The following is a 144,179-nucleotide window of genomic DNA, read 5'->3' on the forward strand; positions in this document are numbered from 1 at the left end:
TCCATGATTGGACTCAGCCGACATTTCTGAAAAGTCTGCAAAAGTTCCTGGGCTTTGCTAATTTTTATCGTCGCTTCATCTGCAATTTTTCTAGTATTGCTAAACCAATGACCGATTTGACCAAGAAGGGTGCTGATGTGGTCAATTGGTCTTCTGCTGCTGTGGAAGCTTTTCAAGAGTTGAAGCGTCGTTTTTCTTCTGCCCCTGTGTTGTGTCTGTCAAGCAGATGTTTCGCTTACGTTCCAGGTCGAGGTTGATGCTTCTGAAATTGGAGCGGGAGCTGTTTTGTCGCAGAGAAGTTCTGATTGCTTGGTGATGAAACCATGCGCCTTCTTTTCCAGGAAGTTTTCGCCTGCTGAGCGAAATTATGATGTTGGCAATCGAGAGTTGCTGGCCATGAAGTGGGCATTCGAGGAGTGGCGTCATTGGCTTGAAGGAGCTAAGCATCGCGTGGTGGTCTTGACTGATCATAAGAACTTGACTTATCTCGAGTCTGCCAAGCGGTTGAATCCTACACAGGCTCGTTGGTCGCTGTTTTTTGCCCGTTTTGACTTTGTGGTTTCGTACCTTCCGGGCTCTAAAAATGTGAAGGCGGATGCCCTGTCTAGGAGTTTTGTGCCCGACTCTCCAGGTTTATCTGAGCCGGCGGGTATTCTCAAAGAGGGAGTAATTGTGTCTGCCATCTCCCCTGATTTGCGGCGAGTGCTGCAAAAATTTCAGGCTAACAAACCTGATCATTGCCCAGCGGAGAAACTGTTTGTCCCTGATAGGTGGACGAATAAAGTTATCTCTGAGGTTCATTGTTCGGTGTTGGCTGGTCATCCTTGAATCTTTGGTACCAGAGAGTTAGTGGCTAGATCCTTTTGGTGGCCATCTCTGTCGCGGGATGTGCGTTCTTTTGTGCAGTCCTGTGGGATTTGTGCTCGGGCTAAGCCCTGCTGTTCTCGTGCCAGTGGGTTGCTTTTGCCCTTGCCGGTCCCAAAGAGGCCTTGGACACATATCTCTATGGATTTTATTTCAGATCTTCCCATCTCTCAAAAAATGTCAGTCATTTGGGTGGTTTGTGATCGCTTCTCTAAGATGGTCCATTTGGTACCCTTGTCTAAATTACCTTCCTCCTCTGATTTGGTGCCATTGTTCTTCCAGCATGTGGTTCGTTTACATGGCATTCCAGAGAATATCGTTTCTGACAGAGGTTCCCAGTTTGTTTCGAGGTTTTGGCGAGCCTTTTGTGCTAGGATGGGCATTGATTTGTCTTTTTCCTCAGCTTTCCATCCTCAGACTAATGGCCAGACCGAACAAACCAATCAGACCTTGGAAACATACCTGAGATGCTTTGTTTCTGCTGATCAGGATGACTGGGTGTCCTTTTTGCCTTTGGCTGAGTTCGCCCTTAATAATCGGGCCAGCTCGGCTACATTGGTTTCGCCGTTTTTCTGCAACTCTGGGTTCCATCCTCGTTTCTCTTCAGGGCAGGTTGAGTCTTCGGACTGTCCTGGTGTGGATACTGTGGTGGACAGGTTGCAGCAGATTTGGACTCATGTAGTGGACAATTTGACCTTGTCCCAGGAGAAGGCTCAACGTTTCGCTAATCGCAGATGCTGTGTGGGTCCCCGACTTCGTGTTGGGGATTTGGTTTGGTTGTCTTCTCATCATATTCCTATGAAGGTTTCCTCTCCTAAGTTTAAACCTCGTTTCATTGGTCCGTATAGGATTTCTGAGGTTCTTAATCCTGTGTCTTTTCATTTGACCCTTCCAGATTCTTTTTCCATCCATAACGTATTCCATAGGTCATTGTTGCGGAGATACGTGGCACCTATGGTTCCATCTGTTGATCCTCCTGCCCCGGTTTTGGTGGAGGGGGAGTTGGAGTATATTGTGGAGAAGATTTTGGATTCTCGTGTTTCAAGACGGAAACTCCAGTATCTGGTTAAGTGGAAGGGTTATGCTCAGGAAGATAATTCCTGGGTCTTTGCCTCTGATGTCCATGCTCCCGATCTTGTTCGTGCCTTTCATATGGCTCATCCTGGTCGTCCTGGGGGCTCTGGTGAGGGTTCGGTGACCCCTCCTCAAGGGGGGAGTACTGTTGTGAATTCTGTGGCAGAGCTCCCTCCTGTGGTCACAAGTGGTACTTCGGCTGATTCTCTCTATGAGCTTCCGTTGATGGAGGAGAGTGGTACTGCGGCTTCTGAGTTTCCTTTCTCAGGTGATGTGGTGAAGTCGTTAGGTGCTGCTCTATTTTACTCCACCTAGTGCTTTGATCCTGGCCTCCAGTCTATGTTCTAGTATTGGATTTGCTTCCTCCTGGATCGTTCCTGTGGCCTGCTGCTCTGCATAGCTAAGTTCCGCTTTTGTTATTTTGTTTGCTGTTTTTTCCTGTCCAGCTTGCTTATTTGGTTTTTCTTGCTTGCTGGAAGCTCTGGGACGCAGAGGGTGTACCTCCGTGCCGTTAGTCGGTACGGAGGGTCTTTTTGCCCCCTTTGCGTGGTTGTTTGTAGGGTTTTGTGTTGACCACAAAGTTACCTTTCCTATCCTCGCTCTGTTCAGAAAGTCGGGCCTCACTTTGCTAAATCTATTTCATCTCTACGTTTGTCTTTTCATCTTAACTCACAGTCATTATATGTGGGGGCTGCCTTTTCCTTTGGGGTATTTCTCTGAGGCAAGGTAGACTTATTTTCTATCTTCAGGCTAGCTAGTTTCTCAGGCTGTGCCGAGTTGCATAGGGAGCGTTAGGCGCAATCCACGGCTGCCTCTAGTGTGGTTGGAGAGGATTAGGTATTGCGGTCAGCAGAGTTCCCACGTCTCAGAGCTCGTTCTATGTTTTTGGGTTATTGTCAGGTCACTGTATGTGCTCTGACTTCTATGTCCATTGTGGTACTGAATTACCTCATCATAACAGATTCACCTCCACAGTAAAGTCCACATTGATCTTCAGAATATTCGCAATAACTTCATCCATCTTGCTCAAAACACTTGCTCCTCTACAACCTGTCACAGATGGGTTGTATGAACACTGTATATATAGTTTTCAGGTGGCCAATCACATTTTGGAGCATCCTAGGGGTGTTTTTAAAAACCGGATCCGTCAAAAACCGGATAAAAAAATGGAAGAAACGGATGCAAACTGGATGGAAGGGATCTGGTTTACTGCCAGATCCGGGTATCGTATCCAGAGGTAAACCGGATCCGTTCCATCCGGTTTTCACAAATTACGCCGGATCCAGCTCTGCGGCGCAATGACGGAATCGGCATGGCGCGAAAGACCTGATGTGTGAAAGTAGCCTTAAGCGGAACTCATTGTGCATTATTACGTGTTATGGGGCACCCGTGGTATTTGTATTTGATAATGGCACACTTAAGGGGCTTTATTACTTTATAAGGAACACCCAGGGCAATATTAATTTGCAAGGTGGCATAAAGATGGGCAATATTCTTGTTTATCGCACAAATAAAAGCAATATTACTGTTTTGTTATGCAAAGACGATCACTATTATGGTGTATGGGATACTGTTACTGTGTTTGGCACAAATACCATCAGGGGAAAAATATGACGCACTATTTAGCACTATTATTCTTGGCTCACATGTCTCTATGTTGTATTTCTAGTTTTCAGGTGGGTTGCTTATATTTCACTATTTTTAAAAAGATTGCAAGCTTGTGTAGATTGGGGCAAACTCGGCAGGTTTGTCCTGACTGGAAGGAAAAGTCGAGGCCTGATGAAAAAGATAGAGAAACTAAATGACTCCTATCAGAATGATATATACAGTATCTGTGCTTCAACATGGTCTTCAGGACTGGTATCTATGACTCTATGGTCACTGTATGGCAGTAATATTGGTCTTGATCTTTGTATAATGATTGTTATTCAATTGCAGGATTGTCATCTGATCTTCCCAATATTACAACTAGGACGATGATGCGCCTCCGTAGAGTTGGGGGTTCACTAAGATGTCTTTTGCTCCACTGTTCCTCAGAATACAGTTACCTGTAATTATAATGGTGGAAGAGGGAGCTGAAGACTCTTTCTTCAACCATTCAGCCTTTGAGGCTGTGGGGCACATTTGCATCAATGCTCTGTGCTCCGATCCTCATGAGAGAATTGCAGCACAGGTGATGAGGAGACATTGAAAGTAATTTATCTCCTCCATTGCCGGCATCCGTGGTAATCGCACTGCACTTCGAGTGCAGTCCGATGTTTCACACGCACCCATCCAATTCTCGGATGTAATGATAACATGCTCCGATTGTTCTATCATGCCAAATTGGCATGAGAAAATAATCACAGATCTGAGCTACCCCGTAGAATAAAACTGGACTAAGATCTAAGCAATATTTTATACCATTTGTGCGGTGATATGAGGACCATCATACCATGTGTTTTACATTGTGAGAACCACCATACTATGTGTGGGGTGCTGTGAAGACCATTATACCATGTATGTGGGTGCTGTGAAGATCATCATAACATGTACGCTGTGCTCTGAGGACCATCATACTATGGGTGGGGTGCGGTGATACTATTTATAGGTGCACTGTGAGGACCATGTGTGCGGCTGGGAAGACCGTCATGCCATGTATGGGAGGCTGTGAGGACCGTCATACCACGTGTGAGGCACTATGATACTATGGGTGGGATGCTCTTAGGATCATCATACCATGTGTGGGGCACTGTGATACCATGTTGGGTGCTGTGAGGTCCATCATACCATGTATGAGGCTGAGAAAACCGTAGTGTCAGACACATGAAACTCACCTACGGCTACCACCCTGGCCACGTTACATGGAGACCATCATACTGAGGATTGCTGTGGAGTGATCATACTATGTTGGGGGGCTGTGGGGCCATCATACTGTGTTGGGTGACTGTGGGGGCATCATACTGTGTGTTGGAAGCCGTGGGCTCCATAATATTGTGCTTGGGTCTGTGGGGACATCACACTACATGGGGAGAGTTGTGGGTGTACAATTATGTGTTTGGGTCTGTGGGGACATTATACTGAATGGGGAGAGCTGTGGGTGTATAATACTGTGTTTGGGTCTGTGGGGACATTATACTGAATGGGGAGAGCTGTGGGTGTATAATACTGTGTTTGGGTCTGTGGGGACATTATACTGAATGGGGAGAGCTGTGGGTGTATAATACTGTGTTTGGATCTGTGGGGACTTCATATTGTGTGGGGGGAGCTGTTGATCAAGGTATAACGGCTGAATAACAGGAGAAGTTTGATTTATAAACTTTATAAAAAGGTATATGGTGTTGATGAGTTGCTACTAATAAGAATAAATGATACTATAACCCCTAGCGTAACCTGTATTATCAGCAGCAGTGAGACACCAGTCTTAATTCTGCTCGCTATTAAGCAATAAAATGTATATTAACATAAAATAATAATATAATAATATTAATATTGAACAGAATGTATTTTTGCCTATGGCTTCGGCCCTCCACAACATTCATGGTCTGTGGAGGAATATGTGTATATATATATCTATATGTGTAGAAAAAACACCACAGAAAAACAGGCAAAGGTGCTTACCTGTCTAGGCATCAAATCAAATGCACTCTCATGGTGCAGTGGGCCCAAGTAAAGATGGCGATTACACAGGTGTGATAATACCAGATAAGACAGCCAGCCTACAATCAGGGAATGGCTGCTTGGCACACCAGTGCAAATAAATATCTGCAGCAGTGTTCACACAGAGTATGCACAGCAACTGGATCCTAGCCTATTAGTAACGCCATGTGGCGGGCTGACCAACGCTAACTGTAATGTGTCCCGTGTGAACAGAGGCCACAACTTACAAAGCTATATGTGTGTAGTGACATATGTCTAGGGTTATATGTGTGACTAGTGATAATGTAACATCTGTCCTGAAGGCAAGTCGCACCTAGGTGTTAATAGGTACTTCCTTGGGACTAGTATAAATTGTGTCTCCATATCTCACCAGGAGGTCTAGCTAGGGCCAAGAAGAAAGGGAACATTTGGCACCTCCTAGGTCTTGGAGGGGAGATGTTAATTGCGGCCTGAGGTTATCTATTCCTGAGAACCTTTTCACAAGTGTCTCAAGAGAAAAATAATATATTCATTAGTAGCGCGGCTGTGGCCAATCAGAAAGCCAGAAATTATGATATTAACCTGAGGGGCCGGTCTAGAAACCTGACCTCCAGACCAAAGTTATAAATTTAGGCTGCAGACAGAGAATTGTGTTCACATGATGGTGGCAGCATGTATGAGCGGGTGTGTGGCCTGGGTCGGTGTGTGATTTATGCTCCCATTACAGCATAGGACAGAGGTTGAATGCTGGACTGAGAGTGGGGAGATTAAGCCTTGCAGGCACAACCCCAAGTCACGTGTGAGAGCAGACACGTGACGAATAAGTGACACCACGAAGAAGGGATCCGTGACATGGTCTCTCACATGGTCATTTTGAGAAAATTAATTGCTCGCCCCTGCCTTAAAAGATTGTTCCTTTCAAATTTTCACCATGTTTCCCTTTGTAATGTCTGCAGAGTGGGCGTCTTTATATTGATTTTTTACAATTTTTTACTATTATATGCATGTTCTTTCATTCTTTGTCTTGCATATAACTCGTTCTTTATATAACTCACGTTTTGTGCGTCTTACATAACATTTTTGACCCAGAGATCTTATACAATAATCTCCCCCACCTCCTCTTTCGGCAACTAATGTGATCCTTTATAGCAATATCTCCTCCTCCTACTCTGGTGAAACAAATGATGAAATAGTTTTATTTATTTTTTAATAACATCACACAGAGCATTTTTTTACATGGAAGGAAACCTGTGGTGCCCAAGCAACCAGCTCTCTTATCCTCATTTTGTAAAATGGGATACCGCTTTTTACTGTAGAGTGTAAAATTATTGCCTGATATTTTGCCATTTTGAAAACAAATTTAGGGTGATCTAGGATCTCCTAACATGCAGTAATTTATTTAAATACCACAATATATTACTTATTTCCGGGACCACTGTATATTACATATTTCTGATATACATCTTTACAAATAAGATGTATGACCTAAGTCCATAAATCCCATAAATCCCATAAAGCCTTTGCCGGGCTCAACTGTTCCTCTTCTTACCCTGCAGCTGCTTACATTCTGACTTTATATTGGTAAAACACTAGAACGTTCATTGGATGCAATATATCGTTTCTCATTGTTTGCAATGTTTCTCTTCTTTGTGTAAAGATCACAGTTGGCCTTGAGGCAAATCGGTAAAAGGACAGGGACTGCAGGGAAGAGTAACAAAGGGGTCAAAAGTTTACTCCTGGTGGGTAGACCATTAAAAAGTCTTGTTATTGTAGATGTTGCAACCAGCGTCGGACTGTGGTGACAATGGCCAACCAGACTGACTTTTGGGGACCACTGGTCATCTAAATGCAAATATTAAATTACCATCATTCATAAATTTTTCTTCTATAGAATAATAAAATGGGTAGTTTGTTAAATGAACGATGAGATAATGCTTCTATCTGTACATAATTCATAGTGCCAAATACTTCTCATATATAGGGGTCCACTCCTGCACAGTTGCCCATCGGAGATTCACCTGCTGCTCTGTGGGCCAGTCTGAGCTTGGTTAAAAATAAAGGTTGAGGTGGACTTTGTAGAAAGCTTGGAGGTGTCTTTCCTTCAGTCGTTAGGGCTGAAAAACAGGTTTTCTGCAGCAACTCCAAGTGATTGTGGCAAACTCTTGGAGAAGTTGGCAGTGGAGGGGCATTCCAGGCTGGAGGACATGTTGGCCAGGTTCAGGGCGTTCTCTGATCGAGATACTGTAGTAGCAGCAAGACGGAGTCAGAAGAGAGTAAGACCCAGCTTTGCAGCCTCCAGACAACCCACCTCAGATGCAACCTTAGGACACAAACCTCTTCTCCTGAAAAGGGACCTGCAGTGTTTGCACTCTTATAAACTATTTTCAACACCCACACAACGTGCATGGAGGTAATGCTTGGTGGCGTTGTGATGAAGAATCTAGTCATTGATTTGAAGGCTATAGATGTTGGATTCAACTAATCTTATCATAGTGGCCTCAATGTCCCTTTCTCGGGGGATATGTGGTGCCTGTCCAACTGCAGGAAAATGCAAGGCTAACATGTACTATTGGTTGTACAAAGAAGGCCACTGCTGCCGATTTTTCCGTAAGGCTAAACAGCCTACCAAACTGGTAAGTGCCAGTACAGCATAGACCATGGGTGAAAGGCTACATAATGCAGTAGTGGCTAGATCTGAACCACAGGAGGAGGGAGGCAAAGCTCATTGAAGAAAGTTTTGAGTGTGGCTTCTATATTCTACATCAGCTGCGGACCACCTTGCTGTTGTGTGCTGATTTAAAATCGGTAAAGAAAAATGTACAGTTGGCAACAGAAACACTGAAAAAAGACGTTGGGTTGGGTTGCAGGCAAGCTCGTTGGCGAGGCCCTACTTCCGAATTTAAGGTTGTCATCTTTGGATCTTGGCCTCAAAAACAACAGTGAAACATTTAAATTGATTTATCATTTGTCATACCCTTTGGGGGCACCAGTCAACGATTTTATCTCAAAAAAGGAACCTGGTGTCCTATCCACCTTTTGACAAAGCAGTTCTTTTAGTTAAACTTGCCGGGCCATGGGGTCTTATTGGCAAAGTCAATAGTTTAGAAGATCAATAATTGTTGACATGCCTTCGTATGGGATGTTCAATATTTTGTTTATATTTTGAAGTGTTCATTTCATTTAAGACAGGATTCTCATCATGTTTATTGTACCTAGAAAAAAATCTCTGGTCTCTGGTTTTGTTGCAATTTTTTTTATATTTTTTCTTTGTCTATTTATGTTTTATACAGAAAATAGGAATGTCCTTATTTGAAGGGAAGACAGAAGGACTGTCAACTAAATTATCCTTTCTTGGTAATGAGCTCCCCTGTTCCCAGAATGATGGTCCCGCAGCTCCCCTATACACAGTATGATGGTCCCACTGCTCCCCTATGCACAGTATGATGCCCCTACACCTCCCTTATACACAGTAAGTTGAGCCCACGGCACCTCTATACACAGTATGATGGGCCCACAACTCCCTCAATACACAGCATAATGTTCCACACACTGTATCATGGCTACCACTCTCTATAATAGCTCCCACAGTAGCACTCATATGCACAGAAGCCCCTACAGTAGCCTCCACACTGTATAATGGCACCCACAGTAGCTCCAACACTTTATGAGGGCCCTCAAAGTAGCCCCCAATCTGTATAATGGCCCTCACATTAGCTCCCACACTGTATATAGGCCCCCATACTGTATGATGGATGCCACAGTAGCCTTGAAACTGTATAATGGCCCCCGCATTAGCTCCCTCACTGCATGATGGCCCCCACAGTAGTTCTCACATTGTATGATGGCCCCAAGGCAAGCTCCAAACTGTATCATGGCCACTGCATTAGTGCCGATGTTGTAAAATGGCCCCCGCATTTTCTCCCACCCTGTATAATAGCCCCTGCAATAGCTACCATGCTGCATCATGGCCGTTGCATTAATACCCACACTGTATAATGGTCCTTGCATTTGTTCCCAAGCTGTATAATGACCCCCGCATTAGCTCCCACGCTGTATAATGACCCCCGCATTAGCTCCCACGTTGTATAATGACCACTGCATTAGCTCCCATGCTGCATAGTGACCCTGAATTAGCTTTCATATATGACCCCCACATTATCTTCCATCCTGTATATTGTCGCCTACATAAGTTCCCACGCTGTATAATGGCTATAAATAAACAGGAGGGCACCATCAAAGAATTAATGGGGTCAATCTAAAGCATGTCAAGTAAATTAGTGAAAGACAAAAAGAAAAAAAACATGCCAACAGTCAAGGACCGCTGTATAGATAACTTTATTGAAGTATGCAAAAAAAAGACAATAAAAACACTTATTATTATTATTATTATTTATTTATATAGCACCATTAATTCCATGGTGCTGTGCATGTGAAAAGGGGTTACATACAGAGATATAGATATCATTAACAGTAAACAAATTTACAGTAACAGACTCGTACAGAGGGGAGAGGACCCTGTCCTTGCGGACTTACATTCTTCAGGATAGTGGAGAAGAGACAGGAGGTTGGTGTGCTGCAGCACTGGTGGTGGTGAGGCGGCAGCTAGGCTGGTCAGTGACGTGGCGCCAGCTCGGGTGGTCAGTGAAATGGCGGCAGCTTGGGTGGTCGGTGACGTGGTGGCAGCTCGGGTGGTCGGTGACGTGGTGGCAGCTCAGGTGGTCGGTGACGTGGCGGCAGCTCGGGCGGTTGGTGAGGCAGCAGAATGGTTATTGCAGGCTGTAGGCTTTCCTGAAGAGATGGGTTTTCAGGTTCCGTCTGAAGTATCCGAGGGTGGTGAATAATCGGACGTTTTGAGGCGTGGAATTCCAGAGGATGGGGGATATTCGGCAGAAATCTTGGAGGCGGTTGTGTGAGGAACAAATAAGTGTGGAGGAGAGAAGGAGGTCTTGGGAGGATCGAAGATTACGTGACGGAAGATAGTGGGAGATTAGTTCAGAGATAAAGGGAGGGGACAGGTTGTGAATGGCTTTTAAAAACGATCTTGAAATATGCACCCATAACAGGGGATTAGCCCAAGAGACAAATATGCACCAAAAAATGTATATACAGAGAATAAATCTTAAAGAAAGGAGGCACCGGAGCAACTAGGTACATAAAAGTAATTTTATTATTAGAAACAGTACTAAATATATAGACCAAGGAGTAACACCAAAAACATTACATAGAATATGAATACAGGGTAGAAGCAGAAAACGCCCAGAAATCACCATTGCACATGCCCATAAACAAAATTCAATAAGTAAAGTGTCAGTGCAAAGAGATCCATTACTATGGTACGATTGCCATTATAGATACGACTTTTATATTAGTAACGCCATAGAGAGAAAATCACAAAAGGACAAAGCTTACCAAGGGCAGAGCTGGAGGACCCCGGGCGCAGGTGTAGGCAGACCACTACGCGCGTTTCGCGCGACAGAAGCACTGCTTTATCAAGAGGAATGGGGTAACCAGCAAGAACAGGACCTTTTATGGCCATGTGACCAGACATGTGGTGTCCGTATGGCCAATCATCGTGGTTGTACCGGCGCATGCGCACCGCACTTCTCGGGCCCCGCACAATGCACCAGAGCGTCACACATTCCTGCGGACACACGGGGAGAAAGGATTTAAACCCGTGCGTGCGAGGAAGGCAAATAGACGCGTTGGTGCATGCCGGGGATACCGAGCGTAGTGGCGCATGCACACTCCCACAGAAGCACCAATGATAAGAAAAGAAATAAGGGGCTGCTACTGGATATAATCCACCAGTAAATATCTGAAAATGGAGGCACATCCGCTGTTAAATTAAAGGCACCGTTGCTATAAATCGGACCATTTGCGTAAAATATACATATATATAAGATCATATTTAATAAATAAATATACATTACAAATAGACCAGCACAATTAGCATAAGATATGGAACAGCAATACATGTATGTATATATATATACAGCGGAAAGCCAACATTGATGAGTGGTCATATCCAATAGTTGATTGAGACTTGCAGCCATCAGTCATGAACATACATTAAGAATGCGGGGAGCCGAAAGGTCCTGCTGTAAAACCGATATATACAAATAAACATTAATTGGCATGTATAAAAGACAACAAAAAAGAAATAATAATTAAAAACAAGAACCCCCCCACACCAAAGAGAAGGGGGTATAAAGAGAGCAGAAGCAAAATAATTACACATTTATGCAAAATAATATCCAAGGAAACGGTTGAATACAAAGAAAGTCAAAAGTGCAAGCATACAAAGAGGAGAGTAGATCAAAGAAAAGATGCAAATGACAAAGATTCATTCAACCCCTTAGGGGTCATGGTGTCCAATGTCACGATCCATTTCGCCTGTTTGTGCCAAGATTTTCTTATAATTGCCACATCTAATCCCTAAGTGGATGACATCAATCCCTCTCACCATAAATGTGGATGGTTCACACCCATGGTATTGCCAAAAATGGCGTGGGATATTTTTAAGGCGAAAAGGGTCGGTCACTGTCTTGGCCGCACAAATGTCCCGCACATGCTCCCGAACATGCACTCTCAATTCCCTCGATGTAAGTCCAATATAAATCTTAGAGCAGCCACAAGTTGCGTAATAAATAACATTTGAGCTGTTACATGAGATCCAATGTCTAATATCAAAATGTTTTTTACCATCAGAGGAGGAGAACGTGGTGCAGCGCAGGACATTTGTGCAGGCAAGACAGTGACCACATGAGATGGAACCTAAAGTGGTACCCCTGGAGCCAAAAGGATTGCTCGAGGGGGGGACATAGTGGCTGTTAACCAAGAGGTCTTTAAGATTCTTAGACCTTCTGGCTGTCATGGCTGGACACCCACCCGAAATTGCTCCCAAGGACGGCTCTGTGCTCAAAATTGACCAATGCTTCCTAAGGATCTGCCTCATGTCCTCCCAGTTATGATTGAATGTGGAAATGAATCTGATATAAATCTTGAATGAGAGCTATATTAATAATACTGAAGACACTGAAACTTTGGCACCCAGTATGAAACCTCACACTCTATAAGTATGTATATATTTGCAATTGCCACTGTAAACTCTTGCACTTAGTAACACTGGTTGCAAATGGTATGCTCAAATAAATTATATCGATAATTGCCAATATAGAACAACTCAACCTTCCACGCGTCCCTTGTGACATATGCACCATATTCAATCTGGTCCTGGTCTATAAGCATTCTCTTGGGGACTTTACTTGTGGCAATGCAACCGCAGAGCTGAGGGTAAGTTACTGCTCCCCATTGTTTGCCTTTGGCAAAACCAGCCCTGGGTTCCTCTCTAAGCTTTCTATAGTTCTATAATTATTTGGAATTTATTTTCCTTTTTTATATGTATACTTGCTTCTGCTTCCATCCTTTGACTGCTAGTCTGCGCTGTCATACTCTATATTATTCTGCCTTACCTTCATCACATATGTGATTTATTTATTCACAGGTTGAGTTGTTCTATATTGGCAATTACAGATATTTGAGCATACAATAGAAAAACATTAGACTCGAACAAAGACGACCCAGGAAAACATACTCAGAAGGGAGGTAAGAACATTTCTAAAACAATCCACAGTGAGGAGATTGGAACAAAACAAAATCCTCTAAACTGCATGCTCGCAAACGCCAGAAGCCTGACAAACAAGATGGAAGAACTAGAAGCAGAAATATCTACAGGTAACTTTGACATAGTGGGAATAACCGAGACATGGTTAGATGAAAGCTATGACTGGGCAGTTAACTTACAGGGTTACAGTCTGTTTAGAAAGGATCGTAAAAATCGGAGAGGAGGAGGAGGGGTTTGTCTCTATGTAAAGTCTTGTCTAAAGTCCACTTTAAGGGAGGATATTAGCGAAGGGAATGAGGATGTCGAGTCCATATGGGTTGAAATTCATGGAGGGAAAAATGGTAACAAAATTCTCATTGGGGTCTGTTACAAACCCCCAAATATAACAGAAAGCATGGAAAGTCTACTTCTAAAGCAGATAGATGAAGCTGCAACCCATAATGAGGTCCTGGTTATGGGGGACTTTAACTACCCGGATATTAACTGGGAAACAGAAACCTGTGAAACCCATAAAGGCAACAGGTTTCTGTTAATAACCAAAAAAAATTATCTTTCACAATTGGTGCAGAATCCAACCAGAGGAGCAGCACTTTTAGACCTAATACTATCTAATAGACCTGACAGAATAACAAATCTGCAGGTGGTTGGGCATTTAGGAAATAGCGACCACAATATTGTGCAGTTTCACCTGTCTTTCACTAGGGGGACTTGTCAGGGAGTCACAAAAACATTGAACTTTAGGAAGGCAAAGTTTGAACAGCTTAGAGATGCCCTTAATCTGGTAGACTGGGACAATATCCTCAGAAATGAGAATACAGATAATAAATGGGAAATGTTTAAGAACATCCTAAATAGGCAGTGTAAGCGGTTTATACCTTGTGGGAATAAAAGGACTAGAAATAGGAAAAACCCAATGTGGCTAAACAAAGAAGTAAGACAGGCAATTAACAGTAAAAAGAAAGCATTTGCACTACTAAAGCAGGATGGCACCATTGAAGCTCTAAAAAACTATAGGGAGAAAAATACTTTATCTAAAAAACTAATTAAAGCTGCCAAAAAGGAAACAGAGAAGCACATTGCTAAGGAGAGTAAAACTAATCCCAAACTGTTCTTCAACTATATCAATAGTAAAAGAATAAAAACTGAAAATGTAGGCCCCTTAAAAAATAGTGAGGAAAGAATGGTTGTAGATGACGAGGAAAAAGCTAACATATTAAACACCTTCTTCTCCACGGTATTCACGGTGGAAAATGAAATGCTAGGTGAAATCCCAAGAAACAATGAAAACCCTATATTAAGGGTCACCAATCTAACCCAAGAAGAGGTGCGAAACAGGCTAAATAAGATTAAAATAGATAAATCTCCGGGTCCGGATGGCATACACCCACGAGTACTAAGAGAACTAAGTAATGTAATAGATAAACCATTATTTCTTATTTTTAGTGACTCTATAGCGACAGGGTCTGTTCCGCAGGACTGGCGCATAGCAAATGTGGTGCCAATATTCAAAAAGGGCTCTAAAAGTGAACCTGGAAATTATAGGCCAGTGAGTCTAACCTCTATTGTTGGTAAAATATTTGAAGGGTTTCTGAGGGATGTTATTCTGGATTATCTCAATGAGAATAACTGTTTAACTCCATATCAGCATGGGTTTATGAGAAATCGCTCCTGTCAAACCAATCTAATCAGTTTTTATGAAGAGGTAAGCTATAGACTGGACCACGGTGAGTCATTGGACGTGGTATATCTCGATTTTTCCAAAGCGTTTGATACCGTGCCGCACAAGAGGTTGGTACACAAAATGAGAATGCTTGGTCTGGGGGAAAATGTGTGTAAATGGGTTAGTAACTGGCTTAGTGATAGAAAGCAGAGGGTGGTTATAAATGGTATAGTCTCTAACTGGGTCGCTGTGACCAGTGGGGTACCGCAGGGGTCAGTATTGGGACCTGTTCTCTTCAACATATTCATTAATGATCTGGTAGAAGGTTTACACAGTAAAATATCGATATTTGCAGATGATACAAAACTATGTAAAGCAGTTAATACAAGAGAAGATAGTATTCTGCTACAGATGGATCTGGATAAGTTGGAAACTTGGGCTGAAAGGTGGCAGATGAGGTTTAACAATGATAAATGTAAGGTTATACACATGGGAAGAGGGAATCAATATCACCATTACACACTGAACGGGAAACCACTGGGTAAATCTGACAGGGAGAAGGACTTGGGGATCCTAGTTAATGATAAACTTACCTGGAGCAGCCAGTGCCAGGCAGCAGCTGCCAAGGCAAACAGGATCATGGGGTGCATTAAAAGAGGTCTGGATACACATGATGAGAGCATTATACTGCCTCTGTACAAATCCCTAGTTAGACCGCACATGGAGTACTGTGTCCAGTTTTGGGCACCGGTGCTCAGGAAGGATATAATGGAACTAGAGAGAGTACAAAGGAGGGCAACAAAATTAATAAAGGGGATGGGAGAACTACAATACCCAGATAGATTAGCGAAATTAGGATTATTTAGTCTAGAAAAAAGACGACTGAGGGGCGATCTAATAACCATGTATAAGTATATAAGGGGACAATACAAATATCTCGCTGAGGATCTGTTTATACCAAGGAAGGTGACGGGCACAAGGGGGCATTCTTTGCGTCTGGAGGAGAGAAGGTTTTTCCACCAACATAGAAGAGGATTCTTTACTGTTAGGGCAGTGAGAATCTGGAATTGCTTGCCTGAGGAGGTGGTGATGGCGAACTCAGTCGAGGGGTTCAAGAGAGGCCTGGATGTCTTCCTGGAGCAGAAAAATATTGTATCATACAATTATTAGGTTCTGTAGAAGGACGTAGATCTGGGTATTTATTATGATGGAATATAGGCTGAACTGGATGGACAAATGTCTTTTTTCGGCCTTACTAACTATGTTACTATGTTACTATGTTACTATGGTTAAATAAAACACAAACACATTATTTAAATTTATTTTAATGAAATAAAAACAATGGTTGTTGGAGTATTTTATTCTACGCCCAATCCAATCACTGAAGACCCTCGTTCTGTGAAAGAAAAAACATAATAAACCAACAATATACTTACCCTCCGCAGATCTGTAACGTCCAACGATGTAAATCCTTCTGAAGGGGTTAAAACATTTTGCAGCAAGGAGCTTTGCTAATGCAGGCTGCTCCTCGCGAGCTTTCTAGGCAAGTTCCCACGATCTATAAACAGCCAGCAGAGGGCGCCTCACCGCAAATGAAGCTAAATATAGCTCATTGATCTATATTTAGACTCATTCCCCGGGGTTTTGCAGCGAGGAGCAGCCTGCATTAGCAAAGCTCCTTGCTGCAAAATGTTTTAACCCCTTCAGAAGGATTTACATCGTTGGACGTTACAGATCTGCGGAGGGTAAGTATATTGTTGGTTTATTATGTTTTTTCTTTCACAGAACGAGGGTCTTCAGTGATTGGATTGGGCGTAGAATAAAATACTCCAACAACCATTGTTTTTATTTCATTAAAATAATTTTAAATAATGTGTTTGTGTTTTATTTAACCCTTTCATTCAATTGGATTAATAATGGATAGGTGTCATAATTGACGCCTCTCCATTATTAATTAGGCTTAATGTCACCTTACAATAGCAAGGTGGCATTAATCCTTCATTACCCCATATCCCACCGCTACACGGGAATGGGAAGAGAGTGGCCAAGTGCCAGAATAGGCGCATCTTCCAGATGTGCCTTTTCTGGGGTGGCTGGGGGCAGATATTTTTAGCCAGGGGGGGGCCAATAACCATGGACCCTCTCCAGGCTATTAATATCTGCCCTCAGTCACTGGCTTTACTACTCTGGCGGAGAAAATTGCGCGGGAGCCCACGCCAATTTTTTCCGCCATTTAACCCTTTATTTTAAGAGCTAGAACGGCCAAATTTTGCAGATACACACTACTGACATTAGTAGTGTGGAATCTGCAAAAAAAATGGAGAGAAGACATGGTTTACTGTATGTAAACCATGTCTCAAATCATGTCGGGTTTTAAGAAGGAGAAAGAAAAAGCCGGTAATTGAATTACCGGCTTTCAAGCTGTATAGCGCTGGAATAAATATTAATATATATACATATATGTGTCTAATGACATATATATATATATATATATATATATATATATATATATATATATACAGTATATATACAGTGGGGCAAAAAAGTATTTAGTCAGTCAGCAATAGTGCAAGTTCCACCACTTAAAAAGATGAGAGGCGTCTGTAATTTACATCATAGGTAGACCTCAACTATGGGAGACAAACTGAGAAAAAAAAATCCAGAAAATCACATTGTCTGATTTTTTAACAATTTATTTGCATATTATGGTGGAAAATAAGTATTTGGTTAGAAACAATCAATCAAGATTTCTGGCTCTCACAGACCTGTAACTTCTTATTTAAGAGTCTCCTCTTTCCTCCACTCATTACCTGTAGTAATGGCACCTGTTTAAACTTGTTATCAGTATAAAAAGACACCTGTGCACACCCTCAAACAGTCTGACTCCAAACTCCACTATGGTGAAGACCAAAGAGCTGTCAAAGGACACCAGAAACAAAATTGTAGCCCTGCACCAGGCTGGGAAGACTGAATCTGCAATAGCCAACCAGCTTGGAGTGAAGAAATCAAAAGTGGGAGCAATAATTAGAAAATGGAAGACATACAAGACCACTGATAATCTCCCTCGATCTGGGGCTCCACGCAAAATCCCACCCCGTGGGGTCAGAATGATCACAAGAACGGTGAGCAAAAATCCCAGAACCATGCGGGGGGACCTAGTGAATGAACTGCAGAGAGCTGGGACCAATGTAACAAGGCCTACCATAAGTAACACACTACGCCACCATGGACGCCACTCCTGCAGTGCCAGACGTGTCCCACTGCTTAAGCCAGTACATGTCCGGGCCCATCTGAAGTTTGCTAGAGAGCATTTGGATGATCCAGAGGAGTTTTGGGAGAATGTCCTATGGTCTGATGAAACCAAACTGGAACTGTTTGGTAGAAACACAACTTGTCGTGTTTGGAGGAAAAAGAATACCGAGTTGCGTCCATTAAACACCATACCTACTGTAAAGCATGGTGGTGGAAACATCATGCTTTGGGGCTGTTTCTCTGCAAAGGGGCCAGGACGACTGATCCGGGTACATGAAAGAATGAATGGGGCCATGTATCGTGAGATTTTGAGTGCAAACCTCCTTCCATCAGCAAGGGCATTGAAGATGAAACGTGGCTGGGTCTTTCAACATGACAATGATCCAAAGCACACCGCCAGGGCAACGAAGGAGTGGCTTTGTAAGAAGCATTTCAAGGTCCTGGAGTGGCCTAGCCAGTCTCCAGATCTCAACCCTATAGAAAACCTTTGGAGGGAGTTGAAAGTCCGTGTTGCCAACCTTAAAGCCAAAAACATCACTGCTCTAGAGGAGATCTGCATGGAGGAATGGGCCAACATACCAACAACAGTGTGTGGCAACCTTGTGAAGACTTACAGAAAACGTTTGACCTCTGTCATTGCCAACAAAGGATATATTACAAAGTATTGAGATGAAATTTTGTTTCTGACCAAATACTTATTTTCCACCATAATATGCAAATAAATTGTTAAAAAAACAGACAATGTGATTTTCTGGATTTTTTTTCCTCAGTTTGTCTCCCATAGTTGAGGTCTACCTATGATGTAAATTACAGACGCCTCTCATCTTTTTAAGTGGTGGAACTTGAACTATTGCTGACTGACTAAATACTTTTTTGCCCCACTGTATATATTTTTTTCTTTTTGGGACACATGGATCATTTCTATAGCGGTATGTTGGTTTTGCAAGCCTGCGAGAAAACCACGCAGTACGGATGCCATACGGATTACATACGGAGGATGCCATGCGCAAAAAACGCTGACACACCCTGCCTACGGAGGAGCTACGGACCACTATTTTCGGGACATTTCAGCGTATTACGGCCGTAATATACGGACTGTATTTTCATACGCTGAGTGTGAAGCCGGCCTAAGAGTTTAAGGCCACATTCACACATTTAGTACTTGGTCAGTATTTTACCTCAGTATTTGTAAGCCAAAACCAGGAGTGGGTGATAAATACGGAAGTGGTGACGTGTTTCCATTATACTTTCCTCTGATTGTTCCTCACCAGGTTTTGGCTTACAAATACTGAGGTAAAATACTGACCAATTACTCAATGTGTGCACGTGGCCTGCTTTAGTAGTAGTGTACCTAGGCCACGTTCACACATTGAGTATTTTATGAGTTTTTTACCTCAGTATTTGTAAGCTATAACCAGCAGTCGGTGATAAATACAGAAGTGGTGACGTGTTTCTATTACACTTTTCCTCTGATGGCTCCACTCCTGGTTTTGGCTTTTAAACACTGAGATAAAATATTGACCAAATACTGAAAGTGTGAACGTGGCCATAGGGCTTGCACTCAATAGCATAAATAAAATTGCTCTGATGTTGTTCCTGAAAAGTAATGTCATGCGAGTACAATACGATTTTTGCTATTCTGGCCATTAAATTGCAATAAAATCAAGATGGGAAAGAAACCTTTGCTCTGCTCATTGGATCCACTAAAACAATATATAGCAAACGATAATTTAGCTAGCACCTTTGAAAATGTTTACATTTTATGCGTAGAGCTCCTAGGGGTGTACGCAAACATAATGCACTCAATTGCTGACATTAATAGAAAATAAAGTATGGTGCATGTTATTCACAAGACCTGATGGAATTTCGGCTCCACTTGAAATTAAATTATATAGATGAATCTGGAATTTTTTTTGCATGAAAGGAGATAGGGGATCGAAAAAGCTAAAATTGGTCATATTTATTAGCTTTTCATGTTTATTTTTTTATTTTACTAATTAAATTATTGTGACATTAGTCGCTCTTTGTGTTTCCATGGTGAATTCCACTTTTAAGTTCCAGCTGAAACATGAAAATATAAAAGTGCATCGTGGGCAGCCCAGGGCCCTTTAGGTCTAAATGACCGATTAGATCTGTCTGTTGTTTTCTTGTGATGCAGTTTATAGAGGTTATTTTATGTTTTGTATTAATTAACCAATTGATTTTATTGACGTATATTGCTGTAACGCCCTAAGGCCCTCTCCACACGTCCATTTTTTGTGTCCGTATGCAGTCCGGTTTTTTGAGACCGCAAATACGGATACGCGAACACCCATTGTATTCAATGGTGATGCGCATATGTCAGATTTTTCACACTGAGTTGTATTGTATTGTATTGTATTGTGCCTCCTGTGTAAAATTAAGAATTACATTTAAAAAAAAATTGTGTGGTTTTCATAACCAGCAGAGAGAAAGCCCACCACTGGGGGCTAATGTTAATAATCAGGGAAAAGGGGCAATATCTCAAATGGTTCCAAGTCTATTAATACCAGCTCACAGCTGTTTTTTTAGCCTTTACTGGTGAATTTATGGGGGACATAGGGTCCCCCTATAAATTCAAACCAGCAAAGGCTAAACAGGTTGATATTAATGGCCTAGGAATGGAAGGGGCCAGAGATATTGCTCCCTCCTCCAGGCTACTGCAGATTGACAGCGGCATTTAACAGGTTAACAGCCGCAGGTGGATCACGATTCCACCCGCAACTGTTTGTTGCACGTGTTAGCTGTTGAAATCAGCTGACATGCCGGAAAAGATGTTGGCTCAGCGCCGGAGTCCACATCAAAGGCATGCACCGTACATGTAATTTTGGTTAATGCACATGATTGTCAACTAGAAATCAGAGGATTGCTTGAAAGTCCATTTTGCAGGTTTCACTGAATTTTTCCCAAATATTGGATTCGAATTACATTGCTTAAAAGTCTCTGATTGCCCAGAAAATGCATATACAGTAATGGCCGAAAATGTTGGCACCATTGAAATTGTTCCAGATAATGAAGTATTTCTAAAAGAAAATTATTGCAATTACATATGTTTTGTTATACACATGTTTATTTCATTCATGTGTATTGGAACAACACGAAAAACAGACAAAAAAGGCAAATTGGACATCATTTCACATAAACCCCCCAAAATGGGCCAAATAAAATTGTTGGCACCTTTCCAAAATTGTGGATAAACAACTTTGTTTCAAACATATAGAGTGCTAACAATGGCTAATGGCTAACAAAATATAGTGAATGATGTTACAAAGCAAGCTTTCGAAACTGCTTAAGTCCCTTCATCAGGCCACCAATTAGATCATTGAAATAGGGAATTCTACTTTTCCTTACACTTGTGTTCATAGAAGAAACTTTGGTGGCTAAAAAAAAAGTCCTGTGATTACAGCAGCCTCTGCACTGGTCTAAGCAATGTGTAGGGTGAGGTGGATTGATTTGAGCTCATACAGTTTTATAAAATGTGTCTGGACTGCAGGTCTACATGTCAGATAATGGTAATAGCGTCATGTTAGTAAATTAAAAAAATGGGACCACCAACCACTAGATGAGATGATGTGGCCAACCGTGGTCTTGAGGCTGGGGTAGGTCCTCTGTTCTTTGCATTGGTGAATGTCTACGTAGTTGGACCCCCATTGATCCAGAGATTTAGTTTATTGGTAAACTAATGTGTTTTGTGTCTATTATTCATTTACTTGTTGGAACTCTTGAACGATCGATATTCTAATGACTAGCACAGGAGCACAATATCTGCCATTTGTCCACGTGTCCTGGCAGGTATTTATAGACTCGATGTCATTGGTGTCATTCACTTCCCGATGTTGGACTGAGTGGCTCTGTAAAAACTCTTTAAATTTAAAGTTGCTTGACAAGTGGTGCCCGGTGCCCAATCAGAGCTGGAGTCACTGTCCCCGCCTTCTTTCGAATTGAACATGAAGAGGAAGTCAGAGATCAGTTGCAGCCCAGACTTCCTCTTTATGTTCAATTTGTCCGAAGGCGGGGACAGTGACGTCAGCACTGATTGGATGTTGGGGTCACATGCCATACAACTGCCTGGGAGTCTGGGGACTGCAAGTGCCGACACTGCAGGAACGGCGCAAAACACAGGAGGTGAGTATAGGCATTTTTATTTTATCGGGATCAAGCATGGGGAATGACAACCCCTTTCAGAAATGTTTCTTTTTTACTTGTTACTTGCTTTCTTAAAGCAACATTACACCTAAATATGAAAAAAAATAATGTTTTGCAAATTCTCAATTCTTCAATCGGTATGGTAAAAATTTGGCAGAGTTTATTTGATCGTGGGTGGCTTATCTTTGATTCCTTCTGGGGAACATACTGTAAATAAACACTTTTTTTCCAGTGAAAGGTGAAATTAAAATTAACGTTACTTGTATTTTTGTGTATTTTTCACAGAAGGTGTTACTTTAACCCCTTATACAATAGCTAAAGATTTTCTAAAAAAAATGTTATATTTTTTCTCTCCTCAATTCACAGCAGATTGGTTGGGTCACGGTTCCTGAGACTCCCCACCAATTGCTCAAAAACCCCTGTACAGTGTGACGCTCAGTAGACAGAAACGTACAGTTCTAGCTTGAGCACACACGGAGTACAGATTCAACAGATTCAACTTTAATATGTTTCCTTAGCTGGCAGAAGAGAAAAAGGCAAGGACATTATGACAAAGAACAAGTCAAGTGCGTAGGATTTAGAAGGTCAAATAGAAAGAATAGACAAACTCATTGGCATGTATTAATTATTTTAAGACTTGTTCTATAATCAAGGAATAAGCAGAGATCTTTAATTATCTCAGATTATTAAACTAAGCAGATCAACCTGTCATTACCAGAGAGGCCACACTGTTCCTTTATTATACACAGACAAGGACACTCGTGAAGGTGCTTTATTTTTGTCTTCCATTGTCATTAGATCTCAGGAAGGAACAATTTGTAATACAACACACAAGTCAAATGTATTGATGAGATTGACGACATCTGGTCAATTGGGATCTTCACGTTATAAATAAAATATACAAATGTTGAGTAATTTGGTTGACTATTGGATGACCCTCTGAACTCTTTGTAGCTTATTTCTCGGGACAAGATGGATCTATCAGTGCTCTCTACCACATGCCAACATTTCTAGGCCAACTACCCCTAGTCATAAAGAGTTTTGCCCAGTACCTCCTAACTGTGTTGTGTGAAATGTGAAACATTGGAGGATATGGAGACAGGGATCGTAAATGACTTTAACTGCATCATTAAGTAGAGAAGAATTGAAAAGGAGTGTGAGAAGAAAAAGAAGGGAACCACCACTTGTTGTCAACAAAAGTTCATGACTTTGTCTCAATTAAGGTGCCAGCTATAGAGCCCCCATAACATGATTTTGGGGCACATATGTTGTTGCATTTGTTCTGAGATATCTGTATTGGGCAAAGGTTTAGCTTTCTAGAAGACCTTGACTCCTGGTGAAACCTGGTCCCCTTCTGCCTCCTGTGGCCGCTGTCCAATTCACTGCCCCTCATATCATTGTTCCTTTATTTACTCACATTAGTGCAAATAAATTTGTTTCTTCAGAGAGGAAGAGGATGTGAATTCTAGTGCCACCTACTAGAAGTAGCAATCCTAAAAGCCTCCTTACTCTGGCATGTCAGACAAATCACTCTCCATAAGGAGAAACGATACTCCATAGACCCTAGTCAGAGACCTCTCATACAAGTCAAATCAGATTTCATACCAGGAAGGGATCCAATATGGGGACATTATACCAAGAAGGGGAGCAAGAGGGGGAACATTATTATTGGAAGGGCCCCATAATGGGGGGACATTGTTACATGATGGAACCAGGATCTGTGACATTATTACACGATGGGGTCAGGATGGGGACAATACTGCAGGGGTGGGTAAACAGGTACATAATAAAAAAGAGGTTTTACAGCTCCAGAGCAAAATTCAAAAATACTTTCTTTAATAAATGCTAAAACAGCATGGCACTAGGCTTATAGCAACAAGCAGAAGAGAAAAAGTGATGGCATTCCGTGCACCTGGAGGATCCATGTTGGGGAGATGACTTACTCCCACTTCACTTTTTGTGGGTGAACAACACGTATTCTATTCATTCTAGATGATCTAGAATGCTACATGGGCCCATACATCTGACCAACATGCAGATCTGGGCCCACTTTTTCACCGGGGCCCGCTCAAACTCAGAGTATGTCAATGCTGAAACATTTATGTTGTTGGTACACTAAAGGCTGTCATGTCTCGATGGATAGAAAGTTAAGGAACATCTTTAATCATAAAAAGGTGAAGGTCCCTAGATGATGGTGGTCACTGTGCAACCTCCCTTTTGCCATACCTAAAACTCAGCTCTGGACATGACTAATCTTAACTTTCTGCTTTTTTTTTGTTTCTCTTTGTTATTGAGGCTAAATAGACATTAAAACATTGCTATCCTATTGATCTTCAGCTTGATCATACAAAATAGTGTATTTTAATCTTCACAAACAACAAAAGTGGCCAAATTCCAAACCTTCTGGATTTATTTTATTGACTTTTTGTGGGCATTGAAGATTCATAGGGGAGAAATTAAAAGCTACATTTCCAGCTGGACATGCAAAACTTGACGAATGGAAAGTCGTCATTGCCAGCAGGAGTTATAGTGTCTCCCCTTGGCAATGACTTTCTTCAACAAGTACTTAGAAAATTACATAAAATCCTAAAATATATGTGCAGCATTAGGCTGCCGTCACACTATAGCAGTATTTGGTCAGTATTTTACATCAGTATTTGTAAGCCAAAACCAGGAGTGGAACAGTCAGAGGAAAAGTATAATAGAAACATGTGCACCACTTCTGTATTTATCACCCACTCCTGGTTTTGGCTTACAAATACTGATGTAAAATACTGACCAAATACTGAACGTGTGACGGCAGCCTTAGAAGGATTTTTAATAATTTAGATGATCAGCAAGTTTAACCACAAGTGTAAAAACTATAACTATCCTTACCTAAGTTATACCTTCTTACTATTTACCCAATACTTGGCTTATAGCAAGTATACCTGCAAAGTGGTTATCTTTAGCCGTCAGGACCCTGGGATGCTTGAACATTGTTCATTCTTGCCCTGGGTCCAGCAGGATATGTCTGCACATTCTCACTTCAGTTACACCTTAGTATAGCTGTAATTGCACAAATACATCTGATTATGACAGGGAGGCAGATGCACTTATTAGCAAATCTAATATATAAAGCTGAATGTGTGTATGTGTGTGTGTGTGTATGTCCGGGATTGGCATCTGAACCGTCGCAGCTACAGCCACAAAATTTTGCACAGTCACATGTGTGGACCCCGAGAGCGTCATAGGCTATGTTGTGAGGTGAAAATTTAACCCCGCGCGTTCCAATTCACCAAACAATTTTGCCCCTATCTACATAATGGGGAAAAGTGAAAGGAAAAGTGTTGGAGGCAAATTGACAGCTGCCAGATGTGAACAAGGGGGACTTAAAGAATGAGAGCGATGGCGCCAAAGAGTATATACCGTACAGTTGCTAAGGTGGGGCCCCGACATGGGATACTCACCACACACGGGGATATGAACACACACACAAAATGCGCCACACACTACCACGTACTTGAACACATATTACCCTCAGCACACATTTCACCACACATACACCAACCTCGCCACATAAAAGTCGAAACACAAAAGTCGCCGCTCAAAACTCGCCACGCGCAAAACTCGCCACATGCAAAACTAGGCTCACGCAAAACTCGCCACACGTGCAAAACTCACCTCATGGGAAAACTCGACACACGCAAAACTTGCACACGCGGAAAAATTGCCACATGCACAAAAGTTGCAACACATGCAAAAGTTGCCTCACACAAAACTTGCACATACTCAAAAGGCACCACACATAAAACTCGCCACGCGCAAAACTCGCCATGCGCAAAACTTGCTGCACACAACTTACTACACTAACCTGTCACATGCAACTCGACACACAAAAAGTTGCTACACGCATGTCGCCACACAAAACTCATCTCACAAAAGTCGCTACATGCATGTCGCCACACGCAACTCAACACACACAACTTGACACACGAAACTCGCCCTAGAGCACACACAAGTCTGGTATTATCCTTCAAAAATAAAAATCTGATTAATAAGCAGACATACTACAAGAGCAACAAATATACCATATAGGAAATACGCCAGCTGTCAGTCACATGACCTGTCTATTATGTGTATGTGTGAGCTAATATATACTGCCAGGGGGAGGGCATCCTGTTGGCTGGGGATTTATCAGGCTGCCAATTTAGCTTACAAATACTGAGGTAAAAATACTGACCAAATAACGTGTGAACGAGGTCTAATACAGGAGGAGATGACATACAGATATATACTATGTACAGGGGAGATAACACACAGGTATATACTATATACAGGAGAGATGACACACAGGTATATACTATATAGAGGAGGAGATGACATACAGGTACATACTATATACAGGAGGAGATGACTTACAGGTATATATTATATACAGGGGAGATGACACACAGGTATATACTATATACAGGAGGAGATGACATACAGGTATATATTATATATAGGAGGAGATGACATACAGGTATATACTATATACAGGGGAGATGGCACACAACAGGTATATACTATATACAGGGGAGATGACATACAGGTATATACTGTATACAGGAGATGACATACAGGTGTATACTATATATAAGGGAGATGACAAACATGTATATACTGAGGTGAAAATGAGAGGTGTGAGGTGAAAATGAAAAGGTGTGAGTGCAAAATGAGAGGAGTGAGGGAAAATAGTGGAGTGATCGGAAAATGACAGATGTGAGATCGAAATGACAAGTGTTAGGAGGGAATGAGAGGAGTGAGGGGAAAATAAGAGGAGTGAGGGGAAAAATGAGAGGTGTGAGGGAGAAAATGAGAGATGTGAGATTGAAAATGAAAGATGTGATTGGGAAAATGAGAGGCATGATGGGAAAATAAGAGAAGTGAGGTGCTATACTAATCACAGATATTTACTATGCCCAGGCAACGCCGGGCTCTTCAGCTAGTTTATAAATAAAGGCTATGATAAAAAATCTGTGATTGTAACAAAGAATACTGTAAAGGAAATCCCTAGGACAAAACTCCTAAGTGACAGTAAAAAGGACGAACAAGATCCCTCCAACCAGCAACCTCATATATTGATATCTATTATTACTCAATACAATTCAAATATACAAATATTGAGGAAAATTGTAAATAAACATTGGGACCTCTTAAAAGAAGACAAAATAATAGGGGACAAACTATCTGAACGCCCATGCTTTGTTTTTAGGAAAGCGCGTAACTTGGGCTTATTGATCGCCCCTACAGTGCGTAATCCAAATCTCCCAAGTAACACAAAGGGCCCCTTCAAACAGACAATCCAAGGCTTCTTTCCGTGTCAGAAATGCCAAATGTGTAAATCACTAAAATTGACTAAACAGAAACAAGTGGTATCAAGGAATGGTTTAGAAATTCCCATTACTGACTTCATAACCTGCACGACGAAAGGAGTGATGTATGTCATCGAATGTCCATGTGGGAAACAATATGTGGGACGTACTAAACGCACTCAGTGTAAAAGAATTAATGAACATCTCAGAAATATACGGAACAAATACACTGAACACCCACTAAACATTTCCTAATTCATCGTGAGGGACACCCGCAAGGATCAAAAGTAATGGGCATTAAAGTAGCACAACATGATTGGCGCAATGGGGACTTTATAAGACAAATGTCCCGCGAGGAAACTAAATACATTTTTGAGATGGACACTTTGAAGCCCAGAGGCTTGAATAATGAGGTGGAATTATTCGCATTTGATTAACCCTATGGGAAACAAACCGCAGGTATATAGAGCCATCCAGCGCAGGGGTAGCCAACTCTGATGAAGGAATCCGTGCTATTCCGAAAAGCGTTGTTTTTTTGGCTCTCACTGCGATCCGTAGTATCTTCAGGGGCACCACGTGACTGACAATCACGTGACCCGAAGGTCACCGCAGGTCCTGCAAAGCATCGCATTAGGATCTACAAGCATGAGCCGCGCGAGCGCCTGTCACCGGCCAGGACGGCGCTTGCATAAGCCGCCTGGAAGCCACTAGCAACATCTTCTCAAGCTAAGTAACCTGCACTACTATTTCCTAGGAACTATGGACAATTTTAAGCACTTGCAAGTATTTATATTACAGGTATTCAACTGAGACTGCATGTTTAATCAAGACTTCCATATCTAAAAACACTCACCTGTTTGGTAAATTACGTGGGCTTTGTTCGGGCAGTCCTCCGGCATAATATTAGCTGAGACACCTCCTAATCACAGGACTGTACTAGTATTTGATATATATTTTAAATTGATTTTTACTATTGAGTAGCGCCATGGCACTCCCTGGATAACAAGGAAGTGTTACAGCAGTATCCTGGTTATATCTTAAAAAGGAGGCAATAACTGAGACCAATATTTTTCTCTCTTTTGATCACAGTTTCTATTTCCATTCGATCTGGTCTGAGACTTGTATACATTTTTCATTGATCAATTTGAACACGTCCCCCACCAAACAGGTAAACACAGGCTGCGAATGTTTGATTGATGTGTTTTTAGTATATAGCGCAGGTAAAACATATTATCTATATTATTTGAGTATTATTCATTCCCTCGTGTGGTACGGAATATTACCTGCAGCTGTTTACATCCATTTACACTAGCGCCGCTACCTCATATACCCTTATAAATATATGGATATCTTCGGGGCAATTTGTACTTAAAATCATGTATATTGGGCTGAAATTAATTTTTGAATTGGGCTTCATTACAAGTTTCGCACGGTTTGGCTCTTCGTTTTCCTGCTTATTGCTGGCTGCAAAATGAATTAACTGATAATCTGTCAGTGAGTGCTTTCTGATGGAATATTTCACTCTTTTATCTATGTTTTTCTTCTCTCCTTTCAGGTAATTTAAGACGATATAAAAAATCAAGTCAACTTTCATGTGTCTGTGGCTATAGATGAGCTGATAAGAAAGATAAGATAAGAAAAACAATCTCACTGACAGATTTTCAGTTGACAGAATTCACTAAAAAAGACACATTGGTATCATACAGGGCATTTGTCCCCCATACCACAAGGCATGGCTATGGGCTTGTGTTGACTTCATGTAGCACTTTTATAAGAATATCTCCATAATACAGCATGTGATGGAGCACATCATGATTGTCTTCCTTCAGATTCTCCCATAATCCAAAAACAATGAACAGAATTATCAAGACTCTCTAAAAAGAAACCTGCCTTTGCTGCCCATTGCCATTTGGATGTTTTGGGTTGTCATGATCATTTAAAAAGAGAAAACACAGTAGTTTGACAATTAATGGCTTCACCCAACCACTAACCATGAGTGGAGAAAAAGTTTTGGTGTTATCATTCATATTCTCGGAAAAAAGGTCAAAAAAGCATTTTTTTGTCCTCATATGAGCTCGAGCCTGGGAGCTTTCTAGGAAAGTTCCCACGCTCGAGGAACAACCAGCAGAGGGCGCCTCACCGCGAATGAAGGTAAATATAGGTCATTGACCTACTTTACCTTTATTCCCCGGGGTTTTGCAGCCATGAGCACCGCTGCATTAGCAGAGCTCCTGGCTGTAAAATATTTTAACCCCTTCAGATGGATTTACAACATGGGACGTTACAGATCTTCGGAAGGTATGTATATTGTTGGTTTATTATTTTTTCTTTGTTACAGAGCGAGGGTCTTCAGATGGATTGAGCGTAGAATAAAATATTACAACAACCTTTGTTTTTATTTCATTAAAATACTTTTAAATAATGTGTTTGTGTTTTTTTTAACCCTTTACTACTATTGGATTAATAATGGATAGGTGTCATAATTGAAGCCTCTCCATTATTAATTTGGCTTAATGTCACCTTACAATAGCAAGGTGACATTAACCCTTCATTACCCCATATCCCACCGCTACACGGGAATGGGAAGAGAGTGGCCAAGTTCCAGAATAGGCGCATCTTCCAGATGTGCCTTTTCTGGGGTGGCTGGGGGCAGATGTTTTTAGCCAGGCTATTAATATCTGCCCTCAGTCACTGGCTTTACTACTCTGGCGGAGAAAATTGTGCGGGAGCCCACGCCAATTTTTTCCGCCATTTAACCCTTTAATTTAATAGCTAGAATGGCCAAATTTTGCATATACACACTATTAACATTAGTAGTGTGGAATATGCAAAAAAAAAGGTGATATGACATGGTTTACTGTATGTAAACCATGTCTCATATCATGTCAGGTTTAGGAAGGAGATAGCAAAAGCCGGCAATTGAATTACCGGCTTTAAAGCTATCTTGCGCTGTATGAAATATTAATATATATACATACAGTGGGGCAAAAAAGTATTTAGCCATTCAGCAATAGTGCAAGTTCCACCACTTAAAAAGATGAGAGGCGTCTGTAATTTACATCATAGGTAGACCTCAACTATGGGAGACAAACTGAGAAAAAAAAAATCCAGAAAATCACATTGTCTGTTTTTTTAACATTTTATTTGCATATTATGGTGGAAAATAAGTTTTTGGTCAGAAACAAAATTTCATCTCAATACTTTGTAATATATCCTTTGTTGGCAATGACAGAGGTCAAACGTTTTCTGTAAGTCTTCACAAGGTTGCCACACACTGTTGTTGGTATGTTGGTCCATTCCTCCATGCAGATCTCCTCTAGAGCAGTGATGTTTTTGGATTTTCGCTTGGCAACACGGACTTTCAACTCCCTCCAAAGGTTTTCTATAGGGTTGAGATCTGGAGACTGGCTAGGCCACTCCAGGACCTTGAAATGCTTCTTACGAAGCCACTCCTTTGTTGCCCTGGCGGTGCGCTTTGGATCATTGTCATGTTGAATGACCCAGCCACGTTTCATCTTCAATGCCCTTGCTGATGGAAGGAGGTTTGCACTCAAAATCTCACAATACATGGCCCCATTCATTCTTTCATGTACCCGGATCAGTCGTCCTGGCCCCTTTGCAGAGAAACAACCCCAAAGCATGATGTTTCCACCACCATGCTTTACAGTAGGTATGGTGTTTGATGGATGCAACTCAGTATTCTTTTTCCTCCAAACACGACAAGTTGTGTTTCTACCAAACAGTTCCAGTTTGGTTTCATCAGACCATAGGACATTCTCCCAAAACTCCTCTGGATCATCCAAATGCTCTCTAGCAAACTTCAGATGGGCCCGGACATGTACTGGCTTAAGCAGTGGGACACGTCTCGCACTGCAGGATCTGAGTCCATGGTGGCGTAGTGTGTTACTTATGGTAGGCCTTGTTACATTGGTCCCAGCTCTCTGCAGTTCATTCACTAGGTCCCCCCGCGTGGTTCTGGGATTTTTGCTCACCGTTCTTGTGATCATTCTGACCCCACGGGGTGTGATTTTGCGTGGAGCCCCAGATCGAGGGATTATCAGTGGTCTTGTATGTCTTCCATTTTCTAATTATTGCTCCCACTGTTGATTTCTTCACTCCAAGCTGGTTGGCTATTGCAGATTCAGTCTTCCCAGCCTGGTGCAGGGCTACAATTTTGTTTCTGGTGTCCTTTGACAGCTCTTTGGTCTTCACCATAGTGGAGTTTGGAGTCAGACTGTTTGAGGGTGTGCACAGGTGTCTTTTTATACTGATAACAAGTTTAAACAGGTGCCATTACTACAGGTAATGAGTGGAGGAAAGAGGAGACTCTTAAAGAAGAAGTTACAGGTCTGTGAGAACCAGAAATCTTGATTGTTTGTTTCTGACCAAATACTTATTTTCCACCATAATATGCAAATAAAATGTTAAAAAAAACAGACAATGTGATATTCTGGATTTTTTTTTCTCAGTTTGTCTCCCATAGTTGAGGTCTACCTATGATGTAAATTACAGACGCCTCTCATCTTTTTAAGTGGTGGAACTTGCACTATTGCTGACTGACTAAGGCTACGTTCACATTAGCGTCATGCGACGCAGCGTCGTCGACGCACAACAACGCATGCGTCATGCGCCCCTATCTTTATCATTGGGGACGCATGCGTTGCGTTGTCGTGCGTTTTTGTAAAAACGCACGACGCATGCGTCGTTTCACCGCACCTGGGTGGCGCCGGAGACGCTACATGTAGCATTTTTGTAGCGTCTAAAAAATGCACGCGTCGCACTTGCGTCGCCTGTGCGTCGTCATTGTGTTACAATTTCCCATTGAAACCAATTGACAACGCACTTGCGTCGCGTGTGTGCGTCGTGCGTGCGTTGTGCGACGCATGCGTCGTTAAATAAAATTAAACAAAAAAGTGTCTAGACAGTGTCTAGACAGTGCAAACAGTGATAAAAACATCCCCCATATATAAAGAAAATGTTTGGATCGTTTGTCACTTCTGCTGCAGCATCTACAGGCAACACATCAGACCAGACAGACCAGACATCTTCATCTGCTGTCCAGAGATGTAAGTATAGAATGATTTTGTGCATTTTCTACATGTTTTATTTTTAAATTGTTTTTGCAAGTTGTGTATTATATTCTGCACTGTGGTTGTTTAAAGATATTGTTGTATTTTTAGTCTGGTTGTGATGTATGGCGTTGTAAAGGATGGCGTTTCATTGTCTGCGGCCTTGATTATTGTTCTTTCCAGGATAGATTTTTCTTTTCCATTTATTGGTTTGGTGGTGTTTTTTGTATTCAGTTGTGATGTTTTATTCTTGCGTTATATGAATTTAATTGTCTCTGGCCATGTTGGTTTTATTGTAAAGTATGGTAGTATAGAATGATTCTGCGCCCTTTTATTAAATGTAATAATTTTTATTGCAAGTTGTGTATTATGTTCTGCACTGTGGTTATGTAAAGACATTGTTGTATGTTTCTGGTTGTGATGTATGGCGTTGTATGGCCTTTTATTGTCTCCGGCCCTGTCGGTTTTATTGTAAAGTATGGTAGTATAGAATGATTCTGCGCCCTTTTATTAAATGTAATAATTTATATTGCAAGTTGTGTATTATGTTCTGCACTGTGGTTATGTAAAGACATTGTAGTATGTTTCTGGTTGTGATGTATGGCGTTGGGTGGCCTTTTATTGTCTCCGGCCCTGTCGGTTTTATTGTAAAGTATGGCGGTTTATCCAGGATTGCCGTTTCTGTCCTTAATTTTTGGGGGTTGTTAATTTTTTCCTTTCAAAAATCTATTGTGTTTTTTGGGTTGCTCCGTGCATACTGTACATTTTTTTAAACAAAACTCTCTTTTTGGATTACGACATAGGGTCTGTTGTGTATTTGTTTTGTTATCTTTAGGCTTTTGTTTACTCTGGCATTGTGTTGTCTCTGCCATTGTTTCTTTTATCAATGTGGCAGTGTTGTTTGCTCAGCGTTAGTTCAGTTCGAGTGCAATGTTCTTTGTGGTTGAAATGTAAATGTTTTTTTATTTTTTTTATTTTACTATGTTCCGCTGTATTGTGCATAGGATAAATTTTATTTTGTTCTTTATTTCAGAATTGCATTAGTAATGGCCAGCGACTCAAGCCACACCCCACCGCTGAGGAGTCCGGTGAGTACATGATCAACTATTGCTTACTATTCGCTGTCATTTGTAGATGGGTCACTCAACTTTTTGTAAACTATTTTACAGGCTTCTTCAAGTGAGGAGGAGAGCCAGGAGGAACAGGAGGAACAGAGCCAGCAGGAGCAGAGACCACGGGACTAAGCTGTGGTGGCAGGACGGCGAGTAAGTTTTTATGTCAAACATATTCCTTTTTTTTCTTTAATTTTTTTGTTTTGGCGGGTATGGGGGGTGGTGGGGGGGGGGTGGTGGAGGTGGTAGGTGGCGGTGGAGGAGGTAGGGACAACATTTTTTATCTTGCAAACATTAATATTTTCCTTTTATTCTAGGTTTCACAACGGGCCCATGATGACACACTAGACATAGACCTGATGGTGGCATCCATCCAGGAACGAGGCCCGTTGTGGGACAGCTGTGACCCCCGGCACGCGGACCAGGGCGTGTTGCGCCGTTTGTGGATTGAGGTGTCACAATCGCTGTGGGATGGCTTCGACAGCGCTTCCCCCGTGGGCAAAGCTAAATTTCGTAAGTATTTTCAAAATGCTGCTGTGACCCATCATGCCAGGATACACAACCGTCTGTGATGTCTTCTATTGGGATTGCACACGGTTGCGTTATCAATTTCAATATTTTCTCTCAAACTAATTTTTTTTAAATTTATACACAGTTAAACAATTGAAGACCAGATGGCGCTCCATGAAGGACCGTTTCAAGAGGGGCCTGAAAAAGGAGGGACAGATCCGTAGTGGTGCTGCAGCTTCAAGGAGCATCTACAAATATAACCGTATTTTGCAGTTCCTACGACCGGTCCTTGAAAGCAGAGAGTAAGTATAGTACCTATGCACACACCTAGTTTTTAAAACATGCATATTCACGTACTATATTCCAGCCACATAGTTTATTGCCCAGCCATTTATTTTGGCAAGTCCGAAGTATAGAAATGAAGAAAAAAATTCAAGCTCACCGAGGCGTGAAAAGTTAAAAATTCACTTCAATCATAAGCAGAGGATGAAACATCAGCACAATACAATAAAAACACTATCGCGTTTCAGGTTACAGGGAACATCAGACATCATGATTAAGGGTGCCCTATCACCTGAAACGCGTAGATAGTGTTTTTATTGTATTGTGCTGATGTTTCATCCTCTGCTTATGATTGAAGTGAATCAAGTATTTAGTTTTTACTTTTCACGCCTCGGTGAGTTCGAATTTTTTCTTCAATTTTGTTCTTCTCACGCTTGACACAGCATCTCCGTGCTCCGAGCCTTCTGGGATTACTACTATGGTGAGCTGGACTTCCTCTTTTTTTTCCGGAAATACAAAGTATACAGAACACAGAAATATAGTAGATTGGCCATGCCCAGGCAATATTTCATAGTGGAGTAGTATATTGCCCATCCAGGTGTATCCCAGTTTTTTAAAAAAAAAAAGGAAAAATATAATAGACACGGCATACCTTCTACTCCAAGGCAGGTTATGTTCCCATGGTTGCTCAGCTCGCAGGACCTGTGATGACGTCTCGGTCACATGACCGTGATGTCATGACAGTTCCGACGATAAGCGTAATTGTCGGGCGTTACAAACGGCAAACATGGGTGACTATTTTGAAATAAATAAATGTATTATATTTTTAATATTGATGCGGCATATGCAGTGTCAATATTAAAAATTGGTTAACATTAACGGCGGCAATGGATACCGCCGGTAAAGTTAATTAATGACAGGGGAGTATGCGGGCGACGGGCCTTCACTGCGGGGAGTAAGGAGCGGGCATTTTAATCAGGCCTGTCACCCGCGCTGATTGGTCGCATCAGCCATGTCAGGCAGCTGGCCGTTTCAATCAGCAAACCGTTACGACTAACTGAACAAACCCTTAACAGTAATAATAGTGTGTGATGCAATGTTAAGTTTTACACAGGTGGTGACGAATGTGAAATGTTATATTTTGTATACTAATGGTTTCCTTATGTTTTCACAGAACACACAGCAGCACCCGCGAGACTGTCCGACCCTCTGGAGCGGTCCTTCGTGAAGCGCCATCTGAACCGTCGCAGCCATCCCACAGCGAGAGCAGGTCTGCACCACCACAATCTGGCGAACCGGCAGCCGGTCCATCAGATGTTCCCCTGGCCGAGGCCTCTGTCGCTCCTTCCTTCGGGTCTTCCCGACAGCGTCAGCGGGCCTCGGACAGGGCGATCCTGCCCGAATTTTTACATTTGAGCACGGTATTCCAGAATGGTTTCAAGGCGCTGTGCGATAAAATGTCCAATATCGACCGGCGTCTTGAAACCATAGAATCGGAGCTCTCGATGCCGGCCAAACATTTTTTTTGTGCCATACAGAAGGGCATGGTTGAACATCTTACGCCGGAACTCCAGATTTCGGTGATGCAGGGCTGCAACAACTCATATGTCACTGCTCTGCAGCAGGCTCGGGTCATGCAGTCAGCGACTACAATGCCCGCAGTACCATCGCTGGGTGCCATGGCTCCGACTCCTGCTGCAGAGCACCACCACAGAGCTCCGCGTGCCGAGGGCCACCGCCACCGCCACCACAGAACAGAGCCCCAAACTTCTGCTCCTGCCAGGCCTTCAAGGGCACACAGACGGGAAGCCGACCCACACCCAGAGGGAGAGAGGAGGAAAAAAAAGAAGAAGACGACAAGCACTACAACCTCGGCTATGGCTGCTCCCAAAACAAGCACCCAAAGTACCCAGCCTGGGTCTACCCGGAGCACACCCAGTACCCAGCCTGGGTCTACACGTAGCACACCCAGTACCCAGCCTGGGTCTACAAGGAGCACACCAAGTACTCAGCCTGGGTCTACCCGGAGCAGGAGTAGCCAGCCAAGGACACTGGTCGTCCCTCCTCCTCCCTCACCTCCTGCGTTGGCAGTCTCTCAACACCGTCAACTGGCTGGATTGATGTCGGCATCCCGTCTAGTGTAATAGAGTATGCTGCTTCCTCCCCCTCGTCCTCCTCCTCGGTCTCCTCAACACCCATCAAAAGTGGAGTATATCAATCCCCCTTAATCGCAGACATTGATACCCCATAACATTACCCTTTTTTTTTTTTGTGTCCCAAATAAAATTGTTAATTTGTTCAAAAATACTGAGTTTTTATTGTCTATAATAAAGTTTGCACCAAATCACACCGTGCGCCGTATAAACAAATCTTGTGTTTGTAACACCTGATGTGCAATGTCTGATACTATTTTATCAATATTTTTTTTCATTTTTTTATAGGGCTGTCGCTCATTGTACTATGAGATGTTACAAACACAAACAGCATTGCTCAATATATCAATTTTAAAATGTACCATCACACAACGATTTCATTAACGATATAGTTGGTTTTTGTCAGTAACCAACATTATCTTTTCTGAAATCGTCCAACGATTAGGCCCCTGCTGGGAGATTGTAGGTCTCAGCCAATGATTAGGAATTTTTGGGGGTAACTGATCACACGCTGTCATTGTTGGATCGGCGTGTTTGACACCGATCCAGCGATGTCTTTGCTGTAAACAAGGGAATATTGGGTTACTAGCGCAGTGTTTTAAACAATCAAAAAAGTGAACAATACCCCAAAAAAAAAAACGGTGTCAACCATGTCCCTCGCCGTCATCTTCCCGCAGTGACTGACACTGTCATTCCCGCCCGTAAAGCAGAGCACACCGTTGATGCTGTGCTTTAGGGCTGGCACAGTACGGAAAGGTGACGGCGATGGACGTGTCACACACCGGAATGTAAGGGTATTTTTTTTTTTTAAATTAAATTTACAATGGTAAACAGGGAAAACATCGTGAGTGCGGCCATGCGCTTCATAACACAATGTTTACCCAGATTACACGGGGACTTGCTCTTTTTTTGGTCACTGGAGAGCTGTCTGTGTGACAGCTCTCCAGCAACCACGCGACGACTAACAACGATCACGGTCCGGTCGTATCACTGGTCGGTATCGTTGGATAATAGTTTTATTATGGTACCTTAAGAATATTGGTCAGGTGAGGTGGTAGCAATGTTCACAGTGTCGCCACTATTTGACTCTGGACGTATACTAGCATCCTGAGTGCAATAGTGTTAACTCTGTAGAGTTTTGCAAACATGATCGTCTCCCTCCTTGTCAAGCCAGGTTCCATATGCAAATAGTCTGCAAGATTAAAAATGGTTGACAAGGTGGGAGCCGATCATGTTATAAGTCAAAACTATGGAACACACGGCTGAAAAATTTTTTTGTTTTGTCACAGTACATTTGGATACTGGTGCTCACATAAATTTTGTGGGACACACATTAGTTTATATAACATTGGATTTTAAATTTTGTTTACTATGGAAAAACATATGGGAGATTTGTTTTGTGAAAACGGAAAGGCACAAGAACTTTATTTCAAAACACAACGCATTAGAAAATCAGGGGACATTAACAACATTTAAATAACATTACATAGGCTGGTAAAATGACATGGACTCAACAGTGTTTACATGACAGTGTTTTTATTGTAGCATAATACCAAGATTAATTAAACCATTTGATCTTGCCATGAAACACGCCCAACATCTGAAACAAAGTATGCAGCAAATTGGTCCCTCATATGAGCAATCTCCACAGTTGTCCGCAGAGGATGATCTTGATAATCAGGCAATGGATTTGGTATGGGTTCATCGAGTTCCACGTTGACTCTCTCTTTATCAATAATATAATTGTGGAGAACCACACACGTCTTCACCACCTCATCCACTGTCTCAATTTTCAAATTTATAGCGGATCCTAAGATACGCCATTTGGAGACAAGGATTCCAAAGGCGCACTCCACAGTTCTTCTGGCCCTGGACAGTCTATAATTAAAAATACTTTTTGTACGGTCCAACCCCCGACTGGAGTACGGTTTAAGTAGGTTGCCACTCATTTGAAAAGCCTCATCCCCAACCACATCAAATGGCATGGCCGGGCCTTCGGTGTTGGGAAGAGGTCGTGGCTGGGGGAAATTAAAATTGTTCTCGTATAATCTTCGGCCCATGTCAGACTCCTTAAATGTCCGTGAATCATTTGCACGGCCAAACGCTCCAATGTCCACAGCGAGAAACCTGCAGTCCGCACCTGCAATTGCCATGAGCACGGTGGAAAAGTATTTTTTATAATTAAAAAAAAGAGATCCACTTCTTGAAGGCTTGGTAATCCTAATGTGCTTCCCATCCACGGCTCCAATACAGTTTGGGAAAGAACACACTTGTTCGAATTTTTTGGCGTTGGCCTGCCATAATTCTGTTGTAGGGATGGTTAAAAATTCCTCCCGGAGGTTGTCCCACAATGCGCGGCATGTGTCGGCAATAATACCAGAAAGTGTGGAGACTCCAATCCTAAACTGGAAATGCAGTGATCTCAAGGTCTCTCCGGTAGCCAGGAAACTGACAAGAAAAATAAATAAATATAATTAATTAAATTGTTATGAAATAAATTTTCTTTTTTAATTACAATCCCCCACCCCACAAAACCAAAACACGTTACTTTAAAAAATGGCAAGAACATATAAATCCTTCACATTGCATTACGTACCGTAGAGTCACCAGCAGACGTTCCTCGGGGGAAATCGATTTACGGAGCTGCGTGTCCTGCCCGGAAATAGTTCCTTCCACCAGACGCAGCAGATATCGGAAGCTGTTTTGAGACATCCTGGTGTATTCAAAGTATTTCTCCTGGTTCTCATTTAACTCGCCAAACAGACAATGGTAGGCTCCACGACTCTCTCGGACTTCCACTATAGGGTGTAGCCAAAAACGCCGACGACTCCTTCTCCGTAGTTTGTCTCTTTTCCTCTGTTCATGACAGGCAATAGCATAAGCAATAGCAAGGGCAAATTCCAGCTCCATATTGAGGTAGATACTCTCCATGGGACGCTCCATCTTGATGCTGTATGGTTGGACTTAATCTATGCTGGGGTATATATACCACAATTACATTATACCCACCCTCATCTACCCATTGGTGGCATTATCTAGTGTCTAGACACTAGACCCACCCTCTTCTATTCATTGGTGGTATTATCTAGTGTCTAAACACTAAATTGTGTTGAAAGATGACATCATTGTTTGACAACGCATGCGTTGTAAAACGCTGCGTTTTTTGGAAAAACGCAACAAAAACGCACAAAAAAACGCTGCGTTTTACGACGCATCCGTTCGACGCATGCATCAAAAATGGTGCGTTTTTGCATGCGTTTCCGATGCGTCGTGCGTTGCGTCGGCGACGCTGCGTCGCATGACGCTAATGTGAACGTAGCCTAAATACTTTTTTGCCCCACTGTATATGTGTCTCACTGACATATATATATATATATATACACAGTCACAAGAAGTCAGTCGACCGGCACTGAACGAGCTCTCCCTCACTTAGACCCCAATATATTCTCCTTAGAGACCAGACGAAGTAAGCTTCTTCTGAAGACGGGGAGGTGCATGCATTAGAAGCAGCTGAATCACCGATAAATGAAGGAATAAATGAAGGCAACACTCACCCGTTATCTTCAATGATAATATAGTCCTTTATTGACCATGGCTCAACATTCCCAGCTAGGAACAAGACAGGCTACGACATGAGGAGGGAGCGGTGAGGGAGGGTGCAGAGACAAGACAGACGACGGCCGTTTCGCGAACAATCGCTTCAACATTGAAGATAACGGGTGAGTGCTGCCTTCATTTATTCCTTCATTTATCGGTGATATATATATATATATATATATATATATACTAGGCAAAAAACGGAAGGCAGCACTCCAATAGGTAATGAAGGTGAAAAAAGCTGTGAAGTTTATTTCAGACCCACATCTCGCTTTTCTAGGAGGCCTGGCACCCATTGGTGAGCGTTGTGCTGCACTCATTTTTCTTTATATATATATATATATATATATATATATATATATATATACCTATTCTGCGTGTACACATTTATTCTACCTATTCTACTGTAAGCTGTCAGTGTGATTTTACTGTACACCGCACTGAATTGCCGGCTTTTCTCTCTAACACCGCTGCGTATTTCTCGCAAGTCACACTGCTGGTCCGTGTGTAATCCGTATTTTTCTGGCTTCCATAGACTTTCATTGGCCTTTTTTTGCGCAATACGGTGACAAACGCAGCATGCTGCGATTTTCTACGGCCGTAGAAAGCCGTATAATACTGATCATTAAAAACGGCAGATAGGAGCAGGGGCATAGAGAATAATTGGGACGTTTGTTAGGCGTGTTTTACGGACGTATTTTATGCGCTCATACGTCCGTAAAACTGCTAGTGTGACGCCGGCCTTAGAGTTCATCTAGACCTCTTGCGCTCGACACCGCAACTGGGGTGTCAGAGTGATTGAAATAATAATTTAGATGCACGAGAGTGCATGCGGTGCCGCTCTGGCAGACGCCACTAACCTCCCAGACTTGGGTCAGGAAAGGGCTGTGATAGCGCACGGCGCAGCACTGGCGGTCACAGCAATTAGACGCTGTTTTGTGTGTCCTCCTGGCGCGTCCCTGCCTCTCCGTTGGAGATCGCGGTGTGCGTTCAGTGCTTACGCATACCGCGATCTCCTGGGAGCGTCACTCTGTGGAGTCCAGACTGCGCCGGCGCTTGCGCAGTCTATAAAGGCTTCGGACAGAGTAACGCTCCCAGCGTTATATTATAGATATAATGTGTATATATAATTTGAGGGTCAAGAGTTTTTCATCAAAGCTGCCTCCAATATCCTATATTCATATCTCATCTCTGCAGATTTTACAATTCGGAGATATCTCAGCAAAACCTAAAATCGGACAAATAGGTGAAAGGTTAGGGTAACAAAAGAGGAAAAGAACTTCCCAATAAGTTGACCCCTGAACCTACTGTCTTCTTCCCCAATACGCTGTAGATTATAAGCCCCCAAAGTCAGGGTTCTCTCATCCTCTGTGCCCATTAGTGATGGGCGAGCGCTAAAATGCTCGGATGCTCGTTGCTCAAGTCGAGCAAATTGGAATACTCGGGTAATCGGCCAAAACAACGAGCCCAATGTAAGTCTATGGGAGACCCGAGTATTTTTACCGCGATCCCCACGGGGGTCTTTTTAAGGTCTAAAACCATCTAAAAATGATGGAAACGCTGCTCACATGACACTGGAACCTCATGGGGATCGCCTCTGGAAGCATTCTTGACCCCTAGTTCACAGCTTTAATCACTTTTTTCCGACATTCATGCCATTTTTCCCTGTGCCACAAAAGACACATTAAAACGAAACCAAAATGAGTTTTGCTTGGAAATATGACAAGGTACATCCTTTGCAGGTTAATGACTTGCCTGTAAGGCCAAATATTTAACCCCAGACCGAAAATTTCCTCCCCCACTTCGGCTTAGTTCAGACGCAGCATTTTTGAAGCGTTTTTCAACTTTAACATTGCTTTCAACCAATACAAATGCATTCACTGGGAAATGTCATTGAAACATTTAACACCCCTAGCTGGCCATGTGGTGTGTGACACATAAGCAGACCCATCTTGTTTCATGTACGAAGGAGGAACTCTTAAAGTCACAGAGCCTATTTTTACTGGTGCATCAGGTGGCATTAATCTTCTTAAAGGGCCATTATTAAACAGTGGGTCTCCTAAGCTGTTGTAGCCTATGCTGTGAGTGGATGGGCTGCCAAGAATGACTACGCACTACAATACCCCTGTCATAAGATGGCCAGGGGAGACTCCTGAAAAAATGTTGCATTGAATTCAAGGCCTGCCCTGCTACCAATTCATATGCACCCCATTACGCCTTGGAACCCACAAAGTAGATGTGCCCTTGAAAACCCACGTCACAATATGCATTTTTTACTCCCGTACTCTTTGGTTTTACACATTGGCGGCAAGGTCAGCCATGCTGCATAGTCAGTCATATGCACCCCATTAGGCATTGGAACCCACATAATGGATGGGTCCATGAAAATCCACTTTACAATATGCATTTTGAACTCCTGTACTCCTTGGTTTTACACATTGGCAGCAAGGCCAGCCCTGCTTCATAGTCATATGCACCCCATTAGGCCTTGGAACCCACATAGTGGACGGGCCCATGAAAATCCACTTCACAATATGCATTTTGAACTCTGTACTCCTTTTTTTTACACATTGGCAGCTAGGCCAGCCTTGCTGCAGTCATATGCACCCCATTAGGCCTTGGAACCCACATAGTGGATGGGCGCATGAAAATCCATTTCACAATATGCATTTTGTATTCCCGTACTCCTTGAGTTACACATTGGTGGCAAGGCCAGCCCTGCTGCATAGTCATATCCACCCCATTAGGCCTTGGAACCCACATAGTGGATGGGCCCAAGAAAATCCACTCGTATTTTATAATGGTATGATGGTTCCCTCTTTGCACAATTATTTACAGGAGAAATTGGCAATTTTATTTGACATGTTGTTAACACTAAGGTTCAGCTACAACTTTAAAAAAGGCTAATACTTGCAATACAACGCAATTTTTTTCCTAACAACAAAATTCATGGAATAGTATGATTGAATAGTGTGAGTGTGTACACTTTTGTATATGTTAACTTAACATACAAAGATTAATAAGTACATATAAGGATTAAATAAATATGGTGATTATGTATATATGAAGATTAACTAGATACAGTATAGTTAGATCATCACCAAGAGGCATTTAAACATCATTTGTCTGGAATATCAGAGAAGCAACACCAAGACAGAGAACCCCTGGGAGATTACCTACACTGCATGGGTGTCCCCAATTATGCAGGTATCAGGACACTGTACATGTACAGGTACACCTGTTTTGGCATCTGTCTTAGTCATGTTTCTCTGGTCTTATATAGTGATTTACACTATGCAGTAACTCTAGTTTCACCCAGCCCTTCAAGTGGCCACGTTTCAAGGTTGGATTAAACTGAGATATCATGAAGTCATCAGACGAGGGGCCATAAACACCATAAAATAAAAGCCACAAGGATTTAGATCAAACCACCACCGTCACAGTGTCAGTAAACCTTTGTGTTTTACATTGACAAACATCAAACATATAGAGGCTTAGAACTGTTTGTGAAGTGCATAAACAAACATTTATCAAGATTGTGTCACTATGAGCATTGTCTGTCACATCTGTAAATGTTTTACAGGAAATGCAGCTATGTGATTGTCTGAATGCATTTGGTATACAGTCTTTAAATCTTGGTTACAAATCACCATTTGTATATTCGCCATTTGTACACTTGAGGCAGCTAAGTTATGGCTCTCAAGGAGAGAAACTAATGTAGTCAACAAAGAAATATTTTTAATGAACTACTGAGCCAAACTAACAGCATTGCTTCATCAAATTTATATGAAGTGCATTGTGTCCAATGTGAGCAACCAGGCAACACAAAAAGGAGCTTTGTAAGGGAGCTCTTTAACCCCTTACCGACATCGGACGTACTATACCGTCCGATGTCAGCTCCCCTGCTTTGATGCAGGGCTCCGCGGTGAGCCCGCATCAAAGCCGGGACATGTCAGCTGTTTTGAACAGCTGACATGTGCCCGCAATAGTGGCGGGTGAAATCGCGATTCACCCGCCGCTATTAACTAGTTAAATGCCGCTGTCAAACGCAGACAGCGGCATTTAACTACCGCATCCGGCCGGGCGGCCGGAAATGACGTCATCGCCGACCTCCATCACATGATCGGGGGTCGGCGATGCGTCAGGATGGTAACCATAGAGGTCCTAGAGACCTCTATGGTTACTGATCACCGGTGGCTGTGAGCGCCACCCTGTGGTCGGCGCTCACAGCACACCTCCATTTCTGCTACATAGCAGCGATCAGCAGATCGCTGCTATGTAGCAGAGGCGATCGTGCTGTGCCTGCTTCTAGCCTCCCATGGAGGCTATTGAAGCATGGCAAAAGTAAAAAAAAAAGTTATAAAAAATGTGAAAAAAAATAAAAAAAATATAAAAGTTTAAATCACTCCCCTTTTGCCCCAATCAAAATAAATCAATAAAAAAAAAATCAAATCTACACATATTTGGTATCGCCACGTTCAGAATCGCCCGATCTATCAATAAAAAAAGCATTAACCTGATCGCTAAACGGCGTACTGAGAAAAACGCCAGAATTACGTTTTTTTTGGTCGCCGCGACATTGCATTAAAATGCAATAACGGGCGATCAAAAGCACGTATCTGCACCGAATTGGAATCATTAAAAATGCCAGCTCGGCATGAAAAAAAAATAAGCCCTCAACCGACCCCAGATCATGAAAAATGGAGACGCTACGAGTATCGGAAAATGGCGCAATTTTTTTTTTTTTTTTTTTTTTTTTAAAGCAAAGTTTGGAATTTTTTTTCACCACTTAGGTAAAAAATAACCTAGTCATGTTAGGTGTCTATGAACTCATAATGACCTGGAGAATCATAATGACAGGTCAGTTTTAGCATTCAGTGAACCTAGCAAAAAAGCCAAGCAAAAAACAAGTGTGGGATTGCACTTTTTTTGCAATTTCACCGCACTTGGAATTTTTTTCCCGTTTTCTAGTACACGACATGGTAAAACCAATGATGTCGTTCAAAAGTACAACTCGTCCCGCAAAAAATAAGCCCTCACATGGCCAAATTGACGGAAAAATAAAAAAGTTATGGCTCTGGGAAGGAGGGGAGTGAAAAACGAACACAGAAAAACGAAAAATCCCACGGTCATGAAGGGGTTAAGGTACACAAATTTTATGAAGTCTTTGCCAAAAAGGATGTGTTCTCACCAATGTGGGGTACCTTTTTAAAAAATATACTAGTGCCATCGCAGGCCCCTTGCCCAAAATTCACCAGCCTATAAGAGTACAGAGCACGTCAACCCTGGTGATCTAGTGGCAGTTAAAGGACACATTGCAGGAGACAGAGTTAAGAAGTAGGCCCAATGGAATGCCATGCCCAATTCCCCAATGTGGGCCTCCTTGCCCAAAATTCACTGGCCTATAACAGTTCAGAGCACGTTCACTATGGTCATCTAGTGGCAGTTAAAGGAGACATAACATAGTAACATAGTAACATAGTTAGTAAGGCCGAAAAAAGACATTTGTCCATCCAGTTCAGCCTATATTCCATCATAATAAATCCCCAGATCTACGTCCTTCTACAGAACCTAATAACTGTATGATACAATATTGTTCTGCTCCAGGAAGACATCCAGGCCTCTCTTGAACCCCTCGACTGAGTTCGTCATCACCACCTCCTCAGGCAAGCAATTCCAGATTCTCACTGCCCTAACAGTAAAGAATCCTCTTCTATGTTGGTGGAAAAACCTTCTCTCCTCCAGACGCAAAGAATGCCCCCTTGTGCCCGTCACCTTCCTTGGTATAAACAGATCCTCAGCGAGATATTTGTATTGTCCCCTTATATACTTATACATGGTTATTAGATCGCCCCTCAGTTGTCTTTTTTCTAGACCAAATAAGCCTAATTTCGCTAATCTATCTGGGTTATATCCTGAGACATTGCAGGAGACAGGTTAAGAAGTAGGCCCAATGTAGGGGTGTGGTGTCTGACACTTGCTCATGAGGGGGTAAATGTTTAAAAAATATTTCATGGGGGTCATAGACACCCTTGCCCAAAAATTGACTGTCTTTAGCACGGAACACATGAAGCCTGGTGATGCAGTGGTGGAGAATGATGAGAGGTGGAGGAAGGCCTCATTAAAACCTATTCCCAATGTAAAGGAGCGGGTCTCCTACACATGTAATGCCCATAGACTAAGTGCATGGGCTGTGAAACATTTCCCCATGGGGGGTGAATTTTGTAAAAAAAATTGTTAATGGGCATCATAATTTATAAACACCTTGCAAAACTGTAAATTGGTTTCCTACACAGTTGCTGTTGGGAAGGTTCAGCTTTTTACTAAATATATGAAGGACTAATCGTTGGATGAAGTGATCAGGAAAAGGGACATGGTGATGACAGGAAAGGGAACGTACATGATTAATAACAGCGGTGGCTATGGGAGGTATGAGATCCAGGATACAGCCTACAATGATTAGTCGTTTAGCCACCACCAATTACCATAATGTGTTTCATGCCCATCAGAAGATCTGTGTAACAGATGCGCGTGTTAGACTCGGCCTAAAAAATTACTGTCAAAAATATGTTGCCAAAGACACACGTGTCTGTCTAAAGGGCAAAGTGCGACATGTTCGAGAGATGCTGAATTAGAGAAAGCAGATCAGTGTGGTAGGAAAACCAAACAAAATAACGGATGCTTGTGAAAAACAAAGTTTAAAGAGCAGTGCATCGTCCGTAACTATAAACACACCCGTGGCACAAGCTTCTTCATCTTCACCCATACATATTACCAATAATATCCAAATGTCACAGTCAACAATTCTTTTTTCTAGTGTAACGAACACTGTAAAAAGAATGACACAAAATGTACATAACCACGACTCTGGGAAACACCATATTTCCTCTTTCCGAGATATGGACGATGATGGTATTGATAAACACTTTGAAATTTACTACGTCCACACCAAGAAGATGAAGATCTATGAGGACTAGAGAAGTGGACCATCTCGGTCACGGCTTCAGAGCCCCTGAGGGCGAGCAGACCAGATGGAGCCACCCCCTGTACAAGGAGCGTTAGGGACAGGCCCAAGGAGGGTGAAGCCGCAACTGCCGGAGCCAAAGGGACGACTGAGGATAGGACTGAGGGAGAACAGAAGATGGAGGAAGGTCGGAGCTATACAGGAGACCAATATGGCAGAGGCACAAGACGGACGGTGGCAGCAAAGAAAAAGTACTGACCGGTAAGATGAAAACACATGTTTGACGGAACACGACAGGAAGACAGGACTGGTGGGCACGGCAGGAACTCAGGACTGGTAGGTACGGCAGAAACACAGGACTGGTGGGCACGGCAGGAAACACAGGACTGGAAGGCACGGCAGGAACAGCAGGAACACAGGACTGGTAGGCACGGCAGGAAACACTGGACTGGCTAGAACGGCAGGAACACAGGACCGGAAGGCACGGCAGGACTGACAGGAATGGCAGGAACACTGGACTGGAAGACACGGCAGGAATGGCAGGAACACAGGACTGGCATTAATAAGAGTCACAACAAGGATGCAGGGACCGGTGCCAAAGAACCTACAGAGATGCTGGCAAGAAACCGGAAAACGCAATAGATTCAAAGGCGTCTGAGCAGGGCAGGCACTGGGAGGAAGTACCCGACGGGCACTGCCATATTGGAGGCCAAGCCGCTGGGTCACAACCTCCCAGAAGCCCCAGCAACAAAAGGAGCGCGTCTGCGCATGCGCGGACCGCAGAATGGACGAGCGCTGGAGAAGCTGGAAGACGGAGAGCAGGAAGGAGCATCAGGAGCGCGCCGGCCAGACAGGTAAGTATGAGAAAGCGGCATAACAAGATCACAGCTGCAAAAAATGTGCAAAAAAAGGCCGTGAATGTTTGGGAAGTCATTTTCTCTTGGGCAAACTTTCCCTCTTACTAAAGTGGTACCGAATGATGCATACACAGCTCTCATGTCTATTTAACCTGAGATGGTTGAAAGATGATGTATTCTGTTTGGTCCATGTCCACTTTTTGAAAGTGAGCACAAAAGAAGGATGAATTAGTGGGAAGACGTGATTTTGGACGGTAAGGAGGTGATGTCAGGTACAGATAGGTAGATACGCCTTCCTTGGCCTCACAGAAACATGGCTAACACCCTCTGACACCGCCTCCCCTGCTGCGCTGTGTTACGGAGGCCTCCACTTCACCCACACCCCTCGACCCGGCAACAAACATGGTGGAGGAGTGGATCTTCTCCTTTCTTCAAACTGCACCTCTAACCCAATCCCACCTCTTCCCTCCCTTATCCTCCCCTCTTTTGAAGTCCATTCTGTCCGCATCTACTCTCCCTCCAACCTCCAAGTGGCCGTCATATACCGACCTCCGGGCCCGGCAACTGCCTTTATTGACCAATTCTCCACCTGGCTTCTTCACTTTCTCTCTGCTGACACTCCCACCATCATCATGGGTGACTTTAACATCCCCATTGATACCCTTCAGTCAACAGCCTCCAAACTTCTGTCCCTTACCTCATCCTTTGGACTTACTCAGTGGTCCTCCGCAGCCACCCACACGGATGGGCATACACTAGACCTGGTATTCACCCGTCTCTGCTCTCTATCTAACTTCACCACCTCCCCTCTCCCTCTATCCGACCACCATCTGCTCACCTTCTCATCCCTGTCCTCCTCACCAATCATCCATACCCAGCAACATGCGCACCCACGCAGAAACCTTGCACACCTAGACACCCACACACTCTCTGACTCCATCCTACCACTGGCATCCATATCCTCACTCCACGACACAGACAGTGCTGCTGCTTTCTACAATGCCACTCTCGCATCAGCTATTGACACGGTTGCCCCTCTCGTCCATGGCAGAGCGCGACGTATCAATAGACAACCTTGGCATAATAACACCACCAAAAAGCTAAGGCAAGTGTCCAGGGTTGCGGAGCAGCGTTGGAAGAGAACACACTCGCAAGACGACTTCACTGTATTCGAACAAGCAACACTCGCTTTTAAATCTGCACTCACCTCTGCTAAACAGGCCTACTTCACAACCCTCGTATCTTCCCTATCCCACAACCCCAAACAGTTATTCAAAACATTTAACTCCCTCCTCCGCCCCCCACTGCCCCCTCCAACCTCCCTCATCTCTGCTGAGGACTTTGCCACACACTTTAAAAATAAGATCGACCAGACAAGGCAAGACTTTATTGTTCAACCACCACAACCCCTTTGTATACCAGACCAATGCCCAAACCCCATAACCTCCCTATCCAACATCACTGAAGGGGGACTTAATTGTCTCCTCTCCAAATCCCACCTCACCACCTGTGCGCTCGACCCCATCCCCTCCCACCTCCTCCCCAACCTCACCACCACACTTATCCCATCCCTAACCCACCTCTTCAACCTATCACTAACTTCTGGCACCTTCCCCTCTGCGTTCAAACATGCCACAATCATGCCTATCCTTAAAAAGCCAACCCTCGATCCAACTGCTATGTCCAGCTATCGCCCAATATCGCTGCTCCCATTTGCTTCCAAACTCCTGGAGCAGCACGCCCATGCTGAACTCTCCTCCCACCTCTCATCTAACTTGTTGTACGACAATCTACAATCTGGTTTCCGCCCCCATCACTCAACTGAGACTGCCCTGACCAAAATCACTAACGACCTACTTACCGCCAAAGCTACTGGACAATACTCTGTACTCCTCCTTCTAGACCTGTCCTCTGCTTTCGACACAGTTGACCACTGCCTCCTACTACAGATCCTCTCCTCCTTTGGCATCAAAGACCTCGCCCTATCCTGGATCGCCTCGTACCTTTCCAACCGCACATTCAGTGTCTCCCACTCCCATACTACCTCCTCATCCCACCCTCTCTCTGTTGGAGTCCCCCAAGGCTCTGTTCTAGGACCCCTACTCTTCTCAATCTATACACTTGGCTTGGGACAACTCATAAAGTCCCATGGATTCCAGTACCACCTCTATGCTGACGACACTCAGATCTACCTCTCTGGCCCAGACGTCACCGCTCTGCTGTCCAGAATCCCAGAGTGCCTATCAGCCATATCCTCCTTCTTCTCCTCTCGCTTCCTCAAACTCAATGTGGACAAATCTGAACTCATCATCTTTCCTCCATCCCACAAATCTTCCTTACTTGACCTATCTATCGCAGTCAATGACATCATGCTTTCCCCTGTACCCGAAGTCCGCTGCCTCGGAGTAACCTTCGACTCTGCCCTATCCTTCAAACCACACATCCAAGCTCTTTCCACCTCCTGTCGCCTCCAGCTCAAAAATATCTCCAGGATCCGTCCTTTCCTCAACCCCCAATCTACTAAAATGCTTGTGCACGCCCTCATCATTTCCCGCCTTGACTACTGCAACATCCTTTTCTGTGGCCTCCCTGCTAACACCCTTGCACCTCTCCAGTCCATCCTTAACTCTGCTGCCCGACTAATCCATCTCTCTCCTCGCTACTCCTCCGCTTCCCCCCTCTGCAAATCTCTTCACTGGCTCCCATTCCCTCAGCGTATCCAGTTCAAATTGCTAATACTGACCTACAAAGCCATCCACAACCTGTCTCCTCCATATATCTATGAACTAATCTCTCGATATCTTCCCTCACGTGACCTCCGGTCCTCCCAAGACCTCCTTCTCTCCTCCATACTTATTCGCTCCTCATCCAATCGCCTCCAAGACTTCTCCCGAATATCCCCCATCCTCTGGAACTCTCTGCCCCAACACGTCCGACTATCAACCACAGTCGGATCCTTCAGACGGAACCTGAAAACTCATCTCTTCAGGAAAGCCTACCGCCTGCACTGACACCGCTGCTGCCTCATCACCAACGAAGCTACCGCCTCACCAACACCGGAGCTACCGCCTCACCAACACCGGAGCTACCGCCTCACCAACACCGGAGCTCCTGCAACCCTCAACCTACTGTCTCCTTCCCCATAATCCTGTAGAATGTAAGCCCGCAAGGGCAGGGTCCTCGCCCCTCTGTATCAGTCCGTCATTGTTAGTTTGTTTACTGTATGTGATATTTGTAACTTGTATGTAACCCCTTCTCATGTACAGCACCATGGAATCAATGGTGCTATATAAATAAATAATAATAATAATAATAATACGCGTGTCATCGGCATACTGATGAGATTGCAAACTGTGCCATTACATCAGCTGGCCCAGGCCGAACGTGTAGATGGAGAAGAGTAGGGGTCCTAGAATGGTGCCTTGGGGAACATCAAAAGACCGGGGTTGAGTTGAGGAGGTGGTGTGGGAGAGGGAGACACTGAATGTCCCCATAACAGCCTGGTTGTTTTTTAAAGACTCTGCCAATAACCCCAAAAAGGCCATTTGTACCAACAGCCATGCCCGCATAAGCAGGGGTTGCAAAACTCCCATCCTAACCACCACAAGCATGATCAGGCACATGGCAGGAAAGCACCCGACTTTGTGGGTTGAACACAAGGCTCCATGAACAATGTGTGCGGGTGATGTTGTGAATTCTGTGGTCAAGCTCCCTCCTGTGGTCATGAGTGGTACTTCGGCTGGTTCTGTCTATGAGCTTCCTCTGGTGGATGTGAGTGGGGCTGCGGCTTCTGAGTTTCCTTCCTCAGGTGACGAGGTTAAGTCGTTAGGTGCTGCTCTATTTAACTCCACCTAGTTCTTTGTTCCTGGCCTCCAGTCAATGTTCCAGTATTGGTCTAGCTCTCTCCTGGATCGTTCTTGTGGCCTGTCTGCCCTGCATAAGCTAAGTTTTGCTTGTGTTACTTTTGTTTGCTATATTTTCTGTCCAGCTTGCTATATTGGTTTTTCTTGCTTGCTGGAAGCTCTGAGACGCAGAGGGAGCACCTCCGTACCATTAGTCGGTGCGGAGGGTCTTTTTGCCCCCTCTGCGTGGTTGTTTGTAGGTTTTTGTGCTGACCGCAAAGCTATCTTTCCTATCCTCGGTCTATTCAGTAAGTCGGGCCTCACTTTGCTAAAATCTATTTCATCTCTGTGTTTGTATTTTCATCTTACTCACAGTCATTATATGTGGGGGGCTGCCTTTTCCTTTGGGGAATTTCTCTGAGGCAAGGTAGGCTTATTTTTCTATCTTCAGGGCTAGCTAGTTTCTCATGCTGTGCCCGAGGCGCCTAGGTTTTGGTCAGGAGCGCTCCACGGCTACCTCTAGTGTGGTTTTATAGGATTAGGGATTGCGGTCAGCAGAGTTCCCACGTCTCAGAGCTCGTCCTATGTTAGTAACTATCAGGTCACTTTGTGTGCTCTTAACCACTAGGTCCATTGTGGTTCTGAATCACCTGTTCATAACAGGGTGATGCCATTGCTTCTTTTGATGTTTTGCGTGCAAGCCAATCCCCTGTCCATGCTGCTTGCAAACATGCCTCATGCCCTGCATCTGCAGTTGCACACAAACTCAACTACCACCATCAACAAGCACGTCCACGACCTTGTCCCAGCGCAGTGTTCAGTGGTCCATACCCCAGTCCTTGGAATGCAAGTGGAAATACGCAGGCAGCGCCACAGTACTAAATTCACACATTTCTCGTCTTCAGGCGCTCAAAATGTTTAGGCACATGTGAGGCCTAAGCTTTCAGCAACCTGATGGTGGTGACCATCACAAGGAACTCGCTACCTAGCCGCAACAATTTTGCCCGGTCTGCCGTCACGACATTACACAAGTAGCTAGCTTCAGGTGTTTTAATTATAGTAGGTCCAATACCCCTCCACATAGAGAGAGAATTTGAGTCCAAGAAGAGGTTTTTACATGTACCCATTCAGATGGAGACGTTTATTCTCAGTGAGGTAGGTCAAACGTAGGACCTCGTATAAGAGAGATGCCTTAACGTGGCTACGAGGTACACATAAAATTGGCCATTTTTGTGCGCTAAAAGCTCTCATTTTTCATATTTCTAGTGCAGTAATGCAGTTCAAATTTCGTTTTTTCAAGTTTGCATGTTTTGGCGCTGCAGTGTGCTGCCCTATTTATTTAACTATATACGAGTTGGCGACTCTGGGTTCAGCACCTGTTCACACTCAGTCTATGTTTGGATGTGCAGGTCAGGTTTTTGAAATGTATTCTCTAGCCTTCTGATCGTGCACTCCCCGCCTCCTAGCTTCAGGTGTTTTAATTATAGTAGGTCCAATACCCCTCCACATAGAGAGAGAATTTGAGTCCAAGAAGAGGTTTTTACATGTACCCATTCAGATGGAGACGTTTATTCTCAGTGAGGTAGGTCAAACGTAGGACCTCGTATAAGAGAGATGCCTTAACGTGGCTACGAGGTACACATAAAATTGGCCATTTTTGTGCGCTAAAAGCTCTCATTTTTCATATTTCTAGTGCAGTAATGCAGTTCAAATTTCGTTTTTTCAAGTTTGCATGTTTTGGCGCTGCAGTGTGCTGCCCTATTTATTTAACTATATACGAGTTGGCGACTCTGGGTTCAGCACCTGTTCACACTCAGTCTATGTTTGGATGTGCAGGTCAGGTTTTTGAAATGAATTACACAAGTAGCGACATGTCCCACAACATTACCCGGGCCCTCAACAATGCTGTTACAGGGAAAGTGTACCTAACCACGGACACGTGGACAAGTGCTTGTGGGCAGGGATGGTACATCTCGCTGACGGCACGCTGGGTTAGTGTAGAGGAAGCCATGACCCAGTTGCACATTGGGAGACCATGTTACAGATGTGTGGAGACAGGTTGTGAAGGCTTTGCATGTCATAGTTAGGGTTTTGATTTTGAACTGTAGCCTCTGGGCAATTGGAAGTCAGCCATGGTCATGTGAGACAATGGCTGGAACCTGGTGTCTGCTCTGTGTCGAGGCGAGCTCACACACATGCCATGCCTGGCCCATGTGCTTAATCTCATTGTTCAACATTTTATGAAAAGCAACACGGAGGTGCCAGATCTGCTAGGAAAAGTACGAGGCTCTGCATACACATTTTAGAAATTCAGCTAGAGCTTCATCCGCCTTCTGCAGCACTTGCAGCTTATGTCTCACCGACTGTTGTGCTATGTCCTCCCCATGTATAGGAACTCTACACTGCATATTTTGGAAAGGATTTGTGAGCAGAAGTGGGCCTTGTGTAGATTACCAGCATCAACAAGGCTGTCGGTGTTCAGTTCTGAATTCACACATAAGATCTCAGGAGTGGACATGGATGTCAGACATATGTACCATCCTCCAAAACTTTGAGGAATTCACCAAGATGGTGAGCGGCAATGACGCCATAATTAACATCTCCATCCTGCTTCTCTGTGTTCTAATATTAATATTTATAGTTATTTATATAGTGGAAACATATTTACAGTTTCAAACACAAAAGTCCTAAGTAACAACGAAAACAATAATACAATAATTAAACAGAAATAAAACTACCCTGCTCGTGACAGCTTAGAATCTACACTAACTTATAACGATAACAATAATTTAAATGAAAAAAAAAGGGTGACAACTTAAAATCTCCAATGAAGTGGGGGAAATAGAAACTACAGGGGAATGTGTTTACAATGATGTATTTACAATGATATTACTGAGGTTTGTCGAAAGTACTGGAGGCCTGAGGACAAGGAGGAGGGGGAAACCATAGTCAGTTGTGCTTTTGGCGAGGACACGGAAGTATTGAATGTTTGCAGTCTATGACACATGGCTGAGTTTAGGTTAAGCTGCCTTTCCCGTCACCCTCGCGTTCTCCAAATTTTGGGTGACAGGCAATACTGATTGGTATTGTTGACACTTCTAGACCCACGCTACAAGGAAAACTTTATATCTCTTATTCCAGAGACAGACAGGTGTACTACAAGGTTGCAGGACCATAGGGCCCTTCTTGCTGAATTATTTTAAAAAATCCCATCTGAAAACGCTGGCAGAAGAGGTCACAGTTCGTTGGCCAAGTAAGGAGTGCAGGTGAGAGACACAACTCCAATCCAGCAGAGATAGTTGAACACTGGCAAAGTTCAGGGAGAGTTTTCTCAGACCCTCCCATCGCCCTGGCCCTGAGGCATGGCGGACTCACACAAAGAGTGCAAAGTTTGGGAAAATGCAGAGGGAGTGCCTTGCTGACCGTACCAACTGTTATGAATTCTGTGGCAGAGCTCCCTCCTGTGGTCACAAGTGGTACTTCGGCTGATTCTCTCTGTGAGCTTCCATTGGTGGAGGAGAGTGGTACTGCGGCTTCTGAGTTTCCTTCCTCAGGTGATGTGGTGAAGTCGTTAGGTGCTGCTCTATTTAACTCCACCTAGTGCTTTGATCCTGGCCTCCAGTCAATGTTCTAGTATTGGACCTGTTTCCTCCTGGATCGTTCCTGTGGCCTGCTGCGCTGCATAGCTAAGTTCCGCTTTGTTATTTTGTTTGCTGCTTTTTTCTGTCCAGCTTGCTTATTTGTTTTTTTCTTGCTTGCTGGAAGCTCTGGGACGCAGAGGGTGTACCTCCGTGCCGTTAGTTCGGTACGGAGGGTCTTTTTGCCCCTTTGCGTGGTTGTTTGTAGGGTTTTGTGTTGACCGCAAAGTTACCTTTCCTATCCTCGCTCTGTTTAGTAAGTCGGGCCTCACTTTGCTAGATCTATTTCATCTCTACGTTTGTCTTTTCATCTTAACTCACAGTCATTATATGTGGGGGCTGCCTTTTCCTTTGGGGTATTTCTCTGAGGCAAGGTAGGCTTATTTTCTATCTTCAGGCTAGCTAGTTTCTCAGGCTGTGCCGAGTTGCATAGGGAGCGTTAGGTGCAATCCACGGCTGCCTCTAGTGTGGTTGGAGAGGATTAGGGATTGCGGTCAGCAGAGTTCCCACGTCTCAGAGCTCGTTCTATGTTTTTGGGTTATTGTCAGATCACTGTATGTGCTCTGACTTCTATGTCCATTGTGGTACTGAATTACCTCATCATAACAGTACTGGAGGCCCAAAGTACTAATGATTCTCAATAGAGGGAAAAAAGAAGTTCTGAGACCATTTTTTTTTCTCTGCACTGTGTTTTGCCTTTTTTTTCCCCTAGACATTTGGGTGGTTCAGTACACAGGTGTAGCGATGGACATTAAAGGTCTGTCTTCATGTGTGGATCAGCTCTCGGCAAGAGTACAAAAGATTCAAGACACTATCGATCAGAAATCTATGTTAGAACCAAGAATTCCTATTCCTGATTTGTTTTTTGGAGATAGAACTAAATTTCTGAGTTTGAAAAATAATTGTAAACTATTTCTGGCCTTGAAACCTCGCTCCTCTGGTGACCCAGTTCAACAAGTTTTGATCATTATTTCTTTTTTACGTGGCAACCCTCAGGACTGGGCATTTTCTCTTGCGCCAGGAGATCCTGCATTAAGTAATATCGATGTGTTTTTCCTGGCGCTCGGATTGCTGTACGATGAACCTAATTCAGTGGATCTGGCAGAGAAGAATTTGCTGGCTCTTTGTCAGGCTCAGGATGATATAGAGGTATATTGTCAGAAATTTAGAAAGTGGTCCGTACTCACTCAGTGGAATGAAGGTGCGCTCGCAGCTATTTTCAGAAAGGGTCTCTCTGAAGCCCTTAAGGATGTCATGGTGGGATTTCCTATGCCTGCTGGTCTGAATGAGTCTATGTCTTTGGCTATTCAGATCGGTCGACGCTTGCGTGAGCGTAAATCTGTGCACCATTTGGCGGTATTATCTGAGCATAAACCTGAGCCTATGCAGTGCGATAGGACTTTGACCAGAGTTGAACGGCAAGAACACAGACGTCAGAATGGGCTGTGTTTCTACTGTGGTGATTCCACTCATGCTATCTCTGATTGTCCTAAGCGCACTAAGCGGTTCGCTAGGTCTGCCACCATTGGTACGGTACAGTCAAAATTTCTTTTGTCCGTTACCTTGATCTGCTCTTTGTCATCTTATTCTGTCATGGCATTTGTGGATTCAGGCGCTGCCCTGAATTTGATGGACTTGGAGTATGCTAGGCGTTGTGGGTTTTTCTTGGAGCCCTTGCAGTGTCCTATTCAATTGAGAGGAATTGATGCTACGCCTTTGGCCAAGAATAAGCCTCAGTACTGGACCCAGCTGACCATGTGCATGGCTCCTGCACATCAGGAGGTTATTCGCTTTCTGGTGTTGCATAATCTGCATGATGTGGTCGTGTTGGGGTTGCCATGGCTACAAGTCCATAATCCAGTATTAGATTGGAAATCCATGTCTGTGTCCAGCTGGGGTTGTCAGGGGGTACATGGTGATGTCCCATTTCTGTCTATTTCGTCATCTACCCCTTCTGAGGTTCCAGAGTTCTTGTCTGATTACCGGGATGTATTTGATGAGCCCAAGTCCGATACCCTACCTCCGCATAGGGATTGTGATTGTGCTATCGATTTGATTCCTGGTAGTAAATTCCCAAAAGGTCGACTGTTTAATTTATCTGTGCCTGAGCACGCTGCTATGCGGAGTTACGTGAAGGAGTCCTTGGAGAAGGGGCATATTCGCCCGTCATCGTCGCCATTAGGAGCAGGGTTCTTTTTTGTGGCCAAGAAGGATGGTTCGCTGAGACCTTGTATAGATTACCGCCTTCTAAATAAGATCACGGTTAAATTTCAGTACCCCTTGCCGTTGTTATCTGACTTGTTTGCTCGGATTAAGGGGGCTAGTTGGTTCACCAAGATAGATCTTCGTGGTGCGTATAATCTAGTGCGTATTAAGCGAGGCGATGAATGGAAAACTGCATTTAATACGCTCCGAGGGCCAATTTGAGTATCTAGTAATGCCATTCGGACTTGCCAATGCTCCATCAGTGTTTCAGTCCTTTATGCATGACATCTTCGGAGAGTACCTGGATAAATTCCTGATTGTGTACTTGGATGACATTTTGATCTTCTCGGATGATTGGGAGTCTCATGTGAAGCAGGTCAGAACGGTGTTTCAGGTCCTGCGTGCTAGTTCTTTGTTTGTGAAGGGATCAAAGTGTCTCTTTGGTGTTCAGAAGGTTTCATTTTTGGGGTTCATCTTTTCCCCTTCTACTATCGAGATGGACCCTGTTAAGGTCCAAGCCATCCATGATTGGACTCAGCCGACATCTCTGAAAAGTCTGCAAAAGTTCCTGGGTTTTGCTAATTTTTATCGTCGCTTCATCTGCAATTTTTCTAGTATTGCTAAACCATTGACCGATTTGACCAAGAAGGGTGCTGAGGTGGTCAATTGGTCTTCTGCTGCTGTGGAAGCTTTTCAAGAGTTGAAGCGTCGTTTTTCTTCTGCCCCTGTGTTGTGTCAACCAGATGTTTCGCTCCCATTCCAGGTCGAGGTTGATGCTTCTGAGATTGGAGCAGGGGCTGTTTTGTCGCAGAGAAGTTCTGATTGCTCGGTGATGAAACCATGCGCCTTCTTTTCCAGGAAGTTTTCGCCTGCTGAGCGAAATTATGATGTTGGCAATCGAGAGTTGCTGGCCATGAAGTGGGCATTCGAGGAGTGGCGTCATTGGCTTGAAGGAGCTAAGCATCGCGTGGTGGTCTTGACTGATCATAAGAACTTGACTTATCTCGAGTCTGCCAAGCGGTTGAATCCTAGACAGGCTCGTTGGTCGCTGTTTTTTGCCCGTTTTGACTTTGTGATTTCGTACCTTCCGGGCTCTAAAAATGTGAAGGCGGATGCTCTGTCTAGGAGTTTTGTGCCCGACTCTCCGGGTTTATCTGAGCCGGCGGGTATTCTCAAAGAGGGAGTAATTGTGTCTGCCATCTCCCCTGATTTGCGGCGGGTGCTGCAAAAATTTCAGGCTAATAAACCTGATCGTTGCCCAGCGGAGAAACTGTTTGTCCCTGATAGGTGGACGAATAAAGTTATCTCTGAAGTTCATTGTTCGGTGTTGGCTGGTCATCCTGGAATCTTTGGTACCAGAGAGTTAGTGGCTAGATCCTTTTGGTGGCCATCTCTGTCGCGGGATGTGCGTTCTTTTGTGCAGTCCTGTGGGATTTGTGCTTGGGCTAAACCCTGCTGTTCTCATGCCAGTGTGTTGCTTTTGCCCTTGCTGGTCCCGAAGAGGCCTTGGACACATATCTCTATGGATTTTATTTCAGATCTTCCCGTCTCTCAAAAAATGTCAGTCATTTGGGTGGTTTGTGTTCGCTTCTCTAAGATGGTCCATTTGGTACCCTTGTCTAAATTACCTTCCTCCTCTGATTTGGTGCCATTGTTCTTCCAGCATGTGGTTCGTTTACATGGCATTCCAGAGAATATCGTTTCTGACAGAGGTCCCAGTTTGTTTCGAGGTTTTGGCGAGCCTTTTGTTCTAGGATGAGCATTGACTTGTCTTTTTCCTCGGCTTTCCATCCTCAGACTAATGGCCAGACCGAACGAACCAATCAGACCTTGGAAACATATCTGAGATGCTTTGTTTCTCCTGATAGGATGACTGGGTGTCCTTTTTGCCTTTGGCTGAGTTCGCCCTTAATAATCGGGCCAGCTCGGCTACCTTGGTTTCGCCGTTTTTCTGCAACTCTGGGTTCCATCCTCGTTTCTCTTCAGGGCAGGTTGAGTCTTCGGACTGTCCTGGTGTGGATACTGTGGTGGACAGGTTGCAGCAGATTTGGACTCATGTAGTGGAAAATTTGACCTTGTCCCAGGAGAAGGCTCAACGTTTCGCTAATCGCAGACGCTGTGTGGGTCCCCGACTTCGTGTTGGGGATTTGGTTTGGTTATCTTCTCGTCATATTCCTATGAAGGTTTCCTCTCCTAAGTTTAAACCTCGTTTCATTGGTCCGTATAGGATTTCTGAGGTTCTTAATCCTGTGTCTTTTCGTCTGACCCTTCCAGATTCTTTTTCCATTCATAACGTATTCCATAGGTCATTGTTGCGGAGATACGTGGCACCTATGGTTCCATCTGTTGATCCTCCTCCCCGTTGGAGTATATTGTGGAGAAGATTTTGGATTCTCGTGTTTCAAGACGGAAACTCCAGTATCTGGTTAAGTGGAAGGGTTATGCTCAGGAAGATAATTCCTGGGTCTTTGCCTCTGATGTCCATGCTCCCGATCTTGTTCGTGCCTTTCATATGGCTCATCCTGGTCGTCCTGGGGGCTCTGGTGAGGGTTCAGTGACCCCTCCTCAAGGGGGGGGGTACTGTTGTGAATTCTGTGGCAGAGCTCCCTCCTGTAGTCACAAGTGGTACTTTGGCTGATTCTCTCTGTGAGCTTCCGTTGGTGGAGGAGAGTGGTACTGCGGCTTCTGAGTTTCCTTCCTCAGGTGATGTGGTGAAGTCGTTAGGTGCTGCTCTATTTAACTCCACCTAGTGCTTTGATCCTGGCCTCCAGTCAATGTTCTAGTATTGGACCTGTTTCCTCCTGGATCGTTCCTGTGGCCTGCTGCTCTGCATAGCTAAGTTCCGCTTTGTTATTATGTTTGCTGCTTTTTTCTGTCCAGCTTGCTTATTTGTTTTTTTCTTGCTTGCTGGAAGCTCTGGGACGCAGAGGGTGTACCTCCGTGCCGTTAGTTCGGTACGGAGGGTCTTTTTGCCCCTTTGCGTGGTTGTTTGTAGGGTTTTGTGTTGACCGCAAAGTTACCTTTCCTATCCTCGCTCTGTTTAGTAAGTCGGGCCTCACTTTGCTAGATCTATTTCATCTCTACGTTTGTCTTTTCATCTTAACTCACAGTCATTATATGTGGGGGCTGCCTTTTCCTTTGGGGTATTTCTCTGAGGCAAGGTAGGCTTATTTTCTATCTTCAGGCTAGCTAGTTTCTCAGGCTGTGCCGAGTTGCATAGGGAGCGTTAGGCGCAATCCACGGCTGCCTCTAGTGTGGTTGGAGAGGATTAGGGATTGCGGTCAGCAGAGTTCCCACGTCTCAGAGCTCGTTCTATGTTTTTGGGTTATTGTCAGATCACTGTATGTGCTCTGACTTCTATGTCCATTGTGGTACTGAATTACCTCATCATAACAACCAACGTCCTCTGTGCCCTTTAATTATTATTTAACAAAGCTGAACACAGAGCATGAACTGTCTCTCTCTACTGCGCACGTGCGCTGTACTCACGTTCATGGAGCGCACGGTTCCATGCTCTCTAGCGGTCATTGGGCACATGTCTCTTCGCTTTATGGCAGTACCGCTTTTATTGGCAGGAGAAAACACCTTCATAATAGAGAGACAGAGAACAACATCGCCCAAGCGTTCACACTCTGCTCCTCAGACTTTCTATGTGCGCAGAATGTGTAGGCAGAAGATGAGGACGGTGGTAGTAGTAGTTGTAGCATTTAACACAGTCATGAAGCAGCCATAATAATTTAAAAGAGAAGTATTTTTAACGAGATACCACACTGTTCGATATGTGGCCTGTATTTTTTACTTTTTTCAACTAAAATAGTGTACCGAACTAGGGAAACAACCGCAAATACTGTGTAAAAAAGACCTAAAATGCGCTAACTTGGAGCACACGCATATATGAGTCCTGTCACGGAAATAACACACTGCCAAATAGGTGTTTGTTTGTTTTTTAAATGCAAAATAATGCTGTATATAATTAGTGTATCAGACAGCAAAAAAAAGTGGTCCACCGGCCAAAAATGTGCTAACTTGGAGCACGCAGATATATCAGTGCTGACACGGAAATACCATACTGGCAAATTTGTGGCCTTTCAATTTTTTTTTTATGCGAAATAGTGCTGTATAGAATTTGAGAATTACACAGCCAAAAAATAAGTACACCGGCCTCCAATGCCCAAACTTGGAGCACAGAGATGTATGATAACTGTAATGAAAATACCACACTGGCAAATCTGTGGCCTTTCAATTTTTTAATGATAAATAGTGCTGTATAGAATTTGAGTATCAGACAGCCAAAAAATAAGTACACCGGCCTCCAATGCCCTAACTTGGAGCACGCAGGTATATGAGGCCTTTTTCGGTGAATTTAAAACACACACTAGCACACACAATTATGCTACGTATGCCTGACAAACTATTACTTTTCAACAGCCCTCAGTCTGACACAACAGACTGTATTTTTTTTTGGGGGGGGGGATTTTTTGAAAAAAAAAAAAAGGTATATAGACAGTAAATAAGCTGCAGCAGACAATTATGGAGCTTTGGGAGGGATGCAGTGGGAGCAATGGACGCACATGCAGTGCCTGCAGGCCTTGCACTGATGTGGATATGCAGTGCCCTGCCTGCCTCGCGCTGCAATATCTGGACCCACGAATTAGCCCTAGAAAGGACTTTTGGTTTCTGAGGAGTTATGAATGTAAGAGTTACAGACCTACACTACCTCTAAAACCACGATTCTGACCCTATCTCGGCAGCATCTCTCCCTACTGTCGCTGAAACAGGAGCAGAATGCGGCGAGCAGGGCGGCGCAAGGTGTCTTATGCTCGGATGATGCTGTACGGCCCAGCCAATCACTGCACGACCACAACAAAGATGGCTGCCGCGTTTTATGGCCTGGCAGACAATCCCTGCACTGTGATTAGGTCTCTAAAGTCCACCAAAACTGCTGGGTGGAGACTGCAGTTACCGATGAAAAATACTGGAAATGCTCGCTGAGTATGCCGAGCACAGCGATACTCGGGCGAGTAACGAGTAGTGACGAGCATGTTCGCTCATCACTAGTACCCATCTGTCGCTGTTAGTTTATTGTTCTTGCTGGTATTTTATATATGTGCTATATGCATGTAAATGCTCTTCACAGGTACAGAACCTGGAGTTAATGCTACTTTAAACCAAATAGTAATAAATATATTTTATTACTATTCGTACATGGAGCTGCTTGTGCTGTAAATCTAGCTGATCTTACATTTCTGCATTTTCATTTTGTTCTCAATTTCAATTGCTTTTCACAAATATCGATGATTTATGCTTCATGCGATGACTCAGCTTCTTCGCCTTTTACCCAGTGAATCTTCACAAGCTACATAAATCAGTAAAACTAAGAACAGAAAGAAATGTGAGCAGGGACTGTAGCCTTCCCAGGATTTATGATAATGAATCTTTAGGGTAGTGTAACACATGACGTCTGTGCTGCACAAAAAAAACAGAATTGCATGCATTTTTGACACGAGCTTTGCAATCTGAATTATGCCGCATGGTTTTTGCCAGTGTTGAATATATTATGGCTAAATATGACTTTAATTTATGATATAAGCAAAAGAAGACACAGATTTTGCAGAAATGCTCTTCTATTTATCAACTGCTACTTGTTGCTGCACCCAGGCTCGGACTGGCCCATAGGGTAAGACGGGAAAGCCCCCGGTGGACCCCTCTGCAGATCTAGGCTCCCAACCCCCCTGAATGGGCAGTACTTGGCATAATTCACTTGATTCACTAAGTACAGAAAAAAAGCAGCATCTCATCATTCATTAACCAAACTACCCAGTTTATTATTATATAGAGATATAGGTACATTTGTGAACCAGGGTTGTGTAATATTTGTATGCAAGTGACAACGGCTGGCTGCACCTTAAAGGTATGTGCACACGGTCACTTTTTCAGGTAGATTCCTCCGGGAACCTGTCTGAAAAAGCAATAAAAAAATACTAAAAAGAATGAACATGTGTACTCCAATGTGAAAACAACTCATGACTTTTTTAATTGCTTCAGACTTAGACTTAGACAACTTCTCGTAAAGATTTTTGTAAAGCACATGTGAGTTATTTCTGTGCAGAATGTAACAATGGCTGAATAAGGCTACGTTCACATTAGCGTTATGCATGTTTGCATCGGGTTTGCATCGGGCGACGCAGCGGCGACGCATGCGTCATGCGACCCTATATTTAACATGGGGGACGCATGCGTTTTTTTTGCCGCAAGCGTCGGGCCAAGAAAACGCAACAAGTTGCATTTTTCTTGCGTCCAAATTTCGGCAAAAAACGACGCATGCATCGCAAAACGCAGCGTTTTTGCGTGCGTTTTGTTGCGTTTTTGTTTGCGTTGTGCGTTGCGTCGCCGACGCAGCGGCGCACAACACAAATTTGAACATAGCCTTAAGCAGTAACTGAACCTGTACAACCCTTTTCTAAAGAAAATAAAGCAAACTTGAAGTTTTGATTTTAAATTTTAATTTATTTTTGACCAACCATATTAACATACAGTTTACAGAAATCACTGGTACATGCTGATAACAGGCACTTTATTCTTATTGATCCTTAAAGATCAATCCTTGCACTTATGGAGGGACTGGACACTTTTCAGCAAATTTTCGAACTTCAAAATCAATGTTACAAAATCTCAAAAGTTTAATATTAACGTACCAAACATTTCCTGGAGCAGACTATTTACAATCTATTTGTTAAAATCCTCAAAAAAGTACATTGCATATCTTGGGATTTATTTGTGTTCAGAGCATAACGAACTCTTTAAATGATATACCTTTGTAATATAAAATTAGAAAAAGATCTCAAAGACTGGGAGATGTAATTTTGTCACAATTTTCATTTTACCCAAATGCCTAAACCTTTTACAGACCCTCCTTTTTGACGTGGCTAACTCTTTCTTCATTAAACTCAAAAAGATAGTAAGTCAGTTCATCAGAAAAAAATAAAGAACAGGGAATAAAACCCCATGTTCTCATTTAATTTAGGAGGAATGGGGCTATTGGTTACTAAGGTTTCAGTTTGCACAATGAGGCATATATACTAAATGCTGACTGTCTTAACCTCCAAGATGTACACCTCTACTGAAAGTATAATGTGCTCAAACCATTATTCCTAAGCCACAGAAGTTTTGGGCTTGTGATTTGACGAGCAATGAGACAAAACTGGAAATTTCCGGGCCCATTGATCAGAAGTATGACTGGAGGAGGAAGAGTAAATCATATGCTAAAAAAGCAGCCTGCCTACAGTGAAGTATGGCAGTGGCTCATTGATGTCCACAGTGAAACATTGGTGGTTTCTCGGTGATGCCTACAGTGAAGCATGGTGATGCCTCACTGATGTCTACAGTGAATCATGCGGTTGACTTGGTGATGGCTATAGTAAAGCTCAGTGATGTCTACAATAAAGCATGGCGATTTCTTGCTGATGCCTACAGCGAAGCATGGTTTTAGCTCATTGATACCCAAAGGGAAGCATGCTAGTGGCTCATTGATGTCTACAGTGAAATATTAAGGTAACGCGGTGATGCCTAGAGTGAAGCATTGCGGTGGCTCGGTAATGTATTCAGTGAAGCAGGGCGAGAACTAGATGATGCCTACAGTGAACCATGGCAGTAGATTTCTAATTCCTACAGTGAAGCATGGCGGTGGCTCAGAGCCGCTCTGGGTCTGTTTTGCTTTCTCTAGCCTGGAAACCTGCAGCATATTGACCACAAGATGAATTCAATCAAGTATCAGAAAATCCTAAAAAGAAAATGTCATACCTTCTTGGGTTTCATTGGACCATCCAACAGAACAATGATCCTGCACATACCTGAAAATTCACCAAGGCTCCATTTCAGAACACAATGTAGAATATTCTAGAGTGGCCATCACCAGACTTGAACTCAATAAAAAAAAATTGAATTTTAAAGAAGGCAATTGAAACCAAGAATATTAGTGAAGTGGAGGACATTTCCAATGAGGAATGAGCTAAGTTTCCTCAGGAATGCTGCGAGAAGCTGGTGTTTGGTTACGGATCATGTCTAAAGTAGGTCATTACAACTAAATGGCTCTACTAGGTACTAAAGTACTAAAGATGCTTGATATAAAGGTGTGAATGATCCTGAGACTGCATTAGTTTAGAAAAGTTAAATTTTGTGTTGAAATTGGAGAAATCACTTGTTAGATTTAGATTAGATGTGCACAGTTTAGTTTGACAGCAGAAGGTTTGTAAATTTGGCTACCAAATATAATTTTCAACGGGCATTGAATTATTTTGTTTGCTACTGTAGATATGTAGGTCACCTCAAAAAAAAATATGTATGGATTTTCCTGGAAGGGGAAAATTTTCCCCAAACATTTTTTTGTCAGAACAGAAAACAAAACAACCAGCATTTAAAGTGGTCAAATGGTTTAAGGGCACACAATGTAAGGATATTCTCAGTTAAGTTATTAAGATTTCAAGACTCTCAAAAATGCTTAGTAATTCTTGGGCAATACCAAGATGTATGAGAATACCTAAAAGTAGACTCTTCAGATGGTATAAAATGCCTCAACCTGTCTATAACGTCATTCCTCCAGTATGAAGAAAAGAGAGAAATCACAGGGAGCTTATCTCACATTTGGGGGCAGGAACATTTGACCAGACAATTCTTCTGGCATAAAATTGGGGAAATAATAAGTTTTATTTTCTCTGTAAACATGGCTTAATATTATTTAACCTCTATGTTGTGAGTACTACCAGCATCAATCCCCTTAGGCTTAACAAATGCTGCCAAAATATTGAAAAGAAAACACTATTCCAACAGTACAATGAATGGTCTTAGATCAAGGAATGGTCCAGTGAAGTTAATACAGTAAATAATTTTCAATTGACATATAGGGATGAGGAAAGGAAGTACAGCAAGTACAATGGTACTTGGAACATATGTGCAGAATTCCAAAAGCCCAAGAAAATTATTTTTTAAAGGGGTTGACTATAGATCTGAGCAAATAAATTCTCAGGGCATTGGTCCAGTAACCACATCTGTATTTTGAGACCACCAGATAAGAGCCCTACAAACCTTACCTGCTGGAATCCCTGGGGCTTATTCTGATTTGTATGATTAGTGAGACGTCACCATTGTGGTGAGATATGCACCTGACATCGAAGCAGCCTACTGATCAGAGGGCACCATGGATGCTGGCAGGTAGGAAGCTCCTGTCAAGAGGACATATCATTGATGCAACGTGTGAGTCGCACAAGGACCCAACAGGTAAGGGGGCCCATTTCTATCTCCAAAGCTGGTGGAATTATGCATTATGATGAGCTAAGGGTCCATATATTGTTTTTGCACATGGGCCCTTTTCTGTCTGTGTCCCCCAGTGTGGCCATGGAATGCTGATGTAGCCAATGAACCAGGGTTCCGTAAATCAATTCATCTTTCTGCTGTCTACTTTATCTTCAATTAATCAAATTTATGGGGACATGATTTTGTGGCACTTACTAATTTGTTAAGGATTACAGGTTTTCCTCTCGCTTGATTCTTCATAGACTGAACTGCCATAACTACTATTGAAAGAGCATGTCACCAGGCCTATAGTTGAAAAACATTTAAAATAAGAATGCTGGAGGAGGCTGATGATTGATTTTGGTCAATTGCTCCTCCCAGAGCAGCCATTTTGAACAGTGTAAGAAACAAATTATGCCCTTCCACTCCTTCCTGCCAGTTGGGTGTTCCTTTATGGAGAGCAGTCATGTTGTGTGAGTGTCCAGCAGGCCATATTGTGATAGTGGGGGCCAATATATACAGAGGATCATTCGTAGAAACTCATGACTGTTCTGCTAGTCAATTTCAAAGCAAATTATATGATTTGGTGTTGAAGTAGCATAACGCAGGATCCACGTCTAATGCCAAAAAATATAACCTTCTGTTTGGACACCTGCCGTAGCTGCAAACAACAAGGAGAGAATTATGGGAAGTCCCAGAAAACTGACTTGAAAATGGACCTAGCAGATGCATAGCAGTTAAACAACATGCCAATCTATGGAGGATTAACTCAACCAAAAGCCCCCAGGCTTCAGCCATGGAAGAGTGAAAGGGAACCTGTCACCCCCCTAGGGCGTTTTTAAGTAAAAGAGCCACCTTCAGCAGCACTAAGGCTGTATTCTGTGAAGGTGGCTCTTATGTTTAGTTTCCATAGGAATGCTAAAATAATCACTTTTATAAATTTCGCGCCATACCTGTATTGAGTCCCGGAGGTATGTCTTCTCCTCCGGTGTCAACCGCCTCCGAGATGTCATTCATCCCCCTGTGTCCTCCGGGTGCAGCCTCCTCTCTTTGTCGTGACGTCACCGGCACCTTCCTGTAGCCGAGGCCCCAGATGTATTCACAATGGGGGGCTGGGAATCTGGTGCCTGCGTAGTGGACGTCACAAATCTGGTGAGACATCATCACTATCTTCAACGGAACACGGTGACCCTCTCCACTGCGCAGGGGCCAGATTCCCAGCCCCACAGTGTGAATACATTGTAACACACTGCGGGGCAGGATCTGGGGCCTCGGCTGCACTCAGGCGCAGGCACCTGATGTAAGTTCACGGGCAGCGTACACGGCGCATGCCCGAGAACTGATTGCGGAGCTCAGGTGCCGGGCATGTAACAGGCACACAGGAGGCGGCGCACAGACGCAAGAGGGGCATGATTGACGGCTTTGAGGCGGGTGACACCGGGGGAGAAGACATACCTCCGGGACGCAGCCTTAGTGCTGCTGAAGGTGGCTCTTTTACTTAAAAATGCCCATGGGGGGTGACGGGTTCCCTTTAAAGAAGAAGTATAAACAGGCGCAGGTGGCATATTGTAGTTGGCTACAATCAGGTGGCCATTTAGGCTTCAGGCATCTTCTGTAATGAGTATGTCATTCTTCCATTATCCTGTACAAACCACACAAGGAAAACAGTGTTCTAGAATTGTGAACACCTCGTAACATTTTTGACAAAATTTAAATTCTACAATTGATTATATTTCTAAATATACCATAACATATTCTATGGCAAAGTATAGAGAGGAATAACTTTGCTGTATTTTCACTTACAAACGTAAAGATCTACAATGGAAGAAATCAGGACACAATTCATCCTCCATTCATCTCTTGTCCAGAATGGCACAGCTAGGCATCGTATCTATGGTTTATTAGATATCCAGGGACATTTATAACCCAGTGTATGGACACTGTGTTTTATGCTGTGAGCAGTAAATGGAATTGATGGCACAAACACCGCAGTCATCCCGATGAGAGGCGGCCAGCTCAGAAACCGTAGCTTAATATTTAAATTGTAGGAAACATTTAGGAGAAATTTGCTAAAAGTACTGCATAGAAAACAGATGCAAAAGATCCGTGGTATGAATTTTATATTTAAAATCTGCTAAAAGCCATAATTATTGTGCATTATGCACAGATTTTTCTGCTTTGTAAATGACATCTTAATGGATGATTACCCTTAGCAGTGATGTTTTGCAATGTTTCAGTATATGTTTTGGTTGAGCAATGCGAAATATTGTTGCGCATAATCCCTTAACAAACTTTTATGGTTTAATCCCACAAAGGCTTCTTTAAATTGTTCTTATTACTCACCTGTCCAGGCTTCAGTGCCAGGCTTTGCTCCCTTACTCTTATTGATGGCTCACTATACTAGTCTACCCTGAGTTACTTTGGTAACCTGGCAAACATGTCTGACATCATCACCTAGTGCCTTTTAAGATTGGCTCAGGTAGCCATGTCTGAGTATTCAGAAACCACAATTCCGAGCTATCACGTGGTTTACAGTAATTTGCCTCACATTCACTTCACGCAGCTCCAGCTAGGTGTATAACCACCTGCCTGTTATTCAGAAATCTGCAACCACTTCATATCTCAGTCCTATGAAACTTCAATGTTCCTTAACACTGCCACCTGCTGAAACCATAATGAACTAATATTGGGATTGTTCACACATTTGCCTCTGCAAGCAAGGTACCTGATTATTGTTATTAATCCCTGCTACTTCTATTATTATTATTATTTATTTATTTAAATATAGCACCATTAATTCCATGGTGCTGTGCTTGAGAAAGGGGTTTCATACAGAGTTATAGATATCATTTACAGTAAGCAAATTTACAATGACAGACTGGTACAGAGGGGAGAGGACCCTGTCCTTGCGGACTTACTGTACATTCTATGGGATAGTGGGAAAGAGACAGAAGTGCTGCCTAAACTTGCAGCTTTTGTGTTCCTGTGAGTATCTCTGGCAAAAGTTATCAAGTTGTGTATCTGCCCACCTGGCTCTGCTTCATCTGCTTCTTCGTGTTCTGCTAGTCAGTGTGCCATCCTGTAAACCCCACTGCCTTGGTCCTTGCTGATCCATGTGTCTTCTGGCAAAACCTACTCTACTGCACCATTGCTTACGGTTTGTGCTGCTCATCCTGAAATCTTAGAGAATCCACCTCTGCAGGGGAGCCCTAATCATTTTTTTTTACATTTCAAAACTTTATCATTTTTTAGCTGCAGCAAGTTTTTTGTTGTTATTTATAGTGGTGTTTTTGTTGACATTTTTATTTAATACATTTTTTATCCATTTTTTTCCTGGGAGTTTTCAGTCTTTCAGAGAAGTCTGTAAAAAATCTAGAAAAAAAGCCATATACAGAACATGCTGCATTCTGAAAACAGCACCAACTACACTACCATTTATCTTGCCTCAACTTACAGTGTATAGAGATGTGTGGTGCAAAATGACCTGGTTTAAGAAAAATGTAGGAGCTGTTAATGTTATATGTGTTTAGATGTGGCCACTTAATGGATGTGATGTTAATTACAGCCTGTTAACAGAGTTGGCATTGGAGGAGAAAACTGGGCAATTTTCCAGGGCTCCTAGTCTCTGTGTTTACAGAAGAAACTACATTGATTATAGCAGTTATGCATTATCAGTGTAGTTTTCAATGTTGAGTGCTTTAGGACCTGTGGTGACATCACGGTCATGTGTGCTTGTGTGTGTGTATCATCTCCCGAGATCTTGCCATGCTCTGCCTCCAGCAGCCGTTTTCCCGAAGCCCACCCCATGGATATCGTAGGGAAAATGGACTTCGCCCACCGGTGCTGACACCGTCTGAGATCCGAGGCACTGTAGCATCGCACCGCGCCTGCCACCGACGGCCTCCTGAAGCAGCGCCTCTGCCTCCTGTGACGCCGCTCAACCACAGCCACCCCCCAGGTAAGCTACTAATAATATAAGATGCACCACCATTTTATTTGAAACGTTTTGCTTTCCCATTTTGCACCCAAAAATTTGGGTGCGTCTTATGGTCCAATGCGTCTTACAATCCGCAAAATATGGCACCTTGTTCACTCTATGGTAAAACTGACCTGGCAATATGATTCCCCAGGTCAGTACAAGTACGAAGATGACAAACAATGTAGTTTTTTTATTTATTTAAGTGGTGAAAAAAAATTGGGAAACTTACATGAAAAAAGGTTTTGCTTTAGTCGCTATTTTCTTAGACCCTTAGCATTTTCATTTTTTGAGATCTGCAGCTGCGTGAGGGTTTTTTTTTGCACCCTGAGCTGATGTTTTTGCTGATACTATTTTGGGGTAGATACGATGCTTTGATCACCTCTTTATTATTTTATTGCAATATTGCGGAAGTCAAAAAACTGTAATTCTGGACTTTCGATTTTTGTTCTCATTACGCCGTTAACCGATCAGATTAATTTATTTTATATTTTCATAGATCGGACATTTCTGAATGCAGAAATACCAAATGTTTTTAAAAATTGTGTTATTTTCATTGGGAGAAAAGAGGGTTGATTTGAATTTGTTTTTTTTATTTTTTTCATATTTAAAAAAAACTCTTTACTTTATTTCAGAAGATCTCCCATTAAAGTTTTTATCCTCTTAATATATTTTATAATCATCATAATCATATACCGTATTTTTCGGATTATAAGATGCACTTTTTTCCCCCAAATTTGGGGGGGAAATGGAGGTACGTCTTATAATTCGAATATACCTTACCTCCCGCAGTGGAGCATGGTCCCAGGGTCGCTGCTGTAGGAGGCAAGAGTGGCGTGTTGCTGCAGGCCGCAGGCTGGGATGAGGAGGTGTTTGGAGGTGCGACACTGCAGGTGTTCGGTGGTGCAGGGCCTCTGCAGACATTTTGTGAAAGCCCGGGATCCCCGTACTTCCATGGTCTACTCTGCGGTGGACTTCAGGAAAATGGCTGTCGGGGGCAGCACATGCACAGATGGAGATCTCGGCACCAAGATCTCGGGAGATGAGATTTCAGTGCCAAGATCTCCATCTGCGCATGCCCCGCCCCTAGCGGTCATTTTCCCAAAGTCCACCTTAAAGTAAACTATGGAAGTACGACGGCTCTGGGCTTTCACAAAATGTTGGCGGAGCTTCCACACCACCGAACACCCTCAGCGTCGCACATCCAAACACTCCTTTCTCCCAATCTGAGGTCTGCAGCATTGCTACACTCCTGCCTCTACCAGCAGCGACCCTGGGACCCCACTTCACTGCAGCCACCACCCCCGGAAAACAATAAGACACATGGATTGTAAGAAGCACCGCCATTTTATTAAAAAAAGTTTTTTTCCTATTTTTCTCCTCAAAATTTGGGGTGCGCCTTATAATCCGGTGCGTCTTATAATTATATAATTATAATAACTTACAATTGCTTATTTTGCCTTTGTACCTACCTAATTCTTTTCTTTTCTCTGCGCAATGTAGAAACGGGAATTCTCATGTCCCTGCAAAAATCATTCCTATCCTCATCTCCTGACCCGGCTGCTCCCGCCTCCCCCTGCCATGGACTTTTGCAGTGACTCATAACTTGTATAGAGAAAATTGACCTCCTGTTTCTACATAGAGCTTATAAGGATTCAGCTCGTCAGTTATTAATCACGTGATGTCATAGACCTAATGGAAAAGAGAAGAATTATCTGGGCGCAAAGGCAAAAGGAGCAATTGTAAGTACACAGTGCTATATAGTGTGATGACTGCAATATATTAAGAGAATACAAACTTTTATGGGAGGAGAAGGAATTATTTAATAGTAACATTAAGAGACTTGAAGCTGTGATCGTCTGATCACCTGTGCTATGTATAGCAGAAATCATGCTCTCCTGTGAATGCTGGCCACGGGCTGGCATTTACAGGAGTATCATAATGACAGGCATGGGGGTCATCAGCAGACCCCCAGCTGGCATGACAACCCATCGGCACCCCGTGATGTTGTTAAGGGGTTAATCCTCCATTATGTATATACCCGTCATGCCGGTACCTGCAAGTTTGCTGCAAGATTTGTCGATATAAAACCCCAATTCCCAAAAAAGTTGGAACCATTGATCAGAAAATGAACGTTGGACATTTTTCCATTTCATTTTTAAAAATTAACTAATTTAAAAATTTATGGCAGCAACACATCTCAAAAAACTTGGGACAGGGTTTAAAAAAAACTAAAAAAATAAGTGGTACTAATGAAAAACAGCTGGAGGGTTAATTTTGTACTAAGTCAATGGCTGGCACCATTCTGGGAGGAGGAGATGACTATGAGTGATCCATCTATTCTTCTGAATTTTGTGACTCTTTGACTCTCATTTCATTCCCTTTGGGCTCTGTTGAATGTACAGTATCATCATTATTTATGTATTCTATCATTACTAATGAATTTATGATACATCTCACTGGTTTGTGTGGACTTCTTCAATGAAATGGCCATAATTATCCATTATATTTATCATCATTTATGACTTCTGAATACTTCCTCCATTCCCCATTATCTTATTATATTTACTTCAACGGAGCCTGTAATCAGGACATTTGATCAAATAAACTAGTTTATTATTATGTTACATCCATTATCCTGTACGCTGGATTTCTTTAATGAATTGGTTACAATTACCTATTATATTTATTATCATTTCTGCATTCAGAACATCCTTTGAACCTTTTATGACCTCATAACTGATTGATCTATTTTTGCATTGAGTTTTTGACTCTTGATTTCACTCTTTTTTTTTTTTACATTATCTCTATTTCAAACTCCATGGTTCTGCATCATCTTCACAAATCATGACTTTGTTGTCACCTGCTGCCTTTTTTATTGACATTTTTCATATACCGTATTTTTCTGGTTTCTAAACTTTTGTGTAATAATAATAATAATAATCTTTATTTATATAGCGCCAACATATTCCGCAGCGCTTTACAGTTTAACAGTTTCAAACACAAAAGTCATAAGTAACAACGTTAACAATACAATAATTAAAGCAAAATAAGACGACCCTGCTCGTGAGAGCTTACAATCTACAATGAGGTGGGGGAGATGCAAAGTACAGATGTGTATTTACAATGATGTATTTACACTGATGGTCCAGCCATCTTCAGGGGTTGGGGAATAGATGGGGATAGTGAATGGGCCACACACACAAACAAACATAAAATGACTTTGATTAGTGAACGTGATAGGCCGCTCTGAACAAATGTGTTTTGAGCGAGCGCCTAAAACTATGCAAATTATGGATGGTCCTAATATCTTGGGGTAGAGCATTCCAGAGGATTGGCGCAGCACGGGAGAAGTCTTGGAGTCGGGAGTGGGAGGTACGGATTAGTGCAGAGGTTAATCGAAAGTCATTTGCAGAGCGCAGTGGTCTGTTAGGCTGATAGACAGAAATGAGGGAGGAGATGTAAGGGGGTGCCGCACTGTGGAGAGCTTTGTGGGTGAGAACAAGTACTTTGAATTGTATCCTGTAATGAATGGGTAGCCAGTGTAACGACTGGCGAAGAGCGGACGCGTCCGAGTAACGATTAGCCAGATGGACGACCCTGGCTGCTGCATTAAGGATGGACTGGAGAGGGGAAAGTCGAGTGAGGGGGAGGCCAATTAATGCAGCGTTACAGTAGTCCAGGCGGGAGTGGATCAGGGCGACAGTGAGGGTTTTAGCTGTCTCCATGGTGAGAAAAGGGCGAATTCTAGAGATGTTCTTTAGGTGTAAGCGGCACGAGTGGGCAAGAGATTGTATATGGGAGGTGAAGGAGAGATCGGAGTCAAACATAACACCCAGACAGCGCACCTGCTGCCGGGGTGTTATTATGGTGCCACCCACGGAGAGGGAAATGTCAGATTTAGGGAGGTTAGTCGATGGTGGGAGCAGAAGAAGTTCAGTTTTGGAGAGGTTGAGTTTCAGATAGAGAGCGGACATGATGTTGGAGACTGCGGACAGACAGTCAGTGGCGTTCTGTAGTACAGCGGGGGTAATGTCAGGGGATGACGTGTATAGTTGTGTGTCATCAGCATAAAGATGGTACTGAAAGCCAAATCTGCTGATGGTCTGTCCAATTGGGGCCGTGTAGAGAGAGAACAGAAGGGGGCCAAGGACTGAGCCCTGAGGTACCCCGACAGCGAGAGGAAGAGGAGATGAAGTGGAGCCAGAGAACAGAACACTGAAGGAGCGGTCAGAAAGGTAGGAGGAGAACCAGGAGAGAGCAGTGTCCTTAATGCCTAGTGACTGGAGCCTAGAGAGAAGGAGAGGGTGGTCAACAGTGTCAAAAGCTGCAGAAAGGTCGAGAAGAATGAGCAGAGAGTGGTCACCATTATGTTTTGCTGTCAGAAGGTCATTGGTCACTTTGATGAGTGCAGTTTCTGTTGAATGTAGGGGGCGGAAACCGGACTGTGAAGGGTCTAGGAGGGAGTGAGTGGAGAGGTAACGGGTAAGGCGGGAGTATATCAGGCGCTCCAAGAGTTTAGAGATGAAGGGGAGATTGGAGACCGGTCTGTAGTTGTTTGTGCAGGATGGGTCGAGGGTGGGTTTCTTTAGTAATGGAGTAATGATAGAGTGTTTGAAGGAGGAGGGGAAAATGCCAGAGGAGAGGGAGAGATTAAAGATTGTAGTTAGGTGACTTGTGACAACTGGAGAGAGAGACTGGAGGAGATGTGAGGGAATGGGGTCGGTAGTGCATGTAGTCGGACGAGAAGAGGAGAGGAGCTTGGAGACTTCTTCTTCTGTGGTAACATATTACCAATAAAGATTGAGATATTTTTCATATTATTTGGCCATATACATCTTTTTCTTCTAGGACATATTACGGTATTTCTTTTGATATTTATAGAATTTATATGCTTAGTACCTTTTTTTGTTTGCTGCCTGCAAATTGGTATGTTGTAATATGGCTGTGGGTAAAAAGAGCATGTTAGAGAGGCAGAGTCTCTCAGAAGCAAAGATAGTCAGAGGTCACCAATCTGTGAATAATTGCATCTAAAAATTTTCATAAAAATCTTCCCCAACTTAAAATTACAAAGACTTTGAATATCCCAGCATCTAGAATACATAATATTATCCAAAGATTCAGATATTCTGGTGAAACCCTTGTGCACAATAGACAAGGCCATCAATATGATCTCAAGGCTCTCAATCGACATTGCATTAAAAATAGGAATGATTCGGGCATACGAATCAATGCATGGGCTCAGAAAAACTTCCAGAAATCATTGTCTGTCAACACTTTTTATCGTGCAATCAATAAAATCAAGTTAAATACCGATCATGTAAAGATGCCATATTAACAATACAGAAACACGGGGTGGGGGCATGTATGGATGCTGGGCTGAGCAGATGCGAGTCTGAGAAGCTCCTGCCAGGCCTTGCTCTTATGCAGCTATAATCACCTGTACCGGCTTTCATTTCCGCTGCTCCAATGGGTCCCAGGAGGGTGAAGACTCCAGCACAGACAGGAGCCATATCAGCTGCCCCCGCAACGACTCTCAGTGTTTTTTTCCTGCCAGAGCAGACAAGTGCACGAGTACAGGCGCCATGTTGCCAGGAGGAGGAGGAGACCATCAAGCACGAAGCGGATGCTGTGCTTGGACTAACGGGGGGAGAGGCGCTGCAGAACTTACCTGATGAGTGCGTGCCTTACGGGGGTAAGGAGGACAGGCATGTAGGATGCCCATCACAGCAGCAGCAAGCTCGGGATGAGCATATGGAGCAGGGCTCTCTTGAGCAACGTGCTCTCCAAGATGGCGGCCCACTACAGGGTTATGCAGATGGACGTCTCTCCCCTTCTGCAGTGTCATACAGTTGGGTCCCCAATGTCCCCCAAGACTAAGAAGACAGCCCTGGGAAGGAGCAGAAAAGCTAGGGAAGAAGGGGTTGCGTTTTCACTGAACGGTCCCCCCAATTTCTCATACTGCTAATAATTCAGGTGTCTAGAGTGATTACACAGGGGAGTCCTCTAAGGGGGAAGATGGTCAAATGGGTTCTCCCCTTCATCATCCTGGAAAAGACTTCCATCACAATTTCCTTCCAAGGATGACTTTAAATCCCTAATTGTAGAGGTTAAAGAGACCTGCAGTTCTGAGATTGCTTGTGTGAGACAGGACTTGCTGCATTTATCTGGCCGGATAGACTCTCTGGAGGGGGATCATGATACCACCAGATTTCATGTTGCTGAATTGCATAAGTTAACTATTTCACAACAAAGGACTGTTAGAGATCTACGAGTGTAACTAGAAGACCTGGGTAATAGGGGAAGGAGGTGTAATATTAGGATGTGGGGCATTAGGATGATCAAGAAAATCTCAATTCAGATCTTTAACTCTGTCCTCGGAGATCTTCCCTATCAAATTTTACAGAGCTCATCGTGCCCTGCAGCCTAAAGGGTTGACCCCACATCCACGTGACATCATCTGTTGTCTCCATGACTATGAGACTAGGGAAAGGATCACGGCAAAGGCCAGGTCACAGAAAGAGATTTCATACTCAGGTACTAGTTGTTTACAGATTTGTCCCGTTTCACCATACAGAAAAGATGGCTTCTCAGACTCTTACTGTCCATTTTAAAAGACCTCTTTATCCGTTATAGATGGGATTTCCCCTTTGCCCTAACAGCTTGCAGGGAAGGAATTTCAGCGACCTTACACTCCTTGGAGGACCTTCCAGCTTTTTGTGAAGCTATGGGGCTGCAGATCCCCAAGATTGAGGACTGAGATGCTCCTCTACCTGTAGGTGCACCACCACCCACAGTTTGGAATCAGAAAAAGAGAAAAGATCAGGGAGGTCCAGGAGACAGGGCGAACAAAAGAGGACTGCCTTCCAATAGACTTTGTGAAGATGATCCTTAATTGAGATTTATGAATTAGATGTTTAATGTCTTATACTATGTTGATGATGATGCCAAAAGGAGAGCAATTCAGAGCAATGATTTATAAAACAAACTTTAATTGTCATAAATAATACAAAAACATATATCAAAATATTACACTATCTAATGACTAGAGCACAGGATGAATGTCCCAGGAATGCTGGAAAAGCGCCCATCCCCCCGCTCCCCCAGATGTAAATACCCTTGTAATGGTATGCATAAGAAAAAGCACCTACACTATCCAACCAAAGTCACCCCAAAGCAGTGGGACTCTATAGTAATGCCATTAAGTATGGTGGTGGAAAAAGGGTGCTAGCACTTACCACTACACAGAGGTAGGGGGGGGCGGTCAGGCGATGGTCATATGTTGATGATGATTATTAATAGCATCCTACTTCTCTTCACAAGTTTTAGCCGGTACAGTCACACTCGTATATTAGTATTTCAGTTATTTGAAGCTGCTTACATGTTATGCGGAACTATCCACAAGGTGTCATTATTATTAGCCTGGGGGAGCCCTGACTCTGACGTACCGGAAAGGAGATATTTTCCTTTTTTCTGGATTTTTTTTTTCTCTCCTCTGTCTCTTGCCTTTGTGTAGATCAGACTCTGGTTCCTGCCCCTTTCTCTTGGGGTTACATTGCTATCTTTTAATTCTTAGTGGAATCAGTTTGATCTACAGGAGTAGCCCTGGGCCAGGAGATTTTTCCTGGGAAATATGGTTCTTAATTTATCAAGGTTCGCAATTTGCTCTTTTGTTTATTTTTGTCTATGTCTTTCCTTTGCCCTTGTGTTTTCACCCTTTCCATTTGTTCAAGCACAGTGTTCTGAATGGGAGAAATGTGACTCTCTTGAGTGTCCGGAGAATCATCAACTGCTGAGAGGTGTTAGAATGGAGACATTCTCAGGGTCCTTTGCTTATGTGAGTAACTTACCTGCTCACCATAACCCATATAATATCAATGAATGTTAGGGGTCTTAATTTCCCTAGGAAACGGAGGCTCACCCTCCAGGAATTGAGATCTCAGAGAGCTGACATAGCCTTTACACAGGAAACCGACTATGATAAAACTGGTACATTTAAGTTTGCCCTCAGCTCCTTTCCTGCGCTGCATCTAACTCCGCTTTTAATAATAGTAAGAGGGGAGGAGTGGCAATTCTAATATCCTCAGCCTCCCCTCTGCAGGTGAAAATGACACATATTGATCCTGGTTGTAGATTTATTGTTGTGGAGGCTTCTCTAAGTGGTAAGCCCATTACTTTATGTAATCTGTATGCCCCAAATGCAGGACAGATTCCTTTTCTGTGGAAGGTGTTTTCTCTTCTGCAGAAACTACCACCGCTTTATTAGTGGGAGAGGACTTTAATATTCCTTTCTCCGAGGTATTCAATAGACATTCTCTTGGGGATAGACCTCCATCACACAATGTAGTTAGACTGGCGTTGGACTTTAGGAAATGAATTAGGGCCAACTCCCTTTTTGACTTATGGAGGATAGATCACCCTAAAGAGAGGGCCTTTTCCTTTTACTCTCCTCCTCATCATACTCATACCAGAATAGTTTTCTTTTTTTGCAAATATAATATCTCTTAGGATGCTGCTGGAAAAACTGGAGATAGGTCAAATTACCTGATCAGATCATGCTATGGTTGTGTTAGATCTTAAATCTACTCAACCTCCTTCCCGGGCCTGTCATTGGCGCCTGATTGAGTTCTTAATTAAGGACCATAGTATTAGAAAGAACTTATTGGACAATCTCACCAAATTCTTTCATCTTAATGAGGGTTCAGTTTCCCTCCCTTCAGTCCTATGGGAGGCTCACAAGGCAGTGATGAGGGGTTATTATATAAAGGAGGGCTCTAGATTTGAAAAAATGCTAAATTTGAATATAATAAACTAACCTCTCAACTTAGGGAAGTAGAACATAAACTGGCTGTTTCACCTTCTCTAGGGGTCTTGAGGAAAGTTGTGGGGACTAGAAATAGACTAAAAGATATTTGTATACGTAAAGTTGATAAATTACTCCTATATACAAAATAAAAATGTTATGAAAATGGTAATAAGACCCACCAATTTTTGGCTGAGCAAATGAAGGAGAGGGTCTCGTCCTCTAATCCCCAGGCTCTTAGGGGGGATGACGGTACGAATCATTATAATCCAGCTGAAATCTCAAACCTATTTTATGATTTCTATCGCAAATTATTTACGGTAACTCTTCTTCAAATGTGAATACTATAGCTACCCTAATGCAAAATTATTTTTTAGGTCTAAATCTTCCGGTGCTCCCACCAGAAGCATTAATATCTCTTAATCAACCAATATAACTAGAGACGAGATTCTAGACATCTTAAAAGATCTTTCCCTGTGTAAATCCTCTGGTTCGGATTGGTGGACCTATTTGTATTATAAGACGTTTGTAAAGGAGCTTACTCTCCACATGTTTTCCCATTCCAGATTCGCTGTCACACTCCTATCTGATCCTTGTCCCTAAGGCTGGAAGGGATCCTCTGGACTGTTCAAACTCTCGTCCAATAGCTCTATTAAATTCTGACCTAAAAATTTTCACCCGCATGCTGGCCAAAAGGCTCATTTGCTGGCTACCCTAACTTATTAATAAGGATCAAGTGGGTTTTGTCCCCTTTCTTCAGGAGGATGACAACACCAGATGGGCGATAGATCTGATAGAGGTTTCCAACAGAAATAATGTATAAACCCTTAGTTTGAGCCTAGATGCAGAAAAGGCATTTGAGAGACTGAATTGGCCTTTTTTGTTTCAGACTATGAGGGCGTTTGGTATCTCCGGTGCCTTTTTTACGGCTATAAGGGCATTGTACAGATTTCCTTCGGCCTCAAATAAACTGTGTTTCCACTCTTCTCCCTCTTTTAACATCTTGAGTGGCACACGTCAGGGATGCCCCCTATCGCCTTTACTATATGTTATGTGCATAGAACCTCTGGCAGCAATGATACAATAAAATCCTAATACTTCATTAGTAGAGGTCAGGAACAAAGTTTACAAGATATCATTGTTTGCGGATGATGTCCTGTTGACCCTTACTAATCTTCACACTACATTACCTAATCTCATGGATGTTTTTAAAGTGTATAGTGGCCTATCGGGATACAAATTGCATACTACTAAAACAGAAGCCTTTGCGTGTTCTGGATAATTTAAAATTAAACTTCAAATTTAGATGGAAGATTGAAGCTGTCAAGTACTCAGGTGTTTACTTGTCCTCCTCTTATAATACTCTATATACTTTCAATTTCCCACCACACTTTAGTCATCTAAGAAAATTATTAGATAAGTGGATGCCGCTTTTGCTTTCCCTGACAGGCCGGATAGCTTCAATTAAAATGGCTCTCGTCTCTAAGGTGCTCTACTATGAAACTCTTCCGGTCAAGGTCCCCATGGGGAACTTAAGTCTCTTCAGGCAGCTATAATGAGATTCATCTGGAATGGTAAGCGTCATTGGATCTCTAGATATGTTCTCATCTCTCATAAAACACAGGGGGCCTTTCCATTCCTGACCAGGGTGGCCCATTTGCTCTGGTTTCCCTCTTGGGCCTCACTTTGGGCTTTTAACAAATGGACGGAAATTGAAAAACTATTCATCTGAATTCCCTACTGTGGACAAATAAGGCCATCGGGGTTCCAGTTTCGCTATTGGGCCCTATGCAGTTTATGCGGGAGGTTTGGCTTTCGTGTATGAGGAAGTTTAATTTGGCCTCTCCCAATTTGCCAATGATATCATTCATTTATCAACCTTGGCAGATGGGGACACGCTGAAGATTCTTTTGTTTGATGCTATCAAGTCTAGATTTGCTATATCTAATAAGGAGTTATGTCAGTATATGCAGATTAAACATCTTGCTTTATCGTTATCTGGCGTATCGAAGGTGTCTGTACCGTCTGATTTTGAGAGGATTTGCAAAAGAGGCCCATCAACCAAGGGATTAATTTCAGATGTATAAAGGATTATAAATTACCCTCAAGGGGGTCAACACTTAAAACATCTGTACATGAGTAGATGGGAGTCTATTTTGGGGAGAGGGCTGTCACCCCAAACCTGGCAACATATCTGGGAAAAAGCGGCCAAATTCTTTACAGTATTTGCACTCTCTATACAGTTGCACTCAAAGTCTACATACCCTGGCAGAATTTTTGCTTTCTTGACCTTTTTTCAGAGAACATGAATGATAACACCAAAACTTTTTCTCCACTCATTGTTAGTGGTTGGGTGAAGCCATTTATTGTCAAACTACTGTGTTTTCTCTTTTTAAATCATAATGACAACCCAAAACATCCAAGTGACCCTGATCAAAAGTTCACATATCATGGTGATTTTGGCCTGATAACATGCACAGAAGTTGACAGAAATGGGTTTGAATGGCTACTAAATGTAACACACTCACCTGTGACCTGTTTGCTTGTAATCAGTGTGTGCATAAAAACTGAGTGAGTTTCTGGGATCCAGACAGACTCTTGCATCTTTTATCCAGCCACTGATGTTTCTGGATTGTGAATCATGGGGAAAGCTAAAGAATTGTCAACGGATCTATGGGAAAAGGTAGTTGAACAGTATAAAACAGGAAAGGGCTACAAAAAGATATCCAAGGAATTGATAATGCCAGTCAGCAGCGTCTAAACTATGATTAACAAATGGAAAATCAGGGGCTCTATGAAAACAAAACCAAGGTCAGGACAAGAACAAAAATGTTGTCCACAACTGCCAGGAAAATAGTTCAGGATGCAAAGAAAAAACCTCAAATAACATCAGCTGAAATACAGGACTCTCTGAAATCTAGTGGTATGGCTGTTTCAAGACACACAATAAGGAGGCAGAAAAATGGGCTGCACGGTCGAGTCGCTAGAAGAAAGCCATTACTGCGTAAATGCCACAAAGTATTTCGCCTGAAATGCACAAAACAGTACAGAGACCAGCCTCAAAACTTCTGAAACAAGGTAATTTTGGAGTGATGAGACCAAAATTGAACTTTTTGACCACAACCATAAACGTAACATTTGTGGTGAGAGATCAACAAGGCCTATGATGAAAGGAACACTATTCTTACTGTAAAGCACGGAGGTCGATCGCTGATATTTTGGGGGATGTATGAGCTACAAAGGCACAGGAAACTTGGTCAAAGTTAAAGGAAAGATGTGTTTGGTGTCGAGATTATTCCTCTGCACAGGATGGATTCCAAGCCTTATCTTCCTCTGTGGTCTCCCATTCAGTCTCGATTGCAGTGGATGCTGCTCAGCAAAGACGTCGGTCTCAGCGTCTTGCTCAGACTTGGGGTGTGCGCATTGTTAACACTGCCTCTCCAGGTTCAGCTATATTAACTAATAATAGACAGCAGCGAGCTGTCTTTCCTAAGACTAAGTCCAGGATTCGCTCTACTGAGCATGCTCGTGAGATGGCGACCTCTCATTGGTGCTCGGTCGTCAGCTGCTCAGGTCCTGTGCAAGCCCTGGATTGTCCCATGAGCAAGGTCCTTTCTGATTGGCGCAATCTATAAAAGGATCTTTGGTGTGCCTGTTAGTGCGCTAAGATTATTTATGTTTTGTGAGTGTGTGGAACCTAACGGTAGTTTGGACTTGTCTGCATGTGCTCAGAGCAGGCATGCATATAACCTTTAGAATTCTGGCACCTCAGCCTTGTGTGCTATTCACTGAGTGACCGTTAACTCAGTGCAAGCTAACTTGCATTCGCTGTCTTGTTCCACCATTGTTCATATTAGCTGCAGTTTTCCATCACTGCACAGTGGACCCTGGGTTGCGATTGCACTTCATCTTAATTTATGTTCAGTGCGATCCGCCAGTCCTAACAAGATGGATGCAGCACGTTATCAGCAAATACTGGAGGCAAATTTGCACTCATCAGCCCAGAAGCTGGACATGGGACATACTTGGACGTTCCAACATGAAGACGATCCAAAACACAAGGCCAAGTCGACCTGTCATTGGCTACAGCAGAAAAAAGTGAAGATTGTGGAGTGGCCATCTCAGTCTCCTGACCTCAATATCATTGAGCCACTCTGGAGTGGCTAGACAGCCCAGGAATTTACAGGAACTGGAGGATTTTTTTGCCAAGAAGAGTGGACAGCTTTACCATCTGAGAAAATAAAGAACCTCATCCACAACTACCACAAAAAACTTCAAGCTGTCATTGATGTTAGAGGGGGCAATACACGGTATTAAAAAATGGGGCATGTGAACTTTTGGATGTTTTGGGTTGTCACCATGATTTAAAAAGAGAAAACACAGTAGTTTGACAATAAATGGCTTCACCCAACCACTAACCATGAGTGGAGAAAAAGTTTTGGTGTTATCATTCATATTCTCAGAAAAAAGGCCAAGAAAGCAAAAATTCTGCCGGGGTATGTAAACTTTTGAGCACAACTTTAAGGAGAATCAGTATAAAATATTGATGTTCTGGTATCACACTCTGGAGCTCCTCTGCAGGTTGAGCCTTCAGCTCTCGAACCTCTGTTGGCATTGTGGCTTAGAAATGGCCTCTCAATACCACATCTTTTGGTCTTGTTCAGAGATCATTGGTTTTTGGGAAGATGTAAGAGCCTTAATACGTAGGGTTCTTTTTGTGGAGGTTGAGGTCAACCCAGCTATCTATCTCTTAAACGTCTCTCCTAGGGGAATGGGGAAGAATTCAGCTAGACTGTTTATGCCACATTCTTACTGCAGCAAGGTGCTTGATAGCTCTTAAATGGAAGCAGACCTCTCCCCCCTCCCACCAAGATATACTGAGCAGAATTGCTGACGTTCGTAGGATGGAATATATGACAGCTTTGTTGGGAGCGAGTGTGGGCAGATTTCACACAGTTTGGGCCCCTTAGGACTATTATTGGGTTCAGATTAGGAGCTAAGTCTTTCTTCTCTTATTACTTCTTTAGGACATGTGTCCCCACCTTATCCCTCCCTGTTTAAGTCTTGTCTTTTTATGTGAAGTTCAGTTATAAGGCAGTAGATTAATGGACGGAGCTAGTTCATAGTGGTGTAAAATATACTTTTATTAGGAAATCTTTAGAATTTTGAAATTTATGATATCACTTTATACTGTGGTTTTTCACCACTAGGGGTGTGATCCCTTATATTTCATTTCATTGTAGTTTGCATTTGAAGCTCCTTCACATTTCTTTATTTTGTTCTTTGTATTGTTCTCTGAAAGATGTTCAGAATGTAATTGTTTGGATGCTTGTTTCCAATTGTTAAATTATAAAATTCAATAACAATTTACAGTTAAAAAAAAGCAATCCAGAAACACTCCTGTTTTCTCTGGGCCAAAGAGGATTTAAAATGGACTGAGGCAACATGGAAAACTGTTCTGTAGTCCGTTGAATTAAACTTTGAAATTCTTTATGGAGATCACGGACGCCGTGTCCTGAAGACTCAAGAGGAGAGGGACCATCCAGCTTGTTATCGGCGCACGCCTCCTCCATTTCTGAAGGTTGGGGCTGCATTAGTGTCTATGACATGGGCAGACTACACATGAATGGCGCTATCAATGCTGATCTTTATATAGAACAACATCTGCTCAATCCAGACATCGTCTATCTAGGGGAAGACCTTGCATAGTTCAGCAGGACAATGATAAACTACTGTACACACTGTGTCAATCACATCACTGCTTCTCAGAAGAAGATTTCAGGGAATGAACAGCTGCCTTCAGTCCAGACATTTCTCCAATAGAAAATTTAGCATTATGATATAAAAAAGCATTGAGAATACTACATCAGACAAGATCGGGATAGCATTCCTCTCCCGAAACTCCAGCAATTGTCTCCTCACGTCCCAGATGTTTACAGACTGTTGTGAAAAAGAAATGGGATTCTCCACAATGGTGGACATGGTCCAAGTATAACTTATTTCAGATGTGTCGCTGCCATCAATTTCTAAATTAGTTATTTTTTTCACATGTAGGAGAAAATGTCTAACGTTCACCTTCTGATCTGTTCTATGTTCTGTTGTGAATAAAATGTGGCTGTAAGAGATTTCCAAATAATTGAATTCTTATTTCTTTACTTTTTCCACAGGGTTCCAACTTTTTTATTATTGGGGTTGTACAAGGCTAAACTCCTGCTGAAATTGTAGAGATCAGTGAGAACCTTGTTCTCTTCATTTTAACCTTCTAGATGTCACAGTCAATAGTGTCATAGTTTCTAATCATGTCATCTATTCGGTTAGACAAAGAACGGGTTCTCCTTCTGCCAACTCATTCCGTCTTTGCTGTAGGAGGATTTAAAGAATATCAAAATTAAAAAGTCATTAACCCTGCGTTAGGTATAACACAGAACTTCAGTCCTTCCTGAGTGTTCATTTAATGTTTCACAGCACAGACTATAATGAGTTCACGTTATACTTTGGTTACAGATACCTATAAGAACCTAAAGGTGGTTCAAGTCTTCAACAATTCAGATTTAAGTGAAGAATTTTAAAATGGTGGTTTCCAACCTCGCTAATGTCACCAATGAGTGGTGACAACCAAGGATGGACTTATCATCGGTGCCATGTATGCGGCCACACAGGGTCCCTAGAGGTTAGGGGGTCCACTTCCACCTTTAACCCTGCTGTTGTCTTCGGTCAAAAACGACCGACCTTGAACTTCAATATTCTTTAAAATATTCAAGATGCGGCTCTGAAACCCGTGGCTGACCGACCCATCCTCATTTAAGTCAATCAACCACAAGTTTCAGAACCACATCTTGAACATCCCAAAAAATACCAAAGTTCAAAATAGGTCTCCCCAGACCGAAGACAACAGCAGGGTTAAATCAGCCAGCATGTTCTGTCACAGACAGAAAGAGGGGCCCATATACTCTTCTTGCACAGGGGCCCTTTTCCGTTTGTGTCCTTTACTGGTGACAGCAAAGTGTCTCCTTTACCAAAGATCACATTTTTTTATCATTGAGTGGTTTAGGAGTTAGTGATCGTATTCCTGAAGCCTCATGCAGGGAAGAGCAGTAAAAGAGTTCCTATTTCTGGTGGTCTATCGTGGTAAACGGTTCAACCCAAAAAAACCTGTACCTATGGCGGCAGTTTGTTTTAAAAAATAAATTGAGCATTAGTTATCCTCCTCGGGTCCAGTTTTGAGTCTCCTCCACTGCCTCCGTTTCTGGTTTATGCCTGCAATAATGGCGCCCTGTTGCTACCACTGCAGCCAATCCTTGAACTCAGTGACTCTGCTTGAGATGACGCCACAAGCTGCACAGAGCAACTAACTGAAGCCGCGGGACTGGTGTTTCCTGACACCAAAAAAACCCTTTAACAGTATTATCTGGTACAATATTTCAAGTTTATGGCTTAGTCCTGTCCTAAGAGAGGCTGCCTCCTTTTGGAGCGCGGGCCAGTGGCCGGAACACCGAGGGAGTAATAGACTCTACGCTTTACTTCAGAGACCGGCAGGACAGTCAATTCCAAGTTGGCTGTCCGACCTAAACACCTAAGCAGACACGGTGGCAATTGTGGAGGAGGGGCGTCTCTAGGGCCTCAGGCCATCACCGTCATACGGGTTTGTCCTATCCATCTGGGGGACAGAGAGAGAGAAGTAACAACAGTGAGGACCTTATGGTAGCTTATGCAAGTAGGGACCTACTACGTTACTGTGCACAATTGGAAGGCTACTGATTTCCACCTAGATAAGGGGACTCTGGAATTGCCATCAGACCGGCCGGACTCTGCCTGCCCTGTCATCTGGCACTCTGGACTGTGGATGCTGAAGCCTTCAGTAAAAGTAAAGAGCCTGCACCCATTGTGTCCTCGTTATTCGCCGCGCCTTACATCCTCCATCATCATCTACACTTCTGGGAAGCCCTGGGGAAATACTTCACCTGTGGGAAGGTACACCATCTAGCTGCCATAACACCACCCCAGCGGACCCCTGAGCAGCGTCGGTCACTCTGACCGAATACCACAGGTGGCGTCACGAACACTACCGTTATCTACGCTGAGGGAACTGAAGGACCCGGTACAGAGTACCCCATTGCCCTTACGTGGGGGCAATCCATAGGGGGGTCCGTTCTGTCTCCGTGTCTGTTTTTACTATAGATATTAGTGTTACGCATCATGGTGGAGGATTTACGGGTAAGGTAACACGCTGACTTCACAGCATGGCAGAAAAAAAAAATAATATTAACCACTTTTACATTAAAACTTTTATGATAGCATAGCATAAAAAAATCTAGCAATGTTAATTAAACGACTTCTTCTACAGTTGAAGAAGCGCAATCCAGCAAATCTCCAGCGGCACTTATCGCAACTTTACAGCCTCAAGAAATGAAAGATTAACCTTCTCCATGGCTGAGTGGGATAATATCTATAAAAATATATTACAAGACATAAAACAGAATATTATGGTAAAACTAGAGACAACAGTTTTATGGACTGTTGACCATCCCAGCTGGCTTAGACACACTGCTCTATAATAACCAGAGCTGGTCAACAGTCCATAAAACTGCTCTTTATAGTTTTCCCATCTAACTAAATTATTCTATCCACTAACTAAAGTAATCACATAAAAGTACCCCAAAGGCTATGATCATACTCTGTGCTGCACAAGAACGGTGCAGGGACACACTAGTTTTCCTGGGTAACATATTTTACAGGCTGAGAACCTCGGTTGGAGTTAATCATTCACGCATAGTTTTTTTATTAGGATTTTGGAGCATCATATACACAAAAATCCAATTTAAATATTCTTTGAATACTCTAGATTTCAATGGGGAAACCCAGAAATTTTTTTTTCTGATTTATTTTTGAAAACCTTTCTAAGGAAAAAAAAAGTAATAGGTCACTTCTTTTATGCAAATTCCTTGTAAAATCCACAGGCAGCACGGTGGCGCAGTGGTTAGCACTACAGCCTTGCAGCGCTGGGGTCCTGGGTTCTAATCCCACCCAGGACAACATCTGCAAAGAGTTTGTATGTTCTCTCCGTGTTTGCGTGGGTTTCCTCCGGGCACTCCGGTTTCCTCCCACATTCCAAAGACATACTGATAGGAATTCTAGATTGTGAGCCCAATCGGGGACAGTGATGATAATGTGTGCAAAACTGTAAAGCGCTGCGGAATATGTTAGCGCTATATAAAAATAAAGATTATTATCAAACAGTGACTGCACAATTCTCGCCAAGCACAGTATGTTTAACTCTGAATCTCTGCAGCATTTCAGAGAAATAGCCATCGGCGACCGAGCCGTGCTGGAGACTAGTCGGACAGACATGTCCCTAATGGCTTCTCCCCACCCACTGCCCTGGAGTGACAGGTCTCTCCCTCTGTGCTCCCTGGTTGGCTGTCGCTGCTTCCTGTCCTGGCTGCACCTTCTACTGTATGCGGTCACGTGGGGCCGCCGATTACAGACATGAATATGCGGCTCCACCTGGGGCCGCATATTCATTACTGTAAATGAGCGACAGCCAACCAGGGAGCTGGGTGAGTATTTTCAGAACAGCGGGGGGGCGCACAGGGGGTGGGGACATGGACCTCTATTTTATACATGATAAACTTAAATAAAAAGGATTATTCATATCTTCTCTGCAGCAAACGCCTGCTGCACAGAAGATATGAATCGCGGTTTCAGCACCAGTGGGGGGGACAGCGCTTACTGTAGCGCTGTCTCCTGCATGGCACACGGACTGCACACGGACAACGTCCATGTGCGGTACGCGTTTTACACGGACCCATTGACTTTAATGGGTCCGTGTAATACATGAGCTCCCACGAACACTGACATGTCTCCGTGTTTGGCACACGGAGACACGGTCCGCAAAAAATCAATGACATCTGCACAGATGCATTGATTTTAATGTGTCTACGTGTGACAGGAAACTGTCACCTCACGTACCGGAGCCACTGACGTGTGAAACCGGCCTTAAAGGGAGTCTGTTAGCTGAAAATGACTGTTCACTCGGTGCACACTTTGTATATCAAAACAGTTAACTGCATCATCCCACCTAAACAAAGAAAGAAAAAAAAACATTTTGTTTTCACAAATTCAGCGTGCAATAAACTTTTACAATTTTTGGATGCAAGAAATATTGTGCTAAAGCATTTATAAATTCCCTCCACTGAGCTGGGTTCTAAGGAGCAACGTCTCTCCTTGTGGAGAGTGGCATGTCTGATATGCCAGTGTGAGGAGACTTATAGGCCATTCACTACTCTTCTAGGAAATGAAATATGCAAATTGCCTCTTCAGAGTGGAAGTGGACAGTAACTCTAGAGCCAATTACTTTAATTAGCAATCCTAAACGTGATTATCGATCCTTTAATGAGTCTTGTCACATAACTTATGATAAAAGCCATACCAGATACTCTCTTTGCAGACATGTGTTTCAGGATGTTTACCACTCCACAGTGCAAAGCAAGAGCTTTCTTATGGCAGCCGATTTTGCCAAGAACTTGGACAGGCTCATCTATTGGCTTAGTTCTAAGTTTTAATTCTTGTGTGTATTTTTGTAGTAATCTGCACCCTCATTATTCACAGATAACTTCATATCTGTTCAGTTACTGTATACATCCATTATTCATTTGACAGACAGACTAAGCATGAAGTGATACTCTACATGCAGATTGCAAGGAGATAGCCGGATGTTCTCAGGCTATTAACGTTACACTCAATATTATATTTGACATTGAAAAAAATTACACACTGAGCAAAGCAATAAAGATAACGTATATCTTGTGTGAGATTTAACACCACAGAATAGGTGTGTTAAAGTGCTTGGAGTAAATGGCAGACCATTCGGAGACATAAATATTATAATTAGAGGAACACCCGAATTATATGATCAAATAATTGGAAGTACAGACCAATGATAGTAAGTGATAAAAATACAAAATTTATTGAGACAAAAGAAGGAAGGGTAAAAAACAGGTTACTGACAACGTACAGTGTGTACCCGCCAAATACACAGGTGACTAAACAATACTGACATAGATGAAAGATATGCAAAAGAGTCTTTACATGGATAAATACAAATTAAATTTACATAATGCAAGGGATAACATATATTATAATATATGCATATATATATATATATATATATCTATACACACATGGTGCAAAATGCAAAAAGTATGTATACAAGTGTTTGTGGAACCATGCATATATAGATACACGCATATAAATAAAAAATGTGAATCATGTGCAAAAAGTGCTTATATATATAAGTGCATGAGCGCAAAAAGTGCAAAACATATTAGATGCACCATTCGCAAAACAAATCCAGCTAAATTGGACCAGTTAAGGGGAAGGATATAAGTGTCCAATTTAATATGCGTATCCCTTTAAAAATAGAAATATAGATAGAATGTCAACATGATGTGTGCCTATAAAAAAGGCTGACAAAAAAGAGCAAACAGACCTGAAATATGCAGAAGATTGTAGTAAGTAGTAAAGTGCAATTATTCATATAGGACCAGTGGCGCAGCTACCGGGGGGGGCAGAAGGTGCCTGAGCAGGTGGGGGTCCCGGTGCCAGTAGTGGGCCCCCCGCCGTTATCGGAAGATCAGCTGTACCGGCATTAAGCCGATACAGCTGATCGCATTGATGGGAGAAGGAGCGCTGTGCTCCTTCTCCCATCATCCGCCTGTCAGTGCCGGCGTCTGACGTCACCGACACTGACAGCGGGCGCGATAATGTCAATGCTCGGCGCCCGCTTTCAGGAGATCAGCGGTAGCAGCGCAGGAACCAGGAAGAAGAGAGGTGAGTATTTATTTATTTTATTTTTTATGGGTGCTGCCGCCTTATTACAGGGTCTGCCTATGGGGATCTGCTGCCTTATTACATGGTCTGCCTATGGGGATCTGCCACCTTATTACAGGGTCTGCCTATGGGGATCTGCTGCCTTATTGCATGGTCTGCCTATGGGGATCTGCCACCTTATTACAGGGTCTGCCTATGGGGATCTGCCACCTTATTGCAGGGTCTGCCTATGGGGATCTGCCACCTCATTACAGGGTCTGCCCATGGGGATCTGCAGCCTTGTTACAGGGTCTGCCTATGGGGATCTGCCACCTTATTACAGGGTCTGCCCATGGGGATCTGCAGCCTTGTTACAGGGTCTGCCTATGGGGATATGCCGCCTTATTACGTGGTCTGCCTATGGGGATATGCCGCCTTATTACGTGGTCTGCCTATGGGGATCTGCCACCTTATTAGGGTATGTGTCATGTTGTGAATTCTGTTGTCAAGCTCCCTCCTGTGGTCGTGAATGGTACTTTGGCGAGTTCCGTCTATGGGCTCCCTCTGGTGGCTATGAGTGAAGCTGCGGCTTCTGAGGTTCCTTACACAGGTGATGTGGTTTATCCTTTGGTTGGCTGTTCTATTTAACTCCTCTCAGATCGTTACTCGAGGCCAGCTGTCAATGTTTTTGCATTCGTTCAGTTCGCTCCTGGATCTCTCTGGTGATCTGCCTTCTCCTGCAGAAGCTAAGTTCCTTATAGTCTTATTTTGTTCTCTGTTTTCTTGTCCAGCTGGTTTTCATGATTTTGTCTTGCTAGCTGGAAGCTCTGGGAAGCAGAGTGGCCCCTCCGCACCGTGAGTCGGTGCGGAGGTCTTTTTTGCACACTCTGCGTGGTCTTTGTAGGTTTTTGTGCTGATCGCAAAGTTACCTTTCCTATCCTCTGTCTAGTTAGTCTGGCCTCCCTTTGCTGAAAACCTGTTTTCATTTCTGCGTTTGTGACTTTCATCTTTACTCACAGTCAATATATGTGGGGGGCTTCCTTTACCTTTGGGGAATTTCTCTGAGGCAAGGTAGGCTTTATTTTCCTTCTCTAGGGCTAGATAGCCCTTAGGCTGTGCCGAGGTGCCTAGGTCTGGTCAGGAGCGCTCCACGGCTATTTCTAGTGTGTGTCATAGGATTAGGGCTTGCGGTCAGCAGAGTTCCCACATCCCAGAGTTCGTCCTGTATGTGGTTTAACTATCAGGTCATTCCGGGTGCTCCTAACCACCAGGTCATAACAGTACAGCTGGCCCGTAAGTATTAATGCATCTCAATAGAGGGATAAGAGAACTTCTGAGACCATTTTTTTTTCTTTGCAGTGTGTTTTGTCTTTCTTATCCCCTAGACCTTTGGGTGGTTCAGGACACAGGTGTAGTTATGGACATTCAAGGTTTGTCCTCTTGTGTGGATCATCTCACTGCAAGAGTACAAAACATTCAAGATTTTGTGGTTCAGAATCCTATGTTAGAGCCTAGAATTCCTATTCCTGACTTATTTTCTGGGGATAGATCTAGGTTCTTGAATTTCAAAAATAATTGTAAACTGTTTCTAGCTTTGAAACCCCGCTCCTCTGGTGACCCCGCTCAACAAGTAAAAATCATTATTTCTTTGTTACGTGGTGACCCTCAAGACTGGGCATTTTCCCTTGCGCCAGGAGATCCGGCATTGCGTGATGTTGATGCGTTTTTTCTGGCGCTTGGATTGCTTTACGATAAACCAAATTCAGTGGATCAGGCAGAGAAAATCTTGCTGGCTTTGTGTCAGGGTCAGGATGAAGCGGAGGTGTACTGTCAGAGGTTTAGAAAGTGGTCAGTGCTTACTCAGTGGAATGAATGTGCCCTGGCGGCAATTTTCAGAAAGGGTCTTTCTGAAGCCCTTAAGGATGTCATGGTGGGATTTCCCACACCTGTTGGTCTGAATGAGTCTATGTCTTTGGCCATTCAGATCGATCGGCGCATGCGTGAGCGCAAAGCTGTGCACCATCTGGCGGTGTTCTCTGAGCATAGGCCAGAGCCTATGCAGTGTGATAGGACTTTGACCAGAGCTGAATGGCAGGAACACAGACGTCGGAATAGGCTGTGTTTTTACTGTGGTGAATCCACTCATGCTATCTCCGATTGTCCTAAGCGCACTAAGCGGTTCGCTAGGTCTGCCACCATTGGTACGGTACAGTCTAAATTTCTTTTGTCCGTTACTCTGATTTGCTCTCTGTCGTCCTTTTCTGTAATGGCATTTGTGGATTCAGGCGCTGCCCTGAACTTGATGGACTTGGAGTTTGCCAGGCGCTGTGGTTTTTTCTTGGAGCCCTTGCAGTATCCTATTCCATTGAGAGGAATTGATGCTACGCCTTTGGCCAAGAATAAGCCTCAGTACTGGACTCAATTGACCATGTGCATGGCTCCTGCACATCAGGAGGATATTCGCTTTTTGGTCTTGCATAATCTGCATGATGTGGTCGTTTTGGGGTTGCCATGGCTACAGGTCCATAATCCAGTGTTGGATTGGAAATCTATGTCGGTGTCCGGCTGGGGTTGTCAGGGGGTACATGGTGATGTTCCATTGTTGTCTCTTTCGCCTTCCACTCCTTCTGAAGTCCCTGAGTTTTTATCAGATTACCGGGATGTATTTGAAGAGCCCAAATCCGGTGCCCTACCTCCTCATAGGGATTGCGACTGTGCTATTAATTTGATTCCTGGTAGTAAGTTTCCTAAGGGCCGTCTGTTTAATTTATCTGTGCCAGAGCACGCCGCTATGCGGAGTTATGTAAAGGAATCCTTGGAGAAGGGTCATATTCGCCCGTCGTCGTCACCATTGGGAGCAGGGTTCTTTTTTGTGGCCAAGAAGGATGGCTCTTTGAGACTTTGTATTGATTACCGCCTTCTTAATAAGATCACAGTCAAATTTCAGTATCCTTTGCCGCTGCTGTCTGATTTATTTGCTCGGATTAAGGGGGCTAGTTGGTTCACCAAGATAGATCTGCGTGGTGCGTATAATCTTGTGCGAATTAAACAGGGTGATGAATGGAAAAAGGCATTTAATACACCCGAGGGCCATTTTGAGTACCTGGTTATGCCATTCGGGCTTTCTAATGCTCCATCTGTGTTTCAGTCCTTTATGCATGACATCTTCCGAGAGTACCTGGATAGATTCATGATTGTATATTTGGATGACATTTTGGTCTTTTCGGATGATTGGGAGTCTCATGTGAAGCAGGTCAGAATGGTGTTCCAGGTCCTTCGTGCGAATTCCTTGTTTGTGAAGGGGTCAAAGTGTCTCTTTGGAGTTCAGAAGGTTTCATTTTTGGGTTTCATTTTTTCCCCTTCTACTATCGAGATGGACCCTGTTAAAGTTCAGGCCATTTACGATTGGACTCAGCCGACATCTGTGAAGAGCATGCAGAAGTTTCTAGGCTTTGCTAATTTTTATTGTCGCTTCATCGCTAATTTTTCCAGTATTGCTAAACCGTTGACTGATTTGACCAAGAAAGGTGCTGATAAGGTCAATTGGTCCTCTGCGGCTGTGGAGGCTTATCAGGAGTTGAAGCGACGTTTTGCTTCTGCCCCTGTGTTGTGCCAGCCAGATGTTTCGCTCCCTTTTCAGGTTGAGGTTGATGCTTCTGAAATTGGAGCAGGGGCTGTGTTGTCGCAAAGAAGTTCTGATGGCTCGGTGATGAAACCCTGTGCTTTCTTTTCTAGAAAATTCTCGCCTGCTAAGTGCAATTATGATGTGGGCAATCGGGAGTTGTTGGCCATGAAGTGGGCATTCGAGGAGTGGCGACATTGGCTTGAAGGAGCTAAACATCGCGTGGTGGTCTTGACTGATCACAAGAATTTAACTTATCTCGAGTCTGCCAAACGGTTGAATCCTAGACAGGCTCGATGGTCGCTCTTTTTCTCCCATTTTGATTTTGTGGTTTCATACCTTCCGGGATCTAAGAATGTGAAGGCTGACTCCCTGTCAAGGAGTTTTGTGCCTGACTCTCCGGGGGGTAATTTTGTCTGCCATTTCCCCTGATTTGCGGCATGTGCTGCAAAAGTTTCAAGCTGATAGACCGGACCGTTGTCCTACGGAGAAACTGTTTGTCACCGATAGATGGACTAGTAGAGTTATCTCTGAGATTCATTGTTCAGTGTTGGCTGGTCATCCTGGAATCTTTGGTACCAGAGATTTGGTGGCTAGATCCTTTTGGTGGCCTTCATTGTCACGGGATGTGCGTTCTTTTGTGCAGTCCTGTGGGACTTGTGCTCGGGCTAAGCCCTGCTGTTCTCGTGCCAGTGGGTTGCTTTTGCCCTTGCCGATCCCGAAGAGGCCCTGGACGCATATTTCCATGGATTTTATTTCTGATCTCCCTGTTTCTCAAAGGATGTCGGTCATTTGGGTGGTTTGTGATCGCTTCTCTAAGATGGTCCATTTGGTACCCTTGCCTAAATTGCCTTCCTCCTCTGATTTGGTGCCATTGTTTTTCCAGCATGTGGTTCGTTTGCATGGCATTCCGGAGAACATCGTCTCGGACAGAGGTTCCCAGTTTGTTTTGAGGTTTTTGCGGTCCTTTTGCGCTAAGATGGGCATTGATTTGTCTTTTTCTTCGGCTTTCCATCCTCAGACTAATGGCCAAACCGAATGAACTAATCAGACTTTGGAGACATATCTGAGATGCTTTGTCTCTGCTGATCAGGATGATTGGGTGTCCTTCTTGCCTTTGGCTGAGTTCGCCCTTAATAATCGGGCCAGCTCGGCTACTTTAGTTTCTCCGTTTTTCTGTAATTCTGGTTTCCATCCTCGTTTCTCTTCAGGGCAGGTTGAGCCTTCGGACTGTCCTGGTGTGGATGCGGTGGTGGACAGGTTGCAGCAGATTTGGACTCATGTGGTGGACAATTTGACATTGTCCCAGGAGAAGGCTCAACGTTTCGCTAACCGCCGGCGTTGTGTTGGTCCCCGACTTCGTGTTGGGGATTTGGTTTGGTTGTCATCTCGTCACGTTCCTATGAAGGTTTCCTCTCCTAAGTTTAAGCCTCGGTTCATTGGGCCATATAAGATTTCTGAAGTTCTTAATCCTGTGTCATTTCGTTTGGACCTTCCCACTTCTTTTGTCATCCATAATGTGTTCCATAGGTCGTTGTTGCGGAGATACGTGGCGCCTATGGTTCCCTCCGTTGATCCTCCTGCTCCGGTGTTGGTCGAGGGGGAGTTGGAGTATGTGGTGGAGAAGATTTTGGATTCTCGTGTTTCGAGACGGAAACTCCAGTACCTGGTCAAGTGGAAGGGTTATGGTCAGGAAGATAATTCCTGGGTTTTTGCCTCTGATATTCATGCTGCCGATCTTGTTCGTGCCTTTCATTTGGTTCATCCTGGTCGGCCTGGGGGCTCTGGTGAGGGTTCGGTGACCCCTCCTCAAGGGGGGGTACTGTTGTGAATTCTGTTGTCAAGCTCCCTCCTGTGGTCGTGAATGGTACTTCGGCGAGTTCCGTCTATGGGCTCCCTCTGGTGGCTATGAGTGAAGCTGCGGCTTCTGAGGTTCCTTACACAGGTGACGTGGTTTATCCTTTGGTTGGCTGTTCTATTTAACTCCTCTCAGATCGTTACTCTAGGCCAGCTGTCAATGTTTTTGCATTCGTTCAGTTCGCTCCTGGATCTCTCTGGTGACCTGCCTTCTCCTGCAGAAGCTAAGTTCCTTATAGTCTTATTTTGTTCTCTGTTTTCTTGTCCAGCTGGTTTTCATGATTTTGTCTTGCTAGCTGGAAGCTCTGGGATGCAGAGTGGCCCCTCCGCACCGTGAGTCGGTGCGGAGGTCTTTTTTGCACACTCTGCGTGGTCTTTGTAGGTTTTTGTGCTGATCGCAAAGTTACCTTTCCTATCCTCTGTCTATTTAGTTAGTCTGGCCTCCCTTTGCTGAAAACCTGTTTTCATTTCTGCGTTTGTGACTTTCATCTTTACTCACAGTCAATATATGTGGGGGGCTTCCTTTACCTTTGGGGAATTTCTCTGAGGCAAGGTAGGCTTTATTTTCCTTCTCTAGGGTTAGATAGCCCTTAGGCTGTGCCGAGGCGCCTAGGTCTGGTCAGGAGCGCTCCACGGCTATTTCTAGTGTGTGTGATAGGATTAGGCCTTGCGGTCAGCAGAGTTCCAACAACTCAGAGTTCATCCTGTATGTGGTTTAACTATCAGGTCATTCCGGGTGCTCCTAACCACCAGGTCATAACAGTGTCCACCTTCAGGATGGCCGGTGGTTTAGTCGGAGCGGCAAACCCGCTCCGCGCTAAGCTCCGCCCCTTCTGGGACGCGATGATGCCGGATGTGTTCATAGCACACATCCGGGATCATCGCACCCCACACATAGGGCCCTGTGTTATATCTTGCGGCGTCGCAGCGTCGCCGCAAAGTATACAGGCATGCTGCGATCTTAAAAGACGCGCCGCATGTCCAGAGTCACAGGGTCGCCGCGTGCGTGTTACCACGCATAGTGGAGATGGGATTTCATTCAATTCCCTCCACTATGCTGTAACATCTGGACGCTGCGTGTTTGACGCTGCGTCTCTATGCAGCGTCAAACACGCAGCGTTTACTGTACGTGGAAACATACCCTTACAGGGTCTGCCCATGGGGATCTGCCGCCTTATTACAGGGTCTGCCAAGTTTAAATATCCAGAAGCTTTCTCGATTAATTAGGCTGTTCGGTCTGCCACAGTGTCAGGTATGTGGTCAATAATCCTTAGTTTCAAAGTTTTTAGATTTTTTGATGCACAGTTAAAAAATGTTTAGAAAGGCTGTGCAGGAGAAAGCCATTTCGGATATTTTGTTGATGCTTGTTCAATCTCACATGCATCGTTTTGTAGGGTGCGACCTACATATTGTAGGCAGGAACCACATTCAATCAGGTATACCACAAAAATGGACTGACAGTTGACATGAGAATTAATTTTATATGAGGTCCCTGTAGTGTTGGATTTAAACTCGTACCTCATTTAAAATGGAGGTGCAGCAAAGACATTTGGGGGCTCTACATGCATAGCAGCCAGGGTTCAGAAAAATTGGGAGAGAGGATAAGTAACCTGAATTTAAAGTAGTGTTGCTGGGTGCAACAAGGTTCCATAGCGTGCAGTTTCTGCAGAATACCGTTCTAGGTCGGGGAGGAATATGCTTGGATAAAACTGGGTCCCCTTTCAGGATGAACCAGTACTTGGTGAGGAGCTTCTTAATCAACCCATAGGATTGGCTGAAAGTGGTAACGAAACTTCATCTACCTAAATCCTTACCAGTAGATCAAGCGGTTTCATTGCTCATGATCTTGCTTATACAATCTTTCTATGTGGAAGTTTTGGCTCTCAGAAATGCATCTTGGACCAATTTTCTAGGGTACCCTTTCTCCTAGATGCTAGTAACAAATACGGTAATTGCTTCAAAGCCTCCTCCAAATGAGGTTGTCTTCTCCGAGACCATTACTGTGTCAGGGCATGGAGACACTCAGGAACCCCCTGATACTATGGAGACAATGTAGCGTGAACCCAACAGGATAGGAATAGGGCATAGGAGGCTGAGAAGCAGTACTCCAAAAATCCAAGGCAACGGGTATCTTTCTTCCACAAAAATTATTTTTATTGACACCAGTGTACACACAGGAAATTTAGCAAATCATAGTTTTGCAGGCATATGTGGCATACTTGTGTGTGCTAGCCTTGTTCTACTCTTTTTTTTCTATTGAATACAGTCTGTTATGTCAGGCTGAGGCCTGTTGTATCTGTGGTGGAAAAATCGTAGCTTGACAGGCATTAGTTTCATAGGTCTGTCTGCTAGCCTTGTTCTTTTCATTTTTATTTTAAAAATTCTACAAAACACTAAAAAAAAATAATACAGTCTGTTATGTCAGGCTGAGGCCTGTGGTATCTGTTTTGGAAACATTGTCGCTTGACAGGCATAAGTTTCATAGGTTTGTCTGATAGCCTTGTTGCACTCTTTTTTTTATTTAAAAAATTCTACAAAACCCTAAAAAAAAATTAATACAGTCTGTTATGTCAGGCTGAGCCCTGTTGTATCTGTGGTGGAAAAATTGTAGTTTGACATGCATAAGTTTCATAGGTCTGTCTGCTAGCCTTGTTGTTTTTCTTATTTTAAAAATTCTACAAAACCATAAAAAAAAGTTAATACAGTCTGTTATGTCAGGCAGATGCCTGGTATTTGTGTTTGAAAAATTGTAGCTTTCCAGGCATACTGATCTGATATAATTTAGCTCCAAATAAAATCATTTGTGTTGAGCTTTTGAAATAGTGCAGTATTCCATTTAAAATGGGCAAGGCAAGGGACAAGGGGCTGGGAAGTGGACGTGATGCTGATGGTGCATGCAGAGGAGGAAGCCGTGGCCAAGGTGAAAGTGGACATCAACAAAGACCCACATCTTCTCGCTCGACCTTCCTGTCCCAGTTTCTAGGGGAATGCAGCACACAACTATTGAAGCCAGAGCAGTGTGAAATGGTTGTTGGTTGGATAGCGGATAATGCTTCCAGTCACTTAGCCACCACCACCACCACCATGTCTTCCACATGGTCAAGTCTGAGTAGCCATGATTGTGGCCCGGAAATTCCTCACTCTGATCCTCCTTCCTCCCACCATGCCGAGTGCCCTGAGACAACCGATCCCATACTTGGACACTCTGAAAAGCTGTTCAGTTTTCCTTTTCAAGATTCCGGACTCTTGGCCCGTCAAATTAAAGTGGGGCCAGATGAGATCGCATGTAGCGATGCCCAAAGCTTTGAACAGCCATGGTCACATGAAGGTGATGGTGGGAAAGTGTCACAAGAGGTGGACGATGATGAGACACAATTGCCAGAAAGTCAGGAGAAGGAGCGGGGTGCGGATGTAGAAGATGAGGTGGTGGATGACCTTGTGACTGACCCAACCTGGCAGGAGGACATGCAGAGCGAGGATAGCAGCACACATGGGGAAGGAGGCATATCCCCACAACAGGCAGGAAGAAGCAGTGTGGTGGCCACAGACAGAAGGCGTGCATCCGTTCCCCGTAACACCAACATGAGGGAAGTTGCCATTCCAACTGTTAGATCTAGAGTCTGGTTACTTTTTAAAGACTCTGCCAATAACCCCAAGCAGGCCATTTGCAGCACCTGCCATGCACCTGCCTACCTTACCAGCCTGACCACCACCAGCATGATCAGGCACATGGCAGCAAAGCACTCGACTTTGTGGGCCAAACCCCAGGCTCCAGGAACACTTTCTGCAGGGGACACCACTGTTTCTTCCACTGTTTTGCATAGAAGCCAATCACCAGTCCACCGTGCATGTGAAGATGCCTCTATCCCTGCACCTGTTTTTGCCCACAGTCAAGCAGCACCATCATCAAGCCCGTTCATGTCCTTGTCCCAGCAAAGCCTTCAGTTGTCTATACCCCAGTCATCAGAACGCAAGCGGAAATACCCAGCCAACGCCCCACAGGCCACAGTCCTAAATTCTAACATTTCTCTTCTGCTTGCGCTAGAATTGTTGCCTTTTAGGCTCATTGAGACTGAAGCTTTCCGCAACCTTATGGCGGCGGCCATCCCAAGGTACTTGGTCCCCAGTCACCACTATTTCTCCCGGTGTGCTGTACCGGCATTACACCAGCATGTGTCCCACAACATTACCCGTGCACTCAACAATGTTGTTACTGGGAAAGTCCACCTAACCACGGATACGTGGACAAGTGCTTGTGAGCAGGGATGGTACATCTCACTGACGGCACACTGGGTTAACATAGTGGAAGCCGGGAACCATTCGGACCTTGGGATGGAACACATCCTCCCGTTGCCAAGGATTGCAGTCCCTATTTCAATCAGGGTTGCCCCCACAGTCTACAGCTCCTGCACCTCCTCCTCTTGAGCCTCCATCTCTGAAATCAACACATCTTTCAGAAGCTGGAAGCACTGCAGCACTGCCTAAGCCAAGCAGCAACAGGCTGTGCTGAAGCTGATCTGCATAGGTGACAAACTGCACAATGCTGAAGAGTTGTGGACAGCGCTGAAACAGCAGTCAGATATTTGGATGACACCACTGAACCTACAGGCAGGCATGGTCATGTGTGACAATGGCCGGAACTTGGTGGTGGCTCTGAGGCAAGGTGAGCTCACACACGTACCTTGCTTGGCCCATGTGCTTAACCTCGTGGTTCAACATTTTCTGAAAAGCTACGCGGAGCTGCCAGATCTGCTAGTGAAAGTACGCCGTCTGTCTGCCCATTTTAGAAAGTCAGTTACAGCTTCAGCCGCCCTTGTGGTATTTCAGCAACATTTGCAGTTTCCGGCTCACTGACTGGTGTGTGATGTCCCCACGTGCTGGAACTCTACGCTGCATATGTTGGAAAGGATTTGTGAGCAGAAGAGGGCAGTTGTTGATTACCAACATCAACAAGGCCGTCGATATTCAGTTCAGTCTCCACACATAAGACCTAAGACCTCAGGAGTGGACATGGATGTCAGACATATGCACCATCCTACAAAACTTTGAGGACTGCACCAACATGGTGAGTGGCGATGATGCCATAATTAGCGTCACCATCTCGCTTCTCAGCTTTCTGAAAACCTCTCTGCTCACAATTAAAGAGGATGCATTGCAGGCAGAGCACGAGGACATGGATCAAGGAACCATGCAGGGGGATTACACTCAGCCCAGCCTCATGTCTTCCCAATGTGGATTGGTAGGCAATGAGGAGGAGGAGGGGGAGGAAGAACAGGAGCTACTTTCATGCGCTATAGACGGTACTACAAGCACAGCTGTCATACCGTCTGTTCAGCAGGGATGGCCTGAGGACAGGGATGAGGAGGATGAAGATGAGGAGGACAGCATGGTCAATCATCCTGTTGGTGAAGACACGGAAGTCTTGCCTGTTAGCAGTCTGACACACATGGCTGACTTTATGTTGCACTGCATTTCATGTGACCCTCGCATTATAAAAATTATGGGTGACACTCATTACTGGTTGGTGACACTTCTAGACCCAAGCTACAAGGAGAACTTTCAATCTCTTCTGCCAGAGGCAGAGAGGTGTACTAAAATGTTGCAGTACCAGAGGGCCCTTGTAGCGGAATTGCTTCGAAAATTCCCATGTGAGAATGCTGGCAGCAGACGTCAGAGTTTGTTGTACAACCAAGGAGTCCAAGTGAGGGAGACAGAAGTACAATTCAGCTCAGGCACGGGAACAATGGCAAAGTTCTAGGACAGTTTTCACAGACTCTCCCATCATCCTGGGACAGAGGCAAGGGGTGCTGTCACAAGAAGTGCAATGTTCGGGAAGATGCTGAGGGAGTACCTTGCAGTTCGTTCAAACGTCCTCAATGATTCCTCTGTGCCTTTTAATTATTGGGCATCCAAGCTGAACTGGCTCTCTATGCCTTGGAGGTCCTGGCCTGCGCTACTGCTAGTGTTCTGTCCGAGCGGGTTTTTAGTGCCGCTGGTGGAATTATATCAGATGAGCACATCTGCCTGTCAACTGAAATTGCTGACATGTGCTGGATTGGGAAAGACTTCGGTACACCACTAAGTGAAAACAGCGAAACAACCTCTAATACATTTTCTTTTTTGGGAGGTGTATTCTCATGCACCTTTTCACAACCACAGATGGGTATACGCCTCCAGCCAGATTTGGTCAGTTTGTTGTTATCCTCCTCCTTATCCTCATCATTGGGACCTGTAGAAGCACATACGTGCGAAACAGCTGTCGTCCTTTTATCTGCACGTTTTTCCTCGTCTGTAACCGCCTTATGTCCAAATAAAGGAAACTGATTTATGGGACCGGTGAGTGCACATCATTTTTTTCTTTTTTTCTTTTTTACCTTGGACTTTGTTTTGTCTATGGATGTAGCACCCGAAGTGATCCCATATAAGATTTGAGGCATTGCTGACACAGCCAAATGGATGGTATGGAAATGATGGGTTAATTGCCAGCAGCGGTGCGGATTTACATTTTCTCCTATTGTTGGATCAGTTTGTTGTTATCCTTATCCTCATCCTCATCATCCACAACCAGTAGAGCACCAGGGTGAACGGATTCCGTGATGCCTAGGTCACAATTTTTTTGGGGGCAAGGGTGTTTAAAAAGTATCTTTTTAAAAAATGTATCCCCCCATGCGGAAATGTTTGTCAGCCCATACACTTAGTGTATGGGCATTACAAGTCTAGGACACCAACTTATTTAAATTGGGCCTACTTTTCAATGAGGCCTTCAGCAATGTCTCCTCATTTTCCACCACTAGATCACCAGGCTGAACGTCTTCTGTGCTGCTACAGTCAGTTTTTGGGCAAGGGTGTCTATGATGCCCATTATTTTTAACAAATTTAACCCCCATGGGCAAATACTTGTCAGGCCATGCACGCCATTACAAGTCTCAGAGACCCACACCCCTACATTGGGCCTACTTCTTAACTTGGTTTCCTGCAATGTCTCTTCCTTACCTGCCACTAGATGACCAGGGTTAACGTGCTCTGTATTGTTAATAGGCCGGTGAATTTTGGGCAAGGGGGGCTGTGATGGCAATAGTATATTTTATAAAAAATGTACCCCCCCCCCCCCATTGGTGAAACCACATCCTTGTTGGCAAAGACTTCATAACATTTCTGTACCTTAAAGAGCTCACTTGAAAAGCTCCTTTTTGTGTTGCCTGGTTGCTCACATTGGACACAATACACTTCATATAAATTTGATAAAGCAATGCTGTTAGTTTGGCTCAGTAGTTCATTACAAATATTTCTTTGTCCACCATATTAGTTTCTCTCCTTGAGAGCCATAACTTTGGCTGCACCAAATGGTAAGAGTTCAATACAAAAAAGTGATGGCTGAATGCTTGTAGATGCAGAGGACTTAATCAATGCCGGCTGAGATAACTTGTAAGAGGGAGACTGCATGTTCCTTCTTTCTTTCTAGGATAATAAACAGGAATAATAATAAATGCTCTTTTTATCTGTAAAGTAATTATTTGAAAGGATGTCACATCAACTATTGTGTCTCCAATATTTACTACACAGCCGAACGGAACAGTTATGGAAAATTGAGCATGGTCACAGTTAGTTTTTAGAACATCTTCACATTCTTGCAGTTCTTACTTTTATTTCCAGAATACATAGTAGCAGCTATGTTTAACATTACTTACCTTTAGATACTGTTCAAGAAGATTGTCATGATTATCCACAGTACTCAATGGGTTAAGTTTTTCTAGAAAGGCTGAATATAGATATGATTGCTGTTAATAGTGTAGTGCGAATATACAAATGGTGATTTGGAATCCAGATTGAAATATACCGAATGCATTCAGACAATTACATAGCTGCATTTCTTGTAAAACATTTACAGATGTGACAGACGATGCTCATAGTGACACAATCTTGAGAAACGATTGTTTTTTCACTTCACAAACAGTTCTAATCTTGTATGTGTCTGTTGTTTGGCATTGTAAACCATTAAGGTTTACTGAACCCCTGCCAGTTGTGGTTCAAGACACAATCTTGAGAAACGATTGTTTTTTCACTTCACAAACAGTTCTAATCTTATATGTGTCTGTTGTTTGGCATTGTAAACCATTAAGGTTTACTGAACCCCTGCCAGTGGTGGTTTTATCTATATCCTTGTGGCTTTTATATTCTAAGGGTTTATGGCCCCTCTTCTGATGACTCCATGATATCTCAGTTTCATTCAACCTTGAAAGCTGGCCACTTGAAGGGCTGGGTGAAACTAGAGTTACGACATAGTGTAAATCACTATATAAGACCAGAGAAACATGACTGACAGATGCCAAAACTGGGGTACCTGTGCATGTACAGTGTGCTGATACCTACATAATTGAGGATGCCCATGCAGTGTAGGTAATCTCCCAGGGGTTCTCTGTCTTGGGGTTGCTTCTTTGATATTCCAGATGGATGATGTTTAAAAGCCTCTTGGTGAAGATGTAAGTATATTGTATGTAGTTAATCTTTAGATATACTTAATCATTATATGTATTTAATCCAAATGTGTACTTAACCTTTGTTTGTTAACATATACAAAAGTGTACTATTCAATCATACTATTCCTTGAATTTTGTAGTTTGAAATAAAATTGCATTGCATTGCAAGTATTAGCCTTATTTAAAGCCGTATCTGAACCTTAGTGTTAAAAAATTGGCAAATAAAATTGCCAAATTCTTCTGTAAATCATTCTGCAAAGATGGAACCATCATACCATTAAAAAAAGACAAAAAGGTGATCGTCCTTCAATGTAGTGCATCCTGCTCTCAACATATTGTCAGGATTCCATTACCATTTGAAAACCAAGAAAGGGTTTGACACCTTGAGGTTTCATGGTGTGAAGGAACATATTAAGAAAGATTCTCCATTTTGTGCTTTTTGACTCCATTTTGTTGTTTTGATATAAATTTTGTTAGTAGGCTAAAGTTTACAGCTGTTATGAGACCTTGATTGTTGCAATCTGCCAGGACATGAGACTGAGGGTGCATTGTTCTACGAGACTTTGGCGTACAGACTGTTCCTGCATTCTTATAGGTTAAGAACTGTGAACGTGTTCATATGCTGATTGGTTGAAGTATAATTTCTATGACTATGAAAAGTCAGAGAATAAACGGGGGCCAGAGATCTGCTCGATCCCCCACACAGAGGCACGAGTCTCCGTCTGGTCATTTTCAGTTGCCGGCAACGCCCTTTAGATTAATTTGGAAATCACTGAGTCAACCGTGAAGGCTCACTTTAGATCCTCCCTCAACAGCTTGGCGCCCAAAAACGTGGGGCCCCAAACAGGAACGCCTCTGCCCCCCGGAGGACAACAAGACAAAGGACTCTCGGAGCGGACACAGGCACTGGAAAATTGGGACTGATCATCCCCCACAACAACCACGGTAAGTTGGCAGTTATACTGTCCAGACTGACCGTTTGGTGTGGTTTTCCAGTGTTTGTTGCTGCAAAGAGGATCTGAGGTTTGTCCCCGAAGGTGGGTGATTCTTGGGTGGAATCATATAGAGGTGTAGTTCCGTTGGGAGCCCAGTGCTCGAACCGTACCTCATAAGGGACAAACACCCCGGATTGACCAGTGATGTAATTCTCTTTATAGTCAAAATTGTTGTGAGTTCTGTTTTTGGGCTCCCTCTGGTGGTTACTGATGGTACTGGGTGATTTGTGTTCTGCTGTCTCTGGTGTCCACCTGTTCTATTAGGATTTGGGAGTTTCCTATTTAACCGGGCTTTCTTGTCATTTCCCCGCCGGCTATCAAGGTTATCAGAGTGTTTTGTTACCTAAGCTTCTGGCTTCAGTAATCTTCAGGACAAGCTAAGTTTTGATTTTCTTGTTCCACGTTTTGCTTTATTTTTGTCTTGTCCAGCTTGCATATAATTGTCTCTTTGCTGCTGGTTGCTTTAGTGGGCTGTAATTGCTCCTCATGTTCCATGAGTTGGAACATGAGTTCAAGTAATTACTGGATGGTTTTTTGAAGGGTTTTTTGCTGACCGCGCAGTTTACTTTTGTATCCTCTGCTATCTAGTTTTAGCGGGCCTCATTTTGCTGAATCTGTTTTCATACCGTGTATGTGCCTTCCTCTCATTGCACCGTCATTATATGTGGGGGGCTGCTATTTCTGTGGGGTATTTCTCTGGAGGCAAGAGAGGTCTGTGTTTCTTCTAATAGGGGAAGTTAGATCTTCGGCTGGTGCGAGACGTCTAGGATCAACGTAGGCACGTTCCCCGGCTATTGTTATTTGTGTGTTCAGGTTTAGGGTCGCGGTCAGCTCAGGTTCCATCACCCTAGAGCTCGTTGGTGCTTGTCCTTTTGTGATTCCCTGCCATTGGAATCATGACAGTATAGCCGGCCAAAATGTTTGGGCTGAAGTAGGAGGAAAAGTAGTCTGAGGAAGTTTTTTTTTTTTTTTCTCTCTCCTCTGAGGTTGCTGCCTAGCCTTAATTGCAGCCAGGCTGATTTTTTTTTTTTTCCTCCTCTTAATCCTTGAATGGCTCTGACCTTAGCTGTTTATCATGGACGTCCAGAGTTTAGCTTCCAGCTTGAATAATCTTGCTGCTAAGGTTCAAAATATACAAGATTTTGTTGTACATGCTCCTATGTCTGAACCTAGAATTCCTATTTCAGAGTTCTTTGCTGGAGATAGATCTAGTTTTCTGAATTTTAGGAACAATTGCAAGCTGTTCCTTTCTTTGAAATCTCGCTCTTCTGGAGACCCTGCTCAGCAGGTTAAGATTATTATATCTTTCCTGCGGGGTGACCCTCACAATTGGGCATTTGCATTGGCACCAGGGGATCCTGCGTTGCTTAATGTGGATGCGTTTTTTCTGGCATTGGGTTTGCTCTATGAGGAACCTAACCAGGAGATTCAGGCTGAAAAAGCTTTATTAGCTCTCTCTCAGGGGCAAGATGAAGCAGAAATATATTGTCAAAAATTTCGGAAATGGTCAGTGCTTACTCAGTGGAATGAGTGCGCCCTGGCTGCAAAGTTCAGAGATGGCCTTTCTGAGGCCATTAAAGATGTTATGGTGGGGTTCCCTGCGCCTACGGGTCTGAATGAGTCTATGACTATGGCTATTCAGATTGATCAGCGTTTACGGGAACGCAAACCTGTGCACCATTTGGCGGTGTCTTCTGAACAGGCACTTGAGACAATGCAATGTGATAGAGTTCAGTCTAGAAGTGAACGGCAAAACTATAGGCGGAAAAATGGGTTGTGCTTTTATTGTGGTGATTCAGCTCATGTTATATCAGCATGCTCTAAACGCACAAGAAAGGTTGATAAGTCTGTTGCCATTAGTACGTTACAGTCTAAGTTCATTCTGTCTGTGACTCTGATTTGCTCATTATCATCCATTTCCGTCGATGCCTATGTAGATTCAGGCGCTGCCCTGAGTCTTATGGATTGGTCATTTGCCAAGCGATGTGGGTTTAGTCTTGAGCCTCTGGAAGTCCCTATTCCTTTGAAGGGAATTGACTCTACACCTTTAGCTATGAATAAACCTCAGTACTGGACACAAGTGACCATGCGTATGACTTCCGTTCATCAGGAGGTGATTCGCTTCCTGGTATTGTATAATTTACATGATGTTCTAGTACTTGGTCTGCCATGGTTACAAACTCATAATCCAGTCCTTGACTGGAAAACAATGTCTGTGTTAAGCTGGGGATGTCAGGGGGTTCATGATGATGCACCTCCGATTTCTATCGCTTCATCTACTCCTTCTGAGGTTCCTGTATTTTTGTCTGATTATCGGGATGTTTTTGAGGAGCCTAAGCTCAGTTCGCTTCCTCCTCACAGGGATTGCGATTGTGCTATAGATTTAATTCCTGGTAGTAAATTTCCTAAAGGTCGTTTGTTCAATCTGTCAGTGCCAGAGCATACTGCTATGCGGGATTATGTTAAGGAGTCCTTGGAAAAGGGACATATTCGTCCATCTTCGTCCCCTTTGGGAGCAGGTTTTTTTTTCGTGGCCAAAAAAGATGGGTCCTTGAGGCCTTGTATAGATTATCGTCTTTTGAATAAGATTACCGTAAAATATCAGTATCCTTTGCCTTTGTTGACTGATTTGTTTGCTCGCATTAAGGGGGCTAGATGGTTCACTAAGATTGATCTTCGGGGTGCGTATAATCTTATACGAATAAAGCAAGGTGATGAGTGGAAAACCGCATTTAATACGCCTGAGGGCCATTTTGAGTATTTGGTAATGCCTTTCGGACTTTCTAATGCTCCTTCAGTCTTCCAGTCCTTTATGCACGATATTTTCCGTGAATATCTGGATAAATTTATGATTGTGTATTTGGATGATATTTTGGTTTTTTCTGATGACTGGGAGTCTCATGTTCAGCAGGTCAGGAAGGTGTTTCAGGTCCTGCGGGCTAATTCCTTGTTTGTAAAGGGCTCAAAGTGTCTCTTTGGAGTCCAGAAGATTTCTTTCTTGGGGTATATTTTTTCCCCTTCTACTATTGAGATGGATCCCGTCAAGGTTCGGGCTATTTGTGACTGGGCGCAGCCTGCATCTCTTAAGAGTCTGCAGAAGTTCTTAGGCTTTGCTAATTTCTATCGTCGTTTTAGAACTAATTTTTCTAGTGTTGTTAAGCCTTTGACGGATTTGACTAAGAAGGGTGCTGATGTTGCTGATTGGTCTCCTGCGGCTGTGGAGGCCTTTCGGGAACTTAAACGCCGGTTTTCTTCTGCTCCTGTGTTGCGTCAGCCTGATGTTTCGCTTCCTTTCCAGGTTGAGGTTGATGCTTCCGAGATTGGAGCGGGGGCGGTTTTGTCACAGAGAAGCTCCGATTGCTCGGTGATGAAGCCATGTGCGTTCTTTTCTAGAAAATTTTCGCCCGCTGAGCGGAATTATGATGTGGGTAATCGGGAACTTTTGGCCATGAAGTGGGCATTTGAGGAGTGGCGTCATTGGCTGGAGGGTGCTAGACATCGTGTGGTGGTCTTGACTGATCACAAAAATCTGATTTACCTTGAGTCTGCCAGGCGTCTGAATCCTAGACAGGCTCGTTGGTCACTGTTTTTCTCTCGTTTCAATTTTGTGGTTTCATACCTGCCAGGTTCAAAGAATGTGAAGGCGGATGCTCTTTCTAGGAGTTTTGTGCCTGACTCCCCTGGAAATTCTGAGCCCACTGGTATCCTTAGGGATGGGGTGATTTTGTCGGCCGTCTTCCCAGACTTGCGACGTGCTTTGCAGGAGTTTCAGGCGGGTAAACCTGATCGTTGTCCGCCTGAGAGACTGTTTGTTCCGGATAGTTGGACCAGTAGAGTCATCTCCGAGGTCCATTCTTCTGCGTTCGCAGGTCATCCTGGAATATTTGGTACTAGAGACTTGGTGGCCAGGTCTTTTTGGTGGCCTTCCTTGTCGAGGGATGTGCGTTCTTTTGTGCAGTCTTGTGAGGTTTGTGCTCGGGCTAAGCCTTGCTGTTCTCGAGCCAGTGGATTGTTGTCACCTTTGCCTATCCCGAAGAGGCCTTGGACGCACATTTCCATGGACTTTATTTCGGATCTCCCTTTCTCTCAAAAAATGTCTGTCATCTGGGTTGTGTGTGACCGCTTTTCTAAAATGGATCATCTTGTACCCTTGCCTAAGTTGCCTTCCTCCTCTGAGTTGGTCCCTCTGTTTTTCCAGAACGTGGTTCGTTTGCATGGGATTCCGGAGAACATCGTTTCTGACAGGGGATCCCAGTTTGTGTCTAGATTTTGGCGGACGTTCTGTGCTAAGATGGGCATTGATTTGTCCTTTTCGTCTGCATTCCATCCTCAGACGAATGGCCAGACGGAGCGAACTAATCAGACCTTGGAAACTTATTTGAGGTGTTTTGTTTCTGCTGATCAGGATGACTGGGTTACCTTTTTGCCGCTGGCCGAGTTTGCCCTTAATAATCGGGCTAGTTCTGCTACCTTGGTTTCTCCTTTCTTTTGTAATTCGGGGTTTCATCCTCGTTTTTCCTCTGGTCAGGTGGAGCCTTCTGATTATCCTGGAGTGGACATGGTGGTGGATGGGTTGCATCGGATTTGGAGTCATGTGGTGGACAATTTGAAGTTGTCCCAGGAGAAGGCTAAGCAGTTTGCTAATCGCCGTCGCCGCGTGGGTCCTCGACTTCGTGTTGGGGACTTGGTGTGGTTGTCTTCTCGTTTTGTTCCTATGAAGGTCTCTTCTCCTAAGTTCAAGCCTCGGTTCATCGGTCCTTATAGGATCTTGGAAATTCTTAACCCTGTGTGGTTTCGTTTGGATCTCCCGGCATCGTTTGCTATTCATAATGTGTTCCATCGGTTGTTGTTGCGGAGGTATGAGGTACCTGTTGTTCCTTCGCTTGAGCCTCCTGCTCCGGTGCTGGTGGAGGGAGAATTGGAATATGTTGTGGAGAAGATCTTGGATTCTCGTGTTTCCAGACGGAAACTCCAATATTTGGTCAAGTGGAAGGGTTATGGTCAGGAGGATAATTCTTGGGTGGTTGCCTCTGATGTTCATGCTGATGATTTGGTCCGCGCTTTTCATAGGGCTCATCCTGGTCGCCCTGGTGGTTCTCGTGAGGGTTCGGTGACCCCTCCTCAAGGGGGGGGGTACTGTTGTGAGTTCTGTTTTTGGGCTCCCTCTGGTGGTTACTGATGGTACTGGGTGATTTGTGTTCTGCTGTCTCTGGTGTCCACCTGTTCTATTAGGATTTGGGAGTTTCCTATTTAACCGGGCTTTCTTGTCATTTCCCCGCCGGCTATCAAGGTTATCAGAGTGTTTTGTTACCTCAGCTTCTGGCTTCAGTAATCTTCAGGACAAGCTAAGTTTTGATTTTCTTTTCCACGTTTTGCTTTATTTTTGTCTTGTCCAGCTTGCATATAATTGTCTCTTTGCTGCTGGTTGCTTTAGTGGGCTGTAATTGCTCCTCATGTTCCATGAGTTGGAACATGAGTTCAAGTAATTACTGGATGGTTTTTTGAAGGGTTTTTTGCTGACCGCGCAGCTTACTTTTGTATCTTCTGCTATCTAGTTTTAGCGGGCCTCATTTTGCTGAATCTGTTTTCATACTGTGTATGTGCCTTCCTCTCATTTCACCGTCATTATATGTGGGGGGCTGCTATTTCTGTGGGGTATTTCTCTGGAGGCAAGAGAGGTCTGTGTTTCTTCTAATAGGGGAAGTTAGATCTTCGGCTGGTGCGAGACGTCTAGGATCAACGTAGGCACGTTCCCCGGCTATTGTTATTTGTGTGTTCAGGTTTAGGGTCGCGGTCAGCTCAGGTTCCATCACCCTAGAGCTCGTTGGTGCTTGTCCTTTTGTGATTCCCTGCCATTGGAATCATGACACAAAATATCCTGAATTCCTGATCATTGTTAGAATCAGGCGCGGTGAGGTGATCGAAGATGGGTAGGATGCGTAACTCAGGAATATATAGATATATATGTGTATTTCTAGAGGTATCCGGAGGTCAGTTTGAAACGCCCTCCTCCTTTCGCTGAGTACCGCGTTTTTGGGTTGTCCCAGAGGGGGACAGGTAAACCTAGTGGAACAAAACTAATACAGCTGCTCTGGTATTGTGCACGACTAAGTAAGGATATTTAGCTCTAAAGTAGAATCAGTTTCCGTGTGTGTGATGAATTTGATATTTTTAGCCCAAAGACGGGGAAGGAACTCTGTCAGGAATGCAGGAAAATATTGAAAATATTCTCAATTATTGGTTTTTCTAAGGTGTTCTGGCATGTGAATTGTGTAATGAAGGTTTTGTAGAAATTAATTAAGTCTGAGAATTGCTGTATTTCCGTCTCTGTGTGAAATTTGGGATGGGAGGGGTCAAACATCTGCGCTATTGCTTTCTTTTGTGTTGAGGAATGCTGTGATGTTCTTATCTGTTCTGTGTTTCTGGTATGGAGGGGGCGAGTCGCTGCGTCCTCTCGGAATTTTCTATTCTTGTGTTGTGTAGCATGTGCAATAGTACAATGTTGTATTAAATTAGAAAGAAATATCGTAAGTTCAAGTTGGAATTTGAAAGTGAAAGAATTGTGCCTATTTTAGAGGAAACATGTAAGAGATTGTTTGGTTATCAGTGTAAGTGATTGAAAGATTGGTAAAAGATTTATCTGCTTCAAGTTGAGTGGTTGATATATAGTAAATTAAGGATTAACAGAGAAAGTGAATTCGGATCTGTTTTTGTTACGTTGAAAAAAAAAAAAAAAGGAAAGTTGTGTAATACTATGACAAAAAAACTGGATGTTTGTGGTACAGGAAGGAACTGAGAAAGTGACTGAGATTAATGTGTTGGGAAAGCAAACAATAAGAAATTTGGTACAGGGGGTCTCCCTGCTAGATGATATGGTCCCTCCCCAGGAAATCAAGCCTCTTGACTGTAAGCTCTGTGCCCCTTAACCCCAAGGCACCAATATATCCTGGACTGTGTCTTATGGTAGTATTTAAAGATCTGGGGTTTTCACTGTATAATAAAGCCCATTCACACCTTTTTGTAGTAGCTTTGATGTCCGGCCTTAAATCTGAATTGAAAGAGGCAATAATGTCAGTCAGATCCGATATTGAGACTTCCACTCCGGATGATGTATTAAAAGTAGTAAAAAAAAAAAAAAGAGGTTTTCAGAACTTAACCCGCTCTGCATCGACAGGGAAGGCAAAGGTTAAACCAGTAGCCGCAGACATTCCTGCTCCAATCTCAGCCCCCCCCCCCCACAGTTACAAGGACACAGCTGGTTCCTTATCAGTGGCCCGGACTTCAGCTCCAGCCCTCCTGCCTTACACAAATCCAGTCCATACTCCAATATCTCTTTTTAACCCTATGTCTGGGAATCTCCCTCGCTATGTTAATTCTCAGATGAAGTGCTTGTTTTAATTAGAGTAGATGGCAAACCCAATAAATATACTCTCACAAAACCCATCCCTGTGGGACCTTTCCCTGAAGTTACTGCTCAGTTCGTAATCTCTCTCTCATGTCCGGTAAAATTACTGAGGGCAGATTTATTATCACAGCTCCGCTCCAGAGTATAATTCCAAGATGATGGTCAAATGGTATTTACGTTATATAACCCCTATGCAGATGAACATAATGAGATGTATAACTTACACGCCCTTCCCACGGTTATGATGGCCCTGATAGGCCCATATCCACCCCCAATAATGCCTGTAAAACCAGTAAAAGTGTTTCTCAAACCTGGTGCCCCTTTCCCCAAAGTCCATCAGTACCCTTTGAAATATGATCAGGAGCAGGGCCTCAAGGGGCAAATACAAACGTTACTCGATAATGGTGCCCTGGTACCCTGTGTTTCCCCATGTAACACGCCTTTGTTTCCCGTTAAGAAAAAGACCCCACCCGGCCAACCCCCTGTGTATTGGCTGGTACAAGACCTACGGGCAGTTAATGCAGCTACTGTTCTAGAAACTCCAGTGGTGCCTAAGCCACATACTCTTGTCCCAGATACCTCAGGATGCTGCTTGGTTCACAGTCACCGACCTCGCCAATGCCTTCTTCAGCATTGCATTACACCCAGATTGCCAGTTTCTGTTTGTATTCACTTATCAGGGACGACAATTGATGTGGACAGTTATGTCACAAGGGGCCCAAAACAGTCCCAATCAGTTTGCAAAAAAATATGGGCGAGTGTCTTTACCCTGGCAGTTAGAATATCCTTATGTCACGCTGCTTCAGTATGTGGGTAATCTTTTGTGTGCACGAACAGAGCAGGAAGCCATTGTTGCCACTGTTAGCTTTCACAAGTATCTGGCAGATCTGAACTGTCGGGTTTCGGCCTCAAAACTTCGGTTCTGCCTTGGTCAAGTGAACATTTTGGGTCACTGTCTCCTTCAGGGTGCCAGACACCTCACAGAAGAAAAAAAAAAAAATAGCCGTCAGCTACAAAGGATGAGACTGCGCTCCAGCGTTTTCTTGGACTATGTACTTATTGTTGTCAGTGGATACCGGACGCATCCCGCATGATGCAATTTCTCTACAAGGCCCTGAAAGACGGTTCAAGATATGCTGATGATTTTGGCAGATTTCACACCGGATACGCTGTTACTACGGAAGATACTGTAGTGCACGGAGCTGCACTCACTCCCTCCCACCCTGTCAGGACAAGAAGCAGAATTTCAGGCTCTGTCTGCTGCATGTGTTCTGGCCAAAGACAGGCGGGCTAGTATATACACGGACTCACAGTATGCATTTGGTATTGCTCATGATTTCGGAGCCCTATGAGCCAATCGAGGATTTGTTACTACTGCCGGGACTCAGTGAAGAATGCTGAAGCTGTTAAAACCCTCATGGACTCAATCAAATTACCTACTCAGGTGGCTATGATCAAAGTTAAGGAGCACGGTCCTAGGAACAGTCCACAGACTGTTGGTAACGCCTCTGCAGATATGCAAGCAAAAGCCGCTGCTCTCCTACCCGTTGAACAGCCCATACCAACTATGGTGACCACACGCTCTCAGCGTAAACAGTTACAAGAAACACTGACTCTACAGGAACCTGATGATCTATGCCAGATTGAGGTTTTCTGCCGGACCCCGCGAGACCGCTTAATGACGATGCAGAGAATGTCTCCAAAGGAAGAAATGAAGCAGTGGAAAGCTGATGGAGCATGTATGGACAACGGTCTCTGGAAAAAGGACCAACTTGTGTGTCTCCCTAAGCGGATGTACCCTGCTATTGCCACGTGGGCGCATGGGCCCACACATCGAGGTAAAAACCAGGCTCTAGCCCTGGTACAAACATTCTACTGGGCTCCAGGTATTTCTACAGTCCTGACAGCACTCAACCGTGCATGTAATATCTGTCAGACCTGCAATTCCGGTCAACTTCAATGTGTAACCCGAAGCACCTTGCTAAGCCCGACTATCCTTTCCAAAGGCTCCAGGTGGACCATATCACGTTGCCTAAGTCTGGAAGGTATGAATATTGTCTGGTGGTTGTCGATATGTTCTCCAGTTGGCCAGAAGTATTCCCTGTTACCAACATGACTGCAAAGACCACAGCGAAGAAACTGGTGATGGAAGTCGAATACAGATATGGTGTTCCAGAAGTTGTTGAAAGTGACCAAGGCCCGGCCTTTTCTTCTCATGTGTTACAGGAGGTGCTGACAATGCTTGGATCCACGGTAGCCCTCCATACTCCGTACCATCCACAATCTAGTGGGAAAGTTAAGAGGCTGAATGGTACACTGAAGGGACAATTGACCAAATTGATGCAGGAGACTACGGCTCCATGGCCAGGGCTCTTATATATTCGTACTACCCCTATTGCAAAATATGGCCTGTCCCCATAGGAGATATTGTTTGGTGCTAGGTTCTCAGTTGCAAATTTCCAGTCTCAGTAGTTGTCAGAGGAAACTGACCGTGCTGTTCAATATGTTATTCAGCTTAGTAAAAATGTTGCTAACACCCATGTTTTAGTTTCTTCTTCCCTTCCAGATTCAGCAGAAACCGACACTTGTCACAATTTTAAGCCTGGTGGTTTTATGGTCGTGAAAAGCTATGTCAGAAAACACGGACTAGAACCCTTGTACAACGGTCCCTTCCAAGACCTCTTCATTACTCCTATGTCAGTAAAGCTGGAAGGAAGGCCGATGTGGATCCACGTATCGCACTGCAAGCTGGTCAAACAGACTAGTAGCAAATAAGGGGGACAATGTTTTGGTTTTTCGTATTTCTATATAATAATATTGGTAACCGCATGGGACAGCCTAAATTCCCCAACATCCTTGAATAATAAGTTTGTACAATATCATGAAAGATTAGAAGTACAGATGGGTATAGCCAATAAAATTGTCAGTTCTATTTTCATTTACTCTATGATTACACAAATGTGGGATAAATTGCTGAGGGCCACAGATATCTAGATGATCAAATTTGGGATATATTGGATATACTTAATACTACTGTTGTTGTCCAAAACTAACTTATCATAGTCACTAATCAACACATTGTAGTACTGGATTACTTAACAGGAGCACAGGGTGGTATGTGTCAGATTATTGGACCCGCATGCTATTATTATATAGAACCCAATAGTACTCTAAAGTTAAAGTTAGAAGACATTCAAAGACTCAGAGATCAATATGATAAAGACAATGACCGTCATAAGGACAGTTGGTGGGCAGACACCTTCTCCTTTTTAATCCAGCCAATTGGTTTGAGGGATTTGGGGGCTGGATAGCTGGAATCTTGCAAAGTTTGTTTCACATCGCTGCCTTTATCCTTGTCATGTATGTAATACTAAAACTTGTTCTTTGGTGTATTTCTGTATGTATTAGGAAATTCTGCACTAAGACAACTAATGATGAAACCAAAAGCGTTGCCACCCCTGCTCTTCTCTACACCGATTTCACAAAGTTATCAGATGAAGATGTTGAAGCCAAGCGTGTGGCTATCTTCAAAAGATCCCCACCACCGTTATCAATAATTGTTATTCGTAAATTCTAGTATACAGGGGGGACGGGTACGCCGCAACAGCCATGGCTGGTAACATGGCACCAGTCATGTGAAGACCAGTACCCCTCGAGCTTATAGCTTGGGATAGTACCTCTGATGCTGGACATTAGTTAACAAAATTTATCTAGGGGGGAATGTGAAGGAACATATTAAGAAAGATTCTCCATTTTGTGCTTTTCGACTCCATTTTGTTGTTTTGATATAAATTTTGTTAGTAGGCTAAAGTTTACAGCTGTTATGAGACCTTGATGAGACCTTGATTGTTGCAATCTGCCAGGACATGAGACTGAGGGTGCATTGTTCTACGAGACTTTGACGTACAGACTGTTCCTGCATTCATATAGGTTAAGAACTGTGAACGTGTTCTTATGCTGATTGGTTGAAGTATAATTTCTATGACTATGAAAAGTCAGAGAATAAACGGGGGCCAGAGATCTGCTCGATCCCCCACACAGAGGCACGAGTCTCCGTCTGGTCATTTTCAGTTGCTGGCAACGCCCTTTAGATTAATTTGGAAATCACTGAGTCAACCGTGAAGGATCACTTTAGATCCTCCCTCAACAATGGTACACAATTTTTTTTCTTCACACTAACAGTCTCCTGTCTCAAATCACGTCATTCAGACTGCACTGTTGGGTATTCTCAAAAGCTTAACTGAAAACAGACATCATTTTATGTCAGATTAGTAAACTTTAAATCCTTGCAAGACTATAAAGTAATCTGTTTCACTCGCTTTTGGACTAATTAGTGATATTTTTATCAGCCACAACTTTGAAGTGTTAGCAAGTATTGGTTCAAGAGGTACAGATTATTTCCTTTTTTTTTTCCTTGCAGTCAGTTCTTGTTAACTCTGTGTGATTTTATATGTGATTTTTTATTTGAACATTGAGAAATGGATTTGGTAGGGGAAGAACGCACTTTTCTGACATTTGACAAACATTTTTTGGAACCATGCCTTTTTTAACGTCCACCATCTTGCAATGTACAATCTTTGCCTACAGTTTAACAGTTCACTGAATGCTTTTCTTTTCCATCAGAAGACGATTTCAGGGAAGCAAAATTATTTTCTTTATCTGATTCAATAACAGTCGAAAAAAATATCATGATCTTCAAGTTTTCTGTGGAGAAAACGCACACTTTGCATGGAAGTGTAATTAATTTTTTTTGTCGTGGAAATGGCATTTACTTTTATATGTTGGAAATCTTGCACTGAAGCCCCATTAATAATCACTTGGGTAGATTAAGTTAGACCTTTTATGTCTATCATTGGTGACTTACGGATGTACAAAATGCATATTGTGAAGTGGATTTGCATGGGCCCATCCACTATGTGTGTTCCAAGGCGTAATGGGGTGCATATGAATTGGTAGCAGGCCAGTCCTTGAATTCAATGCAACACTTTTTCAGGAGTCCCCCTGGACATCTTATGACAGGGGTATTGTGGTGCGTTGTAATTCTTGGCAGCCCATCCACTCGCAGCATAGACTACAACAGTTTAGGAGACCCACTGTTTAATAATGGCCCTTTAAGAAGATTAATGCCGCCTGATGCACCAGTAAAAATAGGCTCTGTGACTGTAAGGCTGTGTGCAACGTTGCTGATTTTTCGTGGTTTTTTCACATTTTTTCGCTATAAAACTGCAAAAAAACAGCATACATTATGCATCCCTTCATTTAGAATGAATTCTGCAATTTTTGTGCACATGATGCACTTTTTTTCCGCGCAAAAAAACCGGATCGTGGTAAAAAACGCAGCATGTTCATTAACCCCTTCAAGTCGCGGCCCTTTTTCGTTTTTGCGTTTTCATTTTTCACTTCCCTCCTTCCCATAGCCATAACTTTTTTATTTTTCCGTCAATATGGTCATGTGAGGGCTTATTTTTAGCAGGACGAGTTGTACTTTTGAACAACACCATTGGTTTTACCATGTCTTTTACTAGAAAACGGGAAAAAAATTCCAAGTGCGGTGAAATTGCAAAAAAAGTGCAATCCCACACTTGTTTTTTGCTTGGCTTTTTTGCTAGGTTCATTAAATGCTGAAACTAACCTGCCATTGTGATTCTCTAGGTCATTACGAGTTCCTTGACATCTAACATGTCTAGGTTATTTTTTTATCCAAGTGGTGAAAAAAAATTCAAAACTTTGTTAAAAAAAAAAAAAGTGCCATTTTCCGATACCCGAAGCGTCTCCATTTTTCGTGATCTGGGGTCAGGTGAGGGCTTATTTTTTGCATGCCGAGCTGGCATTTTTAATGATACCATTTTGGTGCAGATACGTTCTTTTGATCGCCCGTTATTGCATTTTAATGCAATGTCACGGCGACCAAAAAAACGTAATTCTGGCGTTTCAGATTTTTTTCTCGCTACGCTGTTTAGCGATCAGGTTAATGCTTTTTTTATTGATAGATCGGGTCATTCTCAACACGGCGATACCAAATACGTGTAGGTTTTTTTTTTATTGTTTTATTTAGGATGGAGCGAAAGGGGGGTGATTTCAACTTTTATATTTTTTTCATATTTTTAAAAACATTTTTTTTTTACTTGTGCCATGCTTCAATAGCCTCCATGGGAGGCTAGAAGCTGGCATAGCCTGATCGGCTCTGCTACATAGCAGCGATCATCAGATCGCTGCTATGTAGCTGAAATGCAGGTGTGCTGTGAGCGCCGACCACAGGGGGGCGCTCACAGCAGGCCGGCATCAGTAACCATAGAGGTCTCAAGGACCTCTATGGTTACCTTCCTGATGCATCGCCGACCCCCGATCATGTGACGGGGGTCGGCGATGACATCATTTCCGGCCGCCCGGCCGAAAGCACCGGTTAAATGCCGCTGTCTGCGTTTGACAGCGGCATTTAACAGGTTAATAGCGGCGGGTGAATAGCAATTGTGTCACCCCCTTTGATGTGGGCTCACCGCCGGAGCCCACATCAAAGGGGGTGACACGGCATGTGTAGTACTAGTACGGCGCATGTCATGAAGGGGTTAATTTTGCAGATTTTTTGCGGATTTCCCACTATATAATGCATTGGGAAATGTCCGGAAAAATCCGCACAAAAAAACGCACCAAAAACACGCAAAAAATGCATGCAGATTTCTTGCAGATTTCTTGCAGAAAATTTCAGGTTTTTCTCAGGATATTTCTGAAAGAAATCCTGAACGTGTGCACATAGCCTAAGATTCCCTCTTTCATAAATGAAACAAGATGGGTCTGCGTATGTGTCACACACCACGTGGCCAGCTAGGGGTGTAAAATGTTACAATGACATCTCCTTTCCCAGTGAATGCTTTTGTAGTGGTTGAAAGCAATGTTAAAGTTGAAAAATCCTCATGATGTTCCTGTGTCATTTGAGCAGTGTTTCCATGGTTTTCAGATGTTTTTAGACCTTAAAAGGACCCCCGGGGGATCGCGGTAAAAATACTCGGGTCTCCCATAGACTTACATTGAGGTCGTTGCTCAGATCGAGTACCCGAGTATTCCAATCTGCTCGACCCGAGCAACGAGCACCTGAGCATTTTAGTGCTCGCTCATCACTAGTGACTGCTTACGAAGCTGGAATCCAATTGGTGTGATTTTCTGTTTATTGAGCTGGCAACTTCAATATTTTATCAGTATTTGCTCAGTACGATGTCTGCAGAAAAGACAGTAGATTCTATGACTGGACTGTCTATTCTGGCAATTAAACTGGATGTGGAAGAATTGTGTTTTGTTTTGCCGGAGAACCAAATGGCCAGTTTATTGGCAAGCATTGTTCAGGTTATCAGCGCTAGGAAAATTACTTTCAACCAGTTGCCGGTGTTGTTGGGTTTGTTGGTATTCACCTTCAAAGTTATTCTGATGGGTAGAGTTTTTTCAAGTTATTTGCCCTTAGCCAACAAAGGGTGTATGTTAACTGCACCCTTTTATATAGGTGACAATGCAGACGAGATAGGATCTCATAATGTAGCACATTTTTATTAAGTTTTTTAATGGTATGGCTGTGTGTCAAGTGAAGGAGGTTTCACGAGAGGACTTGAGTTTGTTCCCTGGTGCGGCTGGTGGGATAATATCAAGGCAATTTTGGATGATAAATGGTGCACTGACCAGTGGCCGAGTCGCTGCAAGGGAGCTGGTTTGACTATATGACGGACTTGAACTTTTCACCATAGTGATTGCAAATGAATTGTGGAGAATGAGGTTAGTGAATAGGAGGTTTTGTTTTTGGCCTGATGATATACCACATTCATGGTAAAAATTGGTCTGTGTTTCTTAGTCTACATTCTACATTCACGTTTGCGTTTTTGGGCGCAGCGTCGTCGACGCAACGCACAAGGCATGTCAAACGCATACACAACGCAGCGTTTTTTGACTCATGCGTTGTCCTATAGAATTGAAGATCAAAAACGCCACCCCAAAAAATACATCACTTGCATTTTTCCTCAAAAGGCGCATGCGTCAAAAAACGCGGCTCAACGCAGGCACCTGCGCCCTATGCATTTTTAGTAGACACTAATGTGTTTTTTGGCGCATTTACGACACAAGTGCGTTGCATGCGTTTTTTTCCCGGAAATGTGACGCATCAAAAATGCAACCTGTAGCATTGTCCGTGCCCTGTCTGGTGCGCCAAAATAACGCATGCGTCATACAACGCATGACAACGCATACCGGCGCATGTCCATGCACCTCCCATGTTAAAGATAGGGGCGCATGATGCTTGCGTCGGTATCCGTCGACGACGCTGCGCCCAAAAGACGCAAATGTGAACGTAGCCTAAATTGTGCTCAGAGTGCAGTTCCTCAAAGGGAAGTATTGGATGTGACTTTAGAATTCTTGGTGCCTTTTCGCAGCGTTCAGGCACATTGGCTTCGAAGGTGCAGACATGCTGTTTGATTTTACCATATTTCTTGAAATTACATATTGTCATGACATGACAAAGCATTTGATGATTTTAGAATGATGATATGTGGATAGGGGAGGAGAAGAAAGTGATGGACAGACTTTGACAGGTTTTCTTTACATCGCTAGAGAGCCTGTTTACTAACTTATTAGTGATTTATTAGGGATCTTTGGAAGTTGGTCTTGTTCTGATCAGTTCTCTCAATGAATTTCTGGCTTTCTTTGATGTGCTATACTCCACTAAACTCCATATCAGCATGGGTTTATGAGAAATCGCTCCTGTCAAACCAATCTAATCAGTTTTTATGAAGAGGTAAGCTATAGACTGGACCACGGTGAGTCATTGGACGTGGTATATCTCGATTTTTCCAAAGCGTTTGATACCGTGCCGCACAAGAGGTTGGTACACAAAATGAGAATGCTTGGTCTGGGGGAAAATGTGTGTAAATGGGTTAGTAACTGGCTTAGTGATAGAAAGCAGAGGGTGGTTATAAATGGTATAGTCTCTAACTGGGTCGCTGTGACCAGTGGGGTACCGCAGGGGTCAGTATTGGGTCAGTATTGGGACCTGTTCTCTTCAACATATTCATTAATGATCTGGTAGAAGGTTTACACAGTAAAATATCGATATTTGCAGATGATACAAAACTATGTAAAGCAGTTAATACAAGAGAAGATAGTATTCTGCTACAGATGGATCTGGATAAGTTGGAAACTTGGGCTGAAAGGTGGCAGATGAGGTTTAACAATGATAAATGTAAGGTTATACACATGGGAAGAGGGAATCAATATCACCATTACACACTGAACGGGAAACCACTGGGTAAATCTGACAGGGAGAAGGACTTGGGGATCCTAGTTAATGATAAACTTACCTGGAGCAGCCAGTGCCAGGCAGCAGCTGCCAAGGCAAACAGGATCATGGGGTGCATTAAAAGAGGTCTGGATACACATGATGAGAGCATTATACTGCCTCTGTACAAATCCCTAGTTAGACCGCACATGGAGTACTGTGTCCAGTTTTGGGCACCGGTGCTCAGGAAGGATATAATGGAACTAGAGAGAGTACAAAGGAGGGCAACAAAATTAATAAAGGGGATGGGAGAACTACAATACCCAGATAGATTAGCGAAATTAGGATTATTTAGTCTAGAAAAAAGACGACTGAGGGGCGATCTAATAACCATGTATAAGTATATAAGGGGACAATACAAATATGTCGCTGAGGATCTGTTTATACCAAGGAAGGTGACGGGCACAAGGGGGCATTCTTTGCGTCTGGAGGAGAGAAGGTTTTTCCACCAACATAGAAGAGGATTCTTTACTGTTAGGGCAGTGAGAATCTGGAATTGCTTGCCTGAGGAGGTGGTGATGGCGAACTCAGTCGAGGGGTTCAAGAGAGGCCTGGATGTCTTCCTGGAGCAGAACAATATTGTATCATACAATTATTAGGTTCTGTAGAAGGACGTAGATCTGGGTATTTATTATGATGGAATATAGGCTGAACTGGATGGACAAATGTCTTTTTTCGGCCTTACTAACTATGTTACTATGTTACTATGTTGCTATGTATGGGGGAGTTGGTTACACATACCAAATCCAAGAAGCTGGGATTGATCACTAATGATGTGGTATGGGCACATAGCACAGTTATAATTTGCATTAGGAGGTCAAAACAGATATTTTTGGCAGTTGGCTCTCAGTTGGGCCTTATGTTACACGTTCTGTTTGGTTTGCTTAGGGATGGACTAAACTGACTTAAAAACAATGGAGGAGAGTCAGCAAAGCTTTTTAGCCAGATTGCTGTGGAAAAAAAGCTTTGAAGCATTGCAATTTTCTTTTGCGCAACACAAGGTTGCGCAAAAAATGCAACTTCTGGCATTTTCACAACATTTTGACCTCAGCTCTAGCAAAGTGGGCAGAGATGGGGCGTGACAGAATGTAGCAATCCCTGATCATCAAATTTATGAGATATGGAATAAGATTTGTGATGAGGCGCTCATAGCAGTGCATACCACTATGAGCCTCACCTGATTCAAGTACTTTCGCTCCAACACATCCTCTCATCAAGCCCGGCTAGAGAATCGTCCACAATATCTCTGCTTTTTTTTCCCCTGCCTTGAAAATCCTTCCGGGCATGCTGAGAGGGAAAAAACGTGATATGTCGCTGATTCCTGTGTGTGATGGTCAGCAACGGATCCTGCGTCCATAGGCTTCCATTATAGCCGTCGACGGACAGAGCAGGACCCGTCGCTGACCGATTTTCCGACGTGCAGAAAAAACGTTCCTCTGAACGTTTTCTCTCCACGACGGACCGCTATTTTCCAATGGATCCAGTGCACGATGGATGAAACGGATGGCCATCCGTCACAATCCGTCGCTAATACAAGTCTATGGGAAAATGCAGGATACTGCAAATTTTTTTGCAGGATCCTGCATTTTCAAAAATCTATGGATTTTGACATGAGACAAAAGACGGACGTGTGAAAGAGGCCTTACTAGATATCAATTTAGTGCTGTTTTCTAGGTTGTGCGGAAGGACCTGGGTTAAGAGGATTCAGAGTTTGGACCCATTTCTTCATGATTGGTGCAGCAACTATTGTGGTCATATGTATACTAAGAGAAGAGGGCATTAAAAAACTGAAGAAATGGTGTTTGGTATTTTTCCTGGTTTTATGTTAGCGCAGACTTGCGTCCAGATTAGTATCTGTTGTGCTGTACATCTTTTAGGATTAGTTATTGTAGCACTGTGGCCATCTCGAATAGTGTTGTTTTCGCCATTGGCTATTCGTTTATTCACTGGGCTGAGACAAGAGCTGGCATCTGGCCAGGCAGTTTACAGATAACATGATTTTATAAGCAGGCATCAAAAGGGCAAGACATTTGCTAAATGTAGAGGGCTCAAAACATATTCTGTACTTTTTCCTCAATGGTGTAGTGGTGAGGCACTTGGAAGGGGTCAAAGGAGATTTGGGGTTCACCTCAATCCCATTGAGCTTGAAATATTTTTGTCAGGCCTGCAAGATGGGTTAGAGAAAGAGGTAATTCTTTTGGGCAGGGTTGGTCAAAAGACACTGTAGTGGTACACTGCTTCCTTCATGGCGCAGTTGTTGCACACCTGGAGGTATGGTTTTGTCACCAGGGCCTGCTTTTTCCGGTCGGTGGCCTTCTGGAAGAGGGAACATCTTCAAAGTTAAAGTTTATCAGTGGTCATCTGATGCTTATCAAGTGAGTTATGTGGATGAAATAAAGTTGTGGCCAATCCACTCAACCCAGCCAAATTGTGGAGTTTGATTTGCTCATATCAGAGTGTCATGGTTTCATGGCTACCAGATAGCCCTTTGATGTGGAAGGAGATAAGGTATTCATGCAGTCCTGTTTGTGCAGAATTTCCATACATTTATGGATGGTTGGCTACAGGACATAGCATTAGCATTATATTACCATATAATGAGCATTATTACTACATTTGCAGCATAGTTATGACATATGGTTGCTTTTTTACATGTATGGTTAGTAGGATGTCAAAAATCACAGGTGACAGACTTTTACTGTAGTGTAGGAAAACCTGCAGACATGAGGAATCTGAAAAGACTCTCAATTTATAGCTTAAATGTGTGCAATATGCACAGTGTGGCTGAAGATTTATGGAGAAGTAAGATGATTTTGTCATTACGTTAATCTAAGCTCTTTTGAAGCACCCTTAATCTTCTTTGCCTTGGCTACTGATACCTGGCACGGGTTGCTATGGTTTTATGGTAATGACTGATATTTCTTAGTCTGTATTATAAACGAAATAGCTGATCTTAAAGAATTCATCTGTTAGGTAAAGAGAAGAGATGAGCGAACCTTTCAAGGTTCAGTTCGGCAAATGTCCCGATATTCGCGGAGCATGTTCGCTGAACAGACTTGAACCCCACTGAATTCATGGAGAGTCAAAAACAAACATAGAGACAAAACCTTCAGGGCAGTAAAAAAAGCTCCCAAAACAGCTCAAGATAGGGGCAGACACCAGGAAAAGTGCCATCAATTGACCCTAAGTACAAATAGTGTAATTGAGCAGCATGGATGCATGTGACAGTGCCTGGGACAGGACTTGGAGCAGCGTTTCTAGCTTAAACATTGATCAAGAGCAGGTTGGATGAGTGACAGGTGTAGTCCTGGTGCTCTGAGAATCCTGCCAAATTCAGGCAACACATATGAAGGAGACCCAACTTGGAGTACAAACATTTTCATAACTTAGGAGCAGACACCAGGAAAAAAGGCATGAATTAACCCACAGTAGAAATTTGATAATGGCACAGCTGCATTCAGCCATGGGTCATGCATGAGGTATCAAGGTGTGGGCCAGCATTATGAGCTTTAAATTGAAGTTTCAATGAAGATGAGGTGGGTGAGGGAGCGGTGTAAACCTTTTTTACTGTGAGCCCTGATACCTAAAGCAACAGCTGAAACTGGATTTTTGCTCAGCCCCTCTTAGGTGGCACAAATATCAACTTGGTAGACTATAAATGCTGTAAAAATTTTAAGGATAATAACACAGGTAGTTGACTGAAAGTAAGTGCAGCCCTGCCGGTCTGGGAGCCCTAATGATACAGGCAACACATGAAGGAGACCCAATTTGGAGTCCAAAAATGTAAAAAAAAAATGCCACACACCACTAAAGTGGCATCAATTTCCCCAGAGTAGAAATAGTATAATGGGCCTTTAACACCCCTTCCACTACAGACAACCAACCAGATGGAGACCCAAGATTGAGTCTCCACATTTCCAAAAATTATTGTCACACACCACTAAAGTGGTATAGAAATAGTATAGTGAGCCTCTGACACACCATCCACTACAGCCAACAGACCGGATGGAGACCCAAGTTTGAGTCTATAGATTTACAAAAATTATTGTATCACACCACTAAAATGGCATAAATTTCCCCAAAGTAGAAATAGTATAATGGGCCTCTGACACCCCTTACACAACAGGCAACCCACCAGATAGAGACCCAAGTTTGAATGGGAACCACTGCTGTCTAACTGACGGTAATGATTTTACCGACGTTCAGAGGCATTGTTTGCCACGCTGTCATGCACATGACAGCATGGCAAACACTGAATGTTCGGGACCCCCATTCAAGTGAATGGCGTCAAGGTTAAGGTCCGGGTACTGTTCTGGTACCCAAACCCGAACTTTTTTTTAACTGTTCTGCCGAACCTGCTTGACCCGAACATCCAGTGGTCTGCCCATCTCAAGTAAAGAGATGTTTGAGAGGTGAAACCTAGCTGGAAGAAGTCATGAAGGTCTGGACCAGAAGGAGAAGAAAAGGAAGGGCAGCAACTGTGTTTCATTGGTGTTGTACACTTGTTTGATCGGATGCATATTGCCCTGTGAAACAATAACTCTCAGCATGTCCTTACCAATTTTAAGGTCAGACTTGGAACTGCAATCTAACATGGTACCAAAGTCTAGAGCATGAGTTAAACTGGTGGTGTATTTAAATATTGGGCAAAAATAATTTCTGGAGCTTAAGTTGCAACACCTCAGCCATCCATTATTCCAAGTTGGGAAGCTTTTACTCGATTCTGATGATGATGTAGTTTTAATTTTTTTCTTTAGAAATATGTCTACTTTAGCAACCCAGCCCAGGGTTGCCAACCATTCATAAATTCCAGGGCACTTGTTTGCCCTGTCCGTAAAAGACTCCGAGCAATTGCCACGCTAATCGGCTAGTGCAATGCTGCAAATTGCTTAGAAACAGGACAGGCTGTGGCAGAGAGAGACCTATAACGGGACAGCTGGACAGTTGCTTTGACTCATCCTGGCTTGGCAGCCCTCAAGTAAATGCTGACCACAATTTAAGACCACTCCAAATAAGCATTGGACCCTCGGTGTAAGACATGACCGCCTATAGGACCACACTATGGCTCTTCATTTGTCAGTTATATCTCATAACATGATTTAACTTCTACTTTTAATTACATGTTGTATTACTTTAGATTACTATATGTGGGAGATATTCTCAGGCAATTAATAGAGATTAACAGACGCTACATTTTAATTTATCTTCTATTCTCATTTATGATAATACTTGCTCCATCGCTGGGAATTAAGTAACACGGTATCTCGTTATTGCTGTCATGGGTAATTACCGGAAACAGGAACACATGGGCTACTTGCACATGTTTCCATAATTGTTCTCTTGTGTCTACAAGACTGGGGAGTTCCACCACTCCTCTTGGGCTATCTGCACAAAAGCTGTTCTACCCTGTATGCACACATGGATTTTTCCTCTCTGAACCCTGTTCACACAGGTTATATACAGATGATCAGGTTTTTAAATACATCAGATAGGGATTGCATACATTAGTTAGGACTGCTCTGATAAGGGTATACCGTGAAGATTGGTAGAGCAGCTTAGTATACATTTTTTGCAAAAAACGTATCAACCAAATACCCTGTTTTTTACATCTTTTACTAGCACTTGCGGATTACTGCAACATTTTTTCAAACTGAGTGTTTTTGGTTTTACTATTCTCTTTTGTGTCTTCATGGGTAATTACCGTAGTTCTTTTCCTAAATTAAATGGTAGCGTTACTGCATTTGCACTTGATGAACATACTGTATGTTCTGGTTAAAAGGAGGGAGACACGTCAGCAATAATTTTCCTTCATTAGCTACAAAGCAATGCATGGCATCAGGAATGTTTCAGGAGAATGACTGTAGGTGAATCAATGGAAGTCATTTTCCAATTTTCTAATGTCCAAAATTTGCAAACTCTTTGAAAAATGTTGCCCTTACAATTTACCATACAGAACATCTTTCTTAAAAGTGGATGGGGAATATCAAAATCCTGTGACCAACCCCCACGTGACAAATTTAGTACATCGAATGCCAGAAATCTGGTGCACAGTATACCTGAAATCAGCTCAGAGGTGACCTAAAATTTTGTTTTTGAGTGTCTAAATATGCACCAAGTTTATTAAGAGGCACACATCTATTTCTAAATTTTGTATGTCTTACTATATTAGGATTGATAACTTCGCTCTTACTGTGTATTGTGAGCTGATGTTATTTTGGGAAGAAGCATTGGTGACTGCAGCACAGGGTTACCAACCACCTCGAAAATTCCTGGAAAGTCTGTAAAACTTGGCCACTTTTGTCATCAGTTTGTAAAAAAAAATTAATGCATCTATGAATGTTTTTAAGCTGTAAAAACTGGTGACTATAATTATCATTTTACCGTGCCTTGCCTTGCCAGTATTCGGCCCCCTGGAACTTTTCAACCTTTTCCCACATATCATGCTTCAAACATAAAGATGTCAAATGTAAATTTTTGGTGAAGAATTAACAACAAGTGGAACACATTTGTGAAGTTGAATGAAATTTATTGGTTATTTTAAATTTTTGTGGAAATTCAAAAACTGAAAAGTGGGGCGTGCAATATTATTCGGCCCCTTTAACTTAATACTTTGTTGCACCTTTTGCTGCAATTACAGCTGCAAGTCACTTGGGGTATGTCTCTATCAGTTTTGTACATCGAGAGACTGAAATTCTTGCCCATTCTTCCTTGGCAAACAGCTCGAGCTCAGTGAGGTTTGATGGAGAACAGCAGTTTTCAGTTCTTTCCACAGATTCTCGATTGGATTGAGGTCTGGACTTTGACTTGGCCATTCTAACACCTGGATACATTTATTTGTGAACATTGTAGATTTTGCTTTATGTTTGGGATCATTGTCTTGTTGGAAGACAAATCTCCATCCCAGCCTCAGGTCTTTTGCAGACTCCAGGTTTTCTTCAAGAATGGTCTGGTATTTAGCTACATCCATCTTCCATCAATTTTAACCATCTTCCCTGTCCCTGCTAAAGAAAAGCAGGCCCAAACCATGATGCTGCCACCACCATGTTTGACAGTGGGGATGGTGTGTTCAGGGTGATGAGCTAAGATGCCTTTACCCCAAACATATCGTGTGGCATTGTTGCCAAAAAGTTTGATTATGGTTTCATCTGACCAGAGCACCTTCTTTCACATGTTTGGTGTGTCTCCCAGGTGGCTTGTTGCAAACTTTAAACAACACTTTTTATGGATATTTTGGAGAAATGGCTTTCTTCTTGCCACTCTTCCATGAAGGCCAGATTTGTGCAGTGTACGACTGATTGTTGTCCTATGGACAGACTGTCCCACCTCAGCTGTAGATCTGTGCAGTTCATCCAGAGTGATCATGGGCCTCTTGGCAGCATCTTTGATTAGTCTTCTCCTTGTTTGAGATGAAAGTTTAGAGGGACGGCCGGGTCTTGGTAGATTTGCAGTGGTATGATATTCCTTCCATTTCAATATGATCGCTTGCACAGTGCTCCTTGGGATGTTTAGGCCATGTTCACACTATGCGTTTTTAACTGCGGAACCGCCGCGATTTTGCCGCTGCGGGTCCGCAGCTGTTTTCCATGCAGGGTACATTACAATGTTACCCTATGGAAAACAAGAACCGCTGTGCCCACATTGCGGAAAATCCCCAAAAAAACAGCTCTGAATTGCTGCGGAAAAAAAGAAGGACCGTGTCACTTCTTTGTGCGGAACTGCAGCGGTTCTGCACCCATAGACCTCCATTGTGAGGTCAAACCCGCAGTAAAACCCGCAGACGAAAAAATATCTGCGGGTTTTCTGCGGTTTGTGGTGCAGAAACCGCTGCAGCAGGAAGTGCGTGGGCGGAGTGTGGCTGTCCCCCCATGCTCCAATCCCACCCCCCCATGCTCCGATGCCACCCCCCCATGCTCCGACGCCCCCCCGTGCCCTCATCTTCCCCCCTTATACTTACCGGGCCACCCGGTGTCCGTCCGTTCGTCTTCTCCCTGGGCGCCACCATCTTCCAAAATGGCGGGTGTTATGAACAGGTAATTCAGAACCACAATGGACCTTGAAGTTCAGAGCACACAAGGTGACCTGACATTTACCAAAAACATAGGACAAGCTCTGAGACGTGGAAACTCTGCTGACCGCAATCCCTAATCCTAACACACCACACTAGAGGTAGCCGTGGATTGCGCCTAACGCTCCCTATGCAACTCGGCACAGCCTGAGAAACTAACTAGCCCTGAAGATAGAAAAATAAGCCTACCTTGCCTCAGAGAAATTCCCCAAAGGAAAAGGCAGCCCCCCACATATAATGACTGTGAGTAAAGATGAAATACAAACACAGAGATGAAATAGATTTAGCAAAGTGAGGCCCGACTTACTGAATAGACCGAGGATAGGAAAGATAGCTTTGCGGTCAACACAAAAACCTACAAACAACCACGCAGAGGGGCAAAAAGACCCTCCGCACCGACTAACGGTACGGAGGTGCTCCCTCTGCATCTCAGAGCCTCCAGCAAGCAAGAAAAAACCAATATAGCAAGCTGGACAGAAAATATAGCAAGCAAAAATAACACAAGCAGAACTTAGCTTATGCAGGAAAGAGAGGCCACAGGAACGATCCAGGAAGAAGCAAGACCAATACTAGAACATTGACTGGAGGCCAGGATCAAAGCACCAGGTGGAGTTAAATAGAGCAGCACCTAACGACCTAACCTCATCACCTGAGGAAGGAAACTCAGAAGCCGCAGTACCACTCTCATCCACCAAAGGAAGCTCATAGACAGAACCAGCCGCAGTACCACTCACGACCACAGGAGGGAGCTTGGCCACAGAATTCACAACAGTACCCCGCCCTTGAGGAGGGGTCACCGAACCCTCACCAGAGCCCCCAGGCCGACCAGGATGAGCCACATGAAAGGCACGAACCAGATCGGCAGCATGGACATCAGAGGCAAAGACCCAGGAATTATCTTCCTGACCATAACCTTTCCACTTAACCAGATACTGGAGTTTCCGTCTCGAAACACGAGAATCCAAAATCTTCTCCACAATATACTCCAATTCCCCTTCAACCAAAACCGGAGCAGGAGGATCAACGGATGGAACCACAGGTGCCACGTATCTCTGCAACAATGACCTATGGAACACGTTATGGATGGAAAACGAAGCCGGAAGAGTCAAACGAAAAGACACAGGATTAAGAACCTCAGAAATCCTATATGGACCAATGAAACGAGGCTTAAATTTAGGAGAGGAAACCTTCATAGGAATATAACGAGATGACAACCAAACCAAATCCCCAACATGAAGTCGGGGACCCACACAGCGCCTGCGGTTAGCGAAACGTTGAGCCTTCTCCTGGGACAAAGTCAGATTGTCCACTACGTGAGTCCAAATCTGCTGCAACCTATCCACCATAGTATCCACACCAGGACAGTCCAAAGACTCAACCTGCCCTGAAGAGAAGCGAGGGTGGAACCCAGAATTGCAGAAAAACGGCGAAACCAAAGTAGCCGAGCTGGCCCGATTATTAAGGGCGAACTCAGCCAAAGGCAAAAAGGACACCCAATCATCCTGATCAGCAGAAACAAAACATCTCAGATATGTTTCCAAGGTCTGATTGGCTCGTTCAGTCTGGCCATTTGTCTGAGGATGGAAAGCCGAGGAAAAAGACAAGTCAATGCCCATCCTAGCACAAAAGGCTCGCCAAAACCTCGAAACAAACTGGGAACCTCTGTCAGAAACGATGTTCTCTGGAATGCCATGTAAACGAACCACATGCTGAAAAAACAATGGCACCAAATCAGAGGAGGAAGGCAATTTAGACAAGGGTACCAAATGGACCATCTTAGAAAAGCGATCACAAACCACCCAAATGACCGACATTCTTTGAGAGACGGGGAGATCCGAAATAAAATCCATAGAGATATGTGTCCAAGGCCTCTTCGGGACCGGCAAGGGCAAAAGCAACCCACTGGCACGAGAACAGCAGGGCTTAGCCCAAGCACAAATCCCACAGGACTGCACAAAAGAACGCACATCCCGCGACAGAGATGGCCACCAAAAGGATCTAGCCACCAAATCTCTGGTACCAAAGATTCCAGGATGACCAGCCAACACCGAACAATGAACCTCAGAGATAACTTTATTCGTCCACCTATCAGGGACAAACAGTTTCTCCGCTGGGCAACGGTCAGGTCTATTAGCCTGAAATTTTTGCAGCACCCGCCGCAAATCAGGGGAGATGGCAGACAAAATTACCCCCTCTTTGAGAATACCCACCGGCTCAGACAAACCCGGAGAATCGGGCACAAAACTCCTAGACAGGGCATCCGCCTTCACATTTTTAGAGCCCGGAAGGTACGAAACCACAAAGTCAAAGCGGGAGAAAAACAGCGACCAACGAGCCTGCCTAGGATTCAACCGTTTGGCAGACTCGAGATAAGTCAAGTTTTTGTGATCAGTCAAGACCACCACGCGATGCTTAGCTCCTTCAAGCCAATGACGCCACTCCTCGAATGCCCACTTCATGGCTAGCAACTCTTGATTGCCAACATCATAATTTCGCTCCGCAGGCGAAAATTTCCTGGAAAAGAAGGCGCATGGTTTCATCACCGAGCAATCAGAACTTCTCTGCGACAAAACAGCCCCTGCTCCAATTTCGGAAGCATCAACCTCGACCCGGAACGGAAGCGAAACATCTGGTTGGCACAACACAGGGGCAGTAGAAAAACGACGCTTCAACTCCTGAAAAGCTTCCACAGCAGCAGAAGACCAATTGACCACATCAGCACCCTTCTTGGTCAAATCAGTCAACGGTTTAGCAATACTAGAAAAATTAGCGATGAAGCGACGATAAAAGTTAGCAAAGCCCAGGAACTTCTGCAGACTCTTCAGAGATGTTGGCTGAGTCCAATCATAAATGGCCTGAACTTTAACAGGGTCCATCTCGATAGTAGAAGGAGAAAAAATGAACCCCAAAAATGAAATCTTCTGAACACCAAAGAGACACTTTGACCCCTTCACAAACAAAGAATTAGCACGCAGGACCTGGAACACCATTCTGACCTGCTTCACATGAGACTCCCAATCATCCGAGAAGACCAAAATATCATCCAAGTATACGATCAGGAATTTATCCAGGTACTCTCGGAAGATGTCATGCATAAAGGACTGAAACACCGATGGAGCATTAGAAAGTCCGAATGGCATAACCAGGTACTGAAAATGGCCCTCGGGCGTATTAAACGCTGTTTTCCATTCATCGCCCCGTTTGATACGCACAAGATTATACGCACCACGAAGATCTATCTTGGTGAACCAACTTAGATCTTCGTGGTGCGTATAATCCGAGCAAACAAATCAGACAGCAGCGGCAAGGGGTACTGAAATTTGACCGTAATTTTATTTAGAAGGCGGTAATCAATACAAGGTCTCAGCGAACCATCCTTCTTGGCCACAAAAAAGAAACCCGCTCCCAATGGCGACGATGACGGGCGAATATGACCCTTCTCCAAAGACTCCTCCACGTAACTCCGCATAGCGGCGTGCTCAGGCACAGATAAATTAAACAGTCGACCCTTAGGAAATTTACTACCAGGAATCAAATCGATAGCACAATCACAATCCCTATGCGGAGGTAGGGCATTGGACTTGGGCTCATCGAATACATCCCGGTAATCAGACAAGAACTCTGGGACCTCAGAAGGGGTGGATGATGAGATAGACAGAAATGGAACATCACCATGTACCCCCTGACAACCCCAGCTGGACACAGACATTGATTTCCAATCTAATACTGGGTTATGGACTTGTAGCCATGGCAACCCCAACACGACCACATCATGCAGATTATGCAACACCAGAAAGCGAATATCCTCCTGGTGCGCAGGAGCCATGCACATGGTCAGCTGGGTCCAATACTGAGGCTTATTCTTGGCCAAAGGCATAGCATCAATTCCTCTCAATGGAATAGGACACTGCAAGGGCTCCAAGACAAACCCACAGTGCCTAGCATACTCCAAGTCCATCAAATTCAGGGCAGCGCCTGAATCCACAAATGCCATGACAGAATAGGAAGACAAAGAGCAAATCAAAGTAACGGACAAAAGAAATTTCGACTGTACCGTACCAATGGTGGCAGACCTAGCGAACCGCTTAGTGCGCTTAGGACAATCGGAGATAGCATGAGTGGAATAACCACAGTAGAAACACAGCCCATTCTGACGTCTGTGTTCTTGCCTTTCAGCTCTGGTCAAAGTCCTATCGCACTGCATAGGCTCAGGTTTATGCTCAGATAATACCGCCAAATGGTGCACAGATTTACGCTCGCGCAAGCGTCGACCGATCTGAATGGCCAAAGACATAGACTCATTCAGACCAGCAGGCATAGGAAATCCCACCATGACATCCTTAAGGGCTTCAGAGAGACCCTTTCTGAAAATAGCTGCCAGCGCACCTTCATTCCATTGAGTGAGCACGGACCACTTTCTAAACTTCTGACAATAAATTTCTATCTCATCCTGACCCTGACACAGAGCCAGCAAATTTTTCTCTGCCTGATCCACTGAATTAGGTTCTTCGTACAGCAATCCGAGCGCCAGAAAAAACGCATCAACATTACATAATGCAGGATCTCCTGGCGCAAGGGAAAATGCCCAGTCTTGAGGGTCGCCACGTAATAACGAAATAATGATTTTAACTTGTTGAACTGGGTCACCAGAGGAGCGGGGTTTCAAAGCCAGAAACAGTTTACAATTATTTTTAAAATTCAAAAATTTAGCTCTATCTCCAGAAAATAACTCAGGAATAGGAATTTTAGGTTCTAACATAGGATTCTCAACCACTAAATCTTGAATGTTCTGTACTCTTATAGTGAGATTATCCATCAAAGAGGACAGACCCTGAATATCCATGTCCACACCTGTGTTCTGAACCACCCTGATGTAAAGGGGAAAAGAAAGACAGAACACAGTGCAAAGAAAAAAAAATGGTCTCAGAACTTCTCTTTTCCCTCTATTGAGAAGCATTAGTACTTTGGGCCTCCAGTACTGTTATGAACAGGTAATTCAGAACCACAATGGACCTTGAAGTTCAGAGCACACAAGGTGACCTGACATTTACCAAAAACATAGGACAAGCTCTGAGACGTGGAAACTCTGCTGACCGCAATCCCTAATCCTAACACACCACACTAGAGGTAGCCATGGATTGCGCCTAACGCTCCCTATGCAACTCGGCACAGCCTGAGAAACTAACTAGCCCTGAAGATAGAAAAATAAGCCTACCTTAGTAACATAGTAACATAGTAACATAGTTAGTAAGGCCGAAAAAAGACATTTGTCCATCCAGTTCAGCCTATATTCCATCATAATAAATACCCAGATCTACGTCCTTCTACAGAACCTAATTGTATGATACAATATTGTTCTGCTCCAGGAAGACATCCAGGCCTCTCTTGAACCCCTCGACTGAGTTCGCCATCACCACCTCCTCAGGCAAGCAATTCCAGATTCTCACTGCCCTAACAGTAAAGAATCCTCTTCTATGTTGGTGGAAAAACCTTCTCTCCTCCAGACGCAAAGAATGCCCCCTTGTGCCCGTCACCTTCCTTGGTATAAACAGATCCTCAGCGAGATATTTGTATTGTCCCCTTATATACTTATACATGGTTATTAGATCGCCCCTCAGTCGTCTTTTTTCTAGACTAAATAATCCTAATTTCGCTAATCTATCTGGGTATTGTAGTTCTCCCATCCCCTTTATTAATTTTGTTGCCCTCCTTTGTACTCTCTCTAGTTCCATTATATCCTTCCTGAGCACCGGTGCCCAAAACTGGACACAGTACTCCATGTGCGGTCTAACTAGGGATTTGTACAGAGGCAGTATAATGCTCTCATCATGTGTATCCAGACCTCTTTTAATGCACCCCATGATCCTGTTTGCCTTGGCAGCTGCTGCCTGGCACTGGCTGCTCCAGGTAAGTTTATCATTAACTAGGATCCCCAAGTCCTTCTCCCTGTCAGATTTACCCAGTGGTTTCCCATTCAGTGTGTAATGGTGACATTGATTCCTTCTTCCCATGTGTATAACCTTACATTTATCATTGTTAAACCTCATCTGCCACCTTTCAGCCCAAGTTTCCAACTTATCCAGATCCATCTGTAGCAGAATACTATCTTCTCTTGTATTAACTGCTTTACATAGTTTTGTATCATCTGCAAATATCGATATTTTACTGTGTAAACCTTCTACCAGATCATTAATGAATATGTTGAAGAGAACAGGTCCCAATACTGACCCCTGCGGTACCCCACTGGTCACAGCGACCCAGTTAGAGACTATACCATTTATAACCACCCTCTGCTTTCTATCACTAAGCCAGTTACTAACCCATTTACACACAATTTCCCCCAGACCAAGCATTCTCATTTTGTGTACCAACCTCTTGTGCGGCACGGTATCAAACGCTTTGGAAAAATCGAGATATACCACGTCCAATGACTCACCGTGGTCCAGCCTATAGCTTACCTCTTCATAAACACTGATTAGATTGGTTTGACAGGAGCGATTTCTCATAAACCCATGCTGATATGGAGTTACCTTGCCTCAGAGAAATTCCCCAAAGGAAAAGGCAGCCCCCCACATATACAGTGGGGCAAAAAAGTATTTAGTCAGTCAGCAATAGTGCAAGTTCCACCACTTAAAAAGATGAGAGGCGTCTGTAATTTACATCATAGGTAGACCTCAACTATGGGAGACAAACTGAGAAAAAAAAATCCAGAAAATCACATTGTCTGTTTTTTTAACATTTTATTTGCATATTATGGTGGAAAATAAGTATTTGGTCAGAAACAAAATTTCATCTCAATACTTTGTAATATATCCTTTGTTGGCAATGACAGAGGTCAAACGTTTTCTGTAAGTCTTCACAAGGTTGCCACACACTGTTGTTGGTATGTTGGCCCATTCCTCCATGCAGATCTCCTCTAGAGCAGTGATGTTTTTGGCTTTTCACTTGGCAACACGGACTTTCAACTCCCTCCAAAGGTTTTCTATAGGGTTGAGATCTGGAGACTGGCTAGGCCACTCCAGGACCTTGAAATGCTTCTTACGAAGCCACTCCTTCGTTGCCCTGGCGGTGTGCTTTGGATCATTGTCATGTTGAAAGACCCAGCCACGTTTCATCTTCAATGCCCTTGCTGATGGAAGGAGGTTTGCACTCAAAATCTCACGATACATGGCCCCATTCATTCTTTCATGTACCCAGATCAGTCGTCCTGGCCCCTTTGCAGAGAAACAGCCCCAAAGCATGATGTTTCCACCACCATGCTTTACAGTAGGTATGGTGTTTGATGGATGCAACTCAGTATTCTTTTTCCTCCAAACACGACAAGTTGTGTTTCTACCAAACAGTTCCAGTTTGGTTTCATCAGACCATAGGACATTCTCCCAAAACTCCTCTGGATCATCCAAATGCTCTCTAGCAAACTTCAGACGGGCCCGGACATGTACTGGCTTAAGAAGTGGGACACGTCTGGCACTGCAGGATCTGAGTCCATGGTGGCGTAGTGTGTTACTTATGGTAGGCCTTGTTACATTGGTCCCAGCTCTCTGCAGTTCATTCACTAGGTCCCCCCGCGTGGTTCTGGGATTTTTGCTCACCGTTCTTGTGATCATTCTGACCCCACGGGGTGGGATTTTGTGTGGAGCCCCAGATCGAGGGAGATTATCAGTGGTCTTGTATGTCTTCCATTTTCTAATTATTGCTCCCACTGTTGATTTCTTCACTCCAAGCTGGTTGGCTATTGCAGATTCAGTCTTCCCAGCCTGGTGCAGGGCTACAATTTTGTTTCTGGTGTCCTTTGACAGCTCTTTGGTCTTCACCATAGTGGAGTTTGGAGTCAGACTGTTTGAGGGTGTACACAGGTGTCTTTTTATACTGAGAACAAGTTTAAACAGGTGCCATTACTACAGGTAATGAGTGGAGGAAAGAGGAGACTCTTAAAGAAGAAGTTACAGGTCTGTGAGAGCCAGAAATCTTGATTGTTTGTTTCTGACCAAATACTTATTTTCCACCATAATATGCAAATAAAATGTTAAAAAAACAGACAATGTGATTTTCTGGATTTTTTTTTCTCAGTTTGTCTCCCATAGTTGAGGTCTACCTATGATGTAAATTACAGATGCCTCTCATCTTTTTAAGTGATGGAACTTGCACTATTGCTGACTGACTAAATACTTTTTTGCCCCACTGTAGCAACAAAATAACATAAGCAAAACTTAGCTTTGCAGAGCAGCAGGCCACAGGAATGAGCCAGGGAAAAAACAAGTCCCACACTGAAACATTGACAGGAAGCATAGATCAAAGCATCAGGTGGAGTTAAGAAGAAAAGAAGCTAAGGAGCTCACCAGATCACCTGAGGAAGGAAACCCAGAAGCTGCAGTACCACTTTCCTGCACGAACGGAAGATCCCAGAGAGAATCAGCCGAAGTACCACTTGTGACCACAGGAGTGAACTCTGCCACAGAATTCACAACAGCTCAGGTGCTAACCGAGTGTCTTTGGCGTGCTCGAAAAATATGTTTGAGTCCCCACACCGGCTGTTCGACAGCCGCAACAAATGCAGGGACTGCCTGTTCACTCTTCACTACTGATTGTGGTTTTCCAAAGTGACAGTAAAAAATGTTGGCTATTCGAGATAAGCTGTCCAGAAAAATAAAACAGCAAGTTGGTAATCCTTCTGCAGCAAAGACTAATGCTTTCCTGGTGCACCCGCAAGGAATCCTGGCAGAAATATGGAGGAGAAGCGGAGGATCGATAGAGCACACTGGGCTCATTTATAAAATAAAAAAAGGATGGTCGACTCGTATAAATTTTAAATAATAAAAAAAACCTAGATTGAGTGGCGTATGTGAGTTATTAGTTAACTAGGACAGAATCGGTTACACGCTATAACTGATGAACAGAGGGTTGGGAGACATACTCTGTGGATAAGCCATAAATATCTAGAGTGCGGATACCCCTTTATTGAGCATAATTTCATTTTATATCCAAAATATATAAATGATATAATATAATTTATGTCGGGAGCGTTGCTTTTGTTTTGCTTCCATATTTTTATTTGCCGTTTTATTAAGCAGACATAAAAATAAATTATGTTGAAAGGCTCAGATTCTACATTGTTTGGATAATAGGAGAAAACAAACACGTTTCTCAAATTAACACATTCTCATTATAAGAAGTGGAAAAGCAAGAAACAACAAAATGACATATTCTTCCATCATTATCCTATGAGGCATTAAACAAGAAGTGATGAATTGGAAATGTGAAAATTGTGCACCATATAAAGCATTATCGCCATACACCAAGGCGGTAGAAAGGAGCAATAATACTGAAAATATTAACTGGTCCAGGGTCAAGAATAAGAAAGAAATGAAACGAGGGTTAGTTATTCTTCTGCTTTCTCCTATCAATTTCTACATTTATAATTTCTCTTTTTCATTACTCATCCTGTCTTAAAGGTTCAGACTTTAAAGTCAGGAGCAGATTACTGTATAGAAGAAGACAAGGCATAAAAACAAAAAGAATAGCAACAGTCAAAACAAAGACAATTGACAAAAATACGACAAAGACACAAACATTTGGTGGATAGCCATGCATAAGAATGTTAGGTGGGCTGAGTCAGAGAATAGACTGTTTACCACTTAACGTTATGGGGTCTGATGGCGGCTTGGAGTAGGGCGCCGCAAAAAATAGAGGGGGCATGGTGTGTAAGTTAGAACTTTTTTGACTTTCACAATGCAGGTTCAATTTTTGGGCAGTTACCCAACTTAGACTCGATCTCCAAATTATAGCTCTGTAAAGGATTTTTCTGGTCTTAAAAAGAAACCCTGTCCCATGCAAAGTTTATTTAAAAAAACAAACTGTGCGTTACTCATCCTCTCCTTGTCCAACGTTGAGTCTCTGTCAATGCTCCCAGTTATTGTCTGCAATGCTGACGTCACGTCAACATTGCTACTTCCGATCAGCGAGCTCAGCAATTTGTGCCTTCAAATCGAGGTCCTGATGGTGGCAGCTGCTATTATAAGGATTAGGCAGTCCATACTTTGTCTCTCAATGGGCTTTAGTTTAAGACAAATTATTTTTTCCACCCGTCTGAATCATAAACTATTCCATCACACTACAGCTTTACCGATGCTTGACCTTAAAGTGCTGGATTCAGGCTCTCTATAACTTGGATGCCATTTGGAGGCATTTTCCCATGCTCCGGAGTTCACCTCGGGTCAGGCTGTGAGGCAACGCAGCATCAGTGACGTCAACACAGCATCAGTGACGTTATTGACACCTCTCCATTACTAAGCCCGCTTGATGTCACCTTATAATGCAACGGTGACATCAATACCCCATCTATTACCCCATATGCCACCGCTACAGGGCAGTGGGAAGAGAGAGGCTAAGTACTGGAATTGGTGCATCTTAGAGATGCGCCATTTCTGGAGCGGCTGTGAGCTGGTATTTGTAGCCGGGGGGGGGGGGGCAATAACCATGGTTCCTTCCTATGCTAGACAGCCCACAGCTGTCTGCATAGCCTTTTCTGGCTATTAATTATAGGGGGGCTCCATGTCATTTTTTTGGTGGACAACCCCCTATTTTAATAGCCAGTAAAGGCTAAATATACAGCTGCGGGCTGATATTCGTAGCCTGGGAAGATCCATCGGTATTAACCCCTTCCTAAGCTATAAACATTGGCACCTGTCGCTGGCTTTCACTCTCTGGCACAGAATATTGTAGGGGAGCCCATGCCAATTTTTTCCTGAAATGATTCTTTTATTAAATACATACAAGTCCCATAACCTGCACTCACACTATACTAACTGTATTGGTCACTAACATCTATATATCAAACTATACTGCATGTAAACCATGTCTCCTATCCTGTTGGCTCCTGCAGTGATTTTACAGAAGCCGACAAATGAATTAACAGTTTTCTTCTATGTATCTATCGATGCAATATAAAGACATATATATATGTATCACTGACATATATAAGTGCAGCGCCCCAGAGATCTGGTCTTTGCAGTATGACACTCTGCCACTAAGGGGAGTGATGGTACGTCTGATGGCACTGAAGGAATTCTCCTGACCAGGTATCACCAGAACACATTACACTTCACACTCCGGCCACTAGGGGGAGAAAAAGGCTTATTTATTGGGCCACTCCTCACACTGGTAAAACTAGGGGCTGGGGAGGAAGTTAGTCAGAAGCTGACTGGGTTGGATTCAGGCAACATCCCGTGGCAGGGGGTGTTGCGGGGAGAAGACACAGGGGGGTCCCTGTCAGGCGTGGGAACCTGGCAGGAGCCTAGCGAACAGAACAGAACATTATGGAACCGCGCCTGCACTTCCTTGCGGCGGTATCCTAAGAAAGAGATAAGAAAGGGAAGGATATTGTCGAACAGTGTAAACAAGGTCAAGCAAAAAGGAGTACCAGTAGGAGTCGTGCCATGAGACCGAGGCAACATCCTACTGAGGCGTGTAGCCGGTGGCCGGAACACCGCGGGAGTAACTGACTTCAGGCCTTACTTTGAACTCCGCAGGACAGTTAATTATAGGTTGGCTGTCTACCTTAAATTTCCTAAGAAGACATAGGAGGCAACATTGGGACAGAGGCGTCTCTAGGGTCCCGGAAGACCTCCAAGCCTTCCCATCATACGGGTGCGTCCTAGCCAAAACATATCTGGGGGACCAGAAACTAGTAACATCTGGAACTAAAGAGAGAGAGAGAGAGCTGTAGAGAACGAACGAACGAGAACAGCAGTTGTGATGACTATTCCGAATGCTCAGCAGGGTAGGAGTACAATACACAGGCGCTAGTGGTAGGCAACGATTTCCATCTGCAAGGGAAACTCTGGAAGTGCCCATCAGACCGGCCTGTCTCTGATAGCCCTGTTAAACGTGCTCTGGATTGAGGATCCTGAAGTCTTCAGTAAAGAGGAAAAGAGACTGCAACCTTGTGTCCTCGTTATTGCCTGCACCTCACACCATCGCTACCTACACCACTGGGAAGCCCTGGGGACATACTTCACCTGTGGAAAGGTATACCATCCAGCTGCCATTCCATCACCCCAGTGGACCCCATAGCAGCGTCGGTCACCCTGACCGAACACCACAGGTGGCGTCACGAACTCCTGACAGACTGCACCACCTTTATTGGACGCCCCTTAGCAGGGTCGCTGACCGGGTCTAGCCACCGTGACAACCTCAGAACCGAACCAGAGAGGCCCGGTACCAAAACGCGTGGCCCTGTGTCTGGGGGCGATCCAACTTGGCGTCACGAACAGGATCATACTTAAGCCTGAAGAATTGGGTCATGTGTGCCTTGGAGCTGTGATTGGAACGTGTTGGACTGTGATTTATTGAAAAGACTGTGTACTGCTATTGCCGCAAGATTCCCGCCAAAACCGCCGCCATTGCAGCGCCACGAGGAGCGCAGGAGAAGAAGAAGGGCGTGGAAGTGGGCGTAAGTGAGCTGGAGAGCGCGAAAGATATTAGCCGCCCATTCTAAAGATTTCTGCACCTTGAGGATGTGTCCGTCAGCGGCAGAGATCCGCCTCCTGATCCTCAATGGGGGGCGGAGGAACAAGAAACGAAACCGCCCACGAAAGAGAGAGCGGGAAAGAGACCAGGAAGCGACCCACGTGGAGGACGCCATGGCTTACCGCTCAGACCCAGACTGCGGGGTCGAAGCAGAGGGCTCCCCCAGCTACCCGGATGAGCATCACAGCCAGGGCCTCATGCCTGGGACTGGTCTCCTGCAGGGT

This window comes from Ranitomeya imitator, chromosome 3 (genome assembly GCF_032444005.1).
Source record: "Ranitomeya imitator isolate aRanImi1 chromosome 3, aRanImi1.pri, whole genome shotgun sequence".
NCBI classification, from domain to species: Eukaryota; Metazoa; Chordata; class Amphibia; order Anura; family Dendrobatidae; genus Ranitomeya; species Ranitomeya imitator.